The sequence below is a fragment of the Sinohyriopsis cumingii genome, chromosome 8 (assembly GCF_028554795.1).
Source record: "Sinohyriopsis cumingii isolate HCF-2022 chromosome 8, ASM2855479v2, whole genome shotgun sequence".
In the NCBI taxonomy this organism is placed as follows: Eukaryota; Metazoa; Mollusca; class Bivalvia; order Unionida; family Unionidae; genus Sinohyriopsis; species Sinohyriopsis cumingii.
The window spans coordinates 87,666,639-87,810,817 of NC_142968.1; the positions used below are offsets into that span (position 1 = coordinate 87,666,639).

Sequence of the window (144,179 nt, forward strand, 5' to 3'; positions counted from 1 at the left end):
TAAAGGTATCCAGATAGATAAGTTAAGGATCAAATGTTTGTCGCTGAAGATATCGAGAAATTTTATTATTATTTCTAACATGGTCATTTTTAAATAACATTTTTTTCGGTTCCACGAACGGGCCCTCCTACTTCTAAAACATTGTTCTCATGACTCTTTTTAGTTGTTCCACGACACTCAGTAATTGATTTTTCTACCCCTGATCATAAGAACTAGACGTTTTATGATTGGTTAAAAAGCAAAAGACATCAGCAGCACACACAGGTCAAATTCCCGTCGCAAATTATTTTGGTGTATCAATCAAAATTGAGCCAAAATATTCTTATATATTATTTAATAAGCGATTAGTAGGATTATGTTTAGATTTTCCTAAATGTTTAAAATTAACACTTCATTCTTGTTGGGAAGCCTGAATCTGCAAAATGCATATTGCAAGTGATAAGCAAAAGTACTAAGAGTTCTGGCATGTTAAGAAACAGTGCCATTATAAAATTAGTTTGTCTTTTTAAAGTAAATACATTTCATTTTATCAGCGTTTAGTTGGATTTTTGTGTCCAAGTTTATGGGAGTTTGGATTCAATTAAAGATGAATAACTATCATTTGTCCAAAACCGAAAGGGTTTAATACCAGGATACCGTCTGCACTTGTCAATAGGAAATAGTTTAAATTTTTTAAATATTTTTTTCAGTAAAGATGACTATATTTGTCGACAGAACAGCATAATTTGTATTTTTAAAAAATTGAAAGACCTTCATGCTGGGATGCTTTGCCAAATTTGCTCCAAGTTCTGCTGTGCAATTTTTGCCAAGTCAGTTAAAGCTTGTTTGGTTTGGTTATGTTGGCCATATTTGCTGGTAAATCTGCATAACTAGCATAAAATTTCGCTGCTTTTTAGAAGTCTTACGTTTTGAGAATTTAAATAACTGTGACCAGATTTGATGGCAGACTGGCACGATTCTGTAGAAATTTCAAAGCAATTTATGTTAGGATTGTTTTTGTAAATCTTGAATCAGATTAATGTTGTTGAGCAGTTTTAGAGTAGTTATTTAATGATTTATTTTTATTTTTTAGTAACAGTGGCACAACTTGAGTGTTGACTGACACCATTTGTTAAAATATGAAAGCCCGTCATGCTATATATTGTGTTAAAATTCTACCTTTTGTGTTCTCGAGAAGAAATCATTGGTTTTATTCTTTTTGTTTTCAAGTAATGGTGGTCAGATTTAATTGCATCACGATGTTTTTTAGTTTTCGCACAAACCTCCTGGTTCCAATGCTTGATGCTTTCTGTCAATTTGTTCAAATTCTGTTCAGCAGTTTTTTTTAGATGTAGCTTAAACGTTCATCTATTTTTAGTCATGGGAGCAATATTTCATACCAGATTAGCATCATTTGTGAAACAAAATCAATACTCAACACTCCGCGCTTATCGATCATGGTGATGTATCCCAAATTAGCAGCTTTTCCAGCTGTTTAGAACATATGTTGGGGTACTTTAGTCGGGATCTGTTTTCGATATCACTGCAGTCATGTGAACTGTCCAAATGCCCTACTAAACTGTCCAAATGCCCTACTGTACATAATCCTGGAAAACTGTCCAAATGCCCTACTGTACATAATCCTGGTCAACAGTTCAAATGCCCTACTTTACGTAATCCTAGCCAACTGTCCAAATGCCCTATTGTACATAATCTGGGCAATCTATTCAACAAACAGAAGTATATATGTAATGGTGATCAATAAATAGAACACACAGGCAAAAAAGTGCACTTCAGTTTAAATCTCTTTTGAAATGAGATTTTTTTGGTGCACCAAGTTGTTTTAACTGGTTAGATACAAAAACGATTTTATTATGTTGCTCCACTCAAAGTGAACACCACTACAATAACAGAGCGCTTGGCTTTGGGGGCAAGAGTTTTTAGTAGTCATCAGTTGCATAATCGGGGAGGCAGGCAGTTTTGGCAGTCATGAGTAAGGGGCTGTCCATATATTACGTTAAAGTGGGGTCCGACGTGTGTGACGATCTTCGACGATAGAGGGTTTTGCAAAATGTGACACCACAAAAACACCAGCACATTCTACCAGAGAAAATGTTAAATACATAGCAACACCATGACAAGAAGTGGACATCGAGAGATAAATTCATGAGATGTCTACAACTTTACTCCTTAGATTTCAAGTCTTTTTCCGATCAATAATTTGTCTTTATGATAGGTTTCGAGGACTAAAAAGTATTAAATAATTCAAAACGCAGTGTTGTATTGTGTTTTTCTAGACAGCGCGATTTCAAATATTTTTTATTTTTTGAACATTTTATTAAGGCGTGTGTGTGTGTGTGGGGGGGGGGGGGACAAAGCTTTGTGATGTCATATTTAAGAGGGGTCTATGTATTTGTGATGAAACATGACGCGCGCGCGCGCGTGTGTGTGTGTGTGCATAAAACGTGCCAAAATATCGTGACGTCATAAATGGATGGCCCAATATCAGTTACTTCATCTATATCATTATCCTGTCAAACTGTGGAACCGTGGTGGACAAATCATCCTTGGCACCAAAGTGATACTGGCAATCCTAGTTACCTTACTCAGAGACATGCATATATGTCTTATATATGAATCTGCCTTACTGTAAACGTATCACTTCGTCTCCTAGCATCTACGGTTTTAAAATATCAGGTTTCCTCTAGCTGTGGCCAGATTAATCCACTATTTGTGCGTGGGTATGAACACTTGTAGTAGGCTCGTCTAGGTCTTCTGTTAACAATAGTTATCAGATTAATCATAACTGGGTTTACGACAGCATAGATATTCAGTGCTGTTCATTCTTGGAAACAGTTTAGCTTACAAGGAAAATGTTTGTATATTGCAGAGTTTATGTTACAAGGGATGTAACCCAGAGTACATTATTGACCTCCAAGGTTGTCTTCCTGTCACGTTCGGTTTTCAGGATGCAAGGGAGTTTTTATCCACAAATTTAGGGTGCAAGGGACAGTTTTCATGCACGAAATTAATGTGGCATACACCTGCCTAAAATAAAAATTCATAAAAAATAAAATACACAAGCGAGCTCGAAAAGGTCCATATGGTTGGATAGGTATAATAAAACAAAACATAAGAATATTATTCACTTGACCTGACAAGTCAGTGGAAATTCATAAAATAAAACGTTGATGCTCCCCACCCCTAAATGTATACATGTATTTGGCATGTCCGAAGCCATTTGTGAGAACATGAGTGCAAACACAAGCCCTTCCCCTGGGTGAATTTTGAAAAAAAAACTGTGCATTTAATAGCTGATGAAATAGAAACTAGTTGTCATCATGGCAATTTGAGATATTTTACTTGCCTGGAACCAACGTGTATACTGCTATATAAGTGGCTACCTCAGCTTCCTAAGCAACTATTGGTATTTCACTGGCTAAATACTGTGTAATGACAACATTAGGTGTACATGCCTCACATCGATTTCAAGAACAGAACAAGCCGGAAAGACCAATTTCACAAATATATCCATAGCTTTAATTATTACACAATAATAGCTTAAAATGTCACACCATAGCCATACGTTAAGAAATTTGCCAGGGGACAATTTACTAAACCGTCCTCTGCCACATTAGTGCCACATACACCTGCCTAATATAAAAATTCATGAAAAGTTAAAATACACGAGCGTCTTCAAACAGATCCATAATTTTGGATAGGTATAGGAGTAATAAAGCAAATCATAAGAATATCATTTACTTGACCTGAAAAGTCAATGGAAGTTCATAGAACAAAATGTGTATGCAACTCAGCTTAAATTTATGCATGCATTTTCCACGTCTGAATGCCATTTTTGACATCATTGTTGGTTGGCATCCATTAGTCTCGAGAGACGATGGAAGTGCGCCCATGAGAGATGTCCCGTTTGGTGGTTACTGTTGCTATGGAGCCCAACACGGGAGTGTCAGTCCTTGCTGCACTTGACGGTTGAGTCTGGTGTGGGTTGAAGTTGCTTATTCGTTCGAGATCCTTTTCATCAGCTTGCAATCGTAGCTTGCCCTCGCTGGCTTTCAGACCAGTCATGATATTGTGCTCACAATACAAACACAAGCCCTTTTCCTGGGTGATAATTTTGAAAAGATTATGTACCTAATAGCTTGATGAAATTAAAGATAGTTGACATCCACACAGTTCTTGAGATATTCTACTTGCTTTGAACCCTGTCTGATTAAAATCAAGTCTCCACTGTCCTACGTGAAAATCTGACAGCGACCGCTTAGGAGTCATGTTCTGGTGACCGTTGAATTGCCCAATGGAAATGCAGCTCTCTGACATTTGAAAGTGAATAAGATCATTCGGCACAATTTTATGCGTTTCAGTCATACTACTAAGTCTCCCAAACACTAAAACATAAGTCCTCATCTGACTGATCAAATTAGCGATTACGGTAATGACATGGGTCACCAGAACATAACCCTTCAGCTGTCGCATGTCAGATCTTCACGCAGGATCTAATTTCAACCAGATTGGTCTCGAACACGTGTCTACTGTTATGGGTGGCTAACTCTGCTTCCTAGCCTACTGTTAGTATTCCACTGGCTATATACTGTCAAGTGAATATGGGAGGTGTACGTGTGTCCAAGGTTGACATTCCCGGGGTGGGAGTGGGAAACAACGCCCCACTCTTCCAGAAATTCCCCATACAGATTGCGGCTCCTGACCTTCGCAAGTGGCTTAGTTTCGAAATCCGGCGGACCATGTTTGCCACTAACATGAGAAGGGGTGAAGGAGGGGCACATACGCCTTAACACCAGTCGCTTCGGGTAGATGGGACTAGTAAACCTTGGATGGTAGCTCATCTAGGAGAAGGAAAACTCCGATTCCAAACCTCTGCTGCTTTGCGGATATGCCCAGTCATGGGAAAGGCTAAGGGATTAAACCCCGACAGAACATCCAGAGACAGAGTCCCTAAGGCGGTCTGACATTGACTTCAACGTCTTTGCGGCAACTCCTGTGACGCTCTTGGTGCAAAGCTGTCTCGGCATTCGTCGTTCCCTTGGGTCCGCCAGGAGAGGGGAGATTTGCTGCAGGGGCAACAACTGATTCTCCATACCACCCTACCCAGGCTTCGTAGCTCCACTAGAGAGGACACTCCAGCGTCGTCGTACGGCGTCGGCACAACACGAGAAGTACCAGTTTACCGGTTCTATGTCAAAGCTCGATTGGCGTAGAGTTTGGCGCCAGGGGTTACTTCTGACGGTGGGAGAGATCACCATGTCTCACAGGACAGCTACCGCACGCCTCAAGATGGGCAGCCCCCAGTCAGTAAGGTGCTGCCCGCCATGGCATGCCTGCTTCACTGGGTGCGTGTAGCTTAGAGAACCATCTCGACAAGTGGGCCACAAACTCCGTACCAGGAAAGACTCAAAGAAGAAATAAGACTCCAGTTCTTCGTTTTGCAACATAGAACATCAGGGCCATGTTTCCTGGAATGACTGCTGAACGAAAAGCAGATCGATGATGCACGGAAGACTGCCGTCATTGACAGAAAACTCTCCCGAATGAACATCGACATTGCCTGCCTCCAGGATACCGGACTGGTTGAAAGCGGCTCCAGCAGGGAAGCCAATTACACGTTGCTTTGGCAAGGGAAACATTAAAGATGAACCTATTCAGCACGGTGTAGGCTTTGCCGTAAAGAACACGCTCACGCTAGTCGCCTTCATTGAACCTCCGTCATCAGGTACTAAGAGAATCCTTGCCCTCCAGCTGTCAACATCCTTAGGCTCGGTCAACATCTTCATCGTGTACACCTCAACCCTCTTCTCCACCCACGAGGAGAAAGACAAGTTCTGTGAGGCTCTGGATCAGGCAATATCCAGTATCCCCAACAATGAAGTCCTCTACTAACTGGGAGACTTCAATACTAGAGCGGGAGCTGACCATGAGGCCTGGTCCACCTGTCTCGGCCTTTACGGAAGGGCAAGATCAACGAAAATGGTCAGCGACTGCTGGAAACGTGCTCCTCCCAATGCCTATGTGTGACCAACACTTTCTTCAAGTGCAAGGAGATCTACCGAGTGTCATCAAGACACCCACGTTTACTCCACTGGCACCAGCTAGACATCGTCATCACCAGGCGTGCGGAACTGCCCAGTGTCCTCCTCATCCCCAGCTACCACAGTGCCGACAGCGACACGGACCATTCCCTCGTGGACAGCAAGGTGCGAATAATACGCAAGAAGCTTTACCACTCCAAGAAGAAGGGTCGCCCACGCATCAACACCTGCTGTGCAAGCAACCCAGAGAAAACACGACAGTTCATCAGCAAACTGCAGGAAGCTCTCACCAAAGTGAACCTGATGACACCATCGACTCCAAGTGGTCCCACCTCCAAGACTCTGCGTTCAATTCAGCCATCACTGCTTACGGGAATAGGGAGCAAAAATGTCGACTGGTATGACGCCAACTGGGAGGAGATGAAGCCCGTGAATGAGACAAAGAGGAAGGCTGCAACTAACACAGGACACTACAAGCGCTCAGGACTGCCAGGAACAACGCCCAGAATACCACCCGCTGATGTGGCAACACCTACTGGTTGAACCTTTACACCAGTATACAGACAGATGCCGACACCTGGGATGCAAGAGGAATGTATGAGAGTATCAAGAAGCGACGGTCCCCTACGTCCAAGACCGCCCACCCCCCTCAAGTCCAAGACAGGCGAAGTCATCACATACCAGGGGAAACAACTCTAGCGATGGGTTGAGCACTATACAGAGTTGTATGCAACCCAAAACATCGTCACTGACACCGCCCTGGATGCCATATCAGACCTACCTGCCTGTCATAGAGGAGATAGACACACCGCCCACCCTGGAAGAGCTCGGAAAAGCCATCGATTGCCTTGCCTGAAGCCCTCGCGTTCGGAAAACAAGCACTGCTCCAGCCCATATACATACTCCTTTGCCTCTGCTAGGAACAGGGACACATCACACAGGACATGCGTGAGACCAACACCGTCACTTTGTACAAGAACAAAGGAGACCGTAGCGACTGAAACACCTACCGGCAAATCTCCCTCCTCAGCATCGTCTGAAAGGCCTTCGCCTGTGTTGCCATGGCGCGCTTGCTGATCCTATCCTCCGGCGTCTACCCAGAGTCCCAGTGTGGATTTCGATCCGGCAGGTCAACTGTAGACATGATCTTCTCACTACACCAGCTGCAGGAGAATTGTCGCGAGCAGCACATGCCCATCTACATTGGTTTCATAGACCTGACGAAGGCGTTTGACCTCGTAATGGACTCTTCAGACTCCCGGAGAAGATCTGCTTTCCCCCCCCCCCCCACGACTGCTTGTTGTCGTCACGTCCTTCCACGAGAATATGCACAGCACAGTGTGCTTCAATGGCGCAACATCAGAGGCCTTCCTAGTCATCAACGGAGTCAAACAAGGCAGTGTCTTTGCGCCAACGCTCTTCGCCATCTTTTTCTACATGCTTCTCCAGTACGCCTTCAATGACTTCAGTGAGTGAGTGTACATCCATACCAGGATGACAGCAAGCTGTTCAACATCTCCCGTCACCGTGCTAAGAATAAAGTCACAGACAGAGGTACTAGTCCGTGAATTGCTCTTCGCCGATGATGTAGCCTTGACATTACACACGGAAGATGGACTTTAGCAGCTGGTATGCCACCTCTCCCACGCCTGTAAGGAATTTGGACTGACCATCAGTTTGACGAAAATGAACGTTATGGCGCTGGACGCAGACTCCACTCCCTCCGTCACCATCGATGGGTACAACTTGGAAGTTGTTGAGAACGTCGCATACCTCGGGTCCAACATTTCCAGTTCACTCTCCATTGATTCTGATGTGAATGGCAGGATTGCCAAGGCATCAGCAGTGATTGACAGACTTAACCAGAGGGTCTGGAACAACCCCAACCTCACCGAGAAGACCAAACCGCGTGTCTACCAGGCTTGCGTGCTCAGCTCACGTCTCTACAGAAGCGAATCATGGACCACCTATGCGAAACACGAGAGGAAACTCGACAGCTTCTACCTGAGATGCCTGCGGCGCATTCTGCACATTTAGTGGCAGGACGAAGTACCCAACACAGAGATTCTAGAACGCGCCAACAGCGGCCATGTCAAGAGAATGTCACACAGGCCGCATTCCCAAGGACCTGTTATATGGGGAGTTAGCAGAAGGTGCACGACCGACTGGACAACCACATGTGCGCTACAACTATGATTGCAAGAAGGACATGAAGACGGCCAATATAAATGTGAACGACTGGGAGAGCTGTGCTAACGACCGTTCCACCTGGAGCCTAGCTGTCAGACAGTGCGTTCAAAAAGCCGAGGAAGACAGAAACATATAGCAAGCTGAAAAGAGAGCTAGAAAGAAGGAGAAACAAAAGCTTACTCTGGAGCTACACATCGTCTCCCGTAGACGGACGAATGCCAAGACATGCCTCACACCAGTTTCAAAGACAAAACTGGCCCGAAACACCTAATTCACAAATATAGCCATATCTTTAAATAAGAAATGCCAATTTACGAAACTTTCTTCTGCCCCCTGGGACTGGTTTGGACGAGTTCCAGAATGATCACTTTGATAAGGATGCCAGGGACAGTTTTTATGTGCAAATGTCCTGCCTCGTTCACCGGCCTAGTATTAAAAATAATCATAAAAAATAAGATACACAACGAAGTCAACAAGGTTCATATTTTTGGATAGCTATATTAAAACAAAGCATATGAATAGTATTCACTTGACCACTGAAGTCTACGCAGTTCATATCAAAGACGTTTATGAACCCCAATCCCAAATGTTTGTCGCTTCCGAAGGTCATTTGTGACACCGTGTGATGATCAGAGTGCAAATACAAGCACTTTTCCTAGGTGAAAATTCTGCTAAATATTGCGTACTAAACAGGCTGATGCAATTAGAAATAGTTGCCATCCATGCCGTTTGTTTATATTCTACTTGCCCTGAACCCACGTGTTTACTACTATAGGGGGCTAGTTCTCTTTATTAGCCGACTATTGGTATTGCACTGTGCCTCATATCAGTTTCAAGAACAACACAAGCCCGAAATACTAAGTTCACAAATGTATCCATCTGTTTAATTAGTAAACAATAATAGCTGAAAAAGTCACACCATAGACTTAAGTTAAGAAATTTGACGAAACTATCCCCTGCCACCAGATTACGGTCTGATTCAGATTGTGCAAAATATTATTCCATTTTGTTTTAGATTGAAATGTGACATTCAGTTCTTTTGAACAAAAATTAACTTTCTTTATCATGCAAATACAATTAAAGACATTTAAAACAAATATACACAAGGCAACGTCTGTGTTGATTTCTGTTTTACGTCCGCGTACGGGTAGGTTTTGCTGTCATCTACCATACGACACACACAAGGTAACTTTCGTGATTTTCCTATAAGTTTTTGCTTTCGTTTCGGTTCTGTACTTAAGTATTACAAAATAAAGATCACTAACAAAATAACTCTTGCCAATCGTGGTTCCATCACGAATTTTGTTAAAAATAATTTACTCTAAACAAAATTAGGAAGTTGAAATACAAGCTGCACAGATATACTCAACAGTTCCAAGCTAAAAAAGGAACATAATATTGACCAGGATATTAGATCAGTAGATCAGAACATTTTGATTAGTAAATTCACTTCTAAATCAGCATGATTTTTTCTCTCTTCATATTGGAATAAAACAGCAAGTTTTGAACATGAAATCAGATTCTGATGGCAATATTACAAAAATAATTAAGAAATATGAATCCGGGTATTTCACTTTGACCGTGTATTGACGTTTTACAAAGTTCGTCGTTTGAGGGCTGATGACAGCCAGGGTGTTTTCGGGCATGAATCGTTTACGGTACTCAAAGGAACACGCTTTGGCGATGGTGCATGCTTCTTTCAAAGGATCGATCCCTCCGTGTTCCATGAACAGTTCTCAAACTTTTCCACAGCAACGCCGTAAAATGTCCACGTGGGAAAGACAATGCTTCCACATTTCTTCCTGAAAGTCGAAGGGGTCCGATTCATGAGTCTGATACCAAGCGTAGAAAGCTTCTCGTTGTTCGGTGCACATGTTGTCGGGGTCGTAGTAGTGAGCGGCAGGCAAATGTGGTAGAACGGCGTGTTAATTAGCATTGGTATTGAAAAAGTGAGAAAAATAACCTTTGGCCATTTCTGTCATTCCAAACGATTTGGGCATTGGATTCAAAGGCATGGCCAAGTAACTAATCGAATCTTTAAACTGCACTTGACCCATTTGCATGGAAATGAATTCACTTTAGAACGTTCGGTACTTTGTTCCGTGTAGTATCTCAAAAGAAATTGCCCATCGTATCCAGATAAGTTGTGAGCCATCACCGTGGCATGGCGATGACAATCTCTGTAACGTTCTATGTCCCCTTGACTACACGTCTCATCGATGAGGTCTAAGATCCGTTGGGCAAAATCGGCTAGCGTGTTCGGTCCTCAAAATAATTTTTTCACGTCCTCAACGAATCTTACTACAGTAATAATAATAATAATAATAATAATAATATCTTTAACGATGATAACACATTTGGTCATGGCTGACCCATCTGCCATGCGGTCCTCAGTTTTTGTAATCGGCTATGTTAAAAAAATCTTTTTAAATATTTTTTAAAAAAAAAAGACGAAAAGAAGAAAGAAAAAAATACACAATTTTTTTTGTGTAGAAGACCATGCACATAACCATGTATCGTCGCACACTCATTCGTACATATTTGATATGAATGACTGTGTGACTATACTGGGAAACATATAAATATGAACAATATTCAATATACAGGTACATATATTTCAGCATAAGTCTTACTTATTATATATATATATATATATATATATATATATATATATATATATATATATATATATATATATATATATATATATATATATATAGAATAGGGGCCTCGAGTGGCCCAGTGGTCTAAAGCGCTCTCCGTTAAGGATCTCTGCCATCTCACCTCTGCGTGGGTTCGAGTCTAGGATTCGGCCAATTTGGGTATGTGAGAAAGCTTGCCAGTAGCTTCTCGTGGGTCGGTGGTTCTTTCCGGGGTTTCCTGGGTTCTTCTTCCACCATTAATTTACTCAACAATATATTATGTCAGCCCTAAACTATATCATAGATGCTTATGGAGTCATTTAAGGGATAATAATATGTCCTTCATCGCCACCATAAAGAACTATTCATTTGCATGGTATGTATATAATAATGGAAAAAAATGTGGGAGGTTGAATGATCAGATGGTTGGATGCATTGATGCATCTTTATATTCAGTAAGGAAAATAGATGTTTCATATTCTTTATTTTTGTTTGTCTATTCTAACAAAAACTTCTTCGAAGTTTCATCAGTCTAACAAGGTTTTAGTAGGTAACACAATGGTGCATACTTAGCACTGTTTTGCTTTTTCATTTACCTACGACTGTTTTCCTTTGCATATTGTTCTTAATACTGTATTCGTTTGTTTTGTCTTTCATTTCGCACACAAAATAAGATCAATTTTTTGTCTGCAATGTCCCTGGGTCCTGCTAAAACTGGGCATAGGGGTGATCTCTCTTAAACTTACTGTCCAGTTGACCTTTGTAGTAGTTAGACTTCGTTTGCCTGGCCGAGTTCTCTACCTCAAATGAGCTTGTACCATATTTCCATGTTTTTCATACGTTTCCTGGTTTCTGGATGTTTTCAATATAACTCTTGGTAAATACTGTTTTTATCCATTTGCTAGAGTAATCTCCGAGTACCTGTTGATAATATACCTCTTGAGAGTTTTCGTTTTGTTTTCAGTGATGATACAAGTCTGTAATTACGTCAATGTAATATCGAAGGTACTCTTGCATTAACATTTCTTGAACAAAAAATAGTTTAGGTAATAAGACACATCCTTACATTTATGCGTGTCTGTGTTGAGTTGCAGTGTTTCTATAATATCAAAGGAAACTTGAATGTTTAGAACTCCCAGGGTAATATTTTCGTCATTTGTCGTCATTTTTGGATGAGTTACTTCATTTCATTTTTTTTATCAAGGTCCAGGAATGCTGATAGCTTCCACCAAATGTTAGTATATCCTACAACACAGACCTTATAATAATGAGATATCTGCGGCAATCCCCAGAATAACAACACAGAATGCCATCCAGTGTCGTCCATCATAGGTTTGAAAATCAAATTGTGGAATTTAAGATCTCGACTGAAAAACTTCTCTTACAGCTTTAAAAAAAAATCGTTATATTCCCGGAAACGTGTTATCACTTATAGGGGCAGAATTGCCATTTCAACAGGGATAAACCCAAATGTGTGGAGTCAGACTATTCTACTTTCCGTGTTGAACATAGAATACTGTGAGTGTTTTGAAAACCAACAGCAGCCTGCGTATCTCCATTTATATATGCCTGTGTAATGACAAACGCTTGCAGCAGCACATATATATGGCATATTTCTTCGTCACCACACACTCTGAATTTAAAGAGAACGGCAACATATCTTGTGTGCAGTCAACATAATCTTCTGGCCTTTTAACATCTTAATTTGTTATCAACCGTAGCTACCGCAATATATTTTTTCTTTATGCTAATTTCACAGGCAATTATGGGAGCTGAATTACCAGATCCCTTTGCGTGTCTAAATTTAATGGCATTTTATCTTGCATTAAATACATGTATTTGCTTAGAATCTTCTACAACATTAACTTCCCAGGCTATTTTTTTAAAGCTCCACGTCATCTTTACTATGTGGGAAACCATTTACATGCATGTTCTAGTTATTGGTGGAATGTAATTGGCCGGAAAAGATCAAGCCTAGTATTGCCCATTGGTCGATCCTCTATTCTAGTACGAAACGCATTTATAGACGGAGGATTTGGTTTTATATCTTCAGACAGCTTGTTATCTGGTGACTTGCATAGCCCCAATTACTTTCACGGGAAATCAGGTCTTCGAGTGTAGCGTCTTGATTTTTCAAAACGATGGATGAAATCATTCGACATTTCAAAATATTGATTTAATCGAATTATGCGTGTTTTATCATACCGATGGATGACACCATTCGATATTTCAAAATATTGATTTAACCGAATTATGCGTGTTTTATCATACCGATGGATGATACCATTTGACATTTCAAAATATTGATTTAATCGAATTATGCGTGTTTTATCATACCGATGGAGGACACCATTCGACATTTCAAAATATTGATTTAATCGAATTATGCGTGTTTTATCATACCGATGGAGGACACCATTCGACATTTCAAAATACTGATTTAATCGAATTATGCGTGTTTTATCATACCGATTCATTAGCTCTGTCTCATTTGAGTCGAGTATTGGTTTGGACGATGGCCGTAGAACATTAGCAGTCCCAGATGCACCATTATAGTATGGCACTTCAACCCTAACCCTGACTCAAATTGTACTCAGTGTTATTAATATTTGTTCTAGGTATAACTTATATTTATGTTCAAAGGCCAACCCTTCGTGATATTTGACTGTCTAACCTTTGAAATAAATCATTTAATTCGGCTTTTACTGGATCGTGTTTCCTAATGATGTTATCTTTTATCTATTTAGTGTTGTCAGGCAATCAAGTTTCTTTTTAATTGTTAATAGATTTGAATTTATTATATATTCTTTCAAGTGCACTGATACAGTTGATCACGCGTGTCAGGGATTGATTAAGATAAATGCAATTAACTGACAACGAACAGTGCGAAGCAAGTATCTATCTAGCCTGAGAACTTTCGACTCTTTAATGAGTCTTTTTTAAAGGCAAATACAAACCATAGACAAGACAAACAAATAAAACAGAAAAACAAAAGATCATATTTCATTATTGTTAACGGGAAATAACTGTCTAGCTAAAACTCTCTCCGGCATAGTAATTCAGTAGTTACCTTGCTTGTTACTATGTAATTGAGCTCAATAAGGGAGATAACTCTGTAGCAAATCTTTCGCCGCTAGAGCTTAATTTTTTTTCTCATTGTAACTAATTATTAACCAATCTGTGATAATTAATATCAGTGGAGGAGCATAATTTTATCAACATAATTTTATAATAGTTCAAATTAGTATTAGTATTTATACTTTCCAACTTATTGACAAAATCAAGGCAGAAAACTGGACACACGCCGCTTATAAGCAATACATTTCAGTTATTTCTAGACCTTTCTGTTATACATGAGAAAGTTGTTTCATGAACAATGATAGCTATTTTTGATTCTTTTCCGATTATAGACTTAAGTCTGTTCTGGAATTCATCGTTGATTTGTTCAATTTGATTAAGACAACTTGCCAATCGGAAGGTCCATCATATTTATTTTTATTTGCAAATACAAGCGAATTATTTGCTGGCAATCCACCAAATGAATTTGATCTGATATTTGACTAGCTGTAATATACTAGTAATTGTGTTAGCCTATTTACTTCGCTAGAATTGCAGTTGGAAAGTTAACATTAAATTCAGGATTAGTTGAGCTTACCGGTACTATCATCATTTTTAACAGAGTTGCATTAATTATAATTTGCTGGAGTAATTCGTTTGCCATTGACATTATTATTATTATTATTATTATTATTATCGTTATTATAATTTAAATGAGGAGTGGATTCTATCACAGTCATTGCTTCTTTGTAAATTTTAATCATGTGTAAATTCAAAATCTGATATTTTGCTAAGACGTATTGATACTAATGAAGATAATTTGAAGTATGCCAGCATTGCTGTGTGTAGTTGTATTGTAGAATCATTTAATTTTGTGTTTGTGCATGTAAAATTTTGTTTGGCGATGATATTAAGAAGACTAGCAATTGTTGTTGCAGCTGAAACACAAATTCTTACAACTGCTGGTGGCAATGCTAGCGATGGTGTTGTTGTTAATAATACACTGGTTCCAGCGATAAAAGCAGACGTTGAATAAACAATTCTGTCAACAACAACTACACGTCTGCGATATTTTTTTACTTTACTGTATATTCGTCAACGATATTTTTTACTTTTTTTGCCATTCATGTGCTTGATTATATCTGTAATGTTGTGCTGCATGTTGCACGTTGATTGGAATGCTAAATATATTTTAATTAGGTGGGAATTTGAAGACTAATTCAAGACACCAATAGTAAATCAAGACGTATTTCTTTTCTTCGGGTTGCACAGTACATGTTTCCTCGTCGTTTTGCTCCAGCATCAGTAACATAAATCCAGGAGATCCACCTGATGGAGTCAGAATCGGACAATGCCGTGAAATTGTGTTGGATATTGTAAATGTATAATTCAAAGTACTGACAGCCTGTATATACTGGTAACCTCAGCGCGATGTTTGGTAGATTTATTGAGTGGTGACCATAATGCTTGTCCTGATCCTACTGTATATACTAAACTATTGGTACTTTTTTATGTCAGAAAATATAATTTTGATGGTTGGCGGACTTCCAAAAGAATCATTAATGGATCTATTTAAGTTTCTACGAAAATTCAAAAAAGTGCACAGTAGTAGAATCAGTTCGAATGATTTAATTACTCACACATTTATAGCACCAGAGAGGGTGCGACCGCAATGAGTGTCACGGTGGGTAAGCAAACATTTGAAAAACACGAACGGCAGTGATAAAGTAACCAATTAGAGAAACTTTCAGTTTTAGTTAGAGGCTTCGGTTTGACGTTATTGACTTTATTTTGTTCGTCTTTGTAGGAAGCTTTATTTTCAAAAATGGACCTTCCAGCAAGTGGTCTGTTCACCCCTTCTGCTGCTCTCACTCACTCTCTCTCTCTCTTTATTTGTTGATCATTGTAGAAAGATACTAGTGGAAATCCATTCAAGAATGAGGTGGATTTTCGCTTCTGTTATGCGACGATGTTTCTGCACCTATGATTAATAGCAAAATGTAGTCATGCGAAACAAAGGAAAGGGCACGTTTAGAAATAGAGGCTAGAAACAATTGCATAGTTGGTAGACATGCTAATTAAATCATAATACTGACTTAGATGAACTGCACATACATTTAAATGTTTCATTTCCCTCTTGCTGGTTCCTCATTTTGCTTAGTTTATATTTCAAAATCGTTTCAATATGCTAGCCGGTATGTGAAAGCCAATGCATTCAGTGTTCAAGTAGTTAACCTTTCTGGGCTTTTTTTTTTGTGCTGTAATTTCATTATTTAAACCATCTTTCCTGCTGAAACTATGAGTTTGTTTTATGTTTATTTAACCAATATGTATGAAAATAGACGTTCAAAAACTAAAAGAAGCAATTACATTTTTTCGTTACCTACAAGACTAACTTTAGGGTCTCATATTTTAAAGCTTCTTGAGAAGAACAATCTTTGTGCTCAGAGTTGGATTTCGATTATATTGGCATCATTTCTTGAAATGAAATGCAATCAGCATTGCAACAGACAGGATTTGTGGGCCCTAGGGAACATTCTCCAGTAGGCCGTATGAAATACAAACTGTAACAGCGGTGAACTCCCTTAACGTTGTGAGCCACAGGAATTTTGTCTTAGTTGTCCTACCCTGGCCAAGGCCCTGGCATTAAGTATGTGACCATCAGCAATTACTGATGCGTGCTATAGATCTTGAACTTCTTCCACAGTCAATAATTGATATCAAGGACGATATACCCCCACTTTGTACTGTAATTAGCTTTTATACTGTTTGTTACCCATGTCCGTGTAACACAGACAAGGCAGTTAACAAATAACTTGGATTATGTCATTGTGTTTTTGTGTGTGGTGATTGCAAATCTGCAACTTGTTTGGGTTAATTTATATGACAGTATCCTGACCAGGTGAGAGAGTTATCTTAGCTTGATGCTGAAAAAAAATCACATAAAATTATAAAATGTTATAAGAACGAAAATGCAATGGAAGAAATACACTCCCATCAGAATAAAGGTTTATCAAATTTACTCCAACAGGCAATGACAATGCCCCTAGCAAGGATCAACAATGATAAACAAATCCTGCAATTCGTTCCATTTGCAACGGGAACTGAGAAAATTAGATCAGAGCTGTCTCAAGAATATGATACAACAAAGATTGTTGGTATGCGTGTAACGGCTAAGGAAATTTATGAAGCAGACATCATCCACCAAGGAATCTGAGTCGATGTAACCATTATAGTGTGAAACACTGCAACAAAGAAAAAGATATATTTTTTGTTTGTTTTTCTTTAGAAGTCTATCACAAGTGCCCTCAAGCCACTAGCTTCGAGGCACTAGTTCCGGACATACAAACTCAGTGTCAATTGTTCCCATGTAAATCAAGCAGATGTCCATTCTGGTCAGTAGGTCTAAAATGTATCCATGACAACAGCGGATTATGACATTGTAAATAAACAGGATTAACAGTACTGATTCAATCAAATGACCAGGGGGAACCTCTGGGGTAATTCAGACCTGCCAGCCCTGACAAGTCCGTCTCAGTAAGGCAGTTGATTTTTTTCCGTAAGATTGACTAGTTTTCAGTAAGGTGTAACAAAATATCATAAACTGCTATTGTAAAGCTGGAAAATGTAATTAAAATTCGGTATTAAAAATTATGTTCAACTAAAATATTTGTAAAGTATGTGTAGACATTATATACCACTAGTACAGTCCACAAATTTTAGTTCCAAACCCTATGTAGCTCAATTGCTTGTTGCTGTCTCTCAACTTGATGTAATTTCTGGAATTTTTGTTTTTCATTTCACATGATGATGGCAATAATATTTCCCACGAGTCATACTCAAATTGGCACGTGATGTCCAATAAACATAGTTGTGTACCTTCCAGCTTTTATTCACAAGAATCTGAATATTTATTTTTATTTTTCATGTGTTGATTATTAACACTTTTCAAGAGGCTTATTTTTCCTTTGGTCTTAAACATGCATCACTTGCTGGACGCCATTTTTAAACAAAATTCTATGATTAACAGTGATTCAGACCCGCCAGCCTGCAAATACTTCACATGAACAAATAGGTGCAGTTTAAAGCATCTGATGTGCTGCTGTAAAGTTAGTCTGGTTCTTGACCAATTTCACTATTTCTGATATGAAACCTTGATACAAATAATTAAAAAAAAGGAATTAATGATATTGTTTAACATCACAATTGTTTTAAATCAGCTCATACAACATTATTTTCAGTGACAATTATGCAGGGATCGTCCTGGGCTTCGCCAATGTCGCAAATTGCGATTTTGTTTCCTTATTGGCGACAAAAATATCCCATCTGGCGATTTTTTTGGCGACATACCTTTTGGTTATTTAATTTGTACATACAATCATGGATTTGGACTGGATAAATTAAAAGGCAGATCGAAAGGAAGCCACAAACTTGACTAAGCAATGCATTGGTATCAATCTGTTACACAAACAATCCTTTGTTCTTATTGACAACCCCATCTTTACAGTGCATTGTTACATCATAATCTGGGGGCCCTGAGTGGCCGAGTGGTCTAAAGCGCTCTCCGTTACAGATCACTGCCATCTCACCTCTGTCTGCGTGGGTTTGAGTCCAGGATTCGGCCAATGTGGGTATGTGAGAAAGCTTGCCAGTAGCTTCTCGTGGGTCGGTGGTTCTTCTCGGGGTTTTCCCGGGTTCTTCCTCCACCATTAATACTGGCCGCCATGCATAGCCAATCGTGTGCTGAAAAATGGCGTTAAACCCCACAACAACAACAACAACAACATCATAATCTGCTTATGCTGACATCTGGGCTGAGTACTGTATGCTGCGATACAATCATGCTACCGCACTATACCTACAACTGACCGACTTCTGAAGACGCGAATAGAACAGATACAATTAATTGAATGGCTAATCCTTCTGTTTTTTTTATACATATACCAATACAATAGTTTTGCTGAACCTTCATAGAAAACTGATAAGCTCTGAAGTACCGACAACTGTGTATAAATACAAAGCAAATGGAAACAATCTAAATCACAATTACATCTGTCGCCAGTGCAGCATTTTACTCATTGATTTTTTCCTTTTGCCATCAGTCCTGTGTTATGGCTGCAGAGACTTAAACTCCGCAACAAGAAATAGCAAAAAAAAAAAAAAAAAAACAGTTTTGCATAATTAATAATAATTATTTATTTCTCAAAATACAGGAGTGAAAGAATCCCTAAGTTGGGTGTGAATTTATGCTTATATATACGGTCCAATATTGCCAGGTGTTGACTCGTGTAAGTTTCATTCGTGGGAATGGAGATCCTATTTTTCTTGTCGAGAAAATTTATACAGCATTCAGTGATCATTCTTGGGATTTAGGAAGCAATTCGCTACAAGCTTTGTGACGCTAGCCATAAGGGGGGGGGGCTGCTGAGAGACTACTGGTGTCACCTGTCAGCACTGTACACTGTGAACGTGGATTCAGTAAGATGAACTTCATAAAAACTGACATCAGAAATAAGCTCTGCATCTCATCTCTCGAGAATTTAATGAGAATCAGCATGTACAGATGTGAAAAATTAGACTTTGAAACTGCATTCAACAAGTGGGCAGCCCTAAAATTGCGACGGATCTTCATGTAACACTTTGTAACATTTTGTTAATACTTCTTGTAATTAAAGTATTAACTAATCCATCTTTTGTAATTTTCATTGCCTGTTACATTAATAGACTAAATTAACACTTGGAAAAATGTACACTACTTTTTTTGGTGACACTTTTTGAAAATTGGCGACAAAATATTGAGGTTGGCGATTTTTTTGGCGACAGCTTTTTAAAAGCCAGGACCATCCCTGTTATGAAAAAACATATTATTGTTGTTTCTTACATTATTTTACACTTGAACTATTGCTAATGTCATATATTTGTTATCAATTAAAGGACATACAAGTGATGAAAATATTTAGAAGTTTTTTATTTATAAATTAAAATAATAAAAATCAGACACAACAATCAGAAAAATTAATTCAGCAGGAAAAATGTAATCAGAATGTGGAGTTTCATCAATCCTTTACCTCACAGAGTGTATGGCTTTGTAAGCAGTTGAAATACACGAACCCATTTAACACAGTGCAGTGCACTATAAATGGAACACCTGTTATCCATTTGACTCCATATAGAGAATGCCAGTTAACTGTCACAGCTTGTAAGTACATATTATTTTCAACATCAATTTGAACTGTTTTACATTTTTGGTACACATCTATTATGTATAGAAAGATTTAAGAAAAATCTGATTGTCATATAGCTGCATAATTATTTTTCATGGAAGAATTTTTAAGTCACTTTAAAATATTGAGAGAACTGATTCGCCGTTAAAGGCAGTGATGCCAACCGTAGCTGCCAATTCTCATCATTATGGTTCTTTGTCTATGTCTACATCAACAAAACATGCCAACACCAGAAATCATTAATGAAATCTGCAGCCTCCACTTTGGAGAGTGGAAAATCTGACCCAATTATTTTGTTGTTGTTGTAGGATTTAATGCCATTTTTCAGCACACGATAGGCTATACATGGCGGCCAGTATTAATGGTGGAGGAAGAACCCGGAAAACCCCCAGAAAGAACCACCGACCCACGAGAAGCTACTGGCAAGCTTTCTCACATACCCAATCTAATTATTTTAAATAGCACTAGAGCTTAAACAGGGACCACGCGATCTTACATAATGGTCATTCACATCAATGAATGTAGTACCTAATAGGGGTTTTTCTCCGAAAGTGAAGCCATGAAAACCAGCTCAAAATGGCTGATTTTTACAGTGGGCATCCAAACATGCTTTCATAAAAATGGTGTAGAGGCATCAAAGTTTGCTTCCATGTGAACTGGGTTGAGGCATCCAAAGAGGGTGCATACATCTGGTAAAGGGTTAAAATACCTAAATTACAAAAAATTATAATTTTTTTACTGAAAACATTTTTCTTATATTCAGTCATTGCTACATACTCTGATTACATAATATAAATCAGAAAATAATTTCAGAAATTCATGAATATTTTAGAACTTACAAGTTGCTAAACTTTTTATTTAGTAGAGATATTTTGAAAAACAACTATTTTGGAAAGATCTGAACCAGATCTATATGATGAAATCAATTGTGTGCAGTTTTTATTTCACTATAAGAACAATGACTGAGGTTGCTATTCTTATTTAGGCACAACCAGTCATAATAAATCCCATGTTAATATCACAATACAGGTTAAGTAGTGGTAATAAGAGCTCAAGATATTCATAATGGTGGATATACTGGAGGTCAGATTGGCACCATTTTCATTTAGGACCATTTAGACATCATTATGACTTTCTACTCAGGAGTAGTGATAAGATTATCAAGATGGTTGTCATGGTGGCCATGTTGGATGTCAGACCAGCATTATTTCCATTCTGTACCCACAAAACATCATCATAAGTCTTCACGTAAAAATCTCATGTTAATATGACCATCCATTCAGGAGGAGTAGTGATAACAAGATTTGAAAGCTGGTCACTGGCAATATTTTCATTTAGGACCAACTACATCTTGAGATAAATGTGTGTGTGTGTGTAAAGTTTCATGGCACTTTTCCAATGTAACTTATTAAAAGTAATAACAAACCTGTCCAAACAGATGGATGGGTGATTGGAAATAGACGATAGATCATCCTATAAGACTTTCTGTTCTATAACCAGTAAAGCAAAAAATCAACCAAAATCAGAAAATTTGCATCACATTCTGCCGATTCACCTCCTATTTACTTGTAAGATGTAATATAAAACAAGGACTGCGTCTCATTCAGCTACAAAGCCTGACCGTATCCATGTCATCATCTTCTTAGCAATATGCGATTTTCATTCTCTGTACTGGAATCACTAGAGACATCTGATTTCACACTCGCTGCTGAGTCACAGTTGGCTTTCTCCACATCTTGAGTATGGTCATCATTTTTCTTGGGGCACTACAACAAGAAGAAACTAACTTTACATAGATCAATATAACTAGATAGCTCTACTCAAATAGACTGATATGTACCATATTTCTTGGGGCACTAAAACAAGAAGAAACTAACTTTACAAAGATCAATATAACTAGATAGCTCTACTCAAATAGTCTGATATGTACCATATTTCTTGGGGCCCCGAGTGGTCTAAAGCGCTCTCCGTTAAGGATCACTGCCATCTCATCTCTGTCTGCGTGGGTTCGAGTCCAGGATTCGGCTAACGTGGGTATGTGAGAAAGCTCGCCAGTAGCTTCTCGTGGGTCGGTGGTTCTTCCCGTGGTTTTCCCAGGTTCTTCCTCCACCATTAATACTGGCCGCCATGCATAGCCTATCGTGTGCTGAAATGTGGCGTTAAGCCCCACAACAACAACAACCATATTTCTCATACTGTTCATCTTAACATGTCATAAGGAATTTAGATGTTAATTCCTGAACTGCAAGAGTGTGCGTGTGTGTGTGTGATTCAGATTTTTACCATAGCTTTAAAAGTCATATCGCTATGATGTCTGCAATGTGGCAGTTTATAGTGATGTCTAGCACTGGGGCATCATGCCGCAGACATGTAGCATGATGTCCCACCTAGTCACATTATCCAGACACGAGGTCGACTAGTCCTAACACTAACCTCTTAATGCTGAGCGCAAAGCTAGGCAGTTGTTAGTACCATTTTTGTAAACCTTTGGTATGACTTGGCCGGGGATCGAACCCACAACCTCCTGCCTCTGAGGCGGATGCTCTAAACATTAGGCCAATCGGATGAACTGCAAGTACAATATATGTACTTTGCAGTGATTTTACCTTTATTGTTTCATTACAAACATAAATGAATCTCTTGAATCCCTTAAAGTGATAGATGTTCTATTGGCCAAAAAGTATCTTTAAGAATCCACAAATAATCCGTTTGTTGTGTCAGTTTTTATTTATAAATGATGATTCAGGGATTCTATTAACAAATGTCCTGGTGTAATATATGTCAACGTTCTCAAGATGTCCAAATTTATACCATTTGATGGACTTCCCTTTCCTCTACCTAAACATGTTTACTTATATAATTATAGAATTCCTTTTTGTATACCTATACGTGTACACACACATAATAAACTTCCCTTTCTTCTACCAAAACATGTAAACACATATAACAAACTTTCCTTTCTTCTACCTATACACGTACACACATATTATAAACTTTCCTTTCTTCTACCTATACATGTACACACATATAATAAACTTCCCTTTCTTCTTCCTATACATGTACACACATATAATAAACTTCCCTTTCTTCTACCTATACATGTCACACATATAATAAACTTTCCTTTCTTCTTCCTATACATGTACACACATATAATAAACTTATCTTTCTTGTACCTATACATGTACACACATATAATAAACTTTCCTTTCTTCTACCTATACATGTACACATATAATAAACATCCCTTTCTTCTTCCTATACATGTACACACATATAATAAACTTATCTTTCTTGTACCTATACATGTACACACATATTATAAACTTTCCTTTCTTCTACCTATACATGTACACACATATAATAAACTTCCCTTTCTTCTAGCTATACATGTACACACATATAATAAACTTTCCTTTCTTCTTCCTATACATGTACATACATATAATAAACTTTCCTTTCTTCTACCTATACATGTACACACATATAATAAACTTCCCTTTCTTCTAGCTATACATGTACACACATATAATAAACATCCCTTTCTTCTTCCTATACATGTACACACATATAATAAACTTATCTTTCTTCTACCCATACATGTACACACATATAATAAACATCCCTTTCTTCTAGCTATACATGTACACACATATAATAAACTTATCTTTCTTCTAGCTATACATGTACACACATATAATAAACTTCCCTTTTTTCTACCTATACATGTACACACATATAACAAACATCCCTTTCTTCTTCCTATACATGTACACACATATAATAAATTTATCTTTCTTCTACCTATACATGTACACACATATAATAAACTTCCCTTTCTTCTACCTATACATGTACACACATATAATAAACATCCCTTTCTTCTAGCTATACATGTACACACATATAATAAACATCCCTTTCTTCTAGCTATATATGTACACACATATAATAAACATCCCCTTCTTCTAACTATACATGTACACACATATAATATACTCCCCTTTCTTCTAGCTATACATGTACACACATATAATAAACTTTCCTTTCTTCTACCTATACATGTACACACATATAATAAACTTATCTTTCTTCTAGCTATACATGTACACACATATAATAAACATCCCTTTCTTCTTCCTATACATGTACACACATATAATAAACTTATCTTTCTTCTACCCATACATGTACACACATATAATAAACATCCCTTTCTTCTAGCTATACATGTACACACATATAATAAACTTATCTTTCTTCTAGCTATACATGTACACACATATAATAAACTTCCCTTTTTTCTACCTATACATGTACACACATATAATAAACATCCCTTTCTTCTTCCTATACATGTACACACATATAATAAATTTATCTTTCTTCTACCTATACATGTACACACATATAATAAACTTCCCTTTCTTCTACCTATACATGTACACACATATAATAAACATCCCTTTCTTCTAGCTATACATGTACACACATATAATAAACATCCCTTTCTTCTAGCTATATATGTACACACATATAATAAACATCCCCTTCTTCTACCTATACATGTACACACATATAATATACTCCCCTTTCTTCTAGCTATACATGTACACACATATAATAAACTTTCCTTTCTTCTACCTATACATGTACACACATATAATAAACTTATCTTTCTTCTAGCTATACATGTACACACATATAATAAACATCCCTTTCTTCTTCCTATACATGTACACACATATAATAAACTTATCTTTCTTCTACCCATACATGTACACACATATAATAAACATCCCTTTCTTCTAGCTATACATGTACACACATATAATAAACTTATCTTTCTTCTAGCTATACATGTACACACATATAATAAACTTCCCTTTTTTCTACCTATACATGTACACACATATAATAAACATCCCTTTCTTCTTCCTTTACATGTACACACATATAATAAATTTATCTTTCTTCTAGCTATACATGTACACACATATAATAAACTTCCCTTTCTTCTACCTATACATGTACACACATATAATAAACATCCCTTTCTTCTAGCTATACATGTACACACATATAATAAACATCCCTTTCTTCTAGCTATATAGGTACACACATATAATAAACATCCCCTTCTTCTACCTATACATGTACACACATATAATATACTCCCCTTTCTTCTAGCTATACATGTACACACATATAATAAACTTTCCTTTCTTCTACCTATACATGTACACACATATAATAAACTTATCTTTCTTCTAGCTATACATGTACACACATATAATAAACTTCCCTTTCTTCTACCTATACATGTACACACATAAAATATACTACCCTTTCTTCTAGATATACATGTACACACATATAATAAACATCCCTTTCTTCTTCCTATACATGTACACACATATAATAAATTTATCTTTCTTCTAGCTATACATGTACACACATATAATAAACTTATCTTTTTTCTACCTATACATGTACACACATATAATAAGCTACCAATACTGTCTATAAGAATACATGGGGCAATGTGTGTGTGTGTGTGTGTGTGTGTGTGTGTGTGTGATTTGGAATTTTAATGCAGCTTTACAAAAATTTCAGTCATATCGCTACGATCATGTCTACAGTGTGACAGTTTATAGAGATGTCTAGCACTGTAGACATGTAGCATGATGCCCCACCCAGTCACATTATCCTGACACCAGACTGACCAGTCCTAAAACTAACCTCTCAATGCTAAGCGCCAAGCAAGGCAGCTGTTAGTACCATTTTTGTAAGCCTTTGGTATGACTCGACTGGAGATCGAACCCACGAACGCCTGCATCTGAGGTGGACGCTCTAGCCACTAAGGTTCTTAAGGTCAAGGGCAAGGTCAGACATCTTCTTTACATAATTTAGAATAAGTTGACATTAGCTTACATTACAAAACAGAATGAAAAATTAAATTTCTGAGATGTAGGAATAAATATCTGCATTTCACTTTACTTTTCATTACGTGACTACAAAACCCATTCTGTGAAATGCTGTCTTGCTATATTTGGCCATAACACCCTTCCTGCATGTTATCTGAAACATTTCAATGCATTATCTTATAGGTGATGATGATGATGCCATCACCTGTAATATTTATGTCTAGATGTCTCCTAAATTATGTAGTCTTGACATAACATGTCTTGTAACTGTGATACACATAACATTCGGAACTAAAATTCACCATGTGAGATACTTGACCATTTCTTTATTTAAAATTTAGAAAAATTCCTAATATGGTTGTCCAGGGATGGTCCTGGCTTTTAAAAAGCTGTCGCCAAAAAAATCGCCAACCTCAATATTTTGTCGCCAATTTTCAAAAAGTGTCGTCAGAACAAGTAGTGTACATTTTTTCAAGTGTTAATTTAGTCTATTAATGTAACAGGCAATGAAAATTACAAAAGATGGGTTAGTTAATACTCTAATTACAACAAGCATTAACAAAATGTTACAAAGTGTTACATGAAGATACGTCGCGATTTTAGGGCTGCCCACTTGTTGAACGCAGTTTCAAAGTCTAATTTTTCACATCTGTACATGCTGATTCTCATTAAATTCTCGAGAGATGAGATGCAGAGTTTATTTCTGATGTCAGTTTTTATGAGGTTCATCTTACTGAATCCACATTCACAGTCTACAGTGCTGACAGGTGACACCAGTAGTCTCTCAGCAGCCCCCCCCACACCCTTATGGCTAACTTCACAAAGCTTGTAGTGAATTGCTTCCTAAATCCCAAGAATGATCACTGAATGCTGTATAAATTTTCTCGACAAACAAAATAGGATCTCCATTCCCACGAATGAAACTTACACGAGTCAACACTTGGCAATATTGGACCGTATATATAAGCATAAATTCACACCCTATTTAGGTATTCTTTCACTCCTGTATTTTGAGAAATAAATAATTATTATTAATTATGCAAAACTGTTTTCTTTTTTGCTATTTTTTGTTGCGGAGTTTAAGTCTCTGCAGCCGTAACACGGGATTGATGGCAAAAGGAAAAGATCAATGAGTAAAATGCTGCACTGGCGACAGATATAATTGTGATTGAGATTTTTTCCATTTGCTTTGTATATATACGCAGTAGTCGGTACTTCAAAGGTTATCAGTTTTCTATGAAGGTTCAACAAAACTGTTGTATTGGTATATGTAAAAAAAAAGAAAAAAAATAACAGAAGGATTAGCCATTCAATTAATTGTATCTGTTCTATTCGCGTCTTCAGAAGTCGGTCAGTTGTAGGTATAGTGCGGTAGCATGATTGACTGTATCGCAGCATACAGTACTCAGTCCAGATGTCAGCATAAGCAGATTATGATGTAACAATGCACCGTAAAGATGGGGTTGTCAATAAGAACAAAGGATCGTTTGTGTAACAGATTGATTCCAATGCATTGCTTAGTCAAGTTTGTGGCTTCCTTTCGTTCTGGCTTTAAATTTATTCAGTCCAAATCCATGATTGTATGTACAAATTAAATAACCAAAAAGTCTGTCGCCAAAAAAATCGCCAGATGGGATATTTTTGTCGCCAATAAGGAAAAAAAATCGCAATTTGCGACATTGGCGAAGCCCAGGACGATCCCTGGTTGTCCAAAGAGAATGTGTGTGTGTGTGTGTGTGTGTGTATGTATGTATGTATGTATGTATGTAATAGGATCTTGCAGCACCACAGTTCAATAGTAGCTATGTGATGCCAACACATGTTAAAAAATTGCAATCTGATTAAAATCAGATCTCCACTGTTCTACATAAAGATATGACAGCAACCACTTATGGGTTATGTTCTGGTAACCTATGCTATTACCATAACTGTTAAGTTTATCAGCCAATCAGATGAAGTCTTATATCTTTGCATTTGGAGACTGAGCAGTGTGGATGAAGAGCATCAATGTGTACCAAACAATTTGATTCAATTTCAGATTTTTGAAAGCTTCATTCCCATTGGTTAATTCAAAAGTCACCAGAACATGACCCCTAAGCGGTCACTGTCAGATCTTCATGTAAAAAATTGGAGATCGGATTTTAATCTGATTGCAAAAAAAATGAAAATTTGAATTGCACTAAAATGTTTGAAGAAAAACACTTTCATGAACATAAAATGAAGCACAAGATAATAAAATATAAAATATGAACATTACATTTTGTATAATGTAAATAAGAAACAAAATCCAGATTTTCTCAGATGGTGTTTCCTCGTATAGTTTCCAAAGCAGTTGAGGTCAAAGTCCTGACATCAAAATGCTTATACCTTGCAATGTGGAAATGGACACATTTGACAAAAATGTGCTCCACTGTGAGTGCACACTGCATGCAATTGGCACAGTTCAGGCCTGTGTGCCTGACATGCAATTGACACAGTTCAGGCCTGTGTGCCTGATATGCAATTGGCACAATACTTCCCCACCTCTCTGATTCACTGCTAAGTGTTAAAACCATCTCTGATATTCTTCTGTGAAAACAAACTTTTCAAATTAGCTACATGATAATATACTGGATGAGAGATTGGCACCATTTTCAGTTATGACAAGCAAGACATCATTAAGAAAACTCTCATGGTGGAAACCCCCAAGTTGATATGGCTTTCCATTTTGGTGTAACAATAACAGATTTTTCAGGATGATGCCATAGTGGACTTATGATATTCGATTGGCACCATTTCCATAAACGATCAACTACACATCATAAGACGTCTGTTAGTGAAAGCAAAATATCGATATGAGCTGCCATCTAGAAGTCATAATAACAAAAATTTCAAGATGGCCATTGTGACAGCCATATTAGAAGTCAGATCAGCTCCATTTTCATTTATGACCAACTAGATGTCATAAGAAGTCTTACAGAAAAACTTCACACTGATATAAATAATCGAAAGATATTTAACATGGCCAATGTGGTAACCATACTGGATGTTTGAGCAGCACCATTTCGCTACAATCAGCTAATGTAAAACATAATAAATCATTTAGTAAAACCCCATGTTCATAATACCATCCATTCAGGAACAGTAGTTCAAGCTGGCTGACTCTCTTTCTGGAGCAGTTTCTGAATCTCCTGGACTATGGAAATTTGATAGGTGGCAACCTGATTATTCATGGAGATTTCAACTTTCACTTTGACTGTCCCGGAAACTCAAATACATCAAAACTCATAGATTCTATTAATGTTTTCAACCTCAAACAGTCAGTTAACCAACCCACTCATAAACATGGTCACATTTTAGACTGGATTGTTCCTAGACCTGATGATAACATTCTACGGTCCTCCCTGGTATCCCATGACCTTGCATCAGAGCACCTCTGCATTATATGCCATCTTGACATATGAGTCCCTAACCCTCCACATTTATCTGCTACTAAGATAAACCTCCGTATGATAAATAGAACCAAACTAATGCATGACATCCATGCTAACTTAACAACTTGCTTACCTCCTACCGCAGAACAACTTGATAACTGCCTGCATTCATTGCTTGACAAACATGCCCCAGCTACCAAGCGCAGAGTATCAATTCAAAAGTGTTCTCCATGGTATCGCAGTGTTAGGAGCCAGCTTCGCACTGCTAAAAGAGACCACTATAAGGCTGAGAGGCTCTGGCTTTCCACCAGACTCACTATTCATAAGCAAATCTATGAAGCCGCTAAGAAGAATGTCACAAATATAGTCCATGCAGTGAAATCAGCTCACTACACTACTATGATCATGGAAAGTTCCAGCTGCAAAGAGCTCTTCGAGATTACTAAGAAGCTAATGTCAAGGAACAAATCAACACCACTTCCAACTACCTTCTGTCCAGTTGACCTTCTGGACATGTTCGCAAATTTCTTCCATGACAAAGTATAAACCATTAGAAATAAGCTTGACACCACAATTTCAGTTGACTCATCGTCACCATTCAGTTGAGATACAGATTTGAGTATCAACCCTTAGCAGCATTTGAACCTGTCTCTATGGATTTCGTACAAACAATCCTGATGAAGAGTGCACCAAAGTCATGTGAACTTGATCCAATTCCAACATCACTGCTGCTTGAGTGCTTAGATCCAGTATTGCCTTCACTGTCTGATGCTATTAATACCTCTCTCCCATCTGGGGAATTCCCATCATTTTTCAAAACTGCCATTGTAAAGCCTCTGCTGAAGAAACCAACACTAGATCATAACGATTTAAAGAACTACTGGCCAGTTTCTAATCTCCCATTCATATAAAAAATATTAGAAAAGGTTGTTCTATCCCAGTTTGTATCTCATCTAAATTCAAGCAGTCTTTTTAGCAATGTACAATCTGCATATTGCCCTTGCCACAGTACTGAACTACTCTTCTAAAAGTAGTTAATGACATTCTCTATGTGTTGGATAGCGGAAAGATTACAGTCCTCACCCTCCTTGATTTGTCTGCAGCAAATAGACCATGATATATTACTTCACCATCTCCAGCATGTATTTGGCATTCATGATACAGCCTTACTGTGGTTCAAGTCCTACTTGGTCAACAGGACACAAATTGTATCTGCAAATGGAATACACTCCAGCCCAGTTGATCTATGTTGTGGTGTTCCACAAGGGTCTGTTCTTGGACCTGTTCTCTTCATTCTGTACACTCAGTCATTCTCAAGTGTCATAGATCATCATCCAGTGTCTCACCAATTGTACGCTGATGACACCCAAATATACAAATCTAGCCACCCAACTGAAATTGATGCTACCATCCACGGTGTAGAGAGGTGCATTTCTGATGTGAAATCATGGATGACATGTAACAAGCTGCAGATGAATGCTGATAAAACTGAGGCCATTCTGATCACAACACAAAGACTTTCTCATTCACATCCTTTACCTCAAACAATAAATATCAGCAACACCAACATTAAATTCACACAATCAGTACAAAACCTAGGTGTTACTCTGGACAGTACTCTCACATTGCACCAACATGTCATGAACATATGCAAGGCTGCATATCTTGAGCTGAGATGCATCAGCTCAATTCGCAAATATCTTTCAGCTGATGCCACTAAAACACTTGTGTGTTCATTAGTACTTTCAACACTGGACTATTGTAACTCAATTATGTCTGGTTCATCTCAATATCTACTCCAGAAACTTCAAGAAGTTCAAAACACAGATGCTCGGATCATACTTAGAGTACGACGATTAGAGCATACCTCCCCGCTGCTCTGTACTCTACACTGGCTATCCATTCGACCTAGAATCAAACACAAAATTTGTTCTCTGTGCTACATTTCACTGTCGGACTCTAGTCCAACATACCTATCCGACCTCACCCATGTGTACACACCAGCAAGATATTTACGCTCCTCTTCTAACAGTCGTATCCTCATTATTCCCACTATGAAAACAAAGTCATATGGACAGCATTCTTTTGCATACCAGGGCCCAGCAATGTGGAATGAATTGCCCACTGAACTTAGACACAAAGACACAGTGATCACATTCAAAAGGGCTCTCAAAACTCACTTATTTCGACTCCAAGAACAAATCTAAAAACCTAATAATGTTTCCTACCTTAAATATTCTCAGCATGTTTTTTTTTTATAAATGTTTTCTAATTTCATGGTGTTTGTTTTTGTAATCATATCATTATATGTTTTTCATCTTATAGGTGTTGTCTAATGTTGTAAAGCACTTAGAGCTTCTAAAGATTAGGCGCAAAACAAAGTCCTCATTATTATTATTATTATTAAAAAGAGCTTTTCAAGAAGTCAACTGTGGTGGCCATATTGGATATGAAAGTAGAACCATTTTTATTTAGGACCAACCAGACATCATAAGGTGTCTTTTGAAAACCCCATGGCAATATTACTTTTTGTTCAGATAGAGTAGCAATACAATTTTCAAGATGGCCAATGTGATGGCCATACTTGGCATCAGATCAGCACCATTTTCATTCAGGACCAAACAGACAGTATAAGAAGTCCTTCAGTGTGTAGAACCCCATGATCATCTAACCAGGAGAAGTAGTAATAACAATATTTCAAGATGGCCAAAATGGCAGTCATATTGGACATCAGACAGGCACCATATTAATTTAGGACCCACTAGACATTGCATGTTGTCTTCTAGTGAAAAACCCATGTCAATAGGACTTTCATTTCAAGTGGCAGAGTCATAACAAGATTTTAAAGATGGCTGCTGTGGCATCCCTATTAGATGTCAGATTGCCACCATTTTCATTTAGGACCAACTATACATCATAAGAAAACCCCCATGTTGATCTGACAAGCCATTCGGTAAAAGTAGTGATAAGATTTTCAAGATGGCTACTGTGGCAGCTATACTGGATGTCTGTGTCACACCATTTACAATTAGAACCAACTAGGCCATAGGATGAATGTACATGCAAACCCACTTATCTCAACCTCTATTATCTTGAGAACCAGTGTATGTTGAGTGTTTTGGTCCAGTCCCCAAAAAATCCTTTGCTATGCTAATTTTCCTGTAAAGTCGATAACCTAATTATGTCGGGTATATGTTTCGGTCCAAAGTGAATTGGACCCGCTTAATTTGACGAGATGCAACTTGTAATGTCCTTCTCAGAGAAATCTTACAAGAAATGATCTGGCCTTTCCGCTACTCCCTGAACTTCATACCAGCAAGGATGGAAAAAATCAGTACAAGACCAAATTTTACTGGTGCAAATACTAATAATCACTGAATCTCATCAATGCATGATTTATCATTTGCAGAGAGTGGAGAAAATTATGTTCCAAATAATACTTTAGAGTAAGGAAACTGAATTAATGCATTTCTGACCTTTACAGAAACTGCATTCATAATGGCCAATATTACATGTCAACACCACAACAATAAAGTTTGCCCCACACAGCAATGCGAATTTGATCTTATCTGTAACTCGAACAATTATCAGGTTAACATCATTAAATATAGCTAAAAATACCTAATTTGTTTTATACAATATATTTAAAATGAATTTGGTAATAGTTAAAGTGTGTCCATGCTTGGTACAAGTGTAAGCCTTCAACTTCAGCATGGCTAGATCACATGACTCACAATAATCTATAAATAGAAACCTGCAAAATTCCAAACCAAGCTGCCTCCCCCCACATGGTTATTAATTTGCTTGGAACAAGAGTAAATAAAAGCACCAAGAGTATTGCAAAAAAATCCAAAATGCCCAGTATCTTTTTTCTTAATGAAGATGTCAATCACTGTGCCATGATTACATATTCTTCAATACAAATGGAATGAAGTAGAACGTGACTGATGGAGTAACAGCTATGAAACAGAAAGGAGAGCTTTCATTTGTGCAGTTTTTATCTTGAATATCAGTCTTGCAATCCATCAAAGAGATTACCTGACTCTCTTTCTGGTGCTGTGTTCTTGCTGATGGTCACAGATCAAAGTCAGGAGGGATATGGATGGGACTACAAATGTATGAATAGAATAAGTTGGCTTCTTACAGAATTTTGTTGTTGAGACTGTTAACTTTAAAGACTTGAAACACATTTTACAGTTTGTCGGTACATGAATATCAACAGTGTCGTCTTTTTCTGGTATATATACTGGTGTAATGAAACCTATGATGACAAAAAAAAAAAAATTGATTTTCTTGCTCAATATTGGTCAGTTACATTTTGCTGCTAGTCACAAGTCAACACTAACAAAAGAAAATGGTTTTAAAAAAAGTATGTTCCTACATGCACATGTACTTAAATTGGCCTAGATTTTGGACAGCTTGAGAAAATCATTGTCTTGCTGAGGCTACCAAAGGGATGAGACTATTCACAGGGAAATAAAAACAACTTTAAACCACTGACACTGACTTGAGTAACTTAAGTGTTGTAAAAATGTATGACTTGTTACTTAATCTCATTCAAAAGACCTCCAATCTTCTTTTTCTGCAACCAGACATGTCTGAATTATTATTTTTATTGTGCATTTGAAATGCCATTTGTTTTTAAAAACAAAACTCCTAAACTCTGGTATTTCAGAGGCATAATCATTTTTCTGCAACAGATCTCTCAACTAAACCATGATATCTCAGGACCCAGTTATTTTGATGTTTTTTGTTGACACCCTCAATGTAATTGAGATAACCTATTCTGACTGAGTGTATATAATAAAGTTTCATGGCAATCCTCTCAGTAGTTTTTACTTACTGACGGATGAACTTCAGATGACATACAACAGATTACACCCGAAGCTCTCCTGGTCGATGACCAGTAGAGTTAAAATGAGATTAGCTACATAAAAATGATTGGGTTGCACAGATAAACCATAAGCCAGAGGGGCTATGACTATTTCTATATCTCCTCACCGCTGTGGCAAAGAACAATAATTTCTATTCGAAGGAAGTACCTAACTGTTGATGAATAAACATACCACTGCTTTTCCATTCCAAAGCTGTTTAACTTCTCGTCTCTTCCAGCCAATCACAAAGACTGTTACAAGTGTACAAGGCACAAGATAAAGCAAAGCTGGCTGGCCAGTTTTCAACACAGCCAGAGCAACAAAGGTTATCACCAAGCCAACAGCATATGCTGCAACAGAGATTTGGTTCATTATGTATTGATTATCATAAATATGCAAATAATAACTATGTATTTATTATCATGAATAAGCAAATAATAACTATGTATTTATTATTATGAATAAGCAAATAATAACTGTATTTATTATCATGAATAAGCAAATAATAACTATGTATTTATTATCACGAATAAGTAAATAATAATTACGTATTTATTATCATGAATAAGCGAATAATAACTAGGTATTTATTATCATGAATAAGCGAATAATAACTAGGTATTTATTATCATGAAGAAGAAATAAATAGAGTCAAGAAAGCAATTTGTTTATTGCATGGAACAATGCACACTTTTTAGTGGGCTTTTGTAAATATAAAAAAACATATTTTCCAGTGCATATTTAAAAATCATTTGGTCAACTAAAATGTTTTTCATGAAAAATGATTTTGGAAAATGCTAAATATCTCCAATCATAACTATCTATTGAAACTGCATGAAGACCTTAATTGTATAAGCCCATATTCCAATTTTTTTCTTCAAATTCAGAAGAGAATGGAGGCTTTCAGAGTGGTAAAAGGCTCAGCCAATTATATGCAAAGATCACCTCATTAGTCTGCATGGATCTCAATGTTCATTACTGAGAAATTCTGATGATATAAATACCACTAATAAAAGCATGATCTGAGTTCCTCCTTGGAGAATATGTTGGCAGATATTGGTACAATGCCATTATGTTAAATAAGGCTTCACCATCTCTTTACAAAAGACTTCGAAAAATCAAAGAATGTTTTTCTGTTTACACTAATGGGCAGTGAGTAATGTGCACAGTTCACATCATGCCAGAATTGAGACAACAAACATATCCTTTGGTAGGAAAAATTACTTAAAAGTTTCTACTTCAATGGCCACTGTGTCAGCAATATTGTGACAGTTGAAAGAGTGAAACAGCTTCAACAGCACTGTTTATATATTGAAAAGACAGAAGCATTCTTTGGGAAAAAAACATACCTATTTCTCTGTCACTGGTTTTCTTTACAAGTATAATGAGAAATGTTGGTTGCAATGACCTTATCTTGTTGTATGGGTGTGGTAAAATAGATATGCATAAAATCAAGTTTCATAATACTAGTAAGAACAGTATTTGAGAATTAAACTTGGAATTCAAAATGTACCTGGAATCAGTGAAGCATGAAATATGTGCCACAGTGACCCATTTTGGTGATGAAGGTATAGAATTCCTCAAGATGCATAAGTTTGCCAAGTTTCATGATTTCATGTGTAATAGTACATATACACAACATGCAAAAACACAAGCCAAATGCAGAACTTTAGATAAACTATGCACAAATGATGCATATGTCTGTGTACAAAGTTATCCCCTTAGCACACCTCACCTGTGAGCATGTGCTATGAAACCCACTCTAACTGTTGATTGGACCTAGGGAGAAAGAATAGCTGAGATATAATGAGGCTGTACATATAGGCATAATTCAAGAGCTATACTGTGGACACATACACCAGGGGGTTGTACAATAGCTCTACTGAGGACATCAACACCTGGGTAGTACAATACCTCTATTGAGGACACCAATGCAAGGGGTTGTACAATAGTCTTCCTATGGACACCAATACCAAGGGTTATTCAATAACTCTAATATAGATGACAACATCATGAGCTGTACAACAGCTCTACTGTGCACACCAACACCAGTTGTACAATAGCTCTACTGTGGACACCAACAACAGGGGTTGTACAATAGTTCTATTGCGAACAGCAACACTGGGGATAGTATAATAGCTCTACTGTGGACATCAACACCTGAGGTAGTACAATAGTTATATTGTAGACACCAACACCTGGGGTAGTACAATGGTTCTACTGTTGACACCAACACCTGAGGTAGTACAATAGTTCTATTATAGACACAAACACCTGAGGTAGTACAATAGTTCTACTGCAGACACCAACACCTGAAATAGTACAACAGTTCTATTGTAGACACCAACACTTGAGGTAGTAAAAAAATGCAATTGAAGACACCAACACTTGAGGTAGTAAAATAATTCTATTGATTGTAGACACCAACACCTGAGGCAGGACAATAGTTCTATTGATTGTAGACACCAACACCTGAAGCAGTACAATAGTTCTATTTATTGTAGACACCAACACCTGAAGCAGTACAATAGTACTATTTATTGTAGACACCAACAACCAATGTAGTACAATAGTTCTATTGTAGACACTAACACCAGAGGTAGTACAGTAGCTGTATCTCATAGAGATGACATAACTGACATAGAAAGCACACATGCTTAATTAGTATATGCATCACAAATTTAATCTCAGAGTAATCACTGAAAATTAATAACAGTATCTCGCATCTCAAATGAAGCCACTGTATGATCATGTCCTGTCACTGCAAATCCTCAATACAAAACAGTCATACTTAAATCTGAAAGGAAGCCACTTTATCATCATGTCCTGTCATTGCAAATCCTCAATACAAAACAAAAAGTCATACTTAAATCTGAAATACTCCCATATCTACGAATTTATTTTCAGTCACATATGATTAAGCTATAATATGTTATGACTAGTTACTGCATCTAACTTGATCTGAGTTTCCCATGCTGTAGACATGAATAAAAGAATAAATTCCTTACCTATACAGACGCCTATGAAGTAAACTCTGGAACTGTTCACTGTCAGATCAAATGCATGGCTGTAGCCTGCCAACAAACCTTCAATGCAAAAATAAAGAATGTCAGGTCAAATGCTTGGCTGTAGCCTGCCAACAATGTGTTTTTTAAAATATATTTTTAAAACAGAATTAACAATTTTAGACATATTGCTATGATGTCTCCAGTATGGCAGTTTATAACGATGTCTAGCACTAAGGCATAATGCCAGAGACATGTAGCATCATGTTCCATTCATTCACATGACACCAGGCCAATCAGACCTAACACTAACCTCTGAATGCTGAGCGCCAAACAAGGCAGTTGCTAGTACCATTTTAATAAATCACTGATCTTGCTAGGACAGGGTTCGAACCTGTGACATCTCACATCCGGGGTGGATGCTCTAACTACTTAGACCACTGGAGCAGTACCTGCCAACAAATCTTCAATGCAAAAATAATCAATTCTATCTGGTAAAATGCATGGCTGTAGCCTGCCAACAAACCTTCACTGCAAATCAGATCACAGGATGTTAAAGTGTAAACATTCATCAGTAAGATCGGAAAAAATTATTAATCAGCAAGAATTCCTTGAAGGAACTGGTGCTCTGCCTGAAAGTTTTTACGAGAATCCAAGATAAGGCTGTTTCTTCTTTTTAGCTGCTGAATACTGACACCCCCTTTGGTGTTCTTGAGGGAGTGCTATATAACAAATTGGGTAAAAATATTTTCTTACATATCCAAGTTAAATAAATGTCAGACTTGACTATGTACTTGTTTACTGGAATGCAACAAAATACTAAGGCTGGTGAAAATTTGCCTGCATATTGTACAAAAAACTCAATAATCTAATAAAATACAAATTTAAAGCAATGACCTTTGACTTGACTCCAAGGTCAATTAGGTCTGTTTTTCGAAACTCCTTCACAAATGTAGAGATATGTTAGTGGTCACATCTACACCATTTTCATGCAAAACAAACTGAGTGTATGTGTGATTTTGATTTTTAATGTAGCTTGAACAATTTTCCACTCACATCTCTATGATGCCTGCAGTGTGGCAGTTTATAGTGATGTCTAGCAATGAGGCATCATGCCACAGACATGTAGCATGATGTCCCACCCAGTCACATTATCCTGACACCAGGCCAACTAGTCCAAGCACTAACCTCTTAATGGTGAGGTCCAAGTGAGGCAGCTGTTAGTACCATTTTTATAAGCCTTTAGTATGACTTTAGTTTGAACTCACGACCTCCTGCATCCGAGGCAGATGTTCTAACCACTAGGCTACCAGAGCAGTTGCAACACAAAATGAATATTGCAAGAAGTGCATTGGCGAAAACCTCATTTTAATTCCATCATTCGACCAAGAGTAGTGGCTAGAAGAATTTAAAGATGGTCACTATGGTGCCATTTCATAGATCAGATGAACACCATCTTTATTCAGAAGATTTTCAAGATGGCCATTAAAGCAGCTATTTTGGAGGTTAGAGTAGTATCATTTTAATAAAGGAATAACTATATATTGCATTTTTTGCCATCCATTTACTAGGAGACATAGCTGTATGAGATTTGTCAAATTTTTAGATATCACAAAAACCAAAGGCCCATATGACCGTCCATCCAGGAGGAGTAATGATACCAAGATTTTCAGGATGCCCCCCCCCCATGGTAACCACATTTGAGGTTTGATCACTACTTTCATTCAGGACTGACTAGATATATAAGCAGTCGTCCAGTGAAAACTCTGTGTTAATATGTCTTTGAATCATTTTCTATCAGTTTATATAAGTCAAGAACTTAATTTCAATTGCACAATGGCACTTATTTGGGTCACAAACACTGACCCCACTTGTAAACAAAACACTTTTTGAGCCTCAGAAAAGTCAAAACCTACCCAGAAGGTTGGCAGGTATATATTATAGGTTAATAATGCTCTGAGATTTTCATTACCGAATTTGGTCACTGATACAAAATTTCATGTAGAAAATTAGTATACCTGGTACAACGATATCACCAAATCCTAGCAGAGAGTATTGCTGGGGGCATGCGTTCACAGCATCTTTTGTTAGTCGTGGTACTTGGAAGACCATTGGAAGCTAAAAAAATAAAATTATTATCACTATGGTCAGTAAATAATTGAGAAGCTTTATGTCACTCATACCTCTGGACTGACATAAAAATGAAACTTAAGGCAATGCTGGCTTACTAATTATACAAGTCAACAGCAACACTGTTCAAGGGAAGGAAATTATTTTTGAATCCTAAAACATGAAAAAAAGTAGCTCCACAAAGGAAATGAAACTCTACTCTATGGAGAAGAATTCTGCATGGATCAATGAAACTGCTTGTTTATTTTTTTTGATCACTGAGTATTAAATCCATCAAAGACAATCTTGAGATATACTAGTATACCAAGTTTGGTCAAAATATACTGTTACAGTGCCCCCCCCCCCCACCGGCCACACATGTTGCTATTAAAAGGCACCTTATAAATGGGTGGCCTGTCATGATGGTGACAAAATGGTCAACATAGACTATTTTCATACTGGGCAAAGTTACCTTTAACCAAGGACAGATCTATCTTGAGATAGTACTGTATATGCTTAAGTATGATCAAGGACTGAGCAATCCTGAGATAGCACTGTACATGCTTAACTAAACACATTTAACACAATATTAACTAAAACATAATCAAGCATCTGAAAGTACTAACACCTGTACTTTTAAAAAAAATCTGCATTGAAGACTTATTTCTCACAAGAGCATCTAGAAGTGATTGTTGTAATTCATGAACTGATAACAATATCTTTATAAACAACAAGTGACCCATGTAAGCCTAATATTGCTTACTTGGATTACATAACGTAACAGTTGACCATTACGCTTAGCAGGCTTAAAAAGCACTGTAAGAAGTGGTGTAAATCCTCTCCCAACCTTTGTATCAAGTTGATTTTAAGAAGCTTAGTCAATACAATGCAAGATAACCTCATTAATATGCTTAAATCTGCTCATAATAAAACTCTCTGGATATCTTGACAATAAAGGCCTACTTATCAAGTTTGATCAAGGTCCAATCTGAAATAGAGTTTCAAGAGTGGGAACAAGCTTGGTCTATCAATAGGCATGGATCTTGCTCATCATCAAACCCATCTCCAACAGTGATATACATTAACCTATATCCTATATTTGATACCAAAATATTGGATCAGAAATATGGCCTCAAAATTGGTAACATTAGTCTATTATACAACAGTAATACTGCATGTAAACACCAAAAATATATAAATAATATGGTCAGTGAATAAGTGCACAAAAGTGAAAAAATATGTATAATAGCAAATTCAAAACCGACAATAAAGATACCAATACTCGTAGCACAGATAATACACCAAAACAATAGCAAATTCCAGACAAATCCACAAAACTTTGGGAGATATACTAGTATGTGTCATAGTGATGACAAGGGCAGGTAATTAAAAATGTTTCTCAGAAAAGTTGTTTCCTACAGAATCTATTTTTATTTTCTATACTGTACATAGATGGGAAATACAAATCTGTTCATCTTTCCAGGAGGGCTAGATTTGTCTGGAAGTGGAAATTATTTCCTAAAATAAATGTAAATGGGTAATGTATCTGAAGCAGAAATGCTAGGATGACAAAAATCACCTTTTCTCCTGTAGTGCTTTTATCTCCAGTGGCAACATCCACCATTACACTGTCACCACTCTGTAACAAACAAAACACCATTTAACACAAAACAAATACTTCTTTTTGTCATTTAAAAAAAAAATTGGCAAGCTGTTATTCTGTGATTTTTGGTAAGTCAAATGATCCAAATGAAATGAATTACAGAGACAACAAAACTCAGACTTGTACCAGATCTATTTCTGCTCTACTCTCCAGCATATATATTTCATTTTTTTAATTCTTTAAAATAATAAATGTGAGCTAAATACTGTTGCTTACATTTCCTATATTTACCAGTTATCACCAAAGTTTAGTCAGTAAAGACCACTGCCATGCAAGGTAAATTGATCTGACAGGATTATCTATATACCAATGGATTTAACAAGATAGCTGTCATACAAAACACAGATCCACAATATTTTAAGAATTTATGGCTTCATTTGCTAAATGTTTTTATGATCATTGCCATTCTATTAGATAGATATTTATTCATGCCTTCCAACTGGAAAAGTCACCAGGAAAAGGTGATGTGTTTGTGGAACACGCCTCGTCAGTGAATGGCATTGTGATTCTGCTCATGAATGCAAACTGAAGCAGCTACAAGTATGCCAAGAAATAAACTTGCAAAACAGTAGCAATATTTAACCAGTATTGCTGTTAAAAACAAACCCTGATGTAAACTGATATGTAACTTTAAAAATCTATTACAAAAATGTTACCCATGTCTTGCAATTCACAACAAAACTATGATGCCATAATGTGAATTATAATAGTGTGCTTTGATCCAGTAATAAATTGCACTTTCCTAATGTTTCAATTAGGTACAAAGACAAATGCATAATGATGATACTACAATGTTCTGATTGCATCACATGAGGAGGGTACTCAACATAACTTTGGCAAGCATAACATTTGCAAATATGTTATGCTTCCAAAAGAAGAATGCATATCCAGTGATGTATTCAGAATGAGCCACATTTGTTAAGCCCTGATATAACATGTGGACATTGAACAAACTACACAATGTTTTGTTTCTACAAATGATGTTTAAAAACACTGATCCTAATTCTGATTCTGAAACATGGAACAGACGATAATCCACTTACCGATGTGAATAACGGTGTGATGAAGACAAAGAAGACATCATAAACAAACAGCATTATCAGCAAGATGGTACAGATCTGAAAGGGAAAATGGTCAGGTATCTTCAAATCAACAGCACTCCCCAAACAGACAATTTCAGAATTACTCCACTTAGGCAACAACTCAGTGACCTCTATGCCTATAGTTTAAGGACAACTCTGCATGCACTGTGCCACTTGCATCACAGCAGGCTAAGCATGCATGTTACCTTCCTATCAGTTCTTTTAATACATAAGTAAAATAATAAAATAAAATAGAGACAAACAGTCACAACAAAAATTATATTGTTATAAAGGATACACAATAAATCAATCTTTAAAAAAATTTATATGGTTTTATATAGTGCATTGGCATTAAGGCCATTAGGATACAAAGTATCTAACTTACGAATCCAATAAGTTTCTTTTATGAGTCTATTCATGTCACCATGCACAATATCTATTGACATGAATGAAAAATCGAGTAGAGAGTGAATATTGGTGTTAAAGAGTGTTGAAATATTAGAGGAAAACTGAGGATCTCTATAATGTTTTATCTGAAAGCCATGAATATTCATTCTCGTCGAAACTTGTTGAAGTGTTTGCCCAACATTACATATTGCATACTACATTTTTTACAGGTGATCAAATAAATCACATCAGTTGATATGCAGTGAGTGTTATCACATAGAGAAAATACCTCTTTTGTATTAGCAATACTGAAAGATGTACTTTCTTGTATGTTTCAACACTGACAGCACATCCTTGTCACACTATCAGTGCTCGCTTTAGAGAATAATAATGACTCTGTCACAGTAAACAAATTAGTATAATGGAGCAGATCAGGCCAAAGCTTTTGATCCTGGCATACAAATTCAATGGAAAGACAGAGGGTATACAAAATTATTGCAGTAAATTATGATATGTTGTGCTAACACTACTGTACATACTTATAAATCAACCTTTTTTTTTGTACTGAAAATTCGATTCATGCAGAATAAGGTTCATCTTATAAGTGCAACCTACAAAAATATTTTATGAATCTAGGGGTGATGTTGGAAACTCAAAATGTCTGCAGTACATAAATATACTGTCATTTCAAATATTTGTATGTTTTCATGCCGCTATTCCCACTGAGAAATGCATTTATGGTTAGCACTGTGTTTATCTATCTCATAATGGTATTCATTACCAAATACAGTATCTACAGTTATTTGGATTTTAATAATTTTAATACTACCCACCATAATTGCCATCAATGCTGTTTGTTATACATGTTTACTAGGAAGTATAAAGCTTCAGTGCTCATGGAAGTCCAAAAAACCCGTATTGGTATTGACAAAAATGTTTTTCCATATAAACACTATTTTCAATAAAATAAAAGTTTTGATTTAAATTGTATTTTCCTTTTCCTTAAGTTAGATTTGATTCCCAAGTTTTTTGCTCAGTGCCAAGTAACAGAGGGTGGCTATTTGAACTTTGTATGATCTTGCTGCAAAACTGAAATGTGTTCAGCTGCATCTTTTAATAGGTTGTACAGACTGTATGATCAAAATGTTGATTATGGAGCCCCTGCTCAGTCTCCACATAATCACCCACATATGACAGTGAAGTCAAGGAAAGAGTCAGGCAGTATTTACAATGACTAGAAAATGAGGATTTAGTGTCTAGATGACAGTGAAGTCAAGGAAAGAGTCAGGCAGTATTTACAATGACTAGACAATGAGGATTTAGTGTCTAGATGACAGTGAAGTCAAGGAAAGAGTCAGGCAGTATTTACAATGACTAGACAATGAGGATTTAGTGTCTAGATGACAGTGAAGTCAAGGAAAGAGTCAGGCAGTATTTACAATGACTAGACAATGAGGATTTAGTGTCTAGATGACAGTGAAGTCAAGGAAAGAGTCAGGCAGTATTTACAATGACTAGACAATGAGGATTTAGTGTCTAGATGACAGTGAAGTCAAGGAAAGAGTCAGGCAGTATTTACAATGACTAGACAATGAGGATTTAGTGTCTAGATGACAGTGAAGTCAAGGAAAGAGTCAGGCAGTATTTACAATGACTAGACAATGAGGATTTAGTGTGTAGATGACAGTGAAGTCAAGGAAAGAGTCAGGCAGTAATTCCAATGACTAGACAATGAGGATTTAGTGTCTAGATGACAGTGAAGTCAAGGAAAGAGTCAGGCAGTATTTACAATGACTAGACAAAGAGGATTTAGTGTCTAGATGACAGTGAAGTCAAGGAAAGAGTCAGGCAGTATTTACAATGACTAGACAAAGAGGATTTAGTGTCTAGATGACAGTGAAGTCAAGGAAAGAGTCAGGCAGTATTTACAATGACTAGACAATGAGGATTTAGTGTCTAGATGACAGTGAAGTCAAGGAAAGAGTCAGGCAGTATTTACAATGACTAGACAATGAGGATTTAGTGTCTAGATGACAGTGAAGTCAAGGAAAGAGTCAGGCAGTATTTACAATGACTAGACAATGAGGATTTAGTGTCTAGATGACAGTGAAGTCAAGGAAAGAGTCAGGCAGTATTTACAATGACTAGACAATGAGGATTTAGTGTCTAGATGACAGTGAAGTCAAGGAAAGAGTCAGGCAGTATTTACAATGACTAGACAATGAGGATTTAGTGTCTAGATGACAGTGAAGTCAAGGAAAGAGTCAGGCAGTATTTACAATGACTAGACAATGAGGATTTAGTGTGTAGATGACAGTGAAGTCAAGGAAAGAGTCAGGCAGTAATTCCAATGACTAGACAATGAGGATTTAGTGTCTAGATGACAGTGAAGTCAAGGAAAGAGTCAGGCAGTATTTACAATGACTAGACAAAGAGGATTTAGTGTCTAGATGACAGTGAAGTCAAGGAAAGAGTCAGGCAGTATTTACAATGACTAGACAAAGAGGATTTAGTGTCTAGATGACAGTGAAGTCAAGGAAAGAGTCAGGCAGTATTTACAATGACTAGACAATGAGGATTTAGTGTCTAGATGACAGTGGATTTCAGACACTGAGGTTGAATTCTTGGACTTTGTACCAGATGACATTTAATAGTGACATTTATAGGATAGGCTGAATGACAAAAATGTGGTCTTAACTTTCACTGTTTATCTGTAAGATGCATGGAATTAACACAATATGGGATATTGTGAACTGGATCATTCTGAATTACTATTTTTATACCGACATACAAATGATTTAATGGCTTTATATTTAAAATTTCAATCATTATGGATCTTATTACACAGAGATGGACAAATTGAAAGTTGTCAATTTATTTTTGACACATTGCACTCAATAACATAAATGTATTTTTGATTAGCTTTTGTCTTTATTCTTCCTATCTATCAATATATCTATTCAGTCTGGCTTTTTATTTTTCCAAAGGGCAACTCTGAATCACTGACAACAAGTCACCCTTTCAGATAGAAATGACTTGCAAAATGCTCACAGGAAGATCAAACTGAAATTGAATTTTTGTAGCCCTAAAACGGTGGGGTCAACTTACAATTGAGTATATATGGTATTCCAGACAGAGACGGCCATTCAAATTCATAAGAAATTTGTGTCAGAATGAGAAGACCTGGCCTGCATGTTGAGCCCACAATCATAGCATTGATGTAAACTATGTGACCTTCATCCCAAGGTCAAAAGGAGAGGTAACGTGTCAGAGAATGAATTGATGAAGCTTCTAAATTATTCATTGAATGTATAAACAAAATCTGTCTTGGGGTTTAGGAAATGTAAGCAAATGATAAAAACATTTAACAAAATCTTAATAAAAAGTTCTTATGAATGACCTTGGTCACAAAAATAAAGGGACAAGAATGTGTCTCAGCATGAAGTAGCTTCAAAACAACTCATGCCATGTATGAAGAAAAACCACCAGGAGTTCAGGAAAATGAAGCAAATTAAAAACTGTAAGCAAACCTTAATGCAAATTTTCTTGCACTGTGAACTTGATCTAGGTAAAAGGGGTGAGCAAACATGCAGAATGAAACTGTCTTAACTTCATAATGACTCGTCCCAAGTATAAGAATTTATGAAGGGGTACAAATATGTGCAAATAAAAAACATTTACCAAAACCTTATATGATGTCACCATCCACCTCCAATGCAATTTGAAAAGTGATTACAATATTTCACTTCCCAGATAAGTGGTCATGACAATAAAATTATTTTAGTGTCAAGGCCATATAAACACAAATGTCTGAATAAAAATGCTAGATAAAGTGAACAGACTGTACCTTTAAGCTTGGTAAATGAGCTGTCCTCAGCATATTGATGCAGAAAGTGTATCCAAGAATATTCTGTAGAATCCAGGCATATCTGAAAAGATCCAAGTTTAGGATCATCCAATCAAAATGCATATTTGAATCAAAAGTCTTCAAACAGTTTTAGTCAAAGCATTATATTTTGACAATTTTAAAGATAAGACAAGCATAACACATGCAAGATGCGGAAACAGATGCTGCCAAAGACTGCTCTTTAACTTCTGCCTATACGTTTCTAAGGTGATTTTACTAGCTTGTTAAAGACAAGTTGTCTAGAAAATAACTTTGAGCAAGTTCACAATGGAAGAAGCTGGAGTCCATTTCTTTTACCATTGATATCTTAAAATAATAATAATCAGATAATAAAATTAATATTAATAATAACAACAATAATAATATGTGTGTATATATATATATATATATATATATATATATATATATATATATATATATATATATATATGTATGTATATATAGGGCTGTAGCCCTGAGAATGTATTAGACTTAGTGAGTCATTCAATTAATGCCAAGTAGAGAGTGACTGTAGCCTTGAGACTGTATTAGACTTAGTGAGTCATTCAATTAATGCCAAGTAGAGTGACTGTAGCCTTGAGACTGTACTAGACTTAGTGAGTCATTCAAGTAATGCCAAGTTGAGAGTGATGTAGCCTTGAGAATGTATTAGACTTAGTGAGTCATTCAAGTAATGCCAAGTAGAGAGTGATGTAGCCTTGAGAATGTATTAGACTTTGCGAGTCATCCATGTAATGCCAAGCAGAAAGTGATGTAGCCTTGAGAATGTATTAGACTTAGCGAGTCATCCATGTAATGCCAAGTAGAAAGTGATGTAGCCTTGAGAATGTATTAGACTTAACGAGTCATCCATGTAATGCCAAGTAGAAAGTGATGTAGCCTTGAGAATGTATTAGACTTAGTGAGTCATTCAAGTAATGCCAAGTAGAGAGTGACTGTAGCCTTGAGAATGTATTAGACTTAGTGAGTCATTCAAGTAATGCCAAGTAGACAGTGACTGTAGCCTTAAGACTGTACTAGACTTAGTGAGTCATTCAAGTGATGCCAAGTAGAGAGTGACTGATGATTGAGAGGTTTTAATGTGTGCACATCTGGATATAGATTTTTCCACTGTAGCAGATTGGAATCATAGTTTTCCTGCTCAGAAATTACTGGGATTGGACATATCCGTTTTTGCATGAGCGACCTGCTTACAAAACATAACTCAACAATGCTGTATTTGTTCACAAATATTTGACACAAATTTCATGTTTTAACGTGTCTGCTTTTTAATGACCTATTTTAAATGACACCTTTGATATGATTTAAGAAAAGTGTTTATAAATCATGTAAAGACAAGAGTATAACAAGAGTGAACATGATACCCCCTTTTTTTGTTAATATGACCTGTTTTTTTATAGCTATAATGTAAACAACTTTAACACTGACCTTGATCAAGGGTGTGTCTGTGAGATTTGGGTTTTAACATAGCTTTTTAAAAAATTCAGTGTTATCGCGACATTGTCAGCAGTGTGGCAGTTTTATAGTGATGTCTAGCACTGGGGCATCATGCTAAAGATATGTAGCATCATGTCCCATCCATTCACATTATCCTGACACCAGACTGACCAGTCCTAGCACTAACCTCTTAATGCTGAGCACCAAGCAAGGCAGCTGCTAGCACCATTTTTATAAGTCTTTGGTATGACTTGGGCGGGGTTGAAACGTACGACCTCTTGCATCTGAGGCGGACACTTACTTTAATCAAGGCTGTGAACTGGATGTGTACACATGGGCCAAAGTCATCAGAATGTCGAGCTTCCTCCATTGAATCAAGAAAATTGCCTCTTGTGTATCACATTATTTTTGCCAGGCTCTGTGGTATTATAATGTGTTCCTATTACTTGATACCTGGCATTTAATTATCTTTTTTACCACACTAAAGATGTATTGTTGTTGTTGTTGTTATTGTGCAGTTTAATGCCATTTTTCTGCACACGATACGCTACGAATGGCAGCCAGTTTTAATGGTGGAGGAAGAACCCGGAAAACCCCCAGGAAGAACCAATGACCCACAAGAAGCTACTGGCAAACTTTCTCACATACCCACATTGGCCGAATCCTAGACTCGAACCCACGCAGACCAGACAGATGTGAGATGGCAGTTTTCTGTAACGGAGAGTGCTTTAGACCACTCTGCCACTCAGGGCCCCCTAAAGATGTATTGAGCTTGTGTGAGTGTTTCAACAGTTCCTCAAATATATCTACTCACGTTGCTTTCCTCTGTACAGCCCAAAATATTCCAACAGCTAAACAAAGACCAAGAAGGAACAGATTCTTAGCATCAGGTCGACTTCTGAAGCAAGGCACTTTATTTGGAGGAATCCTGGAATAGTTTAAATTCTCAAATCACAAAAAAATATCATCAATCGAAAACAGAAAAAAGACCTTTCCCAGAACAGCAAACAGCAGTGTTACTAGTTTTGTGACAAATTTTAATTTTTGAAAAACAAATCAACTGAATAAATTGCGCTCATTACACCCACCTGAATATCTTATGAGATCATTTAGATATGAAAACCAAAATTTCATTGGCCTACATCATGTGGAGGTTTCCTCCAATGTACCAAGAATGTTGTTTGTGTACAAAAATTCCACCTAAAGATCAGATATGCATGAAATTATTTTTGAAAAACTGCTGAAATGGCCTGATCTCATTGATTAGTCTACATATGATGAAGTACAGAATTTCATGCTTCATTAGAACAACACAGAACCTGATCTGTTGGTGTATGATACAATGGTAGATAAGGATTTAAGGTTGTTTGCAGTTGGGCATTACTTATATGCGAATATATATATGGTAGTTGGAGTTTTGCATTGGAAAAATGTTTCCTAAAAGTCCAACAGCTCTGCATGATGTTAGCAAAATGGGAAAGAGAGTTTTTTTTATATATGGCTTAGATTTGAAATAAAAAGGACTTGAATTTCAAATTTAATGACTAACAATTTAAAAGTTTAATTTAGTTCACCTACCAGTATACTTAAATGGTTATAACATGCAAACAAATCTGATGTTTCATAACAAATCCTAAAAAAGTTTGCAGAAACATATATCATTCTTTATAATCACAAAATGTAGTGTAAATAAGATTTTAGAAAACAAGAAAATGTTTTGTTTTTTCCACTTGTATGTTATCCAAACTGGGCACTAATTATTTGCTGGATTCTGACTTGAACAATGAACTTCTTTTCAAATTACAGTCATTACCTTGGAATTTATCATTTTCCAATAAACTGATGATGACCATTGATATCTTTTAGAACCACAGTCCCCTTACCTTATAATTTATCACTTTCCAATGAATTGATGATGACCATTGATATCTTTTAGAACCACAGTCCCCTTACCTTATAATTTATCACTTTCCACTGAAATGATGATGACCAAAGATATCTTTTAGAACTACAGTCCCCTTACCTTAGAATTTATCACTTTCCATTGAAATGATGATGACCAAAGATATCTTTTAGAACTACAGTCCTCTTACCTTATAATTTATCACTTTCCATTGAAATGATGATGACCAAAGATATCATTTAGAACTACAGTCCCCTTACCTTAGAATTTTTCACTTTCCACTGAATTAAAGATGACCAAAGATACCTTTTAGAGCTACAGTTGTTATCACTGAAATTTATGACAAACAAATCTCTCTAACTAGGACAATACTTAGTTACTTTTCAAACAGAGCGATGTCCTTGGTAATGTCAATTAAAATGTTACATATATCTGATTTATTTAATTCATTTTAATTTAATTGTTTGTCAATTTTAAATTTTTATTCTATTATATGCTATTATAATGTAAAATTTATTCACTGGAGATATTCTTCCAGAAAATCAGTTGACCCGAATCATTCTTTCGTAAACACCAGGTGTTGATCTAAATCCCGACCTTGTTTCAGAATTTGTAGCAACCTTCATAAACAAGTTCTATTTTATTTTAAAATGGTTGGTTTTTGTCAGGGTCATTTTTAATGTACATGACATAAACATGATCACGTGACCCCCCCTTTCGATTTTGCAAATCTGGTTTTTCCATTACTGTGCATTTGTTAGTTTTAATAGAGATGCACAGAGAGAGATTTCTCAGTTTTTGGACTTTTTTACACTGATGTCAAGTTAATATGTTGTAGCCAGATTTTGAGTTACAATTTTCTTCAGATCAGTTGGATTTCAAAAAGATTAATTCTTTTTTCTCTGGAAATATTTTGAGGAGTGGTCACAAAGAAATTTTGGAAAGACAATGCTTACAAATTTAATTTGGATTTCCAACATTGGAGTGCCATTATTTGTATTTCTACAAGGAACTGTAGATAAGCACAGTACTGAATACAGTATACGTCATCATCATCCATCCTGGATTTTCCATCAGGATTTGAACTTGAAATTATTAGAACATTTATTACAAGGACTTTTGCAATTTAATTCATGGATTATTCTTAGATTATTTTTGGATTTGATTGCTGAAGCTTTAAGTTCTTCTCTTTTTTTCATTTTCACAGAATTTTTCCAGGGAAATAAATTATTTGTTAAATTTTAAAAAGCTTGTTGTTTTCACTCTTTCTGTGTTACTGTTTATTCGAGAATAAACAAGTAACAATAATCTTTCCAATCTGCTAAACTAATCCATTTATGCCAAACAAATCTCAAATGTTTTAATCATATCAAAGTTCTGAGTTCTAGGTACAGAATTTTGTTTATTTGCGATTTCAGTTGTTGGAGTTTCTGAGAACACAGTCTAAAGAATTCCTTATGTGACCCAGGACAGGCAAATCTTTCGAGTTATGTCAGTACTGAAACAACAAAGGATTTGCTGTAAAAATTATCCATTAATATTTGCTTTCTGAAAATACATCAATAATTGATAAAACCAAAAAATCTACAATATTTGTCCCCCCCAAAAGAAAATAAATCTGTATAATGAACACACACACACATACTCCTGATAGTCTCTGAATAGATTGATACCTGCACGTGACAGGAATCATTCTGTTGAACATCGGCTTCAGGCAGTAGTACAGGCCTGAGGAACCAGCGATAACAAACAGTCCTATCACAACATACACTGAAATGGAACAAATATACTCCTCAATTCAAGAATGGTCTGAAAGTATGCAAATTTTTGGAACAGGCATTAGATTGCAACCTATTATAGATATACAGATTTATCCTGTCTTACAAACACTGCCTAGATAGAAAGATAAAAATTTTCAGTAATGGAAGCCATATTTTATGGCAAATCAGCATGTATAAAATTGAAAACCATTCCTGCAAGGATTCTTTATGTACAATGTGGTCAAATTCTGTTGGGCAGTTTTTGAGTGAAAGTGGTTACAGGTATTTTTAAATATATTTTTAGTAATGGTGGCCATATTTGATGGCAGACTGACAACATTTGTATAAATAATTGAAAACACATTATGCCAGAATGTTTTCTGTAGAACTGCATTGAAACCAGTCCAGTGGTCTTGGGAAAAAGGTTTAAAATAGCAGTTTATAGACAATGGATGTTGTATCACAGATAAAAAGTATGTACGTGTGTGTGATTTGGATTTTTAACGTAGCTTTAACAATTTTTCAGTCATATCGCTACGATGTCTGCAGTGTGACAGTTTATAGTGATGTCTAGCACTGGGGCATCATGCCATAGATATGTAGCATGATGTCCCACCCAGTCACATTATCTTGACACCAGGCCAACCAGTCCTAACACTAACCTCTTAATACTGAGCACCAAGCGAGGCAGCTGTTAGTACCATTTTTGTAAGCCTATGGTATGACTTGGCTGGGGATCGAACCCATAACCTCCCGCATCTGAGGCAGATGCTCTAACGACTAGGCCACCAGAGTGGTCCAATAATTATGTATAATATATTGAATGCAATACTGGCACTTGTCATATAAAATGCACACAGCCTCATTTCATCCAAACTTACATATTATTATCCACATCCTAAGCACATGTTTTGACCCTGGCATTCTTTGCTGGACAGAATCAACTGATTAAACATTCCAAACATGACATTCTTGGAAATTACAACCTTGCAAGTCTTTACCCAAAATCACTTTGTGGTTCAAAACAGTCTCAAAAACATGTAGTTTATAAAGTGCACTATGTCTGGAAAAAGAAAGTACCTTCAAAGTGGAAGCCTCAAACATGGTGAAAGGGAAGCAACTCTTCTTGTATGTAAACACATGAAAGGATATTGTTCATGATGATGCTTGTGTGCGTTTTATTATGATAATCTATACTGTCCGAAAATTGAGTCTAGATCTTTTCTGAGTTTACATGGTGTGGGTATTATGTTGAAAATGTACTACATACATTAGCCAATTATTTATATGAGACATGAATAAGTTTTACAGGAACAAACACATGTGAACATTTAAGGGCATGCAATTTCTTTGCTGGTGACATTTATACCAAAATGAAAATTAGCAGCAGTAATGAAGTGGCACTGAACTCTTGGCTAGCTGATAATTCATTATTTGTTAGGTAATTTTTTGTTCATTATTTACAATTAATCAATATTACAGAATTTGTTATTCAGAATAAAACCTGAAAAGAAAAAGGGAACTGTTTCGAATTCACAATATTGTCTGTTGTGTTAAAATATTCTTTGTTCCCAAGTCTAATAAAAGTGAGATTTACTGTCTTGTTTAGAACAAGCATCAGCCTGTTCAGATAATGGAATTATCAGAATATTATTTTCTTTTCATGGATTATGTGTGGACGCCAATTAATTAATTTGAAACAAATTGTACAAAGATGGAAGAATTAATAAATACCCAGTTTAAAAGTGGATGATTATAAGCTGAAAATCTTTAATTTTATACAATAAATGGAAAAACCCTTTGGGAAAGTGTCCTATTTTATAGAAATAAAAAAGGTATTTATTCTACATCTAGCCCCTCCACCCAAAATCTGTAAGTACACATTCATACATACCTAACAGTTATGCATGAACACTAGCTGTACTAAAAGCTCTTTTCATTAATCTGTTTTATGATGTAAATAATGCTGCATATGTATGTGTGTGTGTGTGTGTGTGTGTGTGTGTGTGTGTATGTATGTATGTATGTACTACCTAGATAGTCATAGAAAAAATATAGCAGGACAATGAATGTGCAGACAAGAACAAAGAAGATGATGATTGCTGGAAGGGAAATTTCCACAGAAGCCTCATCATCTTCCTCTTCCCCCTCCTCCGAATCTGTGTCTGTTCTGCTCCCTCTGTCTCCTCCTTTCCCTCTGTGTCCAGCTCTCACCCTTCTCTTTCTTCTGAATTGAGAGGAGAAATAGGCAAACATACAAAAATAGAACCATTTATAATTTTAAACAACAGATAAAACATAGCTGCATTGCAATGAAAAGTGAAATCTGGCTGTGGATTTCAATGTCAAACCAATTCTGTACTTCTTGTCTCTAGACAATTTCTTTTTCCTAGATCTCAAGTCTAAGTTTCTTCTACCATTTGATATCATTTATCATGACAACATCTGTATGGCTATTTCCAACCATTTGACATGACAACATCTGTATAACTATTCCTACCACTGGATATCATTTCACATGACAACATTTGTAAGTCTATTTCCTTCCATTTGATATCATCATTTTACATGACAACATTTTTTGTATAACTATTCCTTCCATTTGATGTTATTTCAAATGATAACATTTGTATGTCTATTTCCTTCCATTTGATATCATCATTTCATATGACAACATTGTTCCAAATGATAGTACTAATCAGTATTTCAAATTAATTTAGGCTGTTTAGGTTGTCCAAGGAAGACCATGCTAAAAATACATCATATATTATAGTTCTTCCCTTAAGAGCTGATTCATAATCTTCCATGAAATTTCCAAAACATTTACACAGTACAATTTCAAGACATTTTCACATGTCATCAAAATACAACAAGAACCAACACTTTTAAATTTTTAACAGACCTTGATCAACATATATCTATATTTTATAATGTATGTGGAGATCCTTTACAGTCTAGGAATGGGGCATACATGGGTGATTTTTCCTTCATAATATCTCAAGTAGTTAAACAAAATTAAAACCAGCTGCAGAAATAGGTTATGTTAAATAAGTTATGTTTCCTTTAACTTCAAACTTCACAATGAAGTTAACAGCCTTCCTGTGATAGATGCCATACCATATAATCATGACATGACATGGGCTTGATGTGAATTATATAATCATGACATGGGCCTAATGAGATATATCATATAATCATGACATTGGTCTAATGTGACAAATAACATGGGCTTAATGTGACATAATCATGGCATGGGCCTGATGTGACATATATGACCCTGATGTGACAAATCATATAATCATGGCATGGGCTTGATGTGACATTATATAATCATGGCATGGGCCTGGTGTGACATATAATCATAGCACAGGCCTGATGTGACATCATATAATCATGACATTGGCCCAATGTTACAAATATAATCATAGCATGGGCCTAATGTGACACATAATCATGACATGGTGACATAAACTCATGGCATGGGCCCGATGTGACATATATGGGCCTGATGTGACAAATCATATAATCATGGCATGGGCCTGATGTGACATTATATAACCATGGCATGGACCTGATGTGACATTATATAATCATAGCATGGGCCCGATGTGACATCATATAATCGTGATATGGGCCTAATGCAACATATCATATAATCATGACATGGGCCTGAGTAAAACTTCAGTCACAACATAATCATGATGTATCTAGCTAAAATTTGTTGTTGTTCTGGGGTCTAACGCTATTTCTCAATGCAAGATAGGCAATATATGGTGGCCAGTATAACTGGTGGAGGAAGAACCTGGGAAAACACAAACCAGTAAGAAGCTACTGGCAGCTTTCTCACATACTCACATTGGCTAAGCCCAAGACTCAATGCCATGCAGACAGGTGAGATGGCAGTGATTGTCAAAGGTAAGCACATTCGACCGCTCTGCCACCCATGAAATAACCTAAAAGCATCAAATCAGACAAAGAAATAGGTCACACTAAGCAGAGCTATCACAAGTTTGCACTAGTCTGGACAAAACAGCATCACACAAACTCTATGAAATGGTGCCAAGTTTGGCACACTGGGAGCTTGCCTGTATTGCCTGCCCCTTATAATAACCCTGACACTGAGGGATTACTGAACCTGAAAACAAAACTGCATTTACCCCTGCTTTGGCCTTGACCTTGAAGCATGGGAACTGAGGCAACACACTGTCTTGTAATGGTGTAAACCTGGGCCAAATTCATAAAATTATTTCCAACCGTTCAATTTTTACAGACTAGATACAAAATAGTTTACAATGAAACAACTGTCCAAGTTACCTTCCCTATCTCTGACCTTGACTGATGAGCTGGGATGTCAACCTAGGTAATTTATCATGAAATTATGCCGACCCTGTAGTTAAAAACTAATGACCAGATATCACAATAAGTGGCAATAAGTTGCACAGAAAGAGGTGACAAAGTTACCTTCCTTTGCTCTAACCTTGACCTTCAAGCAAGGGACATATATATTTTAAACAACACCCTTTTACTCATACATCTTGGTAATGTTTCAAAATGTCTCCATTAGTTCAAAAGTTAAAACTTAAACATGGAAAGGGGTGACAAAAAGAAATGACACTGATAGAAAACAGCAAAGCTCATCTGCATGTAATGTATATTATTCAGAAAAAGAGTTTTGCATTTGTCAGAACTCAGGATGATTAATACTGGTTTGGTCTGGTGTTTTATGGTACTTCAAGTATGCAATACTTGTAGCTTAGTTTTACGTTTAGTGCCTGTGTCATGATGAAGACAAACCAAATGGCTGATACATGTAGGTCTTTTGTTGTTTTCTTCCAACTGTTGAACAGATGCTGTTACAGTTCTGATCTTTATAAATGCTCATATCCTATTTAATGACTGTGCCAGCAACAGAGTCCCAAAAATGTCATGTATACATCAAATATGTACATAGTCACCAAACGTAAGACCTCTTGTTGATATCAGTATGCATGTACATACCAAGTAGCTCAATGTATGAGAAATACATGCCATAACACGTGTCACACAAAAAGCTTGACTTTTGATAATCTTAGGAAAAAATAAAAAACACCCTTTAAGTTTTTAGCACTGCTATACATGTTTGAAGCACGTAGTCCATACATACAGTCCAGCTTATAGCCCATGAAAAACTATCCACAGGGCAGTTTTTCATGGAGTCAATTAAAAGATGCATTTTCATGGAATCAGTTAAAAGGTAAAGCAGTCAGAGATAATCAACCATCATTTCGCAGATTATTTAATTGGCTATGAATAGCTAGAATGATGCTGTGTCAAGTCCTTTGAACACGGTTGTGGGAAAACCCATTTGGCTAGAATGATGCTGTGTCAAGTCTGTTGAACATGGCTGTGGGAAAACCCATTTGGCTAGAATGATACTGTGTCAAGTCTGTTGAACATGGCTGTGGGAAAACCCATTTGGCTAGAATGATACTGTGTCAAGTCTGTTGAACATGGCTGTGGGAAAACCCATTTGGCTAGAATGATGCTGTGTCAAGTCTGTTGAACATGGCTGTGGGAAAACCCATTTGGCTAGAATGATACTGTGTCAAGTCTGTTGAACATGGCTGTGGGAAAACCCATTTGGCTAGAATGATGCTGTGTGAAGTTTATTGAACACGGCTGTGGGAAAAACCATTTAGATAGAATGATGCTGTGTCAAGTCTGTTGAACACAGCTGTGGGAAAACCCATTCGGCTAGAATGATGCTGTGTCAAGTCTGTTGAACACAGCTGTAAGAAAACCCATTCAGCTAGAATGATGCTGTGTCAAGTCTGTTGAACAAGGCTGTAGGAAAACCCATTTGGCTAGAATGATGCTGTGTCAAGTCTGTTGAACACAGCTGTGGGAAAATCCATTCAGCTAGAATGATGCTGTGTTAAGCCCTTTGAACACGGCTGTGAGAAAACCCATTTGGCTAGAATGATGTTTTTATGTTATTCTACTTTGCAGAATAACTTAATTGGTAAATGTATAATCTAATATCATAAAAATAAGTTTACTAATTCTTTAAAAATGAAAGTGCATTTTTAAATTAATTCTCAATATAATAAGATTAATTTTTTATAAAATACTTGATAGTAAGCATTATGCACACCATCATTTTTTATTATAAAAATTGAGTTCTGATAAACTATTTAACATTTGTCAAGAATATATCAAGATATATATTTATCTTTTTAACAATTTATTTATTTATTTATTTTCTATATCTTTAATAAGTGTGCATTATACATAATACAAATATTGATAAAACTGTTTATTTCTATTTAGTCATAAATTTTATATATATATATATATATATATATATATATATATATATATATATATATATATATATATATATACACACACACACACACGTCTCTTCAACCCCACCTCCACACTCTTAACTATTGAAAGCAGCAAAGACTGCATCTAATAAAAATAATATTGCACTGTCCACTGGAGAAAGAAGATTGGTATATCCTTTTAAAATTTTTATTTAATGCCTGTGTGTTGTATTTATGTCATGTGACTGGTGGTGATACTAAACAATGATAAGTCTACTATTTTTTGTTTTGTAAGAACAGTCAAACCCATCAACAGCAGCCACCCATAGGAAAATGCAAAAGCAGCCATTATATACAAGTGACTTCTGTACATAGGTTCACCTTTTAAATTTTGTTTTTGAACAAATACCATGCATCAAATATCATTAATGTTATTAATATTACTATTCCACCACTCCAGTGGCCTAAGTGGTTTGAGCATCTGCCTCGGATGCAGGTCACAGGTTCGAACCCGGTCCAAGTTATATAAAGGGCTTTTAAAAATGATACAAACAGTTGCCTTGCTTGGCAATCATCATTAAGAGGTTAGTGATAGGACTGGTCAGCCTGGTGTCAGGATAATGTGACTGGGTAGAACATGACTCCACATGTCTGTGGCATGATGCCTCGGTTCTAGACATCACTACAAACTGCCACACTGCAAATGTCATAGTGATATAACTCAAAAACTTAAAGCTATGTTCAAAATCAAAAACAAACACATTATTATTACTATTATTATTATAATTATATTATCAATATTGTTTTATGTGCATTATTCAACAAAATCATTATATATATATATATATATATATATATATATATATATATATATATATGCTCTCTTTATTATTTAAGTTCTACACAAGATTACCATATTTTTGCTTACTTTAATGCATCCTATAGATTAAAGTATCACATACATAAAATACTCAACTGATCTGTTTGTTTTGTGCACCTTGACAAAACAATAATTTCACAACTGACTTTGAGCTTACATATGACTGTAAACCATAGGACTGACTCTTTCGTTAGCCAGCATGTATAAATTTCACTTGGAAACAATTGTTCATGCTTTAAAAATATATATGTGGATAAGCCAGATGCTCTCAAGAAGCTGAGATCAAAAGTCAGTTGACGTATGTGAAAGGCTTGTGACGAACAGGAAACCAAACAGCTCCATATCGCAATTTTTACTGACCTATGAACTGAAACTTTGCCTGATTTTACAGACAAGTTTCAAACAGTGAATAACCCCTGACTCTAGTGAAATGGGATGTAACTAGTATCTCTTCTCAAATATGAGTTTTTTCTTCAGTGACAGCTTTAATTCACTGGCAAATATATAAAGATATTGAACTATACCTGTCCAGTGGCACATTTTTGCTGCGATAGCAAGACCATTTTTCCCACCATCCAGCAAATGAATTGCTTTGACCATCCACCCTAATCATAAGAGCTGCCTCACTTTCAAATCTGACATAATGACACCTATGAGTTACATTATCAACATGACATGAGCCATGAGTACAAGTGAGATACAACATTTCTGCACAGTGATTCATATGATATTAATTTATGCCCTCCCCATACAGCAAACATTCAGCCTGCAATGACCTGAGTGGTGACTGCAGATGAGTCCCAGTGACTGCTTAAGGCAGGAAGAAAACACTGTTTGGTTAGGAAACACCTGATCAATAAATGTGAAAGGTAGGTTACCGTTACATATAGGACATGTATATAAAAAAATTGACAGGGAAAATTACAATGGCCATTGTGAACACATGACTGCTGAGTAAAGGTGACCATCAGAATAGGTATGACTGTATTTTAAAGGATTCAAAGATAACAGATACATTATTTTCTTGTTATAAAATCTGAATTTCCAGCAATTTTAAACAGGTGAATATACAAATTGGATGTGACTTTTTTAGGTCAAGTGCACTGACCCCCTTTGGTACCTCAAAACAGACTTTTTGAGTCTTCCAACCCCCAACCCAGTCTGGAAATATGACAGGTATCATGATCACTGAGCATAAAAAGTAGGTCAGAGTGATCTGCTTTTGGTATCGTTGTACTGCATTCTTGAAGATGAATGCACATATTTATTTTCATGACTGAACAAGCAATGGTGTCCCAAACACTGACCTAAATGTATCAGGTCACCAGAGTGTGAAAAGTAGATCACACTGATCTGCTTTTTAGTATAGAGGTGTAGTAATCCTCATGATGAACAACCAGATTTCCTTTCATGACTGAATATACAAGGATGTCCATGAAAATTACATAAATGTAACTGGTGTATAGTTGTGAGGTAATTTTTTTTCAAACATTAATATTCTGTTATAATTTATTTCATTGAATCTGTCAATAAACTGAATGCTAATCAACAGACAAAATAACATTTTATAGAATGATCTGCAACTCTACATGCAGCACAACAGACACCTGCATGTGATGTAACATAGGCAAATGACAGTGACAAAAATGTTGAAGGAGAATGTTACTGAGCAAAGAGCACATTGTAAAATCCATGTGTTATGTATATTTAATTTGCATTGTTTGCAAGGTTTTTTTTTTGTTTTATTTCATAATAAGCTCTGGGCTATGTAAAGTTGTATTTCTGTTGCTGACCTTGTCAAAAATCAGTGGCAGATTTATAAACAACATTATTTACCCTTTTCTGAATAAAAGATAAATATTAAAATATTAGGATTATTATCTTGGTCTGAGTCAAGGACATTTTGCTTATAGACTGTGTTACAGATTGTGAAGCTATAATGGTGCTTATAGTCACAGACTGTGTTACAGATTGTAAAGCTAAATGGTGCTTATAGTCATAGACTGTGTTACAGATTGTAAAGCTATAATGGTGCTTATAGTCATAGACTGTGTTACAGATTGTGAAGCTATAATGGTGCTTGTAATCCCAGACTGAAATATTGTGAAGTATTAAGATAAACAAAGGTGTTCTGACATTCCCTAAAGCCACTGAAGGTTTACCTTTTGCTTGTTAATAACATCTGATGTTATACTTAAATGGCAAATCTGACACCATGACGTGCTAGGCATTCTGTAATGCATATCATGTCTCTTATTAAGCCGTTTCCTCATGCAAGCGCTTTGGATCCCTCTACTCCATTCTCATGGAAGTGTCTTTGGATGCCTTTACCCGATTTGTATGGAAGTGCCTTTTGACGCTTCTACACCATTCTCATGGAAGTGCCTTTAGACACCTGCTGTAAACATCAGCCATTTTGAGTGGGTTTTCGTAGTGCCGTCTTCAGGGAAAACCCCTTATTAGATACTACATTCAGGGGTATGAATGACCATTACATAAGATCACATGGTCGCTGTTTAAGATCTGGTCGAACTTAGCTATTTAAAGTAACTGGGTTGTATTCTCCACTCTCTAAAAATGGAGGCCATGGTTTTCTTACAGTACTCAAGTTTTCATGATTAGAATCACAATCATGAAAGCTACAATAACTTTGGTAAAGGCTCTGATATTGATGTAGGCAGCAATTAGTTTTTATAAATTATCAAATTCTGATGATTTCGTGATGTAGATGCAGAGAAAGAACTTGTAAATTTCAAGTATGAGAAATGGTAGCTACAGTTGGTCACACAGCTTCTATGAAGCTACTACTGAACACATGTCAAATCTGAAATGACTATGAAGCTACTATTTGAAACAATTATGGCTACTATTGAACACCAGTCAAATCTGAAATGACTATGAAGCTACTATTTGAAACGATTATGGCTACTATTGAACACCAGTCAAATCTGAAACGACTATGAAGCTACTATTGAACACCGGTCAAATCTGAAACGACTATGAAGCTTCTATTTGAAATGATTATGGCTACTATTTAACACCTGGCAGATCGGAAATGACCGTGAACCTACTACTGAACACCTGTCAAATATGAAATGACCATGAACTGACTATTGAATACCTGGCAAATCTGAATCACCTACAAACAACTAAATTATGCAAAAATAAATTAGCCACAAGGAGAGGGATAAATCATAGAGACAATGGGAGTAACTGTTTAGCAGAAATTCACATTCTTTTTAGCTACAAAAGAATATTGTATATTCAGAAGTTAAGCTGATAATGATTTAAATGAATGAAATAAATCAGTCTCTCACAAAAGAATGCTACCTTTTGGTGGTGATTTTCTAGATCATTTTGGGATATAAGAGATGAAAAATGAAACAAGGTACTGAATTTCAATCCATGTGATCAAAATATCAAGAACTGTAACATATACTGACCACAACAAACCTTCTTCCCTTACTTACTTATCAAGTTGTGTTTTTCCAGACCAGTAGCCACCAATGACAACACAGCTGACGGCAATGAGGAATATGATGATCATGTTGGGGTCAAATCGGGTCTCCAGCACTGGCACAAAAAGAATCACCTCTAGCAAGCTTCCTAGTTTCTGAAATCAAAATTATCAATATTGTTCAATACGTCAAACTGATTTTAAGATGTTTGCATCAATGACACATGGTAAACAGACTCACAAATGCAGGAGACATAATCCCTGTGATATGTACATGTGTATTTACTTCACAAACCATTGTGAGACTGAAAGTGCTAAAAGCAAAAAGGAGCATTTGCTATCATCATCAATAATGTTTATAATTTGTACATTCATAGTTTTTGAAAATAAACTGCTTATTAAGAAAAGAAAAAAAAAATCAGTTAATTTTGATGCCTCAGGATGGAAAGAATATCACATTTTGGACTTGTGCTCAATGTAAAATTGTATCTTGGATTGGATAAAAATGTATTAAAGAAAACAAGAGACCCAAGTAGGCCTGATATTGCTCACCTAGCTTACATAACAGTTGCTGAGCAGACTTATTTAGTATGTGAACTACCACCTCTATATCAAGAAACTCAAATACATTACTTTCATTTGTTAAAACTTAATTCCAAAAGATAAATTCAGCATAATTAACATGCAAAACTCTTGTTCTTATTTCAACTCATGGATGATATATGCCTATTTACAAAGTTTAATCAAAATTAGATGAGAAATAGAGTCTACAGAAAATTAACATGCTCAGTCAATCAGATACAACACAACTTCATTTATATGCACTGATCTTATTTGTAACAGAATCTGTTGCAGACCACAATACAAACTCATTGAAATTCAATCTCTATGGTAACATGTAACATGTTCAACCCATCCAATACAAGATTACCATCATTTGCAAAAATATTTAAAGAAATAATTACAATTTTCTCTATCCAGATAATTTGCATGCTAATGAAAATTATAATTTTCTCCCTGGAAATCTTGACAGCTATCTGGAAAACTACTATCTCTGTTGTGTACTCAAACACCCTACAAGTTCAAGGTCAGTAAGAAGCGGGCCAGGTAAACGAGGCTGCATTAACACCATGCTTGTGAATGAGGATTCAAAGGACATATTTACCACTCAAATAATGGATCACAATACGATCAACAAGGATCAACAAAATATCACAGATGCAATAACACACACATGGTATATAGAATAAATGTATAGTATGTACATGTATACTGTATCACTGATATACCACAAGATGCATACATTTGTTATTAAAAGGAAACAAGGCTTCCAGAATTTCCTTTTAATGAAACATTTATACGACAAGTGGTATATCAAATATACAGTGCACATAATATATATTTTATTTATATCACATACAAATACACATGCTACCATTTCTAACCAAGTTAAGACTGCCTACAGACAACAGTCTATTGATGGATTTATTGAACTCTTCACATCCTTGCCCAGAATATCCACTACAAAATATAGTTCTGTACCTTTTTCTGCAATTCACAATCCTTCCTGCAAAAGTGGTAAGTTGCTCCTTTTCTTTCTCTGCACCTCTCTTTGTTCAGTGGGTATAATTAAATGAGTTGGGAATATCAACTAAGCCAAATAACAAATCAACAAAAGGTAATTCAAAAATTTAAATATATTTACAGTTGATCTAAGTCATTATTATGTTTCAATTAATATTGCTACTGACTAATATCGGGGGACCTGAGTGGCCGAGTGGTCTAAAGTGCTCTCCATTACGGATCACTGCCATCTCACCTCTGTCTGCACCGGTTTGGTCTCGGATTTAGCCAATGAATGTGGGTATGTGAGAAAGCTTGCCAGTAGCTTCTCATGGGTCAGTGGTTCTTTCCGGAGTTTTCCTGGGTTCTTCCTCCACCATTAATACTGGCCGCCAAGTATAGCCTATCGTGTGCTGAAAAATGGCATTAAACTCAACAACAACTGATTATATCATTGTTTTTATCCTCCATCTCTCATTTTTTCCCCTTTCCACTGGTCAGTTATGTCCATAAACGTTCAGATCATTTACAGGTCCAAAGACATCATCGCATGATACAGGTGAAAATCTGCTATCATCATTTATTCAGATTTTCACACAAATCTTGCTATGATGCTAGAGAGACAGAAAGAGAGAGAGAGAGAGGAGGTGGGTGGGTGGGGACAATTTAGCATAAGGTTATTTTATTATTTTATCCATCCGTATGTTTGTTGGTTGATTAGTCTGCTGCCTGACCAACTGACAGAGAGAGAGAGAGAGAAATTTTAGTAATTACAAATAATCTGTTTATAGAACCTTATTATAGGTTAAAAAATGAAAGCATTAAATAGGTTACAGTATGTTTGTGCCTCCAAAATTAGCATACAATCTTGACAGGCTATTGCAACATTGTATCATCAGTATTGTGAACACTGTAAATAAATCCCATGGCACGCATACATATACAGGTAAAACCTGTTATAATGTGATGCTTGGGGTCCAAAGAATAACATCATGATATAAGTGGGATCACGTTAATAAATTTTTCGAAAAACTTACCCATAGAAAATGTGCACTGAAATTTCAATGTCATCAGTTTTAACTAACCTCTTGATTGTTTGTCTCCATTAAGTTTGTTTGATCTTACTAAGGAGTTTACAATCATTGGTATCAATGACCTTCACTTGACGCAGGCAACGCATCAAACAAAATTTGGCTCCTTGTTGGATCTGAAGAACTACTAAGTCAGCCATCAAAGAGATCAAATCACATATTTAAATGGTTTGATAGTTCTTGGAGAATGTCAAACTAGCTACACGCTACTTCCTCCAAACATTAGACAGTGCGAACTGTATTCAAAAATCTTATAACTTAAATGTATGAACTTGATAGCTTTTCTTTATTTTCATTAACAAATATAACATTGCAATATGTTTTGGAAAATTTCAGAAGTTAAGGCAACATTAAATGCAGTGTTGGGATTAAAAATCTGCTAGGGATACGAATAATCAGCTTTTCCTGACAGCATGTATTTAGGATGTTAAAAAGAGAGGTCATCTTACACCAAAAAATGGGAGTCATATTGCCATCATGTTATAAGCTGTATCGCATTACAACAGGTTTTACCCATACTGTAATGATGACCAAGGTTCTTGTAGGTTACCTGGTGTAAATTCAGTTTCAAGTGTTTCATCAAGCCCAAATTCTTTTTCTCTCTCACTCCACAGATTTGCATACATTTTGTCCCCTACACATGATAGACAAAGATAGAAGTGCATGTGTGTGAGATTTGGATTTTTAAAATAGCTTTAAAAAAATTAAGTCATATCACTACGATGTCTGCAATGTGACAGTTTATAGTGATGTCTAGCACTGGGGGGGGCATCATGCACGCATGTGATACATTAGCAAGGAAGAGTCATACCATAAATTTACTTGGCCTACCAAGTAAACTGAAAGTAATTCGTAAGTGCTGTGAGAAAAAGAAATACTCTACCATTCTTTAAGGAAAAGTATGTATCTGAGCTAGTGTGGATCAGTGGAGGAGTAACAACAGCATGTATTTGGAAAGCAAAATGATTGCCTCAAAAGATTATGAGGAATACATAGTGATTTAAATCTTGACAGTATTTTGAATGGACTAAGATGTACCCTCCCCTTCATAGACTGTCAAACAAAGTAACAATATGCCTTTTAATAAATGAATTAATGTATATGGTGTATATATTAGCTTTGTATTACTAATTTAATAACCCATAACAAATTATATAAACATTAAATGTCCAAGACAGTACCATAACTTGTATGTGTGTGTCTGAGGGTGGGGCAGAATGTTTCATATATATATATATATATATATATATATATATATATATATATATATATACACACACACACACACATATACATACATACATACATACATATATATATATATATATATATATATATATATATATATATATATATATATATATATATATATACACACACACACACACACATTAAAAATAAGATGGCCTTTAAAGAGGTGGTATAAAGCAACTTGATATACCAGTACAGTTCTGATCCAACAGTGGCACGTTAATACACATATATAAACATTGATTCAATAGTAGGCCGTTGCTTCTATACTCTAGATTTGTGATGAATTTCCACTGGTTAATCATCAGCAACACAAGAAAATATATTTTCAATAATCCATGTTTTTTAAATTTATGAAACATGGTATAAAATTTCATTGAAATCTCTTCTGCTTTCCCTTTTCTACCTCTATCTTTACTGCTCCGGTGGCCTAGTGGTTAGAGTGTCCCCCTCAGATAAAGGAGGTCATGGGTTCGATCCCCGGTCGAGTCATACCAAAGACTTACAAAAATGGTACTAACAGCTGCCTCACTTGGCACTCAGCATTAAGAGGTTTGTGTTAGGACTGGTCAGCCTGATGTCAGGATAATGTGACTGGGTGGGACATCATGGTATGTGTCTGCAGCAAGACGCACAAATGCTAGACATCACTATAAACTGATAGACTGTAGACACTGTCACAATATGACTGGGAAATTGCTAAATCTACGTTAAAAATCCAAAACACACACACACTCTTAATGGCCAGATGAGCTAAAAATAGAAAACAAATTTAATGCCGATTTACGATCTGAACAAGTAAACATGATTCAACATGAACCTCACTAAACTTAAGTGTAACAGAATGCTACATTATTTCACTTTAAGATGTGTGGGATAAAATTCTTACCTGTATTTGTGTGAAACTGCTCCACATAATGATGGCTACTGTAATGTTGATTTCTGCAAAATCTGTGGTTTCATTGACTGCTGCAGGAATAAACTGAAACATTAAAAGACCTCCATTCAATGTGTCCTAAAAAATAAAAGACTATTTCAACAAGAAAATGTAAAATATTAACTTTTATGTATGTTTCAGGCCTAATAGGAATGGGAATCTGATGTACACAGGACATTGATCATTTCTATAATGTCGTGGATAAAGGCTTAATAAGAATGGGTATTTACACAGCAAACTGAGCATTTACATCATGTATTGGATGAAAATTAAATTGGAATGGGTATTTATGCAGCACACTGAGCATTTCGATAATGTGTTAGATGAAGGCTTAATAGGAATGGGTATTTACACAGCACACTTAGCACTTCCATAATGTGTTGGATGAAGGTTTAATAGGAATGGGTATTTACACAACACACTGAGCATTTCCATAAAGTATTGGATGAAGGTTCAATAGGAATGGGTATTTATGCAGTAGACTGAGCATTTCCATAATGTGTTATAATGTGTTAGATGAAGGCTTAATATGAATGGGTATTTACACAACACACTGAGCATTTCCAGTTTGTTACTATATATATATAGTAACAAACTCAGCCAACCAGATGCTGAAAAACACTTCATACGTGTGGATCTCACTTATTACAGAATCCGTCTAAAACCTTAATGATATAAGCTTATTTACTAAAATGAACCAAACTGATTAATATCCAGTCTATAAAGTGGTAACAAGCTCAACCAATCAGATACAAGATTACATCATAAATATGTGTAGATCTTGGTCATATTCAAATTCATTCAACAGACTGACGATGCAAGAATATTTAACAACTTTCAATCCAAGCCTGGTCAGAAAAATAGAGCTGCTAGAGTGGTGATAAACTCTCACAGCCAGATTTAAGATATTGATGAATTCTGCTCATCATAATCATACTCAACTAAGAGGTAGATCATACAACCCTATTTACCAACTTAGCCCACAGTCCTCTCAATAAAAACGATCAGAACCTATATATCAGGGCTTCAATCTGCAATGCTCTAAAGCATGTGACCATGACCCCAGGGCTATAAGGTTGAGTGAGCATGTTTCAGAGTGAATTGTCACAGCTTCTGAATGATTCATGAACAAAATCCAGCATGAGCATAGGAAATACAGTCAAACCTGTCTCCAGCAGCCACCCATGAGAAAAGGCAAAAGTGACTTGTAGACAAGCGACCTCTGAAGGCAGGTTTATCTCTCAGACTTCATTCTTGACTAATTTATGTACGATGAACTGAACAGTATTTATTTTTCACATGTATTATTATTAGCAGTAGTAGTATGCAATAAAGATACATGTATTTAGTTTAGCTATTTAGCAAAAAGACAAAAACAAAAAATAACAAAATTTAATTAAAATAAGTTCCACACAAGGATACTATATCCTCAATTGTTTTTTTTTTGGTTGCCAATGACAAAAGGTGTTATCTTCTCTCTCAAAGAGAAATAACTGTGTGCATTTATGAATACCTGACTCTGCTTGTCATTTAACATCTTATAAAACCAATCTGATACTTTAAATACACCCCTATCAAATCAAGAAAACTACAACTGTGTTCATGTAATAATTAAAACACCTCTCTCCCACACATACAAACACCTTGATCTCATTATTTGTAGAAATGGCTCCTAAACAAAATTACTAATTGACAGCTTACTTGCAATTATGAAACATGTGACTGACTTTTTATTAGAGCAGTTGGTATAATTATGCATCAAAAAAGTGTGTTCACTTTAAACAATTGATGGATTAAACATTTGCTCAAACTAACCAAGATCAAAAGATAGCATTTCTTTGCAACCTTTAATGATTAGGCTATGAAAAGAAGTATCCTGGGGCTAATATTAGTAACACCTACACCGTTAGTCTAGGTTTCCTCAGATCCTTCCCGCCCCACTTTTGATACTTAGACATTTACGTTGGGGTGTAGGGTCAGAGTCAGTTAAGCACATATCAATAAGCTGGAATTGGCAGTCACTGGTAACGGATTAAGGCAATTGCTTACCAGTGGGCCTAGAAAATTAAATGATGTTACATCGAATTATACCTGCATGAAATTGATTTATTTTTTGAGAAATTGCAAGTATTATAAAAATTATCTTTAATCTGCTGACAGATAAGACGAAACAATCTCATTGATGAAATTTGACATGGTGCTTGCCATCTGCATTTCTAGTCATATGAATACAAAAGCACACAACCTAAATGTCAATAACATCAGAGGTCCAATAATGATTTAATATCAATAATAAACCCATTTTCAATGTTGTTGTGCAAAAATACGATAAAAGAAGGTCACACACTGCTTGTAAAAGAATGAATGGAAACAATTCTCAACATATTATTCTGAGAATTACCAGAAACCAGACACTGTCACAACAACTTGGAGAAAGTCAGATTCATCAAGAATATAGCAAATGTCTATGATATTTGTTTCATATCATGTGACTACTGCATTGACATTTGCTGTCTGCTTGATGAATCTAGCTTTGTCAGATACCTTTGACTTTTACTGGATTATGATAAATACAACAGAAATATGAAACGTTTAAACATTGATTCATGCAAAATACCTTGATATATAATATGTCTTCTTTAATTTAAGTTTAATTTGCATACTTGAAGCAGCCACTGCTGATACACTGCAGTGGCCATGGAAGGCAGGGTGAAGACATTACTTGGACAAAAATACACCTGAACGCTAACAATGGAAGACAGGTGACTGATGATATTTATATAGGAAATTTGCCAGGGGGATATTAGAACATGTTACGTGTTTAGGCTCTAATAAACAGTAACAAACAAAGAGTGAAAACAACAAGCTTTGTAAAATTTAACAATTAATTGATTTACCTGGAAAAAAATTGTAAAAATGAAAAAAATAATAAAGAATTACAGTTTTAAGAAATCAAATCAAGAAATAATCCAAGAATAATCCATGAATTAAATTTTAGACATCCTAGTAATGAAATGTTCGAATGAATTCAAGTTCGAGTCTCGATGAAAAATCCAACATGGAAGCAATGATGTATACTTTAACCTTTATAGTACAGATGTGTATACAGTTCTTTGTTGATCCACAAACAATATTCCGGTGTCTGAATTTCCAAATAAAATTTCAAGAAATGTCTTTGACCAAGAATTCTGTATGAGCACTCAAATATTTCCAGGAAAAGGAATTATTAATTCCAAAAAATAAAATTCAGACTCATCTTGCCACAACGAAACACTTTTCAGTGTCCAAGGTAAAAAAGCCCAACTGAGTAATTTCTCTATAGACAAAGGTTATACAGTCAAATAAGACACAAAACAGATACCCATATGAGGGGCATGTGATCACCTTCCAGAACAGTTTAGAAGCTATTTACATGTCTAAGGTCACATATTCCAGTACAGCCTCAATCTCACTCTATGTATCCCACAATAAAAATAAATTTTAAAAAAAAGAAGTTGTTTACTGGATTCTTAATCAAGTAAAGGAACTAGGTCATCAAAAAGATACAAAGTTCTATTTTTAGGTGTTTTAGACTAAACAGTCAGGTCAAACTAATTTCTGGAAAGTATCAAATTCCAGTAAACAAAATTACATAACTTAACATGTAATGAAATAAAAATAAAAAGATTTTAAAACTTACAAACAATTAAATTAAATTAAACAGAAATTAAATAAAATAAAATAACAAATGGCAGTTGTGACCAGGTGACTGCTGAATTCAGGCAACTATTTGGACTGGTTTGACTTTATATACAACTCATGAAAGCTTAACCAAACCAAAAACTTTTGTGCCAAATTTTCTGACAATGACCTCATCTGAATGGCCAAAAAGATAAAGCTGGTATGTCACAAAATGAATTGATTTAACCTCATATGATTTGCTCCAAGCATGAAGAGAATTCATCAGGGGGGGTTTAGAAAATACAAGCAAATCAAAAACTGACAACTTTAAATCTTACAGCAAATTTTCTGGGACTCAGACCTAAACTTCAAGGTCAAAGGTATCATGTGCATATCACAGAATGAATTATCTTTCTAAATAATGATTCATGCTGAGCATAATCAGAAATGATCACGGGATTTGGAAAACATAAGAAAATGAAAAACTTGAACCAAAGCCAAAGAAACTGTTGATGGAAATGGTGCATTCCCACTGTGGGTTCAACAAAAATATAGTTTCTTGAGTGCAAAATAAGAAGGCAAGGGCCTGGATGTCATACTCAAAGTGTTATTGTATATTGTGTGGCAATGATACCAAGGTCAAAAGATTGAAAGAACATGTTGCTGAATCAATCGTCTAAGTAACATAATGAATCATCAAAAGAAAGAAGAAAATTCATCCAAATCTTAAACTAAAACCTCAACACAAACTTTTGAAAAGTATGACCATGCACAAGCACTTTGTAGAGTGATTAATTAATCCCTATCAAGAAAAATTACACCAAGAGGTTTAGGTAATATAAGCAAATGAAAAACTTTTAACCAAACCTTAAAATAAATTATCTCTGTCACCTTCATCCCAAGGTCAAAGGGAAAAGTCAGGATGCTACACATAAACTGTCTTAGCTTCAAATTGTTTCATCCCATGCAAAAAGAAAATCCATCAAAGAGTGTAACATCACCTTCTTAGTAAAAGAGGTGGTTAACTGGATTTGGCTGGCGTTATCTAGAGGATGACCTCTCTCGATATTATAGCCCAGCAGGAATGAAAGAATAGAATTTCAACAGAGAACTGAGCGAGAATACTGGGAAGAAATAAAGCAATACGAGCCCCCTTTGACAAGAAAATAACAAATTTAATCAGAACAAATTAATAACAGCAATTCCAATTCAAGCTAGATTATGTCAATAGAAATTAACAGGAATTTCCAATCTGGATTTATTTCATCATCATAACAAGAGGTGAAAAGAGCGCAATGTCCACGACTGATTTGCATCACCTTCCTCTCTTGACAGTGTAATAATGTCTTCCTAGTTCATTGACTTCCTAAGCTCCATGCTTTGTCTCTTCATGGACGTCCTGGTCCTTTATTTTGACCTCGTCCTTCTTTTCCCTCAGACTTCTGTCTTCAGACTGTCCCGTCTCTCTCCCAGAAAGCTGTTCCTTAAAGGACAAAATTACCCCATAATTTCTGTATACCACACTCTCTAGACTTACATAAAATTCCCTCACATTACTCAGAGCATGTTGGCTATCCACACACTGTGTAAATTCTGACTTAGTACAGTAGGACATTGACCTCGCTTCCAGCGGCAGGTCTTAAATTACCACGCAAGCGTCTATCAAATATTACCATGTTCTTTTACATATGATACTACATGTTCAATTACTACTGCATGAAATTCACAAATTGTAACTCACAGCATCCCTTAACTTATGAGATTATTCAAACAGTACAAAATCAGATATAATTAGGTAATTATCGTTAACTCACGATAGTCTGTATCATCCTAACAAACAAAGGAAGTTATTTCATATAATCCTATGAAATCCTACACATATGAACATTTGGATTACATGCAATCAATTCTAATCAATAACTGTCAAATTAAAAGGTAAATTAGATAACAGTTCTAGCATCAACATTTTCCAAGAAATTGAATTTTAAAAAATTGCATAACAACTCTAGCATCAACACATTTCCATGAAACTGAATAAATGATACATAATATGGAACTTAGTCATAGCAAACACATTTGCATAAAACAAACAATCAAATAATAGAATATTACATGAAACTAAAATTGCGTACCTTATTGCTGTTCTCTTTCAGAACTTGTGCGTCCTAGTAATAAAACCTGTCTTTCTTTTTACAAGATGCGGTCACCTGGTCCCTTTCTTGTTTAACAAGGAAAGCACTATTCTCTTTAGGCCTCAAACCGGTCTCAAGACTACTCTTCCTCTTTCAGGACATTTCAGATTAAAGAATTTTGACCAAGGTCGTCACTTTAAATTCTGATTGCTTCTAAAGTGTATGCCTTAATTTATTCTGTCCAATCATAGGCAGTGGTCCCTAATTTTTCCCTAAAGAAATAATTCCCTTCATCAGATTTAGACAGCTCAGAATCTGTGAATGACGGTGTGTAACAATTTCCCTTTGAAAAAAATGATAATTTAACATAGGTTCCTACGAAGCGGTTAGGTTTGGTAGCTAAAATGTTTACTTTCTAAGGATCGTGTTAAGATACCCCGGTCAATTTCACTGAGTTGGAATGCTACCCCTTTGAAGTTTACACTGGCATGGGCGTGTGGGATGAACGAAGAAAGGTCAAAGTGATCCTTCACAAAGACTTTCTGGCTTAAATGCAATAAAATGTTAATGCTCAATGCATTCAACTTTAAAGTTCACTGCAATTCAAAATTCTACACTTCACAAAGAGTTTATGAAATTTATAATTTATGCCAATAAAACCTTTTATAAACCAAAACCTTTACACAAATCTTCTATGACTACTGGTAAGACCTAACTGACCACCCCAAGATAAAAGGGGTGAATAAGAATGTAGTATAAAGTTGGCATGTGTGTACTGGGCACTGCCTACCTGTCTTGTCAATCAGCTAAGCATAAACCCATCAAGAACCAATGCAGAACCAAAGAATGAAATTGAAATTATGTCTAATATTTTTAAAATCTTTTTTGTTGATTTTTTTGGTTAAAATCTAGTTTTATCATCTGTCATTTTCCAGCACTTTCATTTTCAAAATCAAGAACAATGAATCAGTTATTTGATAGTCATTGTCAAAAATCATAAATTATCTTCTTTCGGTGTGAAAATTTAAACAATCATTCTGACCTGAAGCAATAGCACATTCAAATCAAATGTTTTGCAAGAGTGAATAATACAAGCAATTGAATTACCACTGGAGTCAGTGTAAGGTGAATTTGAACTGACAAAAAAAGAAGATTTCTAAAAGTGATACACTAACTGCTGAAAATGAAATTCTTTGTTTATAATACAGACCATAAGTAAAAGATGGATATAAAAACTAGCATGCAGTACATAAAAACAGAGGCGAACAAAATTCAATATACCTAAAACTGACAGCATGTTAGAATGAATTTAAAATAAAAAGTGACTGTGTTTTGCAAGCATTGTGTCCACTATAAAAAGACAGCAGTAAAATACAGGTTTTGCTGCAGAAAGATCCAAAACAGATGGCTCTATGGTACAACCAGGATATTTATACCTGGATGATGCCATTTTGTGCATTTACTTGGGTAAAACCTGATAATGATTCAGGGTTAAAGATGTCTGAATAGCTACATCTAGGTAAATCTTCAACACTAAATCCAAACAACTAAGATTCAGGATGTTAGTTACATAGTTATACCTTGCTATGTGTATTTAATTTGCACTGTCTGTTAATTAGTTTACTTAATGTTTTTAAAAATTTCAATATATGCTATTGATTACGTAACATTATATGTTGGACTTGACCTTGTCCAAAATCAAATTAATTTTAAATCAGGTGCACACACACTGATTTCTAGTTTATAATCTTCTATTTATAGCATGTAATCATATACCCAGTATATAACAAATTCCAGAGCAGCAATTAATTTGTGCTTAAAGCTTATGCCATTAACTGTGTCCGCTGATTAACATCACATATAAGCAGTAACAAGGCAGGTCCTTGTTATTTGAGCTGCTCAAAGCTATGTTTCTCCTCACAGTTCCCCTTTTCATTACCTGTGAATGTAAACATTTGCCTATAATCTCAATTTAATTTCATTATATGATCATGAGCAGCAATATACTTATCACAGGTCAATGCTAATTAACACAACATGGTGATGCATATTGGTCTTTGTTTATTGGGACTAAACTACTCATGGCAGTGCAAACTCACAGGATAATGTTTCAACATGCAGCTGAGTAGATATGATTAAAGAGATTGTCTTTTCCGATATGAATTGTCCTTGCAACCAATGGTTGGGCATAGTCAATACTGTTCATTCTATCTGACATGCTGATTTTTTTGTGGACATTAATATCCAATAAAGTTACAGAAATTAATGCAGGATAGCTGGACATCGAATCTTAGCCTAATGGAAAGACAGAGTTGTTCACAAAAAGTTTATTTCTGGTTTTGATTGCTGCCAGCAAATCATTTAACATTTATGAATTTTACTCTCCAAATTAAAGCTAACACTTGAATAGGATTATCTCTTTTGCCATTTTTAAAGTATTCTTCATTCTCAAAAGAATGAAACTGAATGGTGTACTGAAAACATTGGACTAGTTGCATCATTCTGTTTATTAAAGGCACATCTAACAAACAAGTAAACACACAGACCATGTCCTTCAAATTAAACCATAGTTCACCAAAGGAATCTAAAGAGTTGATGAAAGAAAAAAAAAAAAAAATGAAATCCTAGCAAAATTAAGACTAATTATTACTATTAATATTGGTAAGATTTTAAATTTGTGCCTGTGCTTAACCATGCATTCAATTTTCTTGTAGTCTCTGCTAAGGAAAAAGAAAAAGGAAAAGAAAATGAAAGAGTAAGACCCTGTCAAAGATTTTACTCCTACAACATTTTGGGTGATGTTTTTTTAACTTTACAAGTCAACCATGCTAGTATAGGGGTAATGAAAAAAACGACTTTTTCCAAACATAGACAATCAAGATTTCAAAACACCAGAACAACAGAAAATTCACTATCTGAATTTTTTTATTTCACATATTTTAGTGAAGCAATGACACTTTACCCCTACCAGTCTGCTCTGCTCAGCTTAAGCCAACTTTAAACCTCAAAGAAGAGATAGATCCGGACTACACTATTAAACATAGAGTGATCATTAGGCATAATTGTAAATATCTGTAACTGATCACTGATTTTCAAATAATCAAAAGTAACTGGTAATCAGAAATTTTTAAAAAATGTAAATAATTTTAATTTAACAATTTTAGTCCAAAATAATCTGTAATCAAGATTATGTTTTAAATAATTACCATTTTATGAAAAGTTAACACTCAGAATTAGCTTTTCTGACTTTAATAAATTAAAGGAAACATCAGTTCGGATATTGCAATACAAAAATGTTCTGTAAATTGGGAGTATATTTATGTGCATTTTTGTCAAAGCTCTTCAAGTTAAGGGGTTCAAGGTATTACCTTAAATACAGATTCAAATACATTAGATTTTATTAAGTATTAATCTGAACTATAAAAAAATAATATGTTACTTTCTAACAAGTAACCAAGTCATTTATTCAATTACTTTTGAAAACAGAAACCAACTGCTATTGTAACTGTAATTAAAATGTTCAAATTTAAAGTAATTAATTTAATTAATCGTTTTTCAAAATAACTGATTCCAGGTCTGCTTTCTAATGTGTTACAACTAAAGTCTGATACTTACAAGACTATCTTGGCTGCATATAAGGATGCCAAGTGCCCCTGACTTCTGGGCAAGTCTGGCCTTGTCTGTAAAATTACATTGACCCCTGTTAACAGCAACCACAGCCCCTGTGGCATTAACATGGGCAAAGTCCTGCTCACGGCAACCCGTAGAATTGGAGAGATCTAGAAGTGGTCTGGGCACCTGAAACAAAGACACTTGTAAGAGACCAATTCAAGGTGAATCTTAATATTAATTATAAATCCTATGATATGGATTGAACAAAACTACATCACATGATATGGTATGAAAACATCTGGGCAAAATTACCACATGGATATTTGTTTCTTATAAACCATGATAATTCATTAAACAGTTGAAGATCAAATGCATGTAAGTTTGCAATTTCCTGTAAAACAAAGAAATCATTCACAAATGTTAACTACATAAAGAAATTTTAAACCAAAGGGGATTTTGCCAATTAGAGGAATAACAGTTCTCAGTTAATCCATAGTTATCTTCTTTCAAGAAGTACCATGCAGCTGAAACTTCAGATGAGGGAGTTCACAGGTTCGAACCCCAGCTGAGTCATAATAAAGACTTATAAAAATGGTACTAGCAGCTGCCCCAGTAGGTGCTCAGTATTAAGGGGTTAATGTTAGGATTGTTAAGCCTAGTGTCAGGATAATATGAATTGGTGGGACATGATGTTACATGTCTGTGGCATGATGCCCCTGGTCATCGACATCACTATAACCTGCCACACTGCATACATCATAGCAAGATGCATTACAGTGCCCTCAAAAACCAACCAACAACAACTCCATCCTCTAGTCATGTGAATAAATGAAACTTTTTTTTAACCATTCCTGTGATACTGGTGGAATGTAAAGGCATAGTACATTATTATCTCATAAACATAATTTCAAGAATATAACTGGTCAATATTTTGTTTTAAAATCCAGTATTTAACAAAGTATTCTAGCTAGGTGTAAGAACTCCACACAAGGTCATAACAGGTTCATGGGACTTACAATCTGAGGTGCAAGTCACATAACAGCAAGCAATACACAGCGATTCTTATCTAAAATAATGCTAGCATCAACACTTCAAAAGCTGATATGCGGATCTCTAATATATGATCCAAATAGGAGAAATGACATTCATTATATACAAAAATGAATTATACTATTGTTCAGTTTTCAGTGGAAAAAATATCTGCAAAAAAAATGGCAAGATTTTAATAAAACTGCTGATTTGTCAGGCATTTATAAAACTTGTCTTTCAATCCTGAGGTAACTGTTACAACTAATATTTTGCTGAGATATTCACCAGCATAACCAACAATGGTAGCCAAGAGAATCTAATGTGTTATTCTTTCAACAAATACATTTATATAGGGTTTACATAGGTTTTATGTGGTAATAAATTCATTATATTTTGTTGGGGAGGGTGTACAGCATGTCATAATTATGATGAATCTCATACTCTTTGCCTTCAGTTTATAGTGTATAGGCCTCAAGATGGTTATAACAATTCATGCATGGCAGTAAAAGAACATGATATTATTAAACCTTCTGAATAACATTCAAATATATTTAATTTCAAGGGACACAACTTGCTCTCTTAAAATTTGAGTCTGATAGGACAGGGTGTACAGCTTGCCATAATTATGATCAATCTCATTTTTTGGCCTTCAGTTTATGGCATATGGGCTTCAAGACTGTAATAACATTTCATACACGGCAGTAAGCGAACATGAGGTTATTAGCATTCAGATCTCTTTATGTCAAGGGACACAACTGGCTTTCTTAAAATCTGAGTCTGATATCTGATGTCATATAATTAAAAAAATGTGAGCTAACTCGTGCAACTTTTTATTGAATCAGTAATTAGATAATGTTTTTTGCTATTCAAAATTTATAATGTCTTGATTCATTTGCCAACAGAGGCCATGGTTACTAAACAACAATACTGGTGCCAATATGTCAATTAAACATCAATACTGGTGCCAATATGTCAACTAGGTTTTGGTTTGGTGTTTTAAGGCACATCAACATAATCATTTTATTTAGTGCTGAAGCTGATGTGTAATGAGTAATGTTCCTTGCCTAATGTGGTCAACTGTGCATATTACACCCCAAAGTCCATGATGTGTGTAGACTAGGTGAAAAAAAGGTCTCTCTGTCCAAGTTTTATAAGTAAACTGAAATTAAATGATATTTTTACCTATATGAATGTTCACTGCTTGTGAACACACTTATGAAAAGAAGCAGTGCAAAATGTACATGTATTATTCATTATTCACACGATCATAACTGTAGTCCTTTTTCAGAGGCTGGTATTGACATCTTGGATAATATGTATGATAAAAGAGGCAAACCAGGCAGTAATTAGCAGGGATCGTCCTGGGCTTCGCCAATGTCGCAAATTGCGATTTTTTTCCCTTATTTGCGACAAAAATATCCCATCTGGCGATTTTTTTGGCGACATACTTTTTGGTTATTTAATTTGTACATACAATCGTGGATTTGGACTGGATAAATTAAAAGGCAGAACGAAAGGAAGCCACAAACTTGACTAAGCAATGCATTGGAATCAGTCTGTTACACAAACGATCCTTTGTTCTTATTGACAACCCCATCTTTACAGTGCATTGTTACATCATAATCTGCTTATGCTGACATCTGGGCTGAGGACTGTATGCTGCGATACAGTCAATCATGCTACCGCACTATACCTACAACTGACCGACTTCTGAAGACGCGAATAGAACGGATACAATTAATTGTATCGCTAATCCTTCTGTTTTTTTGGTTTTTTTTTATTCATACACCAATACAATAGTTTTGCTGAACCTTCATAGAAAACTGATAATCTTTGAAGTACCGACTACTGTGTATAAATACAAAGCAAATGGAAAAAATCTCAATCACAATTACATCTGTCGCCAGTGCAGCATTTTACTCTTTGATCTTTTCCTTTTGCCATCAGTCCCGTGTTACGGCTGCAGAGACTTAAACTCCGCAACAAGAAATAGCAAAGAAAACCAAACAGTTTTGCATAATTAATAATAATTATTTATTTCTCAAAATACAGGAGTGAAAGAATCCCTAAATTGGGTGTGAATTTATGCTTATATATACGGTCCAGTATTGCCAGGTGTTGACTCGTGTAAGTTTCATTTATGGAAATGGAGATCCTATTTTTCTTGTCGAGAAAATTTATACAGCATTCAGTGATCATTCTTGGGATTTAGGAAGCAATTCGCTACAAGCTTTTTGAAGCTAGCCATGGAGGTTGGGGGCTGCTGAGAGACTACTGGTGTCACCTGTCAGCACTGTAGACTGTGAACGTGGATTCCATAAGATGAACCTCATAAAAACTGATATCAGAAATAAGCTCTGCATCCTATCTCTCGAGAATTTAATGAGAATCAGCATGTACAGATGTGAAAAATTAGACTTTGAAACTGCATTCAACAAGTGGGCAGCCCTAACATCGCGACGGATATTCATGTAACACTTTGTAACATTTTGTTAATGCTTGTTGTAATTAAAGTATTAACTAACCCATCTTTTGTAATTTTCATTGCCTTTTACATTAATAGACTAAATTAACACTTGGAAAAATGTACACTACTTGTTTTGGCGACACTTTTTGAAAATTGGCGACAAAATATTGAGGTTGGCGATTTTTTTTGCGACAGCTTTTTAAAATCCAGGACCATCCCTGAATTAGTCACAATGTGAAATGGCATGAATATACTAACATATTCAATCGAGAATACATTCTGAAAATTTGTTAATAAATCAGCCATTTGTAATCACTCAGCTAATATCCCTGAAATCTGGACATAATGTGATAATTCACCTTTACAATTTTGGATGATAAACCCAACTTACACTTCTAAAACCAAAGTGTAATCAGTGATCACAAAGTTCCTTGCTCATCATTTAACTCATCCATGATCAAGAAGATATAAGCTAATATTCCAAATTTGATCCAAATGGATCAGAATATAGACTCCCAGTCTGGTAAGAAGCTTAGCCAATCAAATTCAAGATCATCTCATTAATATGCATGAATCCAACATCTTGGTTATTTTAGTCCATATTTCAGATCAGATTAAATTTGGATCAAAACAGAGTAACAAGCTCAGTCAATGACCTGCAAGGTCACCTCATTATTGGACATGTATCTTGTTCTGACATATGTAACATTGTATGTTGGACTTGACCTTGTCCAAAATCAAGTCATATTATAGCCAAATACAATATTTATACAGACAGATGGAGATGAAGGTTGTTTACCACATGATCAGCTGTTGTGGATGGAAGGTCCCTGAACCTCTTGTTGAAACTGATGCAATAGAAATCTGTCCATGGTGAGCCATCTCCCTTCCTTCTTGCTGAAACCACACCGTAGTCTCCTGCAACCTAAAACATACTGGATTGATGCAATGTCAGCAGAGATTCACAGTAAAAATAGAGCTGCTTTACCCAACTTATATTTAACGTATACCTAATGAAAAACAATGGGTAAGAGATATATTAATATCTGCATACAGTAAATTTAACAATTTTTTGTTGGCATTGATTTTCATGATATAGCAAAAAGTTACATCTGGGTTGGGTACATAACTTCATTACTAAGACTGTGACTGATATAAATGGACCCTGTATTTCTGTCCAAGACATTTTTTGTTGAGTATTTAAATCTGAAGTGTGTAGCAAGCACAAAATCCACGAATATATAATTAATTCACAGAATTATATTGGTGTCGCTGGATATAAGTCCAATTAACACTTTTCATGTCACTACTACAGTAATTATAGCATGTTCCGAATTGCCTATCACTTGACAACCACCAGAAGTTGTAAGAATCTATACTATGTACTCTGCTTTATAAAAGTATTATTATTCTTATGTTGCTTAGGAAGCTACAGATATAATTCTGGCAGCAGAATCTGACAATCATGATCTCATATAAGTTTGCTACAAATTCCTAGCTTCTAAAACTCATGTAAAAATTAACTAGCTTGTTAAGCAGTTTATGAAATCTGAATCTTGACCTTTGTCTTTAATTTCTCATATAAAATAGATTTGGATATGGGCTTCCCAGTGTGTGAGATATTCCTAAAAAAATTGACTTCACATTCCTTCGTCCGTCAACCAGGGAACACACTACACAACACCATTATTTAGCCAGTAAGACAGCGACCTAATAATACAAATATCAGGAACATCAGGGTCAATGTCTTACACTGTAGGACTAAGGCTTAGTGCCACAAATGTTAACAAATGGGGTCGGGATAGACGATTCCACTATTAAGAATAAACCCTTCACCTACAATCGATATGAAATTTGGATGGACGGTGGCAGTAAATTAATAGGATTTCATACAATTATACACAAAAATCAGTGCCTATGTGTTTATACTTGTTCCATTCCACACAGCATCGTGAATGTTATCCTATCTGTAACTCGTAAAATCTTCAGGTCAGTGTTATTAAATGCAGCTAAAAGTTCCCAATTCATTTTAAATATATCGTGTGAAACAAATCAATACTTTTAGCCACATGTAATGATACTGACCTGACAATCTGACAATTTACTGAGTTACAGATATGATAAAATTCGCAATGCTGTGTGAAACAAAATACAATGCTGCCGGGCAATTCTGCGCACCTAAGATTTTCATCACCAATACTGAAGCAAAACGCATACCAAATTCAAATGATTGATGAAAATATAATACTGCAATGCTTTCCATTTGAAAAGAGGCAATTGTCACCAGAATATTCTGTTAAAAATAATATTAATTTTGGACACATGGGATACCATCTCCACGTTTTCATGACTTGTGAGATGTATGCCTATTCTGCACACAGCTTTGAAGATGTAATGTTTATCCATTGGGCTACAGAATGAAATATATTACCTTGGACTGTTTCTGTCAGCAGTTCAGTCAAGTAATTAGGTCAGGTTTATAGTTTTACAAAATTCAACGTAACAATGCCAATAAATGGCAAGAGATATTAAGCAAACTAAACTGATCATGTAAAAAAACTATTAAAGTTCAACATTTTAGAAGAAAAAAATCAGCTATTTTGTTGAAGAGAGACAACAAAGAATAGGATGTAATGTGTTTACAACATCTTGCTTATGTGGAAGATTACTAAAGAATTCTGAAACAGACAATATGCCGGGGAATTTCTTGAGAATCCCATTCTAGCAGCAAGTTGATATGTTGGGTAGCAGATGATTCTGTACGTATGAGACAACTTTTTGCAAAATTGGAAACTAGGATTAAGATGCAGAATTTTTTTTATTAAAGTAAACATTTCCATCTTTTAAATAATGTATTTTTTTGTATGATTCTAAAAGACACATAGTAAATAGGATTTTCTGGGTTACAGGATCAAGAAGGTCATGGAGTGGGTCTTCATGTTGACTTTTAGAAATCACATTTTCATATGCATTTCTAGTCCTACAACGTATGACACATCACCCGACATTTTTGTTTTGGGAGATGGTGGTTATAGCACTAAAACAAAACCAACATGTGCTATGTCTTACATTGTAGGACTAATGCAATTTGAGTTGAATTGTGGGATATTATTCTATACTTTATGAATATCACTTTTCTTAATTAAAGCACAGGGGTGGGGTCCTGAATGGCTGAGAGGTCTAAAGCGCTCTCCATTACGGATCACTGCCATCTTACCTCTGTCTGCGTGGGTTTGAGTCTTGGATTTGGCCAATGTGGGTATGTGAGAAAGCTTGCCAGTAGCTTGTCGTGGGTTGGTGGTTCTTTCCGGGGTTTTAACAGGTTCTTCCTCCACCATTAATACAGGCCGCCATGTATAGCCTATCTTGTGCTGAAAAATGGCATTAAACCACACACAATAACAACAAAGCACATGGGTTCATTACACAGAAAATATGGAGTATCTGTCCGTGAATCAAGGGATGGGGATTCTAACTTGTAACAATATGGTCCTACATGTAAGACATAGCACATTTTGATTTTGTTTAGGTGCTATGTCTTACTATCCAAATAACGGCCTTGTATAGTGTGTTCCGATGTCAACGACATCGGAATAAGTGATCAAAGTTTCAGGAACATCTCACACACTTGGCAGCCTAAATCGACATTTTCCCACTAATTTATGTGTAATTGATATACTTACTGTGCTGTCTTTATCCTGGTGGAATGAAAATATGACACTAGCAAATGGATGCATTTTCACGTTCCGTTGACATACATTTGAATTTGTTGCAATGTGACGGTAGTTGAGGTATGCCGATGTAAGTTCAAGTAGGTTCATGTTGGGGATCTGTTTCTTGAATGAAATGAACCATTGCTTACAGTTCCAATAGGCATAATATATTTTTTATTCGTTTCGTTAAAAATTAATATTTCAACTTTATCCGATTTCGGCATCCTCTGCTTTCATCGCTTTCCAGCCAACTGAAATGTAGGCCAAAGAAACTTGAAAACGGGTCCATTTCTTTTGTGAGAATTTGAATTTATTCGAGAAAAGGCATCATAGTAAGTAAAGTCTGACTAAAACATTATAACTTTACTTTGTAGAAAAACGTTGTTATTTTAGTTGTCAGTTGTGTGAAATACTCCTGAAAATGTGACTTTCGTAACGATGTTAGTCGACATCAAAACACACTACACAGAGCCGTTAGTTAGGCTGTAAGACCCTGACGCCCAAAACATAAATATCAGCGTCAGGTCTTATAGGTAGGACTAGTAACAATAGTGCTATATTGTTACAGGTTATAACCCCCATCCATTGATTCAAGAATGGATACAGCAAATTTTCTTGGTAACGCTAAATTGTTACAGGTTAGAACCTTGATTCAAGGACGGACACTCCAAATTTTCTTTGTAACGAACCCCTGTGGTATAGTGCAACGTTGTATAGAAACCGAAACAGTGACAAACTCGTCTAAATATGTGGAGGACATTTAAAATCGGCTCATTTAATGAAATACAATAGAAAATAATATTTTAAATGGCAAATATAGAAACAACAAATTACCTGACACACAACAAATGATAATCCTAAAAAGTAAACAAAAGTCACCATAATGATCCCCTGACTTTTTTTTTTTTTTTTTTTTTTTTCACTCCTGGAAGAGACGGAAGTAATTTAGCTCTGGTTTATGTTAAAACACTTTGGACTAAGCAGGAAAGGAAAACAAAACGGAATGAGCCGTGACTTTCAGAATCCGGTTGATTGAACGATGAAAACTTCCTTCAAATACAAGATACAATAAATTTTATGTGACGTCGGTGATCTGAGTCACAGGGGTTCGTATCGTTGCTAACAATTTAACTCTTAGTGATACATATATTATATAGTACATGTATGACAAGTAAATTGTAAGCATCAATTCGGGTCCTTGTGGTCTGAGTAAAATACATAAAACGCCAGTTCTGTACTACAGGTGCTCGACGCGAGCTTTATGTTGAAAAAGAGAAATAATCTGAAGGAAAAAAAATACCAAGTGACAAGATTACTACAGATTACCCACATGACCCGTTCTGACATAGGACCCTGTCTATCATACTATAAATGTAACAGTATGATAGATAGGGTCCGATGGTAGAAAGGTGTCACGGGGGATATCAGAGGTAATTTTGTCACTCGGTATGATTTGTTTCCTTCAAATTATTGTTTGCTTGTTGTTGTTTTTTTTTAACATCAAGCTCGCGTTGAGCACCTGTGCTCTGTACGATCTATTTTAACGACATGACAATATTTCATAATTCAACAGACGAGTACACGGATAGTAGATATTTAAAGTGTAACTGTACATATATAGACATTGCAGTACCAATGGTTGCAACAGATTAAAAGACAATGCAAAGTAGATAAAAGACAGTACAACATCAAATTTAACTTCATACAGTAGTAGACAGATGAAAATGCACCTTTATAATTATGAACACAGACTGGAGTACGCTTAATTATTTAAATAGTGAATAGGACTATTTTACTGTTCAAAAGCATGCACGACGTCAGTGATTACGGCTGATTTAAAAGACAAGACAACATTATATCGCATGCAGCTAAATTTGTTCATTGTGTAAGAAAAGGGATATCAGGAGAAACGAGAGTGCTAAAAGTTAAAACAGAAGAAGATGGTTACTTAAAATAGTCATCATAGTAGCAGACTTTCTCAGTGAAGAAGGTAAAGGACTCACGGTACTAATTCAGTTCCCATAGTAAATCTATGCAAAAACCATGATATTAAAAATTAATAACCTTAAATTTTTGAGTGCTCATGATCAAACCTATATTTAGCAGGATAGATGAAACCTGGATGTCAGCTTCTGTGTAGAGGAAATGATATGAACCGTGGCATTTTCTGGACCAGTATGTGTTTGAAACGTGCTTTCAGTTCTGCACCAGAGTCCAGTGCTAATTTTAGTAATGAGTGTTCCAAACTCAAGACTGTTAAAGGACTGAAATTCCATCAATAAAACAAGGTCTCTATTTTTTTCACTTACGACAAAGATAAGCTCTCAAAATGTTCTTTGTCCTAAAACATAACTTGCATTATTAACCAATCACGATCAGTCAAACCCATATATACTCTATTTTATGTTTTTCCACATCATTAGTACCGTGTGTCCTGAAGTGCCACTGACCGCTAAACAGGCATGACGTACATTTACAGTGCGGCCTGGACCATGACTGAATCTGTCTGTTGAATTCGTTTAAATCATAAATTGTTTCTTAGTTCACTGGGCAGGTTGTTCCAGGCTCTGGAAGCATCAGATTTAAAAGAGAGCTTACCATGCCTAGTGGTCATTACTCTTGGTACTGTTGCCAGATTGTTATAGTATATTTGCAGTTTGTGAAAGTGACCAGATTACTCAAGTATTGAGGTGGGTGGGTGGTGAGGTATCTTATATACTTCAGGTGCTATATATCTTAAACTGCTAATATGAAGAGTAGAATGTTTGTTTTTCTTCGCAGAGAATTAAATGAGTTGGTAAAATTGTTAAGCACCAGTTTTTTGGTGCCTCATATTGTACTATTTTCCATTTTTTCAGAGTAATGTTTGCTACAGAAATGCCTAATAAGGGGGCAGTAGTTGACATTTAACAAGTAAAGCATTTGTATATTGAAAGCTTGGTATTAGTGGATACATAATGGTTGACACATTGCAAGACCTTTATCTTGTTGCATTTTGACATCTTAGATAACGTCGTAGCTAAAATTTATTTGAGAATCAATATCTACTTCAAAAATTTTTCACAGAGTCCTTACATGGTATTTCATAATTTTCTAAATTGATTACCTTTTGCAAGTTTTTGCCAAGAATAATAATTTGGAATTTCTGAGGGTTTTGCTGCAAGCCAGTAAAATGTAAAAATTTGCAGTAGATACAAAAACGAAGAATGGGAAGACATTTTGTTGTTTTGTTATGTATGTAAAAATTACTTTCCTAACAATAGACTCTTTTATCAATACTTTGACCAAACTTCATATATGAGATTGGCTGCCTTTGTGATGTGAGACACGCCCATGCCTGTCTGAGTGTCCGTTTGGATTCATCAGTAATGTTTATCCGGAGCAATGTGATGTTAGCAACTAGTTTCTCATAGATATCATTAGTAACAGTATCTATATATTGATGATATAATAAAATTTATTTTAATTTAATTAGTTCTCTATTATTTGTTAAAACAATAATTAAAGGGCTGACAAAGAAATATCGTTAGTATTGTTTTTGTTTGTTTTTTTTGGGGGGGGGGGGAGTGCAAACAAGTAAGCGAATGGTCTCCGGGACGGAATCCCAAGTATTGAGCTGGGGGGGGGGGGGAGAAACGAACCCCTTCCCCGGAAGGTCCTACATTTTAAGTGTTTCCAGGTCAGACTTATTAGCTTTAATTTTAAAATGAAATATCGAATCAAAGTAGGAGTCTTGCATGTTTTTTTTTTTTTTAAAATATTTAAATCTAAATATAATATATTTTTCTACTAACACTACATGATTTACACAATTTAACTGGCAAGATTGATTTAAATCCATAAAATAAAATATGATGTTCACAAATCTCGAAATTCATCCCAATCTCATAACAACACAGTTGCAAAAGTAAATGTTGGATCGCTTCTTCCTCACTATTACAGAAAGAACATCTTCTATTAGCTATAAAACCAATTTTGAATTAAAAAAACAAACTATTTGTAGTCAGTATGCCATGGTTAATTCTAATCTAAAGTAATCATAATTTTATATCCAAAGTAATTTTATACAGAATCGAATGTACCTTATTCCACTAATTCTTGTATTTTGGAATGTTGAATTTAATATAAAAAAAAAGTTTTTTTGTCATTTTGATCTCTATAATAATGACTATTAGACTATTATGTATTTCTCTGCATTGATATTGATTTCCAAGTAGAACGTCAATATTCTTCGTGGGAAAAGGGTGCAGATTTTTTATTCTCATATTGCAAATTTAATCTTTTTAAATCTATTTGATAACACTTATAATACCATAGTGTTGTGTAATCTGGAGTGAAAGTTATAGGTCACAATACCCTTCATGTGATAAGTGTAAACCTTGCTCATCCATGAAATGGTACATAAATTGTACTTCATTCGATAGACACGATCAATACAAGACTGGTTTGTCGTCAATCGTTATATTTTTATTTTTCCAGACACCCTCCTGTTAAATGTCAAGGAAGTTTCTATCTTTTTCTATTGTCTAAATTCTGCCCATGTTAAAAGAACATCCATCCAAAACGATTTTAAAAAAATATTTCTGGATAATCTTGATAGTTGCAAATAATAATTGAAAAAAAGTGTTAAAGGACAAATCGTATTGATTAAAAAAGTAGTCGATTTTAAATGTTGCCATCCAGAATTAGTAGTCACCAATGCTTTACCCAAGATATTTTTAAATATTTGATAAAAGATTCTAGGTGTTTCATGGGCAATCCACTTCTCTGAGCTTATTAACAAGTGTTGTTCTACTTATTTTATCAGAACCTTTATCCTACATAGATTAAAAATCATCTTTTCGATTCGTTTTAGAACACTTGCTGTTGGATTTGATAACATTAAGAACAACTGTATCAGTTTACATAAGGTCATTGATTTTAGAGCAACACGTTTTCAGTATATTAATTTTCTTCGATTCCATTCCTCTAACAGTTTTTGTACATCTTGAATTTCGTTTTTAAAATTCATTTCCACAATGTCTTCTGTATTCACGGATGACTCAACTCATAAGGGAGAGAAATTTGAAAGTCAAAGTCAATGAAGTTGTAAAGTTGTACGCATCTGTGTCTGTGAATTCTTTAATGCCCCTATTTTTAAAACTTTTGTTTTGTTCATATTCACTTTTAGTCCCGACATCGATTACAGATACTTTCTAATGTTTCTACAGAGACATACAAAGAGTTCTCCGATCCATCAAACTGGAACGATGTGTTATCAGTATATTGTGCAAGTTTATATTCATATCCATTTATGAATATGCTTTTAATATCATTATTATTCCCAATCATAATTCTTAAAATTTCTGCTACTTATAAACAAATAATGGGAGGGTGGATTCCCTTGAACAAAACTACGTCCTATAAAAAAGATCTGCGATGAAAATCCATTTGAATCACAAATACGTTTGCATTTATATCTAATATTTCATTTGTTTGCGAAAATTAAAGAAAAAAACCACTTTCTGTATAAATCTCCAAAAGACAGAGTCAAAAGCTTTTTCAAAGATAGCCTGTAAAATAATATCATTCATATTATTCTCTTATTTAAAGCACATATAATCATGTATTAGCGTAGCTTGCTCCAATTGATCAAATAAAAAAGAGGTATTTTATTACTAGGTATTATGTATGTCCATAGATTGTTATGCCATGTTCATGTCATTTTATTACTCTTGTTTTGTGTGTGTGTGTGGGGGGGGTTGACTTTTGTTTTTTGTTAATTACTATTATTATTATGTGTGACTTATCAATGCAGAGAAAGGAATACAATATTAACAAATGCAGTATTACAATATTAATAGATTAGCTCGTGATATACATCGGGGAGAAAACAAAAGCGAAACAAAACAAGAGTGAACAGAATTATGCAGTGTCTTAGTGACTGGTAATGGTTAGGATGGCACTTGTAAAAGGCCAGTTTAGCCCCACCTTTCATCAAAGTATTCAAAGTCACGGAGCAATCACGTTTTATATTTACCCCTACCAAACAGCTCTCAGTGGGATCTATGAGGGATGCGGCCAAACAAATGCAGAGAGTAGTCTGAGGTTTGACCTCATCTTGAATCAACTAAGTCACGGGAGTAGCAATGTTTTTATTTTTCTTATAAGACACGGAAGTTTTCTACAGGTATACGAGAGAAGAACTGTCTTAGTAGCCTACCGGGGGTGGGGAATCCTCACTACATCTTTTTTTTTTTAAGACACTAAGCAATAGCAACATAACATCAGGTTGGTGACTATCACCAACAAGCTAATCAGAGACAACGTGTGTCTAGGGGAAAACATCCATGAGTGTTAATAGTTTGAAACATAAACGTCTCACAGACAACACTGGGGAAGAGTCATCTGACGACCATTGCATCACCGTTATTTTACGAATATTCAGACGAGGAGGTTGATGACTACATACAACCACTTGACACGGTTGGGACATCTTTTTCCTGTTGTTGCAGACATTTTTCTGACCCTCCTCCTAATTATGGCTTCCAAGAGATAATAATGGACCCAGGTACCCTACCTTACGCGATGGGAGAGGGGTATTCCATACATCCTCCTCTCACAGATAACTTTTGCGCAAACTTTCCTTTAAAGCCCCGAGAGAAGAGCAGGTAGATATGCTCAAGAACCCCAAACAAAAAGTTAGAGCAGTTCTGAACATAGTCGATTTTGTAAGCAAAGACGGTTCATAGGCCGGAGAAGCGTTAGGCTTGGGAAGGTCAGGCAGACTATAGGAAGAATAGATGCTTCGTATGTTGCCTTGCCGAACCGTTTGTTAAAATCTACCTTTGACCGCCCCTGGTTCAGACGTGCATTTGTTTCAGCTTCGTTAATGTAAACCGCCATATGGCCGTTTTTTGTGTGTGCAAAAGCCTTGATCTCATTCTTAAAAGTGTTGTTGTTATTAGTCTGATCCAAAAACCAGAATAAACTAATTGTCAGACAGGATATCATCATGGAGAGCTTGCGAGACCAAGGTCTGCGATGGAGTTGAGCTTAACTTCGGACGGGACCAGAATCTGAACATGATGTTGGGCCTAAGCTCGGAGATGGCGTTCTCTGAACTGTTCTGCGGAGAAGAGACGGCACACGAGCCAGAGGAGCAGCCGCCAAGGTGAAATGGAATCTGATGCCTCATTGATAGCCGCTAAAAAAGTTGCACGGGTTGTTACCTTACCTTATAATTCCCCAATATCTATGTTGTATTATGGAAGGATTTCAGGGTCGTCATCATTTTGGGGCCGCATAATTGAGACGTCGTACACATTATTAGGGGCCTCTCCAGTGCCAAAGCCACCCATGACCGTAAATTGGTAGTCGGGCTCAGCATTTTCACTCATCGAGCTCAAGCAGTAGCATGGTAATGGTAGTTTAAGACAGACTGACCATTTGTAAATTCCATGGCCCAAAACCTCTTTCAGATCCCTCGTGGCTTTTCTGCACTGAGGATGTGTGCACACATGTTCATCCGTGATTGTAGCCCACGTGAGTCAACTTTATTTCTCAATCCCACAACATCTGCTGGAAGCTGCATTACTCCGATCTCGCAGACAGATCGATATACGCCAACAACACATTGTGATTCACTGTTAAAGAGTTGCAGTGGACTATTATACATTTAGTATTGTGCATTTTTTTGGGTCATCGGCTTTCTGCGGGTAAAATTACCAAACCCATGGTGTGTCTGTAACGTCACAAACAAGATGAAATCACTATTTAGCTTGAATGTGTCATCAATGTGTCAGTGAGGTCCAAAATTTGCTATACGATTTCTTATGCTTTCAACAAATATATTGAACCACCAATGGTACTCACACGTATGCACAACAATGAATTCCTTTGTGGTAAGAAAGAATACGAGGAAATGATGCACATCCATGTAAAATAGTGGTATTTCATTGAAACCTAGTCCAGTGCAATGACACATAATCCATAAACTTGATATTCAGGGACGACACGTTTTAAATTCTTGTATGTGAAAAATACACTGGATGGTCAGTATCGAATTGGTAGATTGTATTTTTGCAAGGGTAGGTGTGCATTGATTTCACTCAATATCCCCTTTAAGGACATTTTATTTGAATAGTAAGAGTGACGTGTAGGCTGCCTTTGGTGTCTTTGCTTACGAGATGCTACTCTGCCTTTTAGCATTATCATCACGAGCCCAACATGTTTTACGGTTGGTAGTTATATCATTAATAAATTTCTTCTTCTCCATATAAATTAGGATCGCAAGTTAGATCTGTAGTACAGATCTCTTTAATTTTGTTTCTTCTTCTTTTTAAGAAAATGTTTGCTTTTTTTGCTTATTTGTTTGTTTTTGATAAACTGCTTTCCTCCTTGTCCCATTTCACTAATCCAGTTCCTGTTCGCTATTTCTTTTTGACACTGACATGGGAATTATGCCTACCTACCACTGGTATTCTACATGACTGATATAATTCCTTTTTTATGATTTTTATATAGCGTGCTTGATTGGCGTGTATGTTGATTGTTCACTTAACCATTCTTTGAATTCAGAGGGTTATTTTTGTTCAGTTTTTGTTGTTGCCAGGAATAATTTGCTTTGACAATTGATTGAAGTTAAAATTTGTGTTAACAACTATACTTTCCAAGTCGTAGTAAAGATGCCTTCAGATACTGTTCTTTTGTCGTTCACTGAAAGTACCATAGAGTCATTCAGATAATGCCTCACGCTTAATAACTTATTTTGGAGTCTTATTAACAAGCCATTTCAACGACCGACTACAATAGGTAATTTTATCTTCAATTATTTCAATGATTCTTTAGATTGTACAAACATATTAATTAAAAAGCCATTGCTATGTTTGGTTCTGAACAACTAGTTCATAAAATAAATCAGACCACTCCGGTGGCCTAAGTGGATAGAGAGTCCTCCTCGGAAGCGGTAGCTCGCGGGTTCGAACCCCGGCCAAATAATGCCAAAGGCTTACAAAAATGGTACCTGCAGCTTCTTCAATTAGCGCTCGGAATTAAGTGGTTAGTGTTAGAGCTGGTCGGCCTAGTATCAGGATAATGTGACTGGGTGAGACATGCTGCTGTATATCTGCGGTATGATACCCCAGTGCTAGACATCAGTATAAACTGCCACACTACAGACATAGTAATTAAATGACTCAAATTGTTAAAGTTACGATAAAAATTAACACAAAACCACGCAAATACTCATATGCTAAATCGCGATATCTTGTTTAATATCTTTGCTGTTAATGAATCATTGTAGATTGACCTTGCACAGTTTAAAAGATCTTAAAGCTATACTGTAAGTTTGGCCGAATTACGTTTGTTGCATTTACCTACACACCATACACAATTACTTGTCTTTCTACGCTCTAGCCATCTTGCTTTGAGTTAGGTTGATACATATCTGAAATGTATCATCATTGAACATAATCTGCCAATCTTCATCACTTCGAAAACATTGGAGATCTTTTCAAACCATGTTTGTAATCAACAACTAACACTTTTATGTTTGTGAACGTTTCGCTTGGGTACAACAAACTAAGACCAACAGTTGTATCCCGACCAAACTTGCAAACACACTTGCGTTTCATTTAAAAAATGGCATTGCTGTATTCATGTGTTGCTCATAAAATATACTGATTGTTTATTTTTGTTTATTTCAAATTAGTAATCGCAATTCTAGTGCCATATAAATTGTTTGTGGTATTTATTACTGTGGTGTCGTATCAGTACACAAGTCGATTGGTATAAAAATGTCACAATCACAAGAAATATTACATCTTCGCTTGCCAAGATCCGATATGATAACATATCTACACCTTGAAGGATCAATAAAAAGATTCAGTGATTTGTTTAGTGACATCTATTGGATTTCATGAGGTGCCTCACTTAGTATGTAATGCCATTCCACCTATAGTGTCACAGTGGTTGTTACGTATATCTGATTTAATTCATATTTATTTTAATTTAATTGTTTGTAAGTTTTAAATTTTTAATTCTATTATATGCTATTATAATGTAAATTTATTCACTCTAGATGATATTTTTTCCAGAAAATTGGTTGACCTGACTCATTCGTTTCATAAATACCAGGGTTGGCCTGGATGCTGACCTTGATTCAAAATTAGTAAACAAAGTTATATTTTTATTTTAAAATGCCCATCTAACTCTATCCAGTTGGGTCCAGGGTCAAACTTTAGGTCTGGAACTTTCCAGCCTATTGTCCTTGAATGTGGCATTCAGCAATTCAAGTCAGAAGTGCATTTATGGTTTGACAGAACTAAAATGGAGAGAACTTTTGAGTTTTGTAATAGTGGAGTTCTGTCTCTCTTGCTTATTCTTCAAATTTTTCTTCAGTTTAGATATTACAAGGTTAAGAAGAAAATGATTGATTTAAATTATGAAATTAGTGCTCCTGGGATTTAATAAATTAAAGGAGTACCATTATATTGAAAAGAGATAGCCAGGTTAAATATGTAATTCATTTAGTTGTACCTGTCCCACTCATTGAAGAGTTAAGTGAAGGAATATCATCAGATTCTACTGACACTGGAGTGACAAATCTTTGGAATTCAGAAATTATGAAAGATCTGGACCAGAAACTTTCACAATTGCAAGAGCAAGAAAGAAATGAACTTAAACAGTTATTATTTGACTATGAGCATTTATGTCCAGATGTTCCTACAAGGACAAACAAAATTTCCATGACGTTGAAATTGTAAATTCTAAACCTGTCAAACAACACCCATACAGGATGAACCTTCTCAAACAGGAATACTTGAAAAAGTATTTGCTAGAGAATGATTTGATAGAGACCAGTAAAAGTGATTGGAGTTCACCATGAATACTTGTTCCAAAACCAGATAAAATTTTCCGTATGTGTACTGATTATAGGATGGTGAATAGTGTGACAAAAACAGATTCATTCCCATTACCAAGAATCGGTGACTGTATTGAAAAGATTGGGAATTCCAAGGATGTCACCAAATTTGACCTTCTGAAGGGTATTTGGCAGATTCCACTAACGGAAAGAGCAAAGAAAATTTCGGCATTCGTGACTCCAGATGGATTTTACCAATATAAAGTAATGCTGTTTGGGATGAAAGGGTCGCCAAGTACATTTCAACGCCTCTTGAATATGATTAACTCTGGTCTAAACAATTGTGATGCTTATATTAATGATGTCATCGTCTACAACGACACTTGGAAAGAACATTTAGAAACAATTCGGAATTTCTTTGACAGGCTCACAGATGCATGTATGACAATTAATTTATCTAAAAGTGATTTCTACCATACTAGTATATCTTTTCTAGGACATATTATGGGACATGGACAAGTTAAACCTATAGATGCTAAGGTCAAGGCTATATCTGAATTTCCCGTGCCTGTTAATAAAGTGCAACTGATGCGATTTTTGAGTATGGCCGGATACTATCGAAAATGTTGTTCCAATTATTCTAATATTGCTGAACCCCTGACAAATTTACTGAGTAACAAATACAAGTTCCTTTGGGCTGAAAATGTCAGGAGGCTTTCGACAAGTTGAAAGCCATTCTTAAAAGTGCTCCAGTTCTTACATCTCCAAATTTCAGTCAACCTTTTAAACTGTCTGTTGATGCAAGTGATGTTGGGGTTGGAGCAGTTTTGATTCAAGAAGATGAAAGTGGTATTGATCATCCAGTGTGCTATTTTTCCAAGAAATTAAATAAGCACCAAAGGAATTATTAAACAATCGAGAAGGAATGTTTGGCTTTGATATTGGCATTGCAACATTTTGAGGTTTACCTTGGTTCAGCTCGTTCCTCGATTGTTGTATTTAGTGACCACAACCCCTTGCTTTCATCGGCAAGATGAAACATAAAAATCAAAGACTATTAAGGTTGAGTTTGTTGATACAGGAATATAATCTTGACATCAGGCACATCAAGGGAAAAGATAATTTAATAGCAGATGCACTTTCCGGTGTATAGAAGTGTATTATTTCAAATACACTATTTGGAATTCATAAGAGTACTTTTTATGTTTTTCTTAAAGCTCATGTATTAATCTATGGTAAAAAGAAAGCATTATCATATAAATCTTTCTTTTTTATGGGGGAAGGTGTTACGTATATCCGATTTAATTCATATTTATTTTAATTTAATTGTTTGTAAGTTTAAATTTTTTTAAATTCAATTATATGCTATTATAATGTAAATTTATTCACTGGAGATGACATAATTTCCATAAAATTGGCTGACATGAATCATTTTTTCATAAACACCATGTGTTGGCCTGGATGCTGATCTTGATTCAAAATTAGTAAACAAAGTTCTATTTTTATTTTAAAATTATTGGTTGTTGTTAAAGTCATGATGGGGCTTTGTGTTTAAGAAGTAAACAATATTTTTATTTTTTTCTTTCTTAGAAAAAATTATTGGTCTACTCAAGGATTTCAATCATTAATTCTTTTTTCTCTGGAAATATTTTGAGGAGTGCTCACATACATTTTGGAAAGACATTGTTTACAAATTTAGTTTGGATTTCCAACACTGGAGTGCCATTATTTGTATTTCTACAAGAAACTGTAGATAAGCACAGTACTAATTATAGAAAACGTCATCCATCTCGGATTTCCATCAGGATTCGAACTTGAAATTATTAGAACATATGTTGCTAGGACTTTTGCAAAATAATTCGTGGATTATTCTTAGATTATTTTTGGATTTGATTCTTGAAACCGTAAGTTCTTCTCCTTTATTCATTTTTACAGAATTTTCCAGGAAAATAAATTAGTTGTTAAATTTTAAAAAGCTTGTTGTTTTCACTCTTTCTGTGTTACTGCTTATTCGAGCCTAAGCACGTAACGGTGGTGCATTGTACATCGGCAATTGACCACAAAAATAATCTTTGTAAGTTTAACAACGAAAGTTTTATTATATACCAGAGAGAAGCAATTACAGATGTTTTTGAAGGAAAGGACGCTTGCCGCTTCATTCAATGAAATTCACAGACCCATAGCACTGAAATAAGTGATCAATTCGCCAAGGTATATATAGCATATGTAGACGATGCTCAGGTCACAAGCAAGATTTTCAGTTACCTATAAAAATGTTACGTTTTATTCCCAAGTGTCATTCTGCCCGGCATCATTGTTTGGATTTCATTATCCTAAACCATCGTTATAATTTAACCACCCTCGTGAAATATTATACACAGTATCATGTTATGTATATTTTATTTGTATTATTAAGTAGTTTTTTTGTCATATTTGTTTGTCGTGTATGATTGTAATTTGGACCTGACATTGTCCAAAATGATGTTCATTATATTCCTGACTGGTAAAGTTTATATTGGTCTTTACCAAATAATACATAGCTAACATTTTCTCTGTGAGTGTGGGCTAAATATTAGGATCATTTTTAATATAGATCAGTACCGTAAGCTCTTGTTTAAATTTGCACTTTGTAATCTAGGAAAAATAAATTACTTGTTGAATTTTACAAAACTTGTTGGTTTTGTCTCCTTTCTATTAATTAGCTTTAGACCACATATTCGTAATAGATAATTAGGGGATAGGTAATGAATTTCTCTAATATATCTATAAAAAAACTTACTTTGTTTTTTAAATTTAAATTGACCATGTTTCGTAATTTTCTAGTCCCAGAAATTGTTTCACATACTTGAGAAATCTATAGTGAAACCAACAAGTTTTCATAATGTCATCTAACGCGAAGAATTCTGTTTTAAATCCTACCCAGGAAAATGTTGAATCCTTGAAAAAATTATGGATTAGCTTGCCAGACAATGTAATCTTTCTAAGTCGAAGGTTTCTTTTCCAAAGCAAGAAATAAAACGTATTTTGACCCAATATTTGGTAGAAAAGAATTGTTTAGATAACAAGACTTTGGGTTTTATCAATTAGTCTCTATCAGACTCTGATATGAAAATAAGAGTTGAAATTAGAACACAAGATGGAAATATAGTTAAGAAAGATTCAGTCTCAGAAATAGAAAGTTGAGAGAAAAATGCTTTCGAAGAAAGAGGAAAGAGATAGACAAATGCAGTTGCAAAAATAAGTATGGGAAATGGGAATTACAGTTGTGGAACGAAGAAACAGACAAATACAATTGGAGTTGCAGAAAGTGTAAATAAAGAGAAGATAAGCTAAAGCTAATGAAATGTGGAGCGAAAGAGAGGGAATACAGAGAGAACGAGAAAAGTAAGAAAGGGAATTTCAATTTAGATTAACAGAATTAGAGCTGGCAAGTGGAAAACAACCCTCTCCTTTACATACAAATTCAGTTTTTGATGTTGCTAAAATATTAGGTTGGCACCCCCTTTTAATGAAAAAGAAGTAGATAAATATTTTTTTCGTTTTGAAAACAGTTGCTGAAAATATGAAATGGCCAACATCGCATTGGACTCTAATGTTACAAAATATCCTTACTGGAAAAGCTCGTGAAGTCTATACTTAAGATTCAGTACAACAAAGCGCTGATTATGATATGGTTAAGGAATCTATCTTGAAGGGTTTTGATTTAGTACCTAACACATATCGACAAAGGTTCAGCAACTATATAAAAGAAACTGGACAGATCAATGACGAATTTTTAAGAGAAAAAGAGGACTTATTTGATAGGTGTTGCCAAACCAAGAAAGTTAGTAATACGATAACCTCAGACAACTCATATTAATTGAAGATTTTCAGAATCGCGTCCATAGTGACGTTAAAAAGTCTTGATGAGCAAAAGGTCGAAACGTTAGAAACTGCTGCTCGTATAGCTGACAATTATTCATTGACTAACAATGTCGTATTCCTGAGTAAGTCCACTCCGAAGTTAATTGTAAAAATCGGCGCAACTTTTAGGAATCATGTTTCTGAAAATACGGACAAAAAACTTTATCTCTTCTTACCTACACCTATTACACCTATTACAAGAAGAAAGGGCGCGTTATTTCTGATTGCTACAAATTGAAAAAATAAGCAGAAGAATCAAGACAGACCTATCATATTCCAAATGCTCTTATTTCTTTTCATAAAGGTCAAGTGCACGGTCATGAAAGCATAAATGTGTTGGTCAAACAATCCCCAGTCCGATTTTATGATTGAAATTATGAATTATTCATGTCGAAGGTTCTGTAATACTTATATTATTGATTCCGGCCAATCCTACCCCTTTTAAAAGATTAAGGGATAATGAACCTTCTAGGAATCTTTCATTATAATGTACTTTGCCTCTTTCCCGAGAAATCTTCTTGTAATGAAAGTGGTGTTATTCAGGGATTAGAGTGCGGCTGTATTAAAGCTATGGCAACGAAAGCTCTAGAGAATGATGTTGACCAGGAAAGTATTCCTTTAGCTGACAGATTTGTTGGTAAGGCTTTTGTTGAAGTCAGTTTTGCCCCTCGTTTGGATCAATCAAAGGGTATTGATCACAGTGATCCTCTTTTAGCTACTCATTCTCTTTATTCTAATTAGGGTTACAAACGACAACCACTTGATCATGATATATCTTGCTTGTTTCAGAGAGCTATAAGCGAAACGGAATCCACCGAAGTACGTTTTTATTATTTTGTTAACAACAGCGTCCTTAAGAGAAAATGGAGACCATCTGAGGTACCAGCTGGTGACGAGTGGTAACTGAGCTATCATGTTTTAGTTTCAAAGTCTTACAGACAGGAAATTCTTAACCGAGTTCGTGAAAATCCTTTGGCAGGTTATTTATGGATCAATAAGACTTATCACAAGATCTTGAATAACTTTTACTGGTCAAAATTTAAATGTGATGTTTGTTAATACTGCAGATCTTGTCACACTTGTCAAACGGTATGGCAACCGAATCTGAAGATACCTCAAGCTAATCTGCAACCTATTCCTGCATTTGACGATCCATTTAACAGATTAATAGTAGACTGTGTCGGTCCCTTACCCAATACCAAATCGGGCAACCAGTACATGTTGTCCATAATGTGTGCGTCCTCAAAGTTCACAGAGGCAATTCCATTGAGGATTGTTAAAACGATAACCACAGCAAAAGTTTGATATTTGTTTTACAATTTGGCCTTCCCAAATCTGTTCAATATGATGTCTGGAGTTTTCCTGCAAGTTATTCACGAGTTAGGCATTCAGCAATTTAAGTCTTCTGCCTATCACCCTGAAAGCCAAAGTGCTTTAGAAACATTTCATCAAACTTTGAAATATATGATTCGATCATATTAGTTTTATACCGGGAAAGACTGGGACGAATGTGTTCATTTCCTGTTCTTTGCTGTTAAGGAATCAGTTCAAGAATCTTCAGGATTTATTCCCTCTGAACTAGGTTTTAGACGTCCGTGGATAATTGAAGTTATTAAAAAAGAAACTTCTTTCAAATAAAGATCCAGAAATAAATCTTCTTGACTGCGTTTCTAATTTTTAAACAAAAGTTGTCAAAGGCTTGTGAAGTTACAAGAGCTAATCTGCAGTCTACTAAGTCAACAAAGAAATTAAGGTATGAAAAAAATAATGTGGTCCTGATACAGTTGAAAAGTAATTTAAGTTGTATCATTAATACTTCTAGAAGCGAAAACAAAATACAATTTTGCCATATGAATATGTTAAAGGAGTGTTAAAGAAAAACATAGCCATGTTAATCATGCATTTATTTGTACATGTCAACACAGAGAGGATTTAATGATGGACTGAAATCGGACTGTTTTGACTTTGGTGTAACGAATCTTCGGAATTCAGAAGTATTGAGTGATCTGGACCAGAACCTTTCACAACTACAGCCACAAGAACAACTGATATAAAACATCTTTTTCTCAATATGATCATTTGTTTCCAGATGTTCCTACACGAACAAATGAAATCTACCATGACAATGAAATTGTAACTACCACATCTGTCAAACAGCATCCGTTCAGGATGAACCCTCTCAAACAGGAATGAGAAATTCTGTATTTGCTGGAGAATGATTTGATAGAACTGAGAGGTGTCTAGAGCTCACCATGCATTATTATACCGAAACCATATACATGTGCAAGGACGGTAGAAAAGTGAACAGCATGATTGAAACATTCATTTCCATTTCCAAGAATCTGGGACTGCATTGACAAGATTGTTAGCAACTTTGACCATTTGAAAGAATTCTTGAAAAATTCCACTGAAGGAAAGGACAAAGGAAATTTCAGCATTCGTAACTCCAGACGAACTTTATCAATGTATAGAAATGTCGTTTGGGATGAAAGGTTCGCCTTGTACTTTTCAACGATTAATGAACATTATTACATCACGTCTAGATAATTGTGACGCTCACATCGATGACGTCATCATCATCAACAACTACATCAGGAAAGATTACTTGGAGACGATACAGAAATTCTTTGATAGACTTAGTGGTGCAAATATGACAATTAATTTAAGTGAAAGTGAATTTGCAGTACTTATGTTACATTTCTTGGACATATTGTGGTACACGGATAATTAAAACGTATAAAATTTTAGGTGAACTCTATCTCTGAATTAGATGTGCCAATCAGTAAAGTAAAACGCAGCTGATACGATTTTTGGGTATGGCTGGATATTATCGTAAATTTTGCTCCAATTTTTCCATAATCGCTGAACCCGTGAACAATTTGTTCAGAAAAAAAATCAAGTGTTATTGGTCTAAAGAATGTCTGGAAGCTTTTGATAAGTGAAAGGTCATATTTAAGAGTGCACAGTTCGTCCAGTTCCAAATTTCATTCAATCATTTAAAATGTATGTTGATGCAAGTGATGTTGGGGTTGGTGGAGTATTGATTCAAGAAGACAAAAATGTTGTAGCTCCTCCGGTCTATTTTTCTAAATATTAAATAAGCACCAGAGAAATTATTCCACAATCGAGAAGGAATGTTTGTCTTTGATATTGCCTTTGCCACGCTTTGAAGTATATAATACTTCAGCTCCTTCTCTGATTACCGTATTCAATAATCACAACCGCCTTACTATCTTCGGCAAGATGAAAAACGAAACGAGATTATTATGGTTGTGTTTTATGTTGTAGGAATACAATATTGACACCAGGCACATCAAAGGAAAATATAATCTAATTGCAGATATTTTTCATGTATAATATGTGTCATTTATAGGACTTCATCTCATGTAATTTTGAATCTCTTGTATATTGATTAATAGTTAAAAGAAAGTTTTAATGTATAAAGCTTTCTTTTTTATGAGGGGAGGTGTTATGTATATTTAATTTGTATTTTTTATTAGATTTTCTTCATGGTTCTATGTTGGGTGTGATTGTAATTTTGGACCTGACCTTGTCCAAAATCAAGTTCATGTTACTCCTGACCAGTAACATTTACTATGGTAAACAAATAACAGATTGCTAATATTTTCTCTATGAGTGCGAGTTAAATATAAGGATCATTATCAATAGAGATACACATATTTATCTGGGTGCGGGTCTAGGTCTTGGTATAGGACCCTTCAATGGATTAACAATTTGTGTTTGATGTATACCACATTTTTGAAATTATAATTTTAATAACAAATTTTTAATTGTTTACGACGTTTTGGAAATGAACTTTGGACCTACATCCTGGCTCTTCTTTTGTATCTTAATTTTAATATATAATCTTGTTTACTTGAGAATGTACTCACTCCTGCGATAACATTCGAAGCAGAAATCAGACTTATTGTTCTGTTCATTATCTCATTTGGGTGAAATCTATTTATTTAAATTACTATTCACTGGAAATACAAAGAGTGCTTAAATAATATTCCGGACATAAGCTTTAACGTGAAATGATAGTGAATTCAGAGCAGGACATCTTAGCTTATAGTATTGTGATTAATAGGAAGACTGTTATGACATAATCACACTTCAGGCTATTTGTACATTAGTACATTCAAGACTACAGGCACATCAATGCCTTCAGCTCTGGATCTTACTTCGAACACCACTGGAATTTAATTGGAACTTATTGATTAAGTCTGGTGATACAAATTTATGGATTATTTTGGGATTTATTTCGCATTACTGTAAGGTATTTTTTAAAAATGTTTACCTTGTATTCCTGGGAAATAGATCATTTGTTAAATTTTACAAAACTGTTTGGTTTAAGCTCTTTTTTATTACTTGGTTTAAGACCATATAGTCGTAAAAATTATCGCCAGGTCTCAATATTTGGATATAGTGTTTAGTTTTGGTTACGAGAACTAGCTGACGGACGTACGGACCAAAGAGCCGATGGACATGAAACACCTGTATAATCAGAAACAAGTGCTGATAGAAAACGTAGATGAACATATCGTCTAAATAGGTAAGTTTGTTACTATGTGACATGTTGCATTTGTTCAAAGATTTTAATCAAATCTAAAAAATGGGCTTAAATCATCTACACCTAGGATACCTTTCTATCTGAAATATTAAATATTCAGTCATGTCCAACATCCATGTTATAAATTTGCTTATTTCCTGTCCAAAATATGAAATCGAAGTTCAGTAAAGTCTCACACCTCACCCCTGTTTAATTTATTTACAAGCTCTGTAGAAAAGTCTTTGTTAATCAGCTTGTTCTCCCATCAGAGTTGGTCATTGATAACACATTCATCCACTCTAAAAATAAAAAGCTCATTACCATCCAAGTGCTTCATGGCTTTCATTAAAATTATTAAATTATTGCTATTAAATCAAACTGGGACATTTCTTTTGAAATGGATCAACCCTCTACTAAGTTCCAAATCCGTATGAATTCGTTACAATAAAAGACATTGCACGTTTTATGTAATATTGTTGAAAGAAAAAAATTATTACGATTTTACAGTTCCTACAACTTTTGAAATTCATATAATATTACATTTTCACGTGTATTATATCCAACTTTATCTGGGTCACCCCTAACAACATTATTCTGAAGTAAAAGAAAATGTTGTGTACATGGTTCTACAGCTGCCATGTTCATGTTTCCAACATCAGAATTGTTTCCCCTCTAAAGTGTCTATTCTTTTCTGTAACGTTTGCGGCTGGTACTTCTTCATTTGCCAAATGTTCGGAGATCTGGAAATTTCTGATGTATTTTTAAAAAAAAAACAAACAGAACAAGTCTTTAAATATCTTTCTACCTATTAAACCGAAACAGTATCATAATTTCTTTTGTGGAAACTTGCCAAAAATACGAGTTCACTTTTTCTAGATAAATACAGAAAATTGCATTGTATTGGCGATAACATTATATGACAAGAATGGTTTATGGTTCAGGATTTTTCTGGCTGGTGAAAGAATTTGTCTTTTATTGAGAAGAAAACGCTGTAGTGAAATAGGTGTACACCGTACATCATTTCTAGCTAGGGATTAAATTCTCTCTTGTATGCATTATTTAAAGTCATCAGCTGTGCAGAAATTACTTGGAATTATATTTCACTTGATAACCTAAGCATAACTACAAGCATTATATCTTCATTTCTTTTTCCAGATGATTTACAGATGAACAATCAATCAACGATAATGATATCTAAAATGATATATTTAAAATAGGTTATGCGAACATAGCTCATTGCCAAAGGCAGGTGTCTAGCATTTCACTGTCCGTTACAAATCCGGAATTAAATTCTATAAAAGTTTTCAGCAAATACAATCCTGTTTTGTTACCACAAGAATGCTAAATAATTAAATTTGTTATACTTGCAGATTTGAAAGTGAAAAACGTCATCCATTTCTTTATTTCTGTTATAATATTGCTGTTAAACTCGAAGCAGAATTGCAACATTACTGTTACCGAATGTATATGTGCGGATATATGAAACAATTTAAATATTAGTTTGTGATCCATGCATTAGTGAAATTATTTTAGTTTTGAATGCAATGTTTGTCGGGACAGACAATGTAGAGGACGAAGAAACGTTGCTAGCTGCGCGAGTTGATAAACCAAACAAATTACAAAGCTTCAATTCGAAAGAAATGTTTGCATTTTTTAAAATTGTTATATTGAGTGTAACCATATCTCTACATGAAGTGGGTGAAGCTTCTGTTGAAATAATTGATACTTGTAATTATATGATTAATTAGCTTTTTGATGCTGATCAATTTCATATCGCTGCTTCTGTTTAATATTAGTTTAGTAAGCATGTATGAAGTCTCTTTCAACGCTGATGTTTGAAATAGGCTTGTCTTTGTTAAGAAAGTAACGTAAGGCTTAAACACTGGTGATTTGAACCGCGACCTCCAGCATCCGAGGCGAACGATCTAACTACTAGGCCACCGGAGCGGTTAGGACAAATCGGAGTTCTGTGGTTATCTTTAATAATCTTGATAACTATAGATTGCTCAAGTGTTGATAAAAGAATGCGTTAAATATATTTAATTTAAACGTTTATAATTATCATGAATTGATTGAATACTATTAGAATGTATTGTTATATTTGTATTTTTTATAATTTTCTCCTTTGATTTGGCTGTATCGTTACTCAGTTCCTGTACGATCGAGATGAAAATATGATACTACAAATCCTTGAAACAGTATGAATTAGTAATTTTGTTTAATAGCTTTAAAATGGCCCTAGTATATTTCATATCAATATTAGCAATTTTCCCTTTTTCCTTGGGCCTTCTTTGTCGCGCCACTTAGCACTGCACATTAAGGGCTTGTTACATGGGATGATCTAGAAAAGAAAGAAGAAAAAAACAATAAACTACAATAGCAACAAAAGTCGTACTAAGTTCAATGGAATGGAATGATTTGCTGCAGAATTATCTTTTTATTTCATCGGGGATTTTTAAAGTTAATTCTATAATTTTAAGGAAGATTTATGGATTATGTTGGTTTTAACATTAAATATGATCTACTGTTTGGACGTCATCACTTCTTCACACGCAAAACGATATTTTTCTCAAACCAAGTGGATCTTAGTGAATTAACAAAGATAAATAGGTTTCAAATACATTTTCAATCAAAATAATAAAATGTTTGGTGTTAAACGGCTGCTTTTCAAGTTTGCAAACACATTTAGTCATTTCATACTTACGTTTCACACAACAAAGTTGTTGAGATCAAATAATTAGGAATACGAATTGCAACAGAAAGGTACCACATGCACACGTTACATTGCATGAGTCGTGCAAATGGAGTAGCAAAAGCGGAATTTAGAAAAAGCCATAATATCTCTTATAAAACACCAATGAATAAAGTTCTATGTACTGTGATAATCGTGTACATATCTCTCTTTGCCTTCTGCTGGTTGGGGAGGATGATACAGACCTTGCTCCCTAACATATATAAGCAGACATCGATATTTTGCCTCATCCGAGAACATAGTAACTGATCAGTCCACGACAAATTTGGGGATTCGGGGTCAACCTATTACACATCAGTGAAATTCCTTTGTTATAAATAAGCTAATAAAATAAAGAAGAAAATGTAAAGTTGGTAAAGTTAGTGCAATGCTTGTATTGCACATATAAGCTGTCTTTGAAACGTTTAACCTTTGGCCCGTATAATAGATCCAACTGGAGTTCACTTTTGGTGTTTGACATCGAGTAGTCCGTCTTAGCGTGTAGGGACCATAATATTGTTGTGGACTAATATATCTTTGTAATGCATCGTAGAAATGAACTGCAGTATTAGGAAATAATTTACTGGAAATAACAGACAAAAATAATACCGGTATATACATCTCACTGAAGTGCTCTGTACACAAAAATACTTACGGAGTCCGTTTTTGGCTGAACACGATGGACCAAAGCAATCCTCGTTGTATGCGGCTGCCTTGATCCCTACAAAAGAAGGTACGTCATAAATATTCATTTGTGTCTGTGTCTGTGTCTGTGTAAGCAAGCAAACACCATTGACAGCATGAAGTTTCGACACGTTGTTTAACAAACAACGTGGTGTCTTAAGAAAGTAGATGAAAAGGAACTTGATAAAAAAATAAATCATACTAAAAAAATAGAGTAAAAGTATAAGCCGTCATCAATGCTCATCCAAAATCTCAAGTGCGCATAAGCGGTGTGTAACAACAATCGCAGTCTGATAGTAGATGCTGGACGACAAAATTCACAGCTCAGTCAATAATGTAGCTAATTCCTGAGGTGTAAGAAACGTGTAAATCTTTTATTTTCATTGTATGCTGGGGTAGTTTTTATTTTACATTATTAGTACTTGAGACAAAACAAATAGACGGCTAAACTTCAGCCAGTTGTCAAGTAGTTTTAAAACTTCCAAGATTGTTTTGAAAAGAGACGCTGATCTGAAATTAATTGTACCGTTAATTGCATGTACTTAACATATGGCATCACGAGGCTACTAGTTAAATTTAAAGCAGTATGATTGTTTGGGCGTGGGCTGCGTTACTACTGCCAAAAATAACTTCATCATAAGAATATTTTCATTACAACCAAATTATCCAATATCTTACTACTGAAACACTACCATACTATTCAATCATTACTAATACAACATACAAGCTAATCTTTAAAGTGTAAGAAATCTGTTAATTCAAAATAATTAAATATTAATGATACATTGCGCCAAATGTGATACTGATAAAACCCAACACAAAATACTTTGATATTTCGTAAACAGGAAAAGAGCTACAATTTGATCAACTAAAATAATTTCAAAGCAGTAATATGGGTATTCTATAAGTGCAACATAAAATCAACAACTTCGATATCAAGAAACTACGAGTATTGCTCGCTAGTTTAGATGGGAGTAAGGTTGGGTCAGCGTTAGGTGTGATACGAAACAGCCTTCCAGTGGATACACGTTTTAATTTGATTACTTCAAACATCAAACAATTGTACTGCAATGTTTCATAACATATCATGATTCCATATTGTTTTCATGGATGAAAACATAGAGACAGATAGCATCAATCCAAAGAGCAGAATCATCAAAACTGCAATATCAAGAAGGATTGTATAAGGCATTTCAAGTCGGTAAATACATAAGACCGTATGTAGCTACATGTATGGCACAACTTGAAGTATATTTTTAAATTTACCGGTTCAATAGAAAAAAGATTCTGAAGATAGCAGAGGCAGAATTGGACATTTTGGCTGAATCGACTAAAGTGGGACATGTAGATAACACCATCAGATTTTCTAATTTTTCATACTGGCATCTAATAGGCAAACATGTTACATGTACCGTGCCAGAGATGGTTCAATCGGTTCACAAATTCCACGTTTTTTATATGCCAGAATGTTAAATACTCTTATCCGATAATAATGCATTCAAATATATAAACAACACATTAATTTAAAACGATGTAATTCGATTGGCCACAATATCCAAAATCGACCATGACCTGACTGGAAATAAAGGAAAAAATCAAGCATTCGATCAGTAATAGACTAGAAGAACGTTTGATTCTAGGACAAGGTTTTGGGAAGCCTACGTATATTGTCCTACGTGTAACATAAATATAATTATGGGGCAGATAATGTGAATGCTAGAAAACATTGCCAGCTGATGGAATAAACAATGTGGCTGTCAAAGAAGACCCTACAACCTGAATATACTTCTTTCTGCCAGATTGTACAGGTTTTACAAATGAGAGAATATATAGATTCAATCAAAGTACCCAATGATATGCAATCACCATCTTGGGTACTCAAATTTCAACAGGACATCTCAGTCAGTTTCAAATGTGTCTGACGGTTTTAAAGAAAACTTGGTGGAGCTACTAGTTCCAGGACAACATGGCTACAATGCAGAAAAAATATAGTGATAACATTTCTGCAGCCTGTTAATGCTTCCACTGTGAAACTGGACAATGGTGATGAAGGTGACGATATCCTTTTGTTACCGATTGACATGGTAATGGACATGTGTGGCATAGTTAGATATAACGTCAGTTGACATAAATCCAGTGACTCATTTAAACTGTATTTAAACTCTACCATCAATATAAAGGCAACCAGAAGAGGTACTAAAAAGACTAAAAATCAATCCATTAATCCATTAAAGGAAGGAGAAAAAAGAAAAAAAAAACATTTTGAGGAACAAACAATGATAAGTGGATAAAATGTAAGATCCGATGAAAGACTATAATTGTGATATGACTTCTATGAAAACCGCCGCTCCATGCATACATATAGTATATTACCTTGTAAAGTCTGGACCAAGATTGTAGCTACAGTATCGTAGTAGTCTAGTTAATGGGACCTCGTTTAGCTTATGGATTGTTCTGCAGTTATGAATGCTGAATATATTTTGATGTTCCAAACCTCTAGCAAGATACTGGCGCAGCAATTACTGTTTCAAGTCTCAGAACCATAGTTCAGACACCAACATATTCATAATCAGATTTTCACGTTATTTCAGTTCACAATCTTCACCTTCAGGCGTTGTTCAGTTATTAACATCGTGAAGATAATAGAAAAGTCACAGTTGGAAAAATTAATTGTGATTCACTTCAACTGACGGTGTCCCTTCATGGCGAAGCTCTTTTTTGAGATTCATTAAAGACAAAACGTAGGAAGTAAACAAAATTGAAATGGAACATGCAAAGAGATAACACATTAAAGTTTGATGGAAAATGAATTACAGGGTCGCAATAATCTCTCGCCAATTACCAGATCTTTTGCTACACCCCACGACATCATTGATAATACAAATTCTTCAAACAAATGTCAAGGTTATTTTTGCAAAATGAAATTTCAAAATAGTATATCGAGTATTTATAAAGTTGTGTCAAACTTGATGTTTTCATTTAGCGCTCATAAAATTCTGCATGTTTGCATCTGAATTGATTGCGTCTGAATTGATTGTAAGTTTTCATCATTTTTATATCTTTATTTCATATACATTTTTTGTATCTATCACAGTCTTCCATGTTTACATTTGATCCACTTTTCATTTACCACTTCCTTTTTTCTTGCATTTATTTGAAGTTATCTATATCTACATTTCTCCGATGGTTTTGTGTGTGTGTGTGTGTGGGGGGGGGTACATTTCTTAACGGTTCTCATTGTCTTCTCTATATAAATTTTTCTTCTTATCTTTCATATAGCCTTTGTTTCATACAAACCATTTTTTCATATACCCTTTCTGACAAGGCTTACAATACTACGAAAGTTTTGTTAAATCTAAGTATGGTATCATCTATTTCATATATGGAACATGTCCTGGAATCCATCTTATTATTCACCAATTACATTTGAAACATAAATCTAGCGTATATCCAGTTAAACTATATCTTTTTATTGTTTATGATCAGACAATATAGTCAAGTTTATATTCATCTAGAACGGTGGTTCTAAATCCATGGGTAGCGACCCAAAATGGATCGCTTTGATTATTTGAGTGGGTCGCCCAGGTCAACATGAATAATTTGAAAATTCCTAACCACGTACTATCTAAAGATTGGATGGGTGGATAGACTTAATCCACAAACTTAATTTTGGTCACCGCCCCAAAAGGTTAAGAACCGCTGGTCTAGAACTCCAGGTTTTGTGAAATTTAGTTATCTCTGATAAATTAAGACAGATGGAATTTGATCATTTTCATCGTGTCAGACTTAATGTTTTTTAATGCACATAAATTATAAATTTTGAGATTTGAATATGTCATGAATTTTCATCATGCATTTTTGTTTTGCTTTTTCTATTAGTTTATTTCTTCTCATGCTCGCTTAAACAAGGACTGCAATAGGTACAAGCTGAATTCATTGATGTTCTTTTCTGCTAAAATATATAGGACATGTTTTGAAGTTCATCAGTTTATTCACAGATTACATTTCAAAGTATTGTAACTATCTTGATTTACTCTGTAAGTAATCGTGTAACGAACAAGTATTCAGAGTCACAGTCAGGTTGATGTCTCTTTCAAAATTCCCTTGCCAAATAAAAAGAAGCTGAAAAGGATTTATACAATAAAAAAGCGACCAAACAATCGAAACAAATATCTTTATATAGGAAACAATTCCACGTAGAGTTAAACTTGGCAGACAGCTAAGTCAACATTAAAGGGAATATAATCGAACCAAAGCTGAAAGACTATAACAAGAACAAGAAGCTATAACATTTTAAGATGTTGTACCACTGAGTTAAAAACAGGAAAATAATGTTCAGACAACGCGATCTATCTTAAGTCGTAAAGTAGTTTGTTTTGAAAATCTTGTTCATTAGATTAAAATTGCTTTTTCGAGAGTCTTCAAGATACAGCTGTACAAACTGTTAAAAGTGACATTGATCGATCAACCAAAGTACAGCAAGAAAGTTAAACTTTGTACTACCCAATACTAAAGATCTTATAAGTATCTTCTCCAGTTGGCAATCTTTTGGATTAGGCTTATAACAAAACCATCAGCAACGCATTAGCAATGCAGCAATTAAATCTGTCATTGTTACATGCATCGTGTTTAAAGAGAGTATTTAAAATGTCAAACGATTATCCATCAACAATGTACAGCCAATAAACTGCAAAGTACTTAATTCGTCTTAAATTGCTCAGTTTGTGACATATTATCGCATGGCACATATATATTTGATAACAAAATTTGCTACAATCAAAGTTAAAATCAAACAAACCTTGCCCTCTTAAATTTAAGTATGTTTTCCAGTGGGCAAAATGTTTCGCTACATAAATAACAACACTTCTAGTAACACAACAAACTTAATCACTACAATGACTCTACCAAGCGATATTAAACACAATCCTAACTGTTGCGTACATCATGCTTTTGTAAAAACTACTCAAGTTTAAAATTATTTTATTGTTGGACATTAGAGAAACTGTTAAGCTCAACATCACAGTTTCTTATACTAACTAAAAGATAAAGGGTCGTTATCCGACAAAACTGTTATGCCAAATAAAGAGTTGCATTTGCTGCTAGCCAAATTTCATTTAGCTTATGAAATTAGTGAAATGGAAACTCAGTATATTCTCGATATGAAAATTAATTTGGTCAAGGATATCGAAAACTATAATGGAATGAGAAAAGTACTGAATGGTATACAAAGCACTGACATGATTACGGGAAGCAGTTTCAAGTGATGTAGACATTTCAGCTAGTAATTTGCCGTCAATACATAGATCGCTGAGATAAAATCAAAGAGTGAATTTACGAACCAACACTACTACATCGTATGTAACTCCTACCCCAAAACAATTTAAATCTTGAATTTCTTCTGAGCGATGACCTGCCATACACATATCGCTAAGCGACCCAGAGCTGCACCTTGCAGCAGAACGGGAGCGTTGTATACGCAGCGTGAGCAAAAGGTGCAGAGTACGCAAGTACTTAGAGTCAATTCGCTAAAGTCAAACATATTAGAGAATGTCAGTTTGGTCTCAATATATTTATTTGGATATGTTTACATAAGCGTTTTTCTTTTACCTATTTCTGGCTATCAGTATTTCTATCTTATTTTGAAAAGTATATCTTCACTTACATCCCGAACATTTGTGTGCAATTTTTGTTTCATTATGCTGGTGGAGATATATGTATTTTGAAGTCCAACTATATATACACATAAACGTGTGATTATCATTTTTGCAATGGTGGAAACGTACATTTTTGTTCTCCCCCACCTCCTATCCCCTGTTTCTTCCTAAATGATCTGTAGGTGAAACATGGGGTTCGCCTCCGTTCCATATCGACCAATGATTGTTCATTACCATAATTATAGTATTTTATCAACTTCAGTTATGGTATAGTATTGTTTCAGTAAGATGATGGTGTTTAGTAGTAAGGTATACGAGAGTACTAGGCCTAATTTTTGAAATCTAATAGCGGTGAAAGTGGTATAGTAACAAAATGGTGACTTTTACGCAGTAGTAGGGTAGGTGGACTCATTATAACATGTGCAGATGGTGGCTGGATTATGTACATAGTGAATTGTATGAAAACATGACAAAGAAATTATTTTAATTAAACAGTAAATCATTTCCTTTTGGTTTTATTCAACGTGGGCGACAGCCCACGCCAAACCGATCAAAATATTTTTTATTTTAAATTTAAGAAGTGGCTTTATTTTGTTATATATAACATATTCAAACATTTTTCAGCTATGCAGCAAAAAATATCTTACCATTCATTCCAACACCACCTGAGGCACTTGCAGCCCCCATCGCCATCGCCTGATCTACTGCAAATAAATAAATAAATAAATAAATAAATTTTTAAAAAATAATTAAAACAATAAATTCCACATCCGAAATTTCAAATAGCCGTCTGTCAATTCTCCTAAAATATTTTACTGTCGAAAATTATATCGATAGTGTTACAACATTCAACACTTGACATGCGACAAAGGAACATTTTTATAAGTTCGGCTTGATTCCTATTGCCGTTGAAAAATTGCTTCAAAAAGGACATCATGGGCATGAAGCTTCTAAATATTGAAATATAAAATATACGTAATTATTTAAATATTGGTGCCTCTTCCGGTTAATTTCCTACTTCAGTGAGAGAGAGAGAGAGAGAGAGAGAGAGAGAGAGAGACATAAAGAAAGAGAGGGAGACATACAGAGGGAGAGAGACATAGAGAGAGAGAGAGAAAGAGACATAAAGAGAGAGAGAGAGAGGGAGACATAGAGAGAGATAGAAAGAGACATAAAGGGAGAGAGAGAGAGAGAGAGAGAGAGAGAGAGAGAGAGAATGCTTTTTGAGGTTGCAACCATAATCTAATTATGTTGGAATAAGGATTATTGGGCCACAATGTTGACCGTCCACACCCCGACCCCACCCCGTTTTGCTATTTGTGCTGGCAAATAATGCAAATATTTTTTAAAAAAATGACCATCCATCTTATTTAACGAAATTCACCCAATTTCTCCCAATTTTGCCACACTTAAAACGTTCACTTGTCCATATTTTTCTATCAATGTAATGAGAAGAAGCAAGACAAAACTCTTAATGGGTTTACAAGTAAACTTTTCCAGGGCACAAAGTTTGTACTTGAAAGCCCATGTGATATTAATCTTATATGATCAATTACGGCATGATTCAGTTAATTTGTCAATAAGTTCTTAAAAACAGAAAAATGGGCGAATGGTAATGAATTGGTACTTCCATTTCGTATACCCGAGTACCGCTGACATCACAAAACGGGACTTATCAAACTGGCTGGATAGATTTTAAGACGCAGAAGTCTCGACCTCTGGAAGGTCAAACCAACAATAGTTTTAGATTTTTTTCACTTATTAAATACACATGAAAATGCATTACAATACAAATTATCACGATTAGTGACGACTGAAGTACCTTTCAAAAATAATAGTCATATGTTAGTATTCGACACAGTTCTGTTTATACTCTTGCAATGACCATTAGCAAATTGAATACAAATCTTTCGATGACGTACCCCTAACAACCTCACGAAAGAAGTCTATTGCAAATAACATTGATAACCTCAAGGTTAGAGTCACATCAATCACCATATCTGGGCTACATTCCCATGATGCATCTCTACTTGAGAAAAGATCAGTCTGAAGTGTAGATAACTGAAGAATGCTTTTCAATTTACTGATGAAAACATTTACTATGAAATCGAGTTTTAACGTCCTGTCTAAAGTCCAATATAGGAAGCGAATCAAATCTGTTTCGAAAGATTTGTCATTTCTCGGCACTTATATATCAATCTCTTATGGAAAGTACTGCTCATATTTGAACTGTGAACTGTGAACTGTGAACTTCAATATATCTTAACCTTGAACAGGGCCCGAATCAACTTACCTGACATGTCTGCACTAAAGCACAGTGGCGGCTCGCATTTGCTTCCAGATGACACTCCATTCGAATCTGGTTTAGTACATACATTTGAATCAATAGAGGACATACATACATATATATATATATATATATATATATATATATATATATATATATATATATATATATATATATCACATTTGTAAAGATGATAAGAATAACACTGATCAATCCGTGATTTCAATAATGAAATGATGAATGAGCCCAAATACTTGTTTTAATGTTACAATTCGTCACGTTAAATGCTGTGAAAGTCTGCCCATGGATGATATTCGATACCCGTAAATATAATTTTATTTCTCCTGTCGCGATTTTAAGACCCCAACTAATGTTGAAGAGACATGTACTGCTAACCCTTTCACGTTCGTCTGTCTGTTCGTCCGTCATATTCAGTAATATTTTCGGTTGAGGTCAGTGTGTTGTATACGGTCGTTGGGTTATGATATTTGTATGCTTGTTGATGCATCTTGACTAGTAGGTCGCTATGACCTAGATTTCAAAGCTCAATGATTGTGATGAGCAGACCGATAGTGTTTCGTGGCTATTTTCCTTTCTTTATTTGATTTCTCGACTTTCAGCTTTATGTTTAATGGTTTCTTCATTGCAGCAAATTCTATGTATACCCCAAATGGCATCCGTTATATCTTTGTGTATATTCATGTGTATAGGTTTGCAAGGAGACTGGTTACATCGCGCTTATCAGTCTATCTCATGCAGAGCGACGATTGATCAATAATCACTGAGATAAACCTTTAACGTTATGCATCAGAGGAATCAAGAATGCACATGACACATTGTGCTGTTAAATTTAAATGGAAATGTATCGTTATGCGTAATAAGCTTTAAAAATCTAAAAATGTAATTCGACCCATCCGTCATACCTCTTTTGTATTCAAGACAATATTTCTGATTATCAAGATATTATTGTTTAAACATTTATATGTGATAGAATATAGAATATGTAAGAGTTCATGTGTGTGTATGTGTGTGTGTGTGTGTGCATATTCTTGACAGCATATCAAAAGTTAGTGCATACAACCATCACTAATTTCAGATATTTAAAAGAATGTCTTTATCATTTTTTTCCGACGGAATTTAGAGTACTGTGTTATTGTACTTTCGTATGGAATTAAGCAGTGTATTCTCTATTAAAATATATTGTTGAGCAAGGAAACAATTTCACTTTTCTTTGATCTAAAAGATTTCCAATTCACAGTATTGCATAAACACTGTGGCTGTAATTCATCGTATATATTATAGACCATTGACTTCATGTTTGACTTTGGAGGACTAGACTAGATTTCAATTTGCAAAGACCGACTATCCAGTTTCTAGACTGAGAGAATGAAAGAAAAAGTATTCACTGATATTGTAATGATATTCATACACATATAATCAGGAGCAATTTAAACTAAGAATACTGACTTTTTAACTCATGAAATATTAAAATAATATAGAATACAGATTTGCTTAATTACAATTGTCGAGAAGCCCGCTTCCTCCAGAACCTCCAGCTGCTATGTTCTGACCGCCTGATCCACTTCCAGATGAACTGAAACTAGAACCGCCTCCTCCGTTGAAATACAACCCGCCTCCGCCAGATGTATCTCCGCCCGAGTAACTGGAACTACTATGAGCTGATCCGCCCAATGCCACCTGTCCTAAAGCAGTTCCCGACCAGCTTGACTCCCCCATACCTGAATGCATTCCAGAACTACTGCCTCCTGCACTAGACTGCCAAACTCCTGAGGCCGATCCAAATTCTGAAGTAGTCCCACCAGATGTCAGCGTATTTTGTGTGCCTGTATTTCCAGTGCTGCTTTTCTCTAAACACTGACATGATTGACAACCATTGGCTTGGACTTTTCCTATCTTGTAGCCATTTTCGCATTTCAGCATGCAAGCCAACACTTCCAGACAGTCGTATTTCGCAGCTGGAGCTGGTGCGGGGGTCGTCGTATGTGGGACTAAAATGGAATAATTTATCTTTGAGGGACAATGTTTACTTAATACCCCTCAGTAACGTGTGTGTGTGTGTTTGAGTTTGAGAGAGAGAGACAGACAGAGAGAGAGAGAGAGAGAGAGACAGAGACTAGAATGTGTTGACACAGACGTGGTATACCTTTAAGCATGTCTTGTCAGTTGTTATGTACATATATTATACCAAGAAGATGGTGCTAGTGATACAGCGAGTTGCGAGTCGGATCCATCTTAAACATTTTTTACTCAATCACTTTTCAAATTGGGAGACAATTCTTAATGACAATTTGTATGACAATATAATTACTATTTTCTTCTTACTTCAGTTAAATCTGCTGTATTTATCATGGAAACGTGAGGTAAATGATATCATTTAAGAAGTACAATAGCGAATGCTTTCACTTGGCATACGTTTGAACTAAATCGTAAGCAATGCCACGAGCAGCTTAATAAAAAGCCGAACCGACATTTAGCTTAGATATTCGACTTTTAATTTAGTTTGCTTATCTTTTATACTAATAAATAATGCCAGCTGAGTACTTGAAATCTTTTTATGGTGTGATTTCGAGCGGATGTGCAGCCTATAGTTGTGTTTACTAAATATACAGGCAGAGTTTGGCGCTTAATATGGCTTTTAAAGTTATAACATTTTGTACTCGAATTTCAATAATGCTGAAAGAGGTAGGTATAATGCAGGTAGTAGAGATGTTATCAGACCTGAATGTCCGTTGGAGATAGGAGTTTGGAGTTCTCAAGGAAAATTCTAATCAAATCCCTGAAAAATCGTTCGTATTTTGGCACACAATGAATGGGCATGACCTTGATCTTTCGTACTCACCATCATTTTGTATCTCCAATATTTGAAGTTTCAGACGTACCAAAATATTGGATACATACTGGAAATATTCATTTAATATGTTTAAATCGTCTGAAGTGGAATAACATCTTTTGGGGTGGGGGTAGGGTGGTACATCTATTTGAAAACTATTGATGTATTCGTATGAGTTCATGTCTTCCCTCAAATAACAGGTATCATATATATACAAACATTTCAGCATCTCTGAAAAGTTTCATCATTTAAATTTGAATTTCCTGTTTTATTGATTGTCCCATAAATATAAAGATTAATTTTTAATGCTATTTCTTTTACTTATCTAGAAAAATTGATCATCCTATTGTACTTATTACCTTGCATATTCTTGGTCATTAAAACCACCATATTGGAATATGAATAATACGTCTACATTTCTTTCTCTTTCTATTTCAATTACTCAAACATTTTGATGCCAAATGGTCTCTTACTGTTTCAGAAACATGAACAAATGTATCAAATGTTTTTTTTTCAAGTTTTACTAATGCACCCAATTTATACAAATGTTTGCAAAAATTAGAAATTATGCAGCTCGTTTCGTAAATTCAATATCGAATTATAACCCACTAAAGATCCTTTATGTGCTAGTCTTCTCTGAACATGTTATAACTATTTGCAGTGTCATAAATCCATACTGTGAAGTATCCGTATTGTACTTTCGCTTTTTTTTCCTGTTCGTGGAGGCGGATATGAGCGTGTGTGTGATTTGGATTTTTAATGTAGCTTGAACAATTTTTCAGTCATATCGCAACGATGTCTGCAGTGTGGAAGTTTATAGTGATGTATAGTATTGCGATATTATGCCGCAGACATGTAGCATGGTGTCACACACAGTCACATTATCCTGACACCAAGCCGACCAGTCCTAGCAATAACCTCTTAATGCCGAGCGCCTAGTGAGGCAGCTGCTAGTGAAATTTTAAAGTCTTTGGTATGACTCGGCCAGAGGTAGAACCTGCGACCTTCCGCATCCGAGGCGGACGCTATAACCACTAGGCCGCCGGAGCGGTCTTAAGGAGGCGGAGATGAAATATGATGTTTGTGATGGGGAATCTTGTTCTTGGAGATTCCTGTAAAAAATAGTAGCCATAATTATGGGGCGGTCTCCGCTATGTACGCTAGGTTTGTTGACTCTGTCTATGACTAAATCACCTATCTGAAAGTAATATCATTGGCGTGACAGAACGTGGATCGGGGTCTAGGGAAGCTACATTAATTAATGATGAAGACAGAAGAAAGAATAAAGGAAAGGCCATTTTGCAACTGTACAAGTTCCTGGATAGATTGTAAGTCCCTCTCGTAAACATAAATGTTTTGGACCTTATTATTTCCTCTGAGGCAAGGAATAAAAGTTATTTGGTAAAAATATACCCCTAGGAATAGTAACACTTTAGAGTATAATGGACAAAAATTTGAAGGCTTGAGTCTGAACTTTCTTTCTGTGTCTTTTCTGTGTCTATCATCATCGAGAGCTGTTTAAACATATTATAGCAAAGGGTAGCACAGAGCCGCTTTCAGATGTGCTCCCAGATATTGACAAAAGACTGCATACTTACGTTCGTCCAAGTGCGTGTAAGAACAGAAACCCATTCTCCCACCACAGTCCTGCTTCAAAAGAAACTCTCAATCAATAGGACCTCAGAGGCAACGATTATATCAAGAATAATTTATGTATACAACCTTGAGTCGGAAGGCAAAGGGAAAAACGTTTACTCTAGACTCTATCTTGGATTAAAAAACGTTGCATGAGCTAAATTACTCGAGGTACCTGTGTCAGTTGCACAATGATTTGTCCGTGGGTGGATCGTAAAGTTTGAAACCGAAGTGCATGTATCTGATACGAAATTCTAGTCTAGTGTAACATTTGAATGCAAACAGTTAATTCAAAATGAAAAGATTTACTGTCGTCAGGCCAGATGTAGTGGATAATAAAATAGCGACATTATAAGATATAAGTCGATAACTACGTACTATTTTCCTTGAGACAGGTACACGTCTGGCAGCTGTCTGTTCCCCGCTCCCCCAGGTGGTAGCCTCCTTTACATGACAACATGCACAATGTTGTCGATAGACAGCTGAGTGGCTGTGCTTTATGCTCTTCTTCTGCCTTTACGTATACACACATTGTCTGCATGCCAGCTAGGGAACACGAAAAAAGTCAAAGATGTAAGTAGAAAAAGGTATTTAAAATAGTTTGAACGAGAAAGTAACCAGGGGACTTCTTGCATATACATGTACGACTCAGTAGTTAGGTATCTGTAAACTCTACACCCATTTGTTAGGTATATGTAAACTCCACCCTCAGCAATGGTTAGGTATATGTAAACTCCACCCTCAGCAGTGGTTAGGTATATGTAAACTCCACCCTCAGCAATGGTTAGGTATATGTAAACTCCACCCTCAGCAGTGGTTAGGTATATGTAATCTCCACCCTCAGCAATGGTTAGGTATATGTAAACTCCACCCTAAATATGTTTAGGTTTATGTAAACTGCAACCTCAGCAGTGGTTAGGTATATGTAAACTCCACCCTCAGCAATGGTTAGGTATATGTAAACTCCACCCTCAGCAGTGGTTAGGTATATGTAAACTCCACCCTCAGCAATGGTTAGGTATATGTAAACTCCACCCTCAGCAATGGTTAGGTATATATAAACTCCACCCTCAGCAGTGGTTAGGTATATGTAAACTCCACCCTCAGCAGTGGTTAGGTATACGTAAACTCCACACTCAACAGTGGTTAGGTATATGTTAACTCCATACTCATTGGTCAGGTATATGTAAACTCCAAAGTCAGTGATTAGGTATATGTAATCTCCACACTCATATACATATATAATACTATAATATAGGTTAGAGAAATTTTAATTCGTACTCTACGCAGATTCGAACGATGGCCCGCGGGTAAACAACACCCATCGCCTTGCCTTCACACACCACTCCATATTCCATCACGACTAAACATACATCACCAAAAAGTGATGCAACTGAGTCGGTGTTATGTGCACTCGTGTGTAGCAGACATACACGCATGATGACCTCGTAATTAATTCGCATCTATATACAGTCATTCCGGATTCATATTAATCCTATTATTTGTATCAAATATTAATTCTGCCCAATAATAGCAAACATTCCCCTATATAATCCAGGGATAGCACTTGTTCTGAGTGTTGTATATTTATAAGTCTCTGTCTCTTTCTCTGTCTGTCTGTCTGTCTCTCTCTCTCTCTCTCTCTGTGTAACTTGTCTAAGTCATTCTACTGTCGGACTCAGTCTTTCATATGGAACTTGTCTAAAAGTAAGTCTACTCCCAGACTTATTCATCTATATGGACATAAGTAGGTATGCTGCCAGACTCAATCATTCATATGGAATTTGTTGTAGAAGTTAGTCTACTGTTAGGCTCAATCATGGATATGTAACTTGCCAAAGTAAGCCCATTGCCAGACGCGATCATTGATATGGAACTTGTCTGAGTACGTCTACTGCCTGACTCAGTCATGCACATGGAACTTTTCTAAGTCTACTGTCAGAATCAATCATCTATATGGAACATGTTTTAGTAGGTCTGTATCATATATTTGTAAGAGTCTGTATTACTTCTGACAAATGTATTGGTCTCCGCACAAAAACTTAATTTTAAATAATTCATCTTTTCAAGGTCACTCAAGGTAGTACTAGAAGAATGGTACGAAAGGTCACTCCTGCCATACTATAACGATGGCATGACAAATCACTCTAGCTGGTATTACAAGGATGGTAAGGCATGCTACTGCAGCTGGTACTATAAGGATGGTAAGACAGGTCACTCCTGCCAGTACTATAACGATGGTATTACAAATCACTCCAGCTAGTATTATAAGGATGGTAAGACATGTCACTACAGCTGGTACTATAAGGATGGTAAGACAGGTCACTCATGCCAGTACTATAACGATGGTATGACAAATCCCTCCAGCTGGTATTAGAAAGATGGTAAGACAGGTCACTCCAGCTGGTACTATAAGGATGATATGACAGGTCACATATAGTACTATAAAGATGGTATGACAGGTCACTCCAGATAGTACTATAAAGATGGTATGACAGGTCACTTCAGATAGTACTATAAAGATGGTATGACAGGTCAATTCAGATAGTACTATAATGATGGTATGACATGTCACTTCAGATAGTACTATAAAGATGGTATGACAGGTCACTCCAGATAGTACTATAAAGATGGTATGACAGGTCACTTCAGATAGTACTATAAAGATGGTATGACAGGTCACTTCAGATAGTACTATAATGATGGTATGACAGGTCACTTCAGATAGTACTATAATGATGGTATGACAAATCACTCCAACTAGTACTATAATGATGGTATGACAAATCACTCCAACTAGTACTATAATGATGGTATGACAGGTCACTTCAGATAGTACTGTAATGATGGTATGACAGGTCACTTCAGATAGTACTATAAAGATGGTATGACAGGTCACTTCAGATAGTACTATAATGATGGTATGACAGGTCAATTCAGATAGTACTATAATGATGGTATGACATGTCACTTCAGATAGTACTATAAAGATGGTATGACAGATCACTCCAGATAGTACTATAAAGATGGTATGCAGGTGACTTCAGATAGTACTATAATGATGGTATGACAAATCACTCCAACTAGTACTATAATGATGGTATGACAAATCACTCCAACTAGTACTATAATGATGGTATGACAGGTCACTCCAACTAGTACTATAATGATGGTATGACAGGTCACTTCAGATAGTACTATAAAGATGGTATGACAGGTCAATTCAGATAGTACTATAATGATGGTATGACAGGTCAATTCAGATAGTACTATAATGATGGTATGACATGTCACTTCAGATAGTACTATAAAGATGGTATGACAGGTCACTTCAGATAGTACTATAAAGATGGTATGCAGGTGACTTCAGATAGTACTATAATGATGGTATGACAAATCACTCCAACTAGTACTATAATGATGGTATGACAAATCACTCCAACTAGTACTATAATGATGGTATGACAGGTCACTCCAACTAGTACTATAATGATGGTATGACAGGTCACTTCAGATAGTACTATAAAGATGGTATGACAGGTCAATTCAGATAGTACTATAATGATGGTATGACAGGTCAATTCAGATAGTACTATAATGATGGTATGACATGTCACTTCAGATAGTACTATAAAGATGGTATGACAGGTCACTTCAGATAGTACTATAAAGATGGTATGCAGGTGACTTCAGATAGTACTATAATGATGGTATGACAAATCACTCCAACTAGTACTATAATGATGGTATGACAAATCACTCCAACTTGTACTATAATGATGGTATGACAGGTCACTCCAACTGGTACTATAATGATGGTATGACAGGTCACTTCAGATAGTACTATAAAGATGGTATGCAGGTGACTTCGGATAGTACTATAATGATGGTATGACAAATCACTCCAACTAGTACTATAATGATGGTATGACAAATCACTCCAACTAGTACTATAATGATGGTATGACAGGTCACTCCAACTGGTACTATAATGATGGTATGACAGGTCACTTCAGATAGTACTATAATGATGGTATGACAGGTCACTTCAGATAGTACTATAATGATGGTATGACAAATCACTCCAGCTAGTACTATAATGATGGTATGACAGGTCACTCCAGATAGTACTATAAGGATGGCATGACAGGTCACTTCAGATAGTACTATAATGATGGTATTACAGGTCACTTCAGATAGTACTATAATGATGGTATGACAGGTCACTCCAGATAATACTATAAAGATGGTATGACAGGTCAATTCAGATAGTACTATAAGGATGGTATGACAGGTCACTTCAGATAGTACTATAAGGATGGTATGCAGGTCACTTCAGATAGTACTATAAAGATGGTATGACAGGTCACTTCAGATAGTACTATAAAGATGGCATGACAGGTCACTTCAGACAGTACTATAAGGATGGTATGACAGGTCACTTCAGATAGTACTATCATGATGGTATGACATGTCACTTCAGATAGTACTATAATGATGGTATGACAGGTCACTTCAGATAGTACTATAAGGATGGTATGACAAAACACTCCAACTGGTACTATAATGATGGTATGACAGGTCACTTCAGATAGTACTATAAGGATGGTATGACAGGTCACTTCAGATAGTCCTATAATGATGGTATGACAGGTCACTTCAGAGAGTACTATAATGATGGTATGACATGTCACGTCAGATAGTACTATAATGATGGTATGACAGGTCACTTCAGATAGTACTATAAGGATGGTATGACATGTCACGTCAGATAGTACTATAATGATGGTATGACAAATCACTGCAACTGGTACTATAATGATGGTATGACAGGTCACTTCAGATAGTACTATAATGATGGTATGACAGGTCACTTCAGATAGTACTATAAGGATGGAATGACATGTCACTTCAGATAGTACTATAATGATGGTATGACAGGTCACTTCAGATAGTACTATAAAGATGGTATGACAGGTCACTTCAGATAGTACTATAAGGATGGTATGACAGGTCACTTCAGATAAGGATGGAATGACAGGTCAATTCAGATAGTATTATAAAGATGGTATGACACATCACTCCAGCTGGTACTATAATGATGGTATGACAGGTCACTTCAGATAGTACTATAATGATGGTATGACAGGTCACTTCAGATAGTACTATAATGATGGTATGACATGTCACTTCAGATAGTACTATAAAATTGGAATGACATGTCACTTCAGATAGTATTATAAAGATGGTATGACAGGTCACTTCAGATAGTACTATAAGGATGGTATGACAGGTCACTTCAGATAGTACTATAAGGATGGAATGACATGTCACTTCAGATAGTACTATAATGATGGTATGACAGGTCACTTCAGATTGTACTATAAGGATGGAATGAAAGGTCAATTCAGATAGTATTATAAAGATGGTATGACAAATCACTCCAGCTGGTACTATAATGATGGTATGACAGGTCACTTCAGACAGTACTATAAGGATGGTATAACAGGTCACTTCAGCCATTTTCTCAACGCCACTAGTGGGCAACGGCTGTCCGATAACTTGGATCTCAGTTTTTCACATTTTCGCAGTGTTGCGCGGGAGCTGTTGGGCTAGGCTGACGATGTTTCATCTATCTCTAGTCTATGGGCTTTCGTGTCCAGGTACCCGGATAGTCTATAGATACCACAGCAACTTAGTTCAGTCTGCTTCTTGAAACACTGCGTTCAACTAGTGTCTCAATAGTGGTGTGCGAGGAAACATTTATTAGTAGTGGTTCATAGTGGTTTCGCCATTTCGCCGTCGACGCCATGAGTGGAAGGGACCGATATAGATTTCGCAAGTATGAATCAGGTGCAGCAAAAGCTAAGAAGCGCAAGCTAAGAGAAGAATTTGATAAAACTGAAAAAGGAGCATTGGATCAGTACTTTCCAAAATAGGTAGTTAAACAGCAAGAGGATTTTGATTTTGTTCTGGATTCTAGCGTTGCATGTGTGGACAGTGCAGCGAAGACTGACAATGATGAAAGTGATGATGATGGTAACAATCCTTTGACTGCATTATCTTGAGCCAAATCACGAAAGTTGATCTAGTCAAGACATAACCAGTGTTTGCAGTAGCATACCGATCAAGATACCATTACTCTGGCTCCGCGCGGTCATTGTCGGCCCCAGGCCCCGAGTACTCCTAACGCCGCCTCAAAGATTCCCACTGGGACAGAAATATCCTTTTGATATTAGAGTTTCTCATTGGGACAGAAACACTCTATTTAAATCAGAGATTCCAAACATCCCATTGATATCAGAGATTCCTACTGGGACAGAAACATTCTATTTATATCAGTCTGCGAGAGTTTCACTCCACGTTACTCTTAATAACAAGGGGCATATATTTCCTAAAAGTTAATCATACGTTTATCAATATTATGTGCGAACTCTATATATACGAGACTACGAAAGAATAATTATTAATAGTAACGTAAATATTAAAGTTATGTAGAAATGTAGCCATAAACCCAAATTTGTGCAGGTATCAAAGTTGAATTAATCCAAAGTTTTAAATCGTGCGCACCATTATAGAGCAAATCAACTATATCCGAAGGTTTGAAATTTCTATCTAAAACTGTATGAGGATTTGTGAAATTTTCGTACAACCCGTCTTGCTCGCAGGACCACATAATCATTATAGTTTTCATTTTACAAAGACGCAGTTATAGTTCAGCATCCTCTCTCTCTCTCTCTTACCTGGATGACATGGGCAGCTCTGACAATCCCATTCGTCCACACGGACACAGGTTTCAGGGCATACTATAGGACCTCGGATGCAATACTTCGGGGTACCCGGAGATGCCAAAGGAACTTTCACAAGTTTGTAGCCTGGTTTATGAGCTGCACTGTGCTCACATGACCACGGTGAAGGGACAGAGTGCGAACTTGACTGAACGTTGGAAAAAGGCCCAAAATTACCGTTAAAATTAGAGTTCTGAACTTTTTCTTCATAATATACAGGCTGTTCTATGTTGTTGTCATCACTGTGTGAAGAAGCGGATATTTCCTTTTCCCAACTGCTTGCAATATCGGTTCTGGATCCACCTCCTGATTCTTCTGAAAATAAACTCGTTCTACTATCAAAATGTTCCGAAAATATTTTTTTAAAATCATCTTTGCCGTGCCAATTAGTATTCATTAATTGTATTTTGTAATATCCATCAAGTTGGTCGTATTCTTTAGTATCATTTTTAAGAACGATACAACGCACGCAAACCCGAGTTCTGCTTTCGTCATTTCACATTCTGAGAGCGTTTAAAATCTTTATATTATAATTATACACTCTATTGGCATATTAGTTTTTCTCTATCGAGTTATCAGATATCAAACATAGCTTTTGGTATCAACAATTTTCAGATTTTATGTTCAAGTGCTATAAGTTACATAACATAAGGGTAGGTCACTTTGCAGGCGAGACACAGTATTCCACAAATCTCTCATCATCATTGTGAACAACATTCAATGCTCATTCCCATTTAGTCTTAGATCTGGAGTTCGATACAGCTGTTTCCGTATTGAACTATTTAGGTGTCTTATTTGCCGTCCGCACGACGTAAATACATTCAAACGCCGTGAATCTAATTTATATTGATCCCTATCCGTTTTGAATTTCAATCATGCAGTAAAGTCTAATTATGTTTAGAAAGCGTAAAAGAGGAGAGATGTAATAAATAGGAAAACGCGTATGTGTATTGTTTTGAGTCGGAAGAAAGAATTCGTTTCATATGGCTTATAAATCCTACACGGCCTGATGTATTACGAGCAAACTCGTTCTTTTCGCCTACTCAGAACAAAACACATACGCAGTTTCTCTTTGCACCTTTTGTGATAGAATTTAGGGTAGAACAAGATTTTAAAAAAAGATCGTTGCTAAAGATGGCCTGAAAATAAGGCGATGGAAGGGCTTATTTGTAAACCAGAGAAGGACTATGAACTAAAATTAGGAAACTTCTTGTTATCGATGTTTTAAATGTAACGTGGACAATGAACTGAGTACTCACAAGGCAATGCCTGTTGTTTCATGTAACAGACTCAGATTTTAAAAGTTACAATGTAAACAACAGGAATAGATAACTGTTAATCTGTAACCAAACTCAGAATACAGAACAAAGACTGTGGTAAGATAGTTAACCTATAACCTTGACCTCAAAAAACATCAAACTCTTGTTCATATATAAATAATTATTTGTAACAACTTGGGAGTACGGGCAGATCTGAAGGGGGTGGGGGGGGGGATTTGGAGCTGGTGCCCCTCACCTTCCAAAACCTAATGAGCGCGAAACAATCGGATCTTTTCGAAACGTTTTCTTTACAATTTGCTGGTTAAATTTATGTCCCGGAAATGCTTAATATGCAGGAGCTTCCGTCACACAAAGTTATCTTCAGCTTCTTCACGTACGACCCTCCCCCTTCCAATACCGCATATTTTCGTTCTGGATGTCTCACTGGGGCTGACGGGTATCATGACAGACATTTACTAATGAAATATGCCATAGAAGCAGTACATAAATTCATTGAGTTGCATGCGTTTTAGTTGGCTTTGATTTTTTTCTGGAACTCACCTTCTTTACAGCGGCAGTATCTGCAGTGTCCTCTATCGTACACTATACACCATGGATGGCAGTTGGGATCTACTGGCGGGCAGTCATCAGGCGTTCCCGAATACTCCTCTGTTATATAAATATAATAAATAATTACAAACTACACATGTATGTATGTACGTACGTATGTATGTATGTATGTATGTATGTATGTATGTATGTATGCATGCATGCATGGCTGGGTGGCTGGATGGATGGATGGATGGATGCAAGATACAGCCATTCGTATTCTTCTTCTTCTACGTGTTGCAAAACTTGTCACGAAGCCGTTGTTATAATTTAGAAATATTTATTATCTGTTTTGGTGTCCATTGATATATTGTATGTATGTATGTATGTATGTATGTATGTATGTATGTATGTATGTATGCATGCATGCATGGCTGGGTGGCTGGATGGATGGATGGATGGATGCAAGATACAGCCATTCGTATTCTTCTTCTTCTACGTGTTGCAAAACTTGTCACGAAGCCGTTGTTATAATTTAGAAATATTTATTATCTGTTTTGGTGTCCATTGATATATTTTGCATCCTCTGTACAAAGTCTGCTAAAATAAAAAGACTGAAATATATATATATATATATATATATATATATATATATATATATATATATATATATATATATATATATATATATATATATATATATATATATATACTAATGTGAAACTAGTAGCTGACGAGTATTTTCCGGACCGATGTGCCGATGCCTGTTCAATGTCAATTACCATGCTAATACAATTGCACAGATAGGCCATGTGTCAAGAACAAACAGACTTGAAGCGACCCGAGAAGTGAAGAAATTACATAAACCAAGTAGTGTGTGTGTGTGTGTGTGTGTGTGTGTGTGTGTGTGTGTAGCTTTAACAAGATTTTAGTCATATCGCTACAATACCTGCTGTGTGGTAGTTTATAGTGATGTCTGGCACTGGGGCATCATGCCGCAGACATGTAGCATGATGTCCCACCCAGTCACATTATCCTGACACCAGGCCAACCAGTAAACACTAACCTATTAATGCTGAGCGTCAATTGAGGTATCTGTTAGTACCATTTTTGTAAGTCTTTGAAACCAGGTAGTGAAGAAACCTATATTTTAGATTTAAAAAGAAATAAAAGAGCTATTAAAAAAGATCATTTCGGTTTCGCTAACGATAGTTAAACATTACCAAGGTCCAACATCATATTTATAATTTACTTCAACGTTTCGCCCTCCCATCCAGCCCTGTCGTGTTTTGGGGGATGGGGGGATAGGGGGTGGGGTCAAGTGAAGGGTCATGGACGAGTATGTGGATGGGGAAAAGGAACTGAGGATGTATGTGGCATGTGTAACATTAAAAATAAACATTGTAGTACGTTGTGATCACAACACGTGTCTCAATATCTGAATTAAGTGATACTTTCAAACAAGAACTAATCCTAGGACTTAGCAGGTGATAACCATCACTGAATTATGTAGTTGCAAGGGTAATCCTGCTAATTTGGCATCTACGAACATTTTCCATTATTATAGAATGCAAATAGCTTTCTCCTTCGCACGTGATATCAGACAGAAATGTTCGACTCTGCTTGTTGTTTTGTTCGAAATCTCTTTAACACGGTGGACTTATACAACCGATCCCCAGTTAGCACTTGTCAGTCTCAGATCTTGTAGAAATGGATTAAAATCTTATTCATTCAAAAACGATATGACCCAGTTCGATATTTATTAAAAAACTAAATTCACGCTTATACAGAAAAGGACAAATGCAAACTATTCTAATCAAACGGATACGGTAAGACTGTCCTGTTCCAATCAAACGGATACAGTAACACTGCCCCATATAAATTTAATAATGTGCCAGATCACTACAATGTACGTAAAATCGCTCTGCGGTTAATGAGATAAAATGTTATGCGATTAATCACCTATTAAATAATGAGTATAATTTTCATAAGAATATCTACAGACATGAATTTTTAAAGCCTCCAAAATGATTATATAATGGTTAACATCGGACCGGATATACTTGAATAGCAAATAAGTCAGTGTTGATAAAACCTAAATGGTTGGAGAGAGAGAGAGAGAGAGAGAGAGAGAGGTATTCTTACGTGTAGAGCTCCGCCCAGAGAAGAATATTATAAACATAAGGATATTGAACATGGCTAATATTGCACTCTCAAGAAAACTGTGTTCCAATGTATTAATTATCAGCTAACGTCGACTGGGGGTGAATGAAGTTAATGCATTTACTATTAAAATGAACAAATGCATGCCATCTGCCTCACTGATAACTTCATGGGCTCGTCAGATAATGAAAATGGTTCCTCCTTTCACCTTGAAACACCGAACACTGGAGAAACTAGATCCTACAGCTTCCTTTACTTCAGGCCTTTTTTACTTGAAACATTTTCATGTTATCAACTAAATTTATTTATATTATATGGCAGTCTAATCAATTTTTTTCATAACTAGTATCTAGTCGAGAAACAGGCTAAAATATTTTAAGATAGCTGCACCTGTCAGTGACGTCATGAAGCACAATTAGACGTGTGTGACAGAAATGTCAAGAAGTGCACGCTAACAATCAACTATGATTCGTTTTGCTTGTGATTTTAAATTTGCTGACATTCTCGAGTAAAAGGGTTATAAAAAGACTGACAAACTACTTGAAGTGTTCCTTCAAAGGATATAATATTATCATTTTATACGAAAAAAGCTTTGAATCTTTTGGTAACCATGATTATGTGATTTTTTTAATTAAAAATACGATGAATTATATTAGATTTTTAAGCTGATACAAACACTGTCCTTAAAAGATTGAAATCTACTTCAAAATCATTTTCGATGATATAAACAGGACAGTAAATGTACAGCGGATACAATGCAACGACATACACTTATTTTAACCACAGACAGATGAGCAAATGCGTCCACGACTGTTTTGTATGTTTACATTAGTGAGGTTGTACATAAGGATGATGATACAAGAGTTTATCTTTACAAGTTTAAAAGGATATGTGTTAATTTCAATGTTCTCTTTTTGTTCTGTTTGTTCTATTTGTGCCTTAAAAGTGTGCACATTTAATCCATAACGGGGAGTGAAGTATTCAGGTTAAAAACTTGAGATCATGTTTACGCTATGTAACATATATTTAATATTTGGAGAGAAAAACAAAAAAAACATCCATTCGCTAGAAATTTACGCGAAATCGATACACCAAGCCGAAAGGAAATTATGTATGATTTCAGTCTCTGAATGATATCTGGAATTGTTCATTCAGTGTTGGTAATAAAGAGTTTCTTAATCCCAAGCTTCCAATTCAGTGATAATTGTTTATATTTAGAGAGTGTTGCAACCTAAAGATCGTATTAGCATCGGATGTCATTTTATGTACCCAGAAAGGTATTATTAGCACAGGACGCAATTGCATGTACCCATAAAGGTATTAGGATAGGATGCAATTGTATGTACCCATAAAGGTATTATTAGGATAGGATGCAATTGTTTGTACCCATAAAGGTATTATTAGTATAGGATGCAATTTTATGTACCCATACAGATATTATTAGCATAAGGTGCAATTTTATGTGCCTATGCAGATATTATTAGCATAGGATGCAATTGTATGTACCCATACAGATATTATTAGAATATGAAGTAATTTTATGTACCCATACAGATATTATTAGCATAGAATGCAATTGCATGGACCCATGCAGGTCTGATTAACATAGGATGTGATTTCTATGCGTTTATAACTCCGATAGATGACATATCATCCCTTGGATGACGACGTGATAAGCACGATGAAATTAATGAAGTGTGATACCTGTGCCAAATATAAACTGGACAGAACATCAAATGTCTTCTTCAAAGTTTCTTTGAAGAGTATCAATGCACACGAATTTAGCGCAGTATCCAAAACATACACTTATGTGATTTTGGCTCTAATTTCATATCTCTCCCACAATATCTCTCCCACAATTGTCATAATTATGTCGTATTGCTGTTTTACAATATTTTTCCATGCAATTTATATATATATATATATATATATATATATATATATATATATATATATATATATTACAATATTAATTCTGCCTACTACTATCAAGCATTCTTCTATAGGAATCCATGGATAGCACTTTCCGTTCTATCTGGCGAATATTTACAATTCTCAATAATCAATTATATACACCTTGATTTCTTTCATAGGAATCCGGAATGGCTGTGTAGAAACATGATAATTAATTACTTGGTCGTCATGCGTGTGTGTCTGCAAAACACGAGTGCATATAACACCGATTGAGTAACGTGATTTTTTGGTGATATGTGCTTAGTCGTGAGGGAATATGGGCTCGTGTGTGCAGGCAAGGCGATGGGTGCCTTTTACCCGCGGACCTGGGTTCTAATCTCCGTAGAGTACGAATTTAAAATTCTCTAACCAGTATGATAGTTATATTTGTATTAAAATATTAATTCTGCCTAATGTCATCAAGCATTCTTCTCTAGAAATCCAGGGATAGCCCACTTTCCGTTCTGTCTGGTGTATATTTCTCTCTCTCTCTCTCTCTCTCTCTCTCTCTCTCTCTCTCTCTCTCTCTCTATATATATATATATATATATATATATATATATATATATATATATATATATATATATATAAAAGCCTGGAAAACATGTGAAATCATGAATAGTGTCCTTCATTTACTAGTGTATATACGCATAAACAAAGAATACATTGCAACTTATTGATCCTTGAAAAGAAGCAAGTAAACGTGAACTCGCTGAGCATTTGTCAGCATTCCCCATCTTTATTGATAACTATCCATTGTGATGAATTTTCTTTCTTTCACATTATCTTCTTCCAGCGTAATGTGAACACGATCGAGGACTGTTATCGGGGTCCTACCTACTCATGGCAGGTGCTTTGTCCATATCTCTCCATTAAGGAACGGTAGATATGTGTGTTTATATATTCAAAACACGTATCAGAAATGAAACGAAATAAAAGTATACTAATGTAAATACGATGCCTATAAGAAGTGTTTACTATTAAGAGGTCCTGACGACGGTAAAGTTTAAAATAATTCCATCTTTTCTTTGCGTAGGATTCCTCGGCGCGTAAATCAACAACCAATAAAATTCGATACATTCATGTAGCAGTACTATCAATTAACCTTCTATTTTGCATTACTAGTCCAGCCAAACTCGAGGCCATTACTAAATCAATTAAACCATACTTGACCAATCAGACTCGAGTCCATTATTACAACAATTAAAGATTACTTGACTGGTCATTTAGATACTCATATTGCACTAATTAAAGATTAATTTACCAGTCAGACTATGAATTCAATTGGTAAAGAAGATAGATTAAATATTTGTTTGACGCATCATAAATAATGGCACAAAGCCACACTACACTGAATTCAAGTTTTCAGAGTGCTAACGCTGTCTAGAGATAATAAAGATGCTAATTACTGATTTTAAACATCAGCAAGATACATTCCAATGTTTCAGAAATACAGATTTGCAGATAACTTTCAATGATGTTAACTTGACACGATCTGTTTACATTTATTCTGTCGCAGAATAGAAACCGAGTGGGTCTTTATACTAAATGAATAAGACAAACACAATGTGAGAAAGATGGAAATTTATGAATGAATTAATAAAGAAAAATATATGATGTAAAAATACAATGATTCTCTCACGCTCTCAACATACGATTTACTCAAATCACTCTACACAACATTCACACATCGAAAATAAACCAAAAATATTAAATCAATATGAAGTACAGAGCCAAGAAACCTCATGGACTGCAGATACGCTTCAAACAGTATTTTACACTATAAGATAGATTCACATAATCTCGAATATGAACTCTATTAAGATTCAAAATAATCTTATGAACACAACTAAGATTCAAAATAATCTTATAAATATAAAAATGCAAATGGAACAACAATTGATCCAAACGTATGTTTCTAGACCCCTTGTACAGTCGCACGATTCCTTGGGTTGGCCCACACTCTTATCGGCCGCTCGCACCCTTTATGGATCCACCACGTGTACAGTCATACGTATATACACGTACAGACAGCATACAGCACCCTTTTTAATTTGCTACGTCTACGTCCGTGGCACAGACATACGTACATACATACGTATCGACAGCACGCAGCCTTAAATACTCTGGAAACTCCAGACAGCTCTAAACAACTTTAGACAGCTTCAGATAGCTTCAGACAGCTCTAGTCATATTCACAGTCACATTGACAATCACACTTCACAGCGACAGACACAATCAGAATCATGGCCACAATCACAGCGACAGACACGATCACAGCGAGAGACAGAATCACAGCGACAGACACAATCAGCCCTATGGCTGGAGAACAATGGAGAGTGTACACACCTTGACGTGATCCAAAACGACCAGTGTCGGTTTTAGAAATTGATCTTACTTAAATCCATAGGAGAGTGATCAGAAGTCAGGGTAAAATACCCGTGCATATCATGTTAGTAATGTTACTTCGTCACAAGTAATTTCTGGCGAGGTACATGTTAATACAGTCGCTTACCGGGAAAAACACGTATTCACCCTAGACAACGTTGTACGCATGTACAACGAGAAATAGTCGAATAGTTCTAAGGCAAGACCAAGTTATTTCTTTGCCTAATTCTGTGACATATTCAAAGTACAACATTAGCGATTTATAATATGATGTAGATATGGCAGTCAGCTGCTGGAATAAAAAATCTGTCATAAACCTCGGCTCATTTTTATTTTTCAAAGAATCGAAGAAACGTTGCAAATTGTTTCTTTAAAAAAAATACTTGATGTACACGATCGTGCTGTAGGTCTGTTGATAAAAACAGAGTGACTATTTGTTAATCAAGCATAAAAGATGCTCTTTTGGTTTATATTTCTTTTAAATCTGACTGGACAATAACAGCATTAATGATATCTTTAATACTCACCTGAATGTTCAGTCACTTGCAAATGAGGCGAGAAATTAAACCAGACAAAATAAATAAATAATAAACAAAAATAAAAAATGAAATAAATAAATAAATAAATAAAGAAAGAAAGAAAGAAAGAAAGAAAGAAAGAAAGAAAGAAAGAAAGAAAAAAGGAAAGAAAGAAAGAAAAATAGAAACGAAATATACATAGATTTGAAAACATGGTTATGTAAAGAGTCTCGATTCATATTACACAAGCAAGCAAGATAATTAAAATTCTGCTTGAAAGTTTAATGAATTGCAACGAAGACAACTTGGCCTGGGAATAAAAAGTGAAAACCTAAAGGGAGATAACGATGCACGATACTCTAAAGCGAATCTAGAAAGAACGCAAGTCTGAAATGATCAATTTTGATTAAGGAGAATAATTTACAACGGAAACATTAAGCATTTGCTGTTAAAGGAAAACAGAATATTTATCCACTTATACAAACCAAAAAGGTTCTCTCTACTGCAAAGAGTCTAAGGAATATAATTTCGATGTATTTCGTTCAAAGTGAAACTAGAAAATGGAATTAAATTTTTGCCGAAGGTAATCTGTCTTTAGAATAAGAATCTATCAAATATTATAAGGAATGGCTTTAGTTGATGCATATAATAAAACTGATCAAATGACTGGATCAATATACAAGGTTACTTGACAACTTTTACATTTATACAACCTACATTTAAAACAGCTGAAGCAGTCAAACGTTCAAAAAGCAAATACATCTTAAACTATGTGCCAAATAAACTCTCCTCCGAAGTTGACTAAAGAAGTGTGCATAAATAGAAAAGAAGAAAACAACATTTGAGCGCTTGAAAATAACAAGTTTCTAGTGTGTGACTAATGTGGAGGAAAAAATCTATAAGGGCACGAATGAATAAAAAAAAAGTACAGCATGATGAGTACAAAATCGTTTGGGAAAATGAACGCATATCTAAAAACATATGCAATGAAACATCAAGATGTTGCACATGAAAAACGTGATCCGTGACGACACTAACATACAAAGTAATAGTCGGGAAACTAACTATATAACCGCTCCCAGAAACAAAATCAAGAAAAAAGTTATAATTGTTATGTGTTGGACGTATTGCACAATGTGCGTCTCGAGCCAAGTGCTATTGTTTTTAAGTACTGCGTATTAATGCGAATATGTTCGTGATGTCAATGGGTTGACCTGTCGACCCTAAATACACAAGTTTTACGCATGAGAAAATAGAAACATATAAACATTTGATATTATTGCTGTATTATCACATTTAATCGAGGGATGTCATAAGAAAAAAACAATAAGTACTTAATATCTTTTGCATGGTTCACTTTTAAATTTCAATAGTTCTAATTTGGATAAAAGTCTATGTTAGGAAATGGTACAATATATATATATATATATATATATATATATATATATATATATATATATATATATATATATATATATATATATATATATATATATATATATATATATATATATATATATATATATATGTGTGTGTGTGTGTGTGTGTGTGTGTGTGTGTGTGTGTTTGTGTGTGTGTGTGTGTCTGATTGGTAAGTACTGGGGGTTTTATTAGCATATGTTTGACAAAGTTTTAGGTGATTGACAAAGTTTGAAGAACATGATTGTTGCCGTATTTGCTGTAGCTCTGAAGAAAGTTTAATTTTTGTAGCAAGCTATGTATGTAGTCTGTATGTTTGGAACAGTGTTTTCTGTTATACTTTGTTCCATATAGCATCGCGTATTTGATCATATATGTAGCTCAGTCAATTTCCAGGCCAGAGTCATTATATGTATCTAAAAATACCTGATTTAATCGAATTAGGTACTTTAAGTTACATTTTATGACGTTGACCTGAAAAATTATTGAGTTAAAGATGAGATGTTCTCCATGCTGTTGTTGTTGTTATTGTTGTTGTTGTAGGGTTTAACGCTATCTTTAAGCACACAATAGGCTATACATGGCGGTCAGTATTAATGATAAAGGAAGAACCGGGAAAAACCCCGGAAAGAACCACCGACCCACGAGAAGCTACTGGCAAGCTTTCTCACATACCCACATTAGCCGAATCCGAGACTCGAACCCATGCAGACAGAGGTTCTCCATGCTGTGTGGAGTTTCTAGCATAGTACTAAACAACTCGACTTCGTGAGCGTGTGTGCGTTTGCTTGTTTGGTTGTTTTGTATAGTGGTATAGTGTGTTATCAACGTTCGAGAAGCTTTAAGTTGCTGTATGGGTGAATTTTTGTGTGTTACACATTTGTTGTTGTTGTTGTTGGATTTTATAACAACTTCATCAGGCACAGAAGAAGACAAACAGGGCCGCTTTTCTTTAAATGTAATTCCTAGGGCGTGGACAACATGACTGAGACGGCCTGACTGAGACAACCCGACTGAGATAAGAAAACTAAGGTTAGCAAAACTGTTAGATTTCTCTGTCGCATGAGTGAAAAATTGAGAGCACAGTGTCAGATGAGATTTTGCAAAAATCAATTAGACTGGGTAGTTTGACTACGACGCTTATGAAAATTATATAAGGTTTCAACAATACATAAAAGCTTTCAATGTGAATTAAACCACTAAATCTATAGTGGCGGTATTTTTCTATTACCGAACGTGAATCGGGTTTGAAAGTGATATTATCCTTGGACAGAATAATTTAAAGAAATACAATGAATCGTTTCAACTTATATATTTAAAATAAATTTCTTTGAAGAGTCTCTCTAAGTTTACTCAATGTTTTTCTTGTTCATAGCGTATTTTGATCCCTGAAAATATTGTCCGTCTTGTCCAGGATCAGACCGGTCTAAAGAGGCACATGGAATAGCATAATCAGTGTTTAAATCTTCATTGTTGGCACATTCAGGTTTAGTGAAGTTTAGTCAGATATAGTAGATGTCAAAATGCGGAACACCTGACATGTTCACATTTTTATCTGGCTTTAAGTTTTGCCCCAATCCTTATAAAATTTTGCTTCTAGACAATTGTGAAATTCTGTGGTTTAATCATTGCGAATATCCGTTGTAATGTCTAAGTTCATTTCTCTATTCTCTCATGTAATGTTTGTTTTTATTTCGACACTGGTATATGGTTTGCAGTAACAACCGCTACACTCTGTATTTCTCGTCTTTAACTATATGACATACCATTGTTTACATTCTTTTGGTGTACCCATTTAAATGTATAATAATGTCAGTAACACTACCAGTAAACATAGATTAGTTGGGAAATTGTAAACGTAATTATTCCATTTTCACATAGTTCATCTAATCGACTACATGTGAGTACATGTAGTTATGCCCAACAGATTGCCAACTTTGTATAAACTAAGGTGTTACCAATTGTACATTTATAAATGTTTTATCGGTACTGGCTTAAATATAACAAAGCTTTTACCTACAGATATGTGTCGACTTAAAAGGAAAAACTTATCAACACAATTTATCATGCAACATTTAATTTTGCTCTCACTGTTGCCTACGGCACGTTTTTAAAAAGCTATTGGGTTTTCACTTGATCCACTGTATTGAATGCCTACGAAGAAATTATAATAGCTAATTGTTCTAGTTTCATTCGGTCAGTTTAGAATTTTGTACGTGGTAGCACATGGACCTTTACCTGACAATCTTATTAACTAAATTTTTGTACCTTCAGTACAAAGCTCATCGAGTTCTTTTCGGGCAAAATAAAGAGGACTTCTCAACCAAAGGTTAGCATCTTTTTCGGTATACATACTTTTCACGATTACATTTATCTTTTCAAAGCGTGTAGAATTCAAAATTGCTTAGCATCTTCGCAGTAGAACGTAACAATATAACAGGCCAGCACCTCTCCTTTAAAGAGGCCATTATTCCCTTCTCTGCCGATAGCTTTGTCCCACGGAGCAAACAACACTGACGATGGTCCTGACTTCAGACTGCAAACAAATTAACACGATTAAAAATGTTTTGGACAGAGATAAGAAACACTATAGAGGTGTTAGAAAGAAATACAAAGCAGCACAATCATTTGGAACTAGGTAGAGGTTACTTCATTAGATTCAGTGGAAGTTACAGCGGAGAGATACACTATTTTAAGAATAGTTTCCATTTCAATACAATGAATACTCTTTGCTGCTTTGTAATATATTTCCTATGAGCTCAAAATTCAAAAACAATATTTACTACATAAAAGTCATGATTAAAACCTGGCCTGTTTTAATATATGATAGTGTTTACAACCACGACATATACACGAATGAAGACCATGAGGGAATAACTGCAATTGGTGGAAATGTATTGATAACATCGGCTTAAAGCATAGCTTAAAAGCTCAAATCAATCTAAGTAACAATTGTATGGAGCACATAATCAGCACTGCTGTCAATAGTCAGAGATGCATACAGACTGGTAAGTGCCTGATATTCAATAATAGTTACGGTCAATCAAGCAGAGGTTTAACAGTGTGATAGATGCCTTTGAGAGTGGCACGGAAAAGAGAAATAAGTACGTGGAAGACAACGACATTTACAATCTCGACTGGAGCAACTGGAGACATATTTAAATTAAGAAATCCAACAAAAGCATGAAACTATTTTAAAAATTAAAAACAAAAATGATTTTAACACACAATTTACTGACTTGAAAATGAAATAACTAGCAAGAAAAAAAAAAAACATGCCATCGAACGTGCTGAAGAGTAATGATTCAATAATGATAATACCAAGATAGAAGATTACACAAGGGAAGCAACTGAGTATGGTAGCTCCATTAATACCACGAATGCAACTTGCTGTTTATCTAGCACAGACTTGATTGAAAGGGTAAAAAAGATAAAATATGTTGCAGTTAATAAACTGTAAAGCAAATTACATACAGAGACGGAACAAAAGAAAAACAGGCACAAAATAATATGTTGATCGAGAAACGGTTAATAGTATCGGTGGGTACTAAGTATTTTTGACAGAATACACAAGGATGAAACAAATGAAAAAATAATGATCTGGAAGAAAGGTTTACAATACAGGCATGTATATATTCATAATAAAAATATATAAAACGAAGCCGGATGAATTGAAGAATGATGAAGTCACAAAGGAAATATTCGAACACAATAGGCATTCAAAACTGAAGTGAAAACGGAAATGGGACACAAAGAGTCCTGCACTGTAAGTCAGAATAGATTAATTAGATAATGCAGTTGATAAAAGCAAATAGGAGTTTAAAAAGGAAACTAAGCTAATGCATGGGTGAATATTGTCTATAATTTTAGCATTATCTCAGCTTGAAATATCTGCATGGTTTTCCTTTAAGTGCGATCATAAGGGATGTAGTTTCGAATGTTAAAGATCTACTATCACCCGACGTAGTAACAATCAACACACAACAATAGCAGTTTGAGTTTCCAGATGTTTTGCATCCATAAACAGTTTTTTTTTATTACAAGAAGGACTTGCTGAGCTTGGATTTCAACACATAAAATACTTTCTGAACTAGGACTTAAACACATAAATGACTTGCTCAAAAAGGATTTAAACACAAGGAGGAACTTGCTCAATTTGGATTTAAATACAAGAAATGACTTGCTCTTTTAGGATTTGAACACAGTGAAGGATTTGCTCAATAAGGAATTAACATAAGGAAGGGCTTGTTTACTAGGATTTAAACACAAGGAAGGACATGTTCAGCTAGGCTTAAACACAAAGAAGGACTTGCTGCATTATGATTTAAACATAAGGAAGGACTTGCTCAAACTGGGGTTGAAACACATAAAGGACTTGCTCAAACTAAGATGTATACACATAAAGGACGTGCTCAACTAGGATTTATACACAAGGAAGGCTTCTCTAAATTAGGTTTTAAGGACAAGGAAGAACTTGCTCAACTAGGATTTAAACACACAAAGGACTTGAATAATTAGGATTCAAACACAAGGAAGAACTTGTCCAGTTATGATTTAAAAACAAGGAAGGACTTGCTCAATTTGGATTGAAATATAAGGAATGGCTTGCTCAGCTAGGAATTAAAATAAAGTCGGCAGTACTATCGACAAAACTTTTACTAGCAAACAGATTTACTTTCTCTGAAATAGATACCAAAATGGCTGCAGCAGCTATTATGCCCGTAAGAGCAATGCCTAACAGGTTAGTGTGTTCAGGAAATAAGCTTCTATATAATTTAGTTTATCCCAATGTATCTGAAAGTAAATAATTAGGCAAAATGTCATAAACGAATTTAGAGTTGAGTAACAACATAGTTAATACAGTCGACACATTAAATGAAGGACTGAAAAAACAAAGTTGGTTACACAGTACAACCTGGATTATACATTTGATTTATACAAACCGATTTATCCTAATGCAACTAGATATCCAAGTGACGTAACCCACCCAACATGAAGAGTTTCTACCAACCTACTATTGAACATGAGAATAATAGTAGATGCCCACACGTTTGTACTCGAGAATTTCTTTGAAAGGAAACACCTTAGGCACGTTCGTTTATGTAGATAAAGGGCAGTAAAGATGGATAAAAAGGGTAATGGCACAACTCTTCAGAACCAGGAAATATATTACATAGAGTTAAATAGTCAATTCATCATAGTAGTCCGTCACATATATTCCAAGCAACATTAAAACTGAATAAAATTTAGAGACGGCCAAACCAAGCGTTGTACAAGCATCCTTAATGTACCAGGAAGTTATTTTTTTCAAAAAATCTCGTTACATTTGAAGGTACAGGTGATGCTAATAGTGAAGTTATTAATAATTTGAAAAGGTTTAATGTAAAAGGTATTACAATATCCAAAGGAACTGATAATCTTTTCAAGCTGAATGGCTAAATGATCTTTACTATAAACACTGACGTTATACAGTCTTTTGTGTTAGGGTAAATGTTCAGCTCGTAATCTATCAGATTCTAACAGATTATTTTCTACTATATCAGTGTGATTTTCGCCTTGATTTCAGATTTCAAATAATACTGCAGACACTCTTGAAGTGATAGAAAGTGATAACCTGGTTAAAAAACTCAAAACCATTTGTCTGGTATATAATACGATTAGTTCCGACAGACACTCTTGAAGTGATAGAAAGTGATAACCTGGTTAAAAAACTCAAAACCATTTGTCTGGTATATAATACGATTAGTTCCGAATCACCTGCATAATCGGTGAATAAAAAATAAAGAAAATGAATTGACTATATTATTAAACAAAGCATTATAGCGAGAGCTTCCATGACAACAATAAAAAATATCACAACTGATTCTTCCAAACAAGGTAGTTTTGATAATGGGAAGGCAAAAAAGGTTGTTCAACTTATTGATAGAAAAAATGACCTCAGCAACAACAAAAGGGAAGACTATCATAGTTTATTCCCTGGTTTGAAATTGAGGCTACAGTTCAAAAGAGCCACAACGTACTTCTTTCATGAGCACCAAAAAGCACAAGAAACTAGAAGTTCAATTGTTGTTCTTTTGTTCTCACTTTAGTTGTCATTTCTGAAATGACTGAAGGAGCAAGACTGGTAACAGCGAGCTTTGTTCTGGCCACACAAATCGGCTGATATACAACAATGGATCGTTCTACAGATCAACAGAAAATGTCAAGAACAGAACAGAACAAAACTTTTATTAAAGAAAATAAGTCTCAGGTCACACATATAGGTGACATATGAGAACACCACAACTGCTGCAATACTGTAAGGCGACGTCACTAACATATGGAGGTACAAATCACATCATAGGTGAACATTTGCAATCATAGTAAGACTAAACATTTGTACGTTTTGTGATATCATTTGGGTACATAAATGTAACATTGCTTTCGTAGAGCACGATGTTTCTCGTGGAGTGTTCAACCGTTGAGAGAGAGAGAGAGAGAGAGAGAGAGAGAGAGAGAGAGAATTGTGGAGAATTTTGCGATTTTTGGTGGTAACAAAGCTTTCCAAAAGATAGTTTGCGGTAATATAACAGACACCTTTCTTTGTGACATTTGGGACAAATAAGCAAATAATGATATTCGTCCCCGATGTAATTTTTATCACAATGATTACATTTTCTTTCCTCAAACGGCGTATTGTCTCAACGACCGATTTCAACGGGGAGACTGGGATTGGAAATCTTGCAATTTATCAATGGCGAATGCTGTTTCCTAGGTAACAGCACCAACATGTATTATGCTTCAGATACTCAGATGAATAATCAAACTAATCAGTTTAAATTAATTATATGTTATGAATGTATTTGAAAGGGCCTTATGAGAATATGCTTTGTGAAATGACTAATTTGTGGAAAGACTATGATTGTGTTGGGTATCTTAACAGCTAAATACAAAATCATTGCTTACCATTAGTGAGTCTTATAACATATGGAAAAAGTTATTGAAAATAAGATAAAAACAAAACAAACAAAAAACATGTTTTCATGAGGTTTCAATATCCCTTAGATAAGTTGGATTACCGGGGTGGGGGAGGAGGAAACGCTAATGCTAAATAAAGCTTTTTACGGGGTAAGGTGCGGGGGCGCTGTTAATTTCACGTGTGTGTGTGTGTGTGTGTGTGTGTGTGTTCCTTGCCAAACATTCTTTTCGTTCTTGTTTGTTGAAAATCAGTTCACCTTAACCAGCAAAACTCTTAAACAGGTACACCGTATAACTCATCCCTGAACAGGAATACAGTGTACCTCTTCCTGAATAAGGTACACAGTGGAACTCATCCTAGAATAAGTACACTGAGGAACTAATCATTGAATATGTACATCGTGCAATTCATCCTAGAATAGGTACACAGAAGAACTCATCATTGAATAGGTACATCGTGCAATTCATCCTAGAAAAGTCGAAACCATTTCTTATTTGTTTGCATGAAAGCAAACACACTCTCTTTTGGATAGTCATTAGTATAAAAATATTTCATATTATCCTTAATTTCTGTGTAAAAGCTTTCTTATGTATATATGTATGTATGTATGTATGTGTGTGTGTGTGTGTGTGTGTGTGTGTATGTGTGTGTGTGAATGCATGTACGTAACAAACTTACGTCAAACTCAATTGATGTGGCACGTATGCCTCCTCGCGACTACGACGATATCCATAAGTCACGGCCTTTTTTGTGCAGCAAGTTGGGACAAAGAAAAGTGTCGAACAGTGTAGGATTGCAAAAAATATGACAAACTTTTTGTGTGCGTGTTTGATTAATCTGTTTCCGTGAATATTACCTATACCTACTTGTGAAGTACGATTACACTACCACAATGAAATAGGCCTACTTATTTCTGCCTTAATGTATATGTATTTGCTTTTCGAAGAGTAAGAAATGAAGGCGAAATATAACTATATGGTACCTGTAGTAGGGCATGTAGCACTATGCGCGATTACATCTAAAGAGGCGTGATGGCTGCGGAGAAATAAAATTTGTCATCGTCGTCATCAGCCTGAGGCAACAAAATACACATGAACATTTAGGGCAAGCTGTGGAGTCCTGTAGGTGACGACAGTCTTGTATTTGACGATTTGAGGACGGTAGTTGTCCATTTACGATGTAGGGAACAATAATGTCTGCTACAGTAGAACCGCTATCACCATTATCTAATCCTCAAACAAAAAACTGCTTACATTTTCACAAGAATGTTTCTATTCGAAGTTGACAACTGAGCCATCGTCAGGCACAATATCTCTCGAACCC

At 35.5% G+C, this 144,179-nt stretch overlaps 2 protein-coding genes across 3 annotated transcripts; both read right to left on the reverse strand.

Annotated features, from left to right (window-relative positions):
* Window positions 1-19,877: 19,877 nt before the first annotated feature.
* LOC149794084 (signal peptide peptidase-like 2B) lies at window positions 19,878-84,701 on the reverse strand. Of its 2 annotated transcripts, XM_089968043.1 has the most exons (15): window positions 84,556-84,701; window positions 80,808-80,933; window positions 76,516-76,698; window positions 67,061-67,153; window positions 62,280-62,422; window positions 53,655-53,848; window positions 51,535-51,631; window positions 48,773-48,886; window positions 46,462-46,543; window positions 42,189-42,263; window positions 41,062-41,121; window positions 39,392-39,491; window positions 37,377-37,454; window positions 34,561-34,718; window positions 19,878-21,920 (listed from the first exon to the last, which is right to left on the reverse strand). In XM_089968043.1, exons 1-15 carry the CDS (start codon window positions 84,601-84,603, stop codon window positions 21,789-21,791), a joined length of 1,683 nt encoding a protein of 560 aa, XP_089824169.1. In that variant the 5' UTR covers window positions 84,604-84,701; the 3' UTR covers window positions 19,878-21,788. The 2 variants fall into 2 exon arrangements, with proteins under 2 accessions (XP_089824169.1, XP_089824170.1); XM_089968044.1 differs by lacking the exons at window positions 19,878-21,920; window positions 34,561-34,718; window positions 37,377-37,454 and adding an exon at window positions 37,787-37,899.
* Window positions 84,702-105,220: 20,519 nt separating this feature from the next.
* Window positions 105,221-129,957, reverse strand: LOC149794085 (uncharacterized). Its single transcript, XM_089966513.1, has 9 exons — window positions 129,603-129,957; window positions 127,470-127,577; window positions 125,605-125,964; window positions 119,240-119,407; window positions 115,896-116,384; window positions 114,382-114,447; window positions 112,736-112,792; window positions 106,406-106,471; window positions 105,221-105,360 (listed from the first exon to the last, which is right to left on the reverse strand). Exons 1-9 carry the CDS (start codon window positions 129,652-129,654, stop codon window positions 105,347-105,349), a joined length of 1,380 nt encoding a protein of 459 aa, XP_089822639.1. The 5' UTR covers window positions 129,655-129,957; the 3' UTR covers window positions 105,221-105,346.
* Between the last annotated feature and the right edge of the window lie 14,222 nt (window positions 129,958-144,179).

Coding starts and splice junctions, on each gene's coding strand:
- LOC149794085 (XM_089966513.1), bottom strand. CDS start 129,654: ATGTTCAATATCCTTATGTTTATAATATTCTTCTCTGGGCGGAGCTCT. Junction 116,385..119,239: donor TACCTGTCTCAAGGAAAATA/GTACGTAGTTAT, acceptor ATTCCATTTTAG/TCCCACATACGACGACCCCC. Junction 106,472..112,735: donor AGGTGGTGTTGGAATGAATG/GTAAGATATTTT, acceptor CTTCTTTTGTAG/GGATCAAGGCAGCCGCATAC.
- LOC149794084 (XM_089968043.1), bottom strand. CDS start 84,603: ATGGTGACTTTTGTTTACTTTTTAGGATTATCATTTGTTGTGTGTCAG. Junction 51,632..53,654: donor TTTTTTCTATGACTATCTAG/GTAGTACATACA, acceptor GTTCCATTTCAG/TGTATGTTGTGATAGGACTG. Junction 37,455..39,391: donor TGGTGATATCGTTGTACCAG/GTATACTAATTT, acceptor TTTGCATTGAAG/GTTTGTTGGCAGGCTACAGC.